General features: G+C 39.5%; 10 protein-coding genes, 1 long non-coding RNA gene and 4 pseudogenes across 28 annotated transcripts in view; 3 read left to right on the top strand and 12 right to left on the bottom strand.

Annotated features, from left to right (window-relative positions):
* LOC104426185 overlaps positions 1–1,671 on the bottom strand; it is a 3,418-nt gene extending 1,747 nt beyond the window's left edge. Inside the window, exon 1 of the mRNA XM_010039146.3 lies at positions 1,230–1,671. The gene's annotated coding sequence lies outside the window, so the exon portion shown is untranslated. The remainder of the gene's footprint in view (positions 1–1,229) is intronic.
* A 7,353-nt stretch (positions 1,672–9,024) lies between these two features.
* Positions 9,025–11,499, bottom strand: LOC104426184 (malate synthase, glyoxysomal). The gene is given in 6 exon segments (XM_010039145.3): positions 9,025–9,281; positions 9,283–9,779; positions 9,863–10,193; positions 10,535–10,860; positions 11,041–11,309; positions 11,312–11,499. Coding segments are annotated over 6 exon segments (1,707 nt in total). The 5' UTR covers positions 11,439–11,499; the 3' UTR covers positions 9,025–9,124.
* Positions 11,500–13,391: 1,892 nt separating this feature from the next.
* Positions 13,392–18,795, top strand: LOC104426183 (cyclin-dependent kinase G-2). Of its 15 annotated transcripts, none has more exons than XR_005547805.1 (7): positions 13,392–15,452; positions 15,877–16,012; positions 16,101–16,189; positions 16,291–16,402; positions 16,478–16,874; positions 17,020–17,097; positions 17,702–18,795. XR_005547805.1 is itself a non-coding variant. In XM_010039144.3 (6 exons), the coding sequence occupies exons 2-6, from the start codon at positions 14,137–14,139 to the stop codon at positions 16,586–16,588; spliced, it is 1,764 nt and encodes a 587-aa protein (XP_010037446.1). In that variant the 5' UTR covers positions 13,393–13,547; positions 14,000–14,136; the 3' UTR covers positions 16,589–18,725. The 15 variants fall into 15 exon arrangements, 2 of the variants coding, with proteins under 2 accessions (XP_010037444.1, XP_010037446.1); XR_721800.3 differs by having other exon boundaries at positions 17,544–18,795; XR_005547802.1 differs by having other exon boundaries at positions 17,173–18,766.
* A 5,410-nt stretch (positions 18,796–24,205) lies between these two features.
* On the bottom strand, positions 24,206–28,750 carry LOC104426181. Its single transcript, XR_005547807.1, has 5 exons — positions 28,640–28,750; positions 28,287–28,482; positions 26,654–26,721; positions 26,092–26,187; positions 24,206–24,856 (listed from the first exon to the last, which is right to left on the bottom strand). It is a non-coding gene; the product is annotated as an uncharacterized LOC104426181 (long non-coding RNA).
* A 956-nt stretch (positions 28,751–29,706) lies between these two features.
* On the bottom strand, positions 29,707–33,492 carry LOC104426178 (4-coumarate--CoA ligase-like 9). Its single transcript, XM_010039138.3, is given in 7 exon segments — positions 29,707–30,060; positions 30,637–30,739; positions 31,143–31,210; positions 31,309–31,454; positions 31,771–31,957; positions 32,408–33,176; positions 33,178–33,492. Coding segments are annotated over 7 exon segments (1,608 nt in total). The 5' UTR covers positions 33,387–33,492; the 3' UTR covers positions 29,707–29,934.
* An 18,323-nt stretch (positions 33,493–51,815) lies between these two features.
* On the bottom strand, positions 51,816–56,790 carry LOC104426179 (4-coumarate--CoA ligase-like 9). The gene is given in 8 exon segments (XM_010039140.3): positions 51,816–52,160; positions 52,736–52,838; positions 53,234–53,301; positions 53,400–53,545; positions 53,861–54,047; positions 55,576–55,689; positions 55,691–56,144; positions 56,146–56,790. Coding segments are annotated over 8 exon segments (1,611 nt in total). The 5' UTR covers positions 56,559–56,790; the 3' UTR covers positions 51,816–52,034.
* Positions 56,791–60,301: 3,511 nt separating this feature from the next.
* On the bottom strand, positions 60,302–80,957 carry LOC120289901 (annotated as a pseudogene).
* A 3,740-nt stretch (positions 80,958–84,697) lies between these two features.
* Positions 84,698–89,369, bottom strand: LOC120289900 (annotated as a pseudogene).
* A 4,722-nt stretch (positions 89,370–94,091) lies between these two features.
* LOC120286016 (mitochondrial pyruvate carrier 1) lies at positions 94,092–97,688 on the bottom strand. Of its 4 annotated transcripts, none has more exons than XM_039304240.1 (6): positions 97,509–97,683; positions 97,321–97,376; positions 94,957–95,065; positions 94,782–94,836; positions 94,562–94,697; positions 94,092–94,377 (listed from the first exon to the last, which is right to left on the bottom strand). In XM_039304240.1, the coding sequence occupies exons 3-6, from the start codon at positions 95,047–95,049 to the stop codon at positions 94,338–94,340; spliced, it is 324 nt and encodes a 107-aa protein (XP_039160174.1). In that variant the 5' UTR covers positions 95,050–95,065; positions 97,321–97,376; positions 97,509–97,683; the 3' UTR covers positions 94,092–94,337. The 4 variants fall into 4 exon arrangements, with proteins under 4 accessions (XP_039160174.1, XP_039160172.1, XP_039160173.1 ...); XM_039304238.1 differs by having other exon boundaries at positions 94,957–95,068; positions 97,509–97,682; XM_039304239.1 differs by lacking the exon at positions 97,321–97,376 and having other exon boundaries at positions 94,957–95,068; positions 97,509–97,682.
* A 1,678-nt stretch (positions 97,689–99,366) lies between these two features.
* LOC120289899 (beta-glucosidase 24-like) lies at positions 99,367–103,488 on the top strand. The gene is made up of 13 exons (XM_039305289.1): positions 99,367–99,613; positions 100,237–100,316; positions 100,428–100,494; positions 100,653–100,711; positions 100,822–100,897; positions 101,022–101,099; positions 101,183–101,270; positions 101,365–101,608; positions 101,779–101,894; positions 102,265–102,485; positions 102,705–102,803; positions 102,911–103,019; positions 103,314–103,488. The coding sequence occupies exons 1-13, from the start codon at positions 99,367–99,369 to the stop codon at positions 103,486–103,488; spliced, it is 1,659 nt and encodes a 552-aa protein (XP_039161223.1).
* Positions 103,489–104,065: 577 nt separating this feature from the next.
* LOC120290019 lies at positions 104,066–107,139 on the bottom strand (annotated as a pseudogene).
* A 472-nt stretch (positions 107,140–107,611) lies between these two features.
* LOC120290020 (nucleolar protein 56-like) lies at positions 107,612–110,677 on the bottom strand. Its single transcript, XM_039305673.1, is given in 11 exon segments — positions 107,612–107,718; positions 107,720–107,846; positions 107,849–107,964; positions 107,966–107,990; positions 108,241–108,375; positions 108,462–108,610; positions 108,859–109,111; positions 109,190–109,377; positions 109,589–109,746; positions 109,842–110,056; positions 110,426–110,677. Coding segments are annotated over 11 exon segments (1,656 nt in total). The 5' UTR covers positions 110,631–110,677; the 3' UTR covers positions 107,612–107,633.
* A 4,503-nt stretch (positions 110,678–115,180) lies between these two features.
* LOC120289387 (argininosuccinate synthase, chloroplastic-like) lies at positions 115,181–119,519 on the bottom strand. Its single transcript, XM_039304208.1, is given in 12 exon segments — positions 115,181–115,424; positions 115,427–115,737; positions 115,739–115,831; positions 115,921–116,009; positions 116,155–116,340; positions 116,428–116,502; positions 117,357–117,539; positions 117,684–117,732; positions 118,122–118,242; positions 118,542–118,626; positions 118,769–118,827; positions 119,150–119,519. Coding segments are annotated over 12 exon segments (1,461 nt in total). The 5' UTR covers positions 119,217–119,519; the 3' UTR covers positions 115,181–115,281.
* A 7,690-nt stretch (positions 119,520–127,209) lies between these two features.
* LOC104426171 (cycloeucalenol cycloisomerase) lies at positions 127,210–132,384 on the top strand. The gene is given in 10 exon segments (XM_010039128.3): positions 127,210–127,443; positions 127,568–127,726; positions 128,863–128,946; positions 129,250–129,291; positions 130,119–130,229; positions 130,323–130,428; positions 130,431–130,513; positions 131,078–131,123; positions 131,126–131,174; positions 131,881–132,384. Coding segments are annotated over 8 exon segments (648 nt in total). The 5' UTR covers positions 127,210–127,443; positions 127,568–127,726; positions 128,863–128,928; the 3' UTR covers positions 132,074–132,384.
* A 2,800-nt stretch (positions 132,385–135,184) lies between these two features.
* Positions 135,185–144,179, bottom strand: part of LOC120289898 — an 11,646-nt pseudogene continuing 2,651 nt past the window's right edge.

The raw sequence follows: 144,179 nt of genomic DNA, 5'->3' as shown, positions 1-144,179 counted from the left end.
ATGAAATTTTTTTATATTTTATTTGATTTGCTTTTCTTTTCTTTTCTTTTTATTTTTTTCTTCTTCCTCCGTCGGTTGCCATCGTCAAGACCATAGGCTACAGCCGGCTAGACCGGCAAAGGTCGCCCTTGCTAGTCGGCCGTAGGTGAGGTCGCCCTCCCAGGCCAGTCGCAGGTGAGATCACCCTTGCCGGCCGCCTGCCTCACCAAAAGGAAAATATATGTGGAAGAATTTCTACCTAAGCCTGCTCCTCCCCTTGAAGAAGAAATTTTTGGAATAAATTCTTTTAGATATAATTAAATTTTAGATATTGACCGTCTTATATGGTATGGCCAAATGGTATGAACAAACTTTATTAATGTTTTAAATTTTTTTGAATTTTTTTTTTTTTTATATTTTCATTTCTTTGCTTTGCTTTTTCTTTTTTTCTTTTTTTTTCCTTCTTTCTCCGCCATCGCCAAGACCATAGGCTACAACCGGCAAAGGTTGCCCTTGTTGGCTGGCAGTAGGCGAGGTCGCCCTCCCAGGCTAGTCACAAGTGAAATCACCCTTCCCGGCCGCTCGCTTTGCCAGAAGAAAAATATGTGCGGAAGAATTTCTACCTAACTCTGCTCCTCCCTTGAAGAAGAATATTTGTGGAGGAAATTCTTTTACATATAATTAAATTGTGAAATGAAGCTATGGTCATCGTTAATTTTTAAAGTAAATTAATTATGCATCCTTGAAAGTATCTTGTTGAATAAGAGTAACAAAAGGCAAAGGACTTCTTTAACTAGTATTCTTAATTATTCATCATAACTTCATATATTAGGATAAAATTTATGCATCATCCTCATATATGTTTCTGATCTAGATGAATCGGTAAACTCTGTTCTTATTAATCATGAGATCGATCTTTGCATCAATATTGTTGGACAGAAACAAAATTCTTTGCATCAACTGTTGGCCAAAAAAATTACACAGAACCACGAGAAAGAGCAATTCATCAAAAGAACATGTATGTCTTAAAACATGAACCTATTTCATTGGATTATTAATTGGCGTGCTTTAAAAAAATAAAAATTAATGAACTCTAAAGCATAATCAGATAATTCAAGAAAACAAATTGCATAGAATTTAGAATAACTAGCACGTGCTGGATAATTGCACTCATAACGATCTGGGAAAAGAAAAGAAAATAAAGATTACCAAGATAATCCATTTCATTAAGCCAAGAGAATCTCTCTCACCTGGTGATCCATACACCATCTTTTCCTCACGACACGGCTTTCGTTTTCTGTGGCGCCGTGCGGCGGGCCTCTTGATGCTATTGTTCCCCGCTTGCTGGATCTTCTTCTCTTTCTGATCACCGGCATGACGTCGTAGAGCCCGCTGCTCTCCAGCGAGGAACAAGATCCCCCGGAACCCGACCCGCTGGCCGCCGGCTTCGGGGCGATCGGCCGGAATCTGAGCAAGATCCGGTCCATCTCCAACGAGGACAGAGAATAATAATAGCCACTTCTCTTGGCTGCCATTTTCAACACCCCCTCCTCGCTCCTTCTACAGAGCAAGCACAAATAAAACTATTCTGCGTTGAACTCGCGCTCTTACTTATATTCCTTTAAGCTAGTTTGTGTTTGCTCGAGGTTTGAGTGGTCATCGGGAAAGAACAGAGAGGCTTTATTTGCATGGAGCTTTGGGGAGAAGACGGGGATGGCATGTGCCAATTTATATAGAAAGTGAGGGCACGACGACCACCGTGATTGCGGACGCGTGTCGTCTCAGTGTAGCGAGTGAACCATCCGATTGGGAAAGAGGGTTCAAAGTGGGACCGGCTTGGAGAGACGTGTCTCATTGGTAGAGGTAGACACCAAAATGGTATCATTGAAAATTATTGCCGGCACAGGTGAAGGGCTTTGTTCATTCTCTTTAATTTTGGATTTGAATTCCTGTAAGAAATGTTTAACGAGCGGAATGCTATAAGATGTAAGCATGATCCGCATGGGTGGTCCCAACCTAAAATCGGGAGTCACCCACTAAAGATTTTTTGGAATCGAAAATTGTTTGCTGGATTCATGGATCCATTAGGGGACATGATAACCAATCTAGTTTAGTTCCTGAGTTGGCTGGTCTCCAATTCTTGCAAAATTCATGAGGGCCTCTGACGGTGAACATTATGATAGAACCTACCACGTCCACTAGCGTCATCATTGCCCCCCGTGCAAGAAGTTGCCCACATTTTGTGACCTGAACGATCATGAAAGATATTCCCAAGAACCCTAGATGAAGTACCAATGGGAAACTCCCATATACTTAGATAAGCAACAAAAGCAGAGGGGAGAGAGGGTACCAGCAAATGTGGGGGTACATACATGGATACAATTCGACCAGGCTCAACGAGGTCAAGAGTCTCGAACTAAACTTCAACATGGTTAGAAGCACCCTAGGTTGAAAATCGAATTTGCCAATAACAGCGAAAAGCATGAGTACGCTTAAGTATAAAATTTCACTCGGTTGCAAGTCTGCGAAGCAGCGACAGAGTGGAATTCGTGGCTGCGTGAGACTCTCACGGTGAGAGTGAGATGAGGCTAGGGTTTCTTCCTTTTGTTTCTATATTGAGGACCGTGACGCATGAGTAGGACTGCAAGGTAAATGGCAAAAGGCATGCGAGAAGGACTCATTTTCACTAAAAGGGGCTGGAATTATATATATATGTATATAGGTCTAGTCTAGGTAAGCAGTTCCATGCCTAGAATAAGAAACTAGACTGGTACTCACCAATTTCAATAAATTAGAATCGAGAACTAAACCGGTTTCCATGGGAACCATCAATTCTAGACCGGTCCGATTTCGAGCCATCCAAGCAGTTTTTGATTCATTTGCATACCCCTATCCTATATGCATCAAGCTAATGTAGCAAGTCCACCCTTAAGATCATTTGTCAAGGTGAACTAGTTAAGGTTCTTGGAAAATGAATCCAAATTCCATCTGAATTCTAAACAAGCCATACTAATACTAATAATAATAGTGGGGCGAGTAAGGGACTGGCCTCGGCCAAGATATTATACAATTCTTGGGAAGTTAGGCCTTGTGCGAGATATTATTTAATTTTCGAGAATTTATCTTATGAGGATTTATATCACAATTGAATATCACAAAACATAGCTCATTTTATGTATTTCATTTAGTACTATTTAGTCTGCAACAACACCATATTATTCAGATAATGAGTTTTCTCGACCTTTTATTGATGAAAAATTTTATAGCATTAGTGTGTGTTTTATATAAATGCCTATGTACTGGACTTTTTTTTCTTTTGTGCATTAATAATTTAAGAAATCCGTGCTTCACCAGTCTTTTCATAAAGTTGCCAGTATAAAAATAGAAAAGAAAAGAGAAAAGAAGAAAAGAAATTAACACGAAATTACTAAGTTTTGTTGGTTTCCCGAAAATTAAATGATTTCAAAATATTTTTTAAAAAATGAATAAATAAATAAAAATTAGATGTTTTTCATTGAGTATTTATATTCAGCAATATAAACGGTCATATTTAGGAGAATATTTTCTTTAAATAATTCATTTTCTGTGAAATAAATAGTCCTAATTTATGTTAATGACAATACATTTGTCCAATGAAAGAGGACGAAGCAATGTAGCAACAGGTTAATTCATCTGCAGCGAAAACTAGTAAATAAGTGCCAGTATTACCGGTGAATACTCAGTTACGTACACCTCCATCGTATCATAATTAGCGCATTATTCTTTTGCAACCCTTATTGCTTTTTGTTGAATTATTCCGTCATCTTGAAGCTGCTCCAAAGTTAGGTTGACTCTGTCAAAGAAAGAAGAAGAAGACACTCGATAAATCTCATCGGTTCTTAACGCGCTCTGCTTAAATCACAAGGGCAAGAGGCCTCTTGGACTGGTATCGAGAAAGTTACTTTGGCACTATTCGGCTGCCAACCTGATGTCGCGTCTTAAATTAATCGGCTGAACTTTCGAGGATATATCGGCCGATCGTGTCATTGGAGAATCACAGATCTAAATTTGGGATTCACTCATTTCTTCTGGTTCGTGCACCAATTAAACAATAACTGAAGTGCTTCTGCTGAAGCAGCAGGCAAGACATTTCATTGAATTCTCCTACAACGCACGGATCGAAATCGTTTTCGCTTGTGAGTTCTTTGAGTAGGTAAATAACTCTACGCTTCGAAGCAGTTAGCTTCGCAACGTAATAGCAAAGTCATAGCCAATGACTCTAGCACGCCATTATTTTTGCACCAATCTAATCGTGAATCATGAAAAATATCTCAGGAAAGGATAGATAGGACCAAGATGGATGCATCTTCTCAAGATGGATGCGTCTCCTTTTTTTCCTTTTCAATGCCATCGATCCTCGAGAGACTTTTTGACGCGTTCTGAGCCATCACATCTCTTGTCATGGAATCATCAACTGCTCTCTCCAATGCTTTCAGGCCAAGTTTTTCGGCTCGATTCAACGTTTATCTAGAAGTTGAGATAGGCTTCTATTCCTGCGCCATGTGCCCCGAGTCAATTATTGTGAAATGGGCTACGATGACAAGGACGTAAACCTTCCTTCGTTCACACTCTAGGTAATAGTCAGTGGCTAGATAATAAATAAATAAAAAGAACAAATGGCCTGCAAAAATCTTCATGGTTCCATACATCCTTAGCCTGTCTTGTCGGGCGGTGATATGATAACGTGGCCGTTTACCAGAACAGGACCGAAATGGTTGGTATCAATCTAGAATGTTTTCCAAATGGAGAGGCAGAAATCAGTGGAGGCATGCTACAAGGCAGATCCCTCTTATTTTGTTAAAAAAAAAAAAAAAGGTTTTTTGCCTGCTGATTTGAGTTAATCAGGCAGCTTCCTGCATAAATAAAAGCTTTAACTTTAAAATAGACCTCGTCATCCTCATTACGATTTAATCAATTCGATAATCGCGCCTCATCTTGTAAATGGTATGATAATGATCTGTATACATATGTTATCATAGACTAATTTAGTATGGATAAGTCAAGGATGAAGTGACAAAGAAGGAAACTTCTGTTGTGTATGTCCCAGTCGGTGTAGATTATCACCTATGACATAAATTTTATGTTGTGGATGGAGTTTTTCTCATTAGTATCATGCTCATTACATTTCACACCAGAAGAGAAACCATGCTTTGACTCTTGGGTTTCTTGTTTGAGTGAAAGAAACTACATCCTTTCCAAGAATGGCAGCTCCTGGATTTTGGTTGGTCCAACACGACCCAATTACGTGACCGAACATCTCTTGGAAAGAGATAAGTATGTCATGTTTTGTCTGATGTCGCGTACCTCTCAAACATATAATATCCTAAGAGATACATCATGCACGAAACTCGCAAAACCCAAGCCGAGCATTATTTGCTTCCTCACCTCCAATTACAAGAGCATTATATGTGCGTGATAGATATATATTATATTCATACCTATTTCTCACCACACTTCTCAAGGTCTTTTGAAGTCTAAGCGTAAGCATACTTTATTAGTGTTAATCATAAAATCGAGAGAGACATGCGATGTGAACGGTATACCTACATTTAACTGTAATAAGTCAAAAAAGAGAGGGTAAAGATAGCTCTAATTGGGGAAGTTAGGACCTATTCATTTGATATCACTAAAATGCTTTGCCAAGATCATATGTCTGGCCAAAGTTGCAGATGCTGGGGACCTTTGATCTAGAGCCCTTGATTATTAAATTGCCCTAGAAGAACAAAAGTCACCAAGGTAACAGACTTCCCGCACATCTTGTAGATTTTGTTGTCGCTGTCTTTGAAGGAAATCAGATCTGCCACCATGATTTGAGCCATGCCAACCAATGGTTCCAGAGCACATCAAACAAAGGAATCGCGAGTCATAGAGCAAATGACATCGATAATTTTGACATTTTACTAAGTAGGCAGATATACTCGGAGCACCGCCACGTGTCCGCGTGGGTACCAACTACACAACACTGAATATATATATACAGGGATTAGGTTTGTTTGGCTTTGGGACCATGATATTTTCCCATGAAGCCGCTAGAAGGATCGTCTCTCTAGGACGAAGAAAAAGAGGCATTCCCACTGGTTCAAATCAATCCTTATTGTTCCAAGATACTGATTACTGTGCGGGATTGTACTATGTTGAGTAAGACCTCGTGTTTTGGAATATACCTTGGATCCTCCAAGGGCAAACCCTAAAAGGTAAGCCCACGGATGCCACATCGTAAGAATTCGTATTTTTTATTCGAGTACGAAGATCCGAGAAGATAAGAAATGCTTACCTTCACTAAGAATGACTCTAAGAACGTCCAGTAATCGCTTACAATCTTACGTGAATCGGAGAGAATTTTAGATATGCTCTTAAAGTACCAATATTCTTGTCTATCAAAATAAATTAGAGTGTAAGTTGAATTAAATGTAGAAGGAAAAAAAAAGTCATGATGCTTACCATGTTTTGATTCACTTGGACAGAAAGGGATGGCATAGTTCATAAGCACCTTCCTATGGCCGACCGTCAGCTTTCGTCAAGGCCGAGGCCTAGATCCTGGCAAGGTTGGTCCTCTCTTGTGGCCAGTTGCCAAGGCCCAATGCAGCAAAAGAAGAAAGAAAATAAAATATAAAATAAAAAGAAAATAAGAAAATTAAAAATAAAATATTTAATTATCTATGTCAACATCGATCAACATCTTTGTCAACATTTCCGAGCCTAGTGTCTCGAGTCTAGCCTTGATGGACTCGAGCACAATTGTTGAGGTCTCGGGTGTGGCTTAGATGGAGTCAGGCCTGACCTCGATGGACTCAGCTTGAACCATTCGGGAATGCCTTACAGCCAAAGGCTTTAAAACAAGTTTTGGAGTTCTCGTACCCAAACATAGATTTTCTAATCCAAACATTGATTCCAAGTCATATTTTATAAAATGATTTCCGATTTTCGAAAGAGAAAATTATTTTTCTAAATTTACGTTTTGGTAGAATAATCACTTTCATTATCACAATGCCAGAAAATATTTTTGCAAAACAAATTAAACCTTAAGAGTCTTCATTCCAAATGATATGGAATCATCTTCCCTCTTTGTTAAGCAAAAGCGACGGCAAATACAGAAGAAAAAAATGAGATAAAAGTACGAAATAGGAAGTTAACGTGGCTCAGCCATTGGACTCCATCCATGAGCGAAGGAGGAAGAGCAATTCACTAAGGCTCCATTTATTTCATAAAACATATTTTTTGAGCAAATATTTTTTAGTATTTGAATCACTTAAGAAAGTGAGTCAATAAATAATGTTTTTTTCTAGTCAATAAAAAATTTATACTTAAATTTGGAAAGATGATTTTCCTTTCTAAAGATTGAAAGCTATTTTCAAAAATATGACTCGATTTCAGCGCTTAGACAAAAAATCCTTCACTTGAGTAAGAGAACCCCAATGTTAGTTCTTGGGCCCTTGGTAGCAGTTCTTGAGTCAACCGAGGGCAAGCCCAAGTCCAAAGAGACTAAGCATAGAACCCTTATGCTTGAGCTAGATCAACAGAGGTTGGGTTTAGGACATTGGTGTCTATGACCGGATCCCAACGCCCAAGTTTGAGTCCATAGAGGCCAAACTTAGGACCCCAACACCTTTGCCAAGCTCTTTAGCACCACACCTCTAGTAAAACGAGGCCGGCCTGAGAAACCGGTGCTTGTGTTCAAGTCCTCAATGCTCGGGCTCAATCCATTGAGGTCAAACCCGAATCTACTAAAGCTAGGCTTGAGACCCCGATAACCTTGTCTTGGGTCCTCAATGCTCGCCCAGGTCCCTAGTGCTTGGGCCTCAGTGCATAGAGGTTAGGCTTTGTACCCCAAAAGCCTATGCTAGGGCATTAAGTTCAAGTCCAAGTCCATTGAGGCTGGACTCGAGACCCTAAAGCTTGGCTAGGGTCCTCGCGTTTGGGCTGGAGACTTGAGTGCTCCTATGGCAAGGCCCTCCACTTCCACCACAGGCTTTTTGGGTCACAAAAGAATTCATGGAACCGGATCTAATCAAGCTAAAAAGCTAGCAACACAAGTAACCTAACAATAGCATTCATTACTAATCGGGTATGTAGTATGGACATAAAATAAGAAAAACCAAGACATAATCATCATCTTGACGGGGGGAAACGACATCAATGTCTCGCTCAAAGTGTCATGTTACTATTATAGTCAAGTGATCGTGTTTGCAAATAATTTTTCAACGTGCACCAAAAACGAAAGTCAGTTGATTATTAGCGATACTTCGTCGACTTTCCTTCTTTCCCATAAAGACCTTCTGTTTGACAACACTTTATTAAGTTGTTAAGATGGTCCACCTTGGGCCTATAGCTGACTTACGAGCACTCAAAGCGGGTCGAACCCATCAAGGATCTGTGGCATATCATGCGACTGTGTGGCTTTCCATGTCCGACTTCCGAATGGATCATTCGTAACCCTCCCTCCCTCCCTCTCTCTCTCTCTCTCTCTCACACACACACACACACACACACACACACACACACACACACAACACATAAACAAACAAAAGGGAATGACAGAGTAGAGTCCAACCATTTCGATATCAAAATGAAAAATGATTGGGCCTAGATGAAATGAAAGCATCTTTAAGAGTTATCCTTTGAGCCTTTGCTCAAATTAGGTCCACGGTTCAACGCTTTACCCAAGAACGTAGTATCATGACATGCTATCTTTATTTTATCGCCAAAGACTATACAAATTCTCAATATAGACGCCCATTCACTGTGATTGCACCCACTGAACTACGACTAGCCTTTGACACTCTTGACCTTACGATTTTCCAAAAATCATATTCACTCTTTCAGCTACATGTTTCTTCTCTGCTTTCTAAGCCACTAGGCTGAGTATAAACCCATTGATGCAAATTCCTTGTATGCTAAGGAAGAATATTGCTTAGTTTCAAGCGAACCGCTGGTCCGTATTGTTCAATTACTCTACTATCTCATGGAAAAATCATCTTCAATTTGCAGAAACAGAACAACTGGTAATAGTCATAGAAACACAATTTATTCATCCATAGCAGCAGTGGAAATTGGTAAAGGCAAAGCAATACGTCCCTTAAGCCATTCATAGGAGACAAACAGGCTTTCAGAGCTTGGAAGACCCCCTAGGATGATGCACGACGATGTGATTGTAGGCATCGAGCGTCAGGAAATCGTCCAACACTGGCGCCGTGCATTGTCTCGTGAACATCTTGCCAGCCTCCTTGTACATCCCCTTCTTGAACTTGTCCTTCCCAACCTCTCTCAATCCTGGCCACCTCTTCCTCCACCACCCTCGCGAATAGATCCAAGCTCACTCTCACTCCAACCCCATCACCGTCCAGCTCCACACCATACTTCAGCCACTGCCAGTTCTGGACTCGGCTGATCTCGGCAGTTGCCGCATCCTCCATGAGATTGTAGAGTGGGACCGACCCTGTCCCTGTGAGCCAGGCTGCCAGGTATTGGATCCCAACCCGAGTGTTGAGCCGGAGGCCTTCCAAAGTTCGGGCCCCTCTCGGCCTCTGGAGGAGGTCTTCCTCGGTTATGTTGGCTGCGTCCTCTCTCTTGACTGATTGGATCTGGTGTGGCGCATTGCCCATGTGATTCGTGAAGACTTCCATACAAGCCGGGATTAACCCCGGGTGAGCAGCCCATGTCCCGTCATGCCCGGCCCTGACTTCTCTGAGCTTGTCTTTCCTTACTAGTTCCAGCGCCGCCTCATTGGCCACCGGATCATCTCTGATCGGGATTTGAGCCGCCTGTCAGAAAATTAGGACAACAGATATTGTTAGACCGATGACAAAAGGCTCGACCCTACTTCAGTACTCAAAAAATTCCATACCATGCCTCCCATGGCATGAACACCGCGCCGATGGCAAGTCCGGATGAGGAGATCAGAGTAAGACCTCATGAAGTGCTGGGTCATCCCGACCTGAAACCTGTCAGGCAGTAGGCGATCGGGATGAGCCTGGAAGGTCTTGACATAGCTGAAGATGTAGTCCCATCTTCCGCAGTTCAATCCGACCGAGTGATCCCTCAGCTCGTACAGTATCTCATCCATCTGGAACACTGCAGGTAGTGTCTCTATCAATACCGTTGCCCTTATGCTCCCTCTCTCGATGCCCGCCATTTTCTCTGCCCTCTCAAAGACGCTGTTCCATATCTTCGCTTCCCTGCCGATCCCAACGCAACAACCCTTTAGCTAATATTCGTGGAAAAGTTCACGGCGCACTATGGCCTATTACATTACGATAAAATCTAGACGTCCTTTGTCAGTTGCTGATCTCTTAACTACAGTAAATATACTAACACGAGAAGGATATGGACCCTGCATTGATTATTGAGTGCTAATAGCATCCTAATGGACACAAACCAGGACGTTTCATAGTCCACCAAGCGATCACAAACAAACTCATTCCAAACTCACTGACTGGAAATATCATCTAGCCGATGGATATATCACATAGTCGATATGTAAGAATGATCTGTCTGGTAAAGATTCCTAGTTGCGTACCTGGAATGCTCCATCTTAGGGAGATAGAAGAAGGGCCCGAACCCCTCACCCTGCATTTTCCTGAATGAAGCGTAGTTGTGGAAGAAGTAGAGGCCAAAGTCGAAGAGGCAACCGGTTGCAGGCTCACCGTCAATGAGGATGTGAGACTCAGGCAAGTGCCAACCTCGGGGCCGGACAAAGAGCTTGGCAATCTGGTCATTGAGCTTGTAGACCCTGTTTCGGGCCTTGTCGTGGAAGGTTATGGTCCCATCCACCGCATCCTTCAGGTTCACTTGCCCTCTCATCAGGTTCTCCCAGCTCGGGGATAGCGCATCTTCGAAATCTGCCTATTTATACCAACGAAATATGTCATTATCATAATCATAATCGACTTCAGACTCAAAGCATCAGTAAGTTCATGAAGATTCTCCTAAATAAGTTGGACATGTCAGACGTGCGTGGCAAGTTAGACACTAACAGAACTCAGTGTTTGTTCTCATGGACATAAAGATATAGAATTCGCTCACCATGAAAACTTTGGCGCCAGAGTTGAGCGCGTTGATGATCATCTTGCGCTCGACAGGGCCAGTGATCTCCACCCTCCGGTCGGCCACGGCTGGTGGGACCAGCGAGCACGTCCACTCGCCTTCCCTCACGTACCTCGTAGCGGGGTCGAACCCAGGCAGCGCGCCGGCGTTGTAGCGCTGCTTGGCGTTGCGGCGACACTCCATGGCGTACTTGATGTGGCCCCTGAACTCCCTCTGCAGATCGGCGACGAACTGCAAGGCGTCCCGGTGAGGATCCTGGCGAACTGGGCATCGTAACGCCCTCTGATGTCCACTCCCTCGGGGACGTCGTAGCCGGACGCGGGGTTGGCCTTGTTGGTTGCTGGTGCTTGGTACGTGAACGACCCGAGATCCATCATCTTTTTCCTGGAGCGATGGTGCTACTTGGCAAGTTTTGAATGTTGGTGTAAGGAACTACTGGAGGTGATAGGGGGTGGTGGAATTATATAGCAACAAAACTGGGAGGCAAGTGGATAGGCACATCCTGCGTTATCGTTATGGTCTATCTTTGGAGTTTAATTGGCTTTATGTCAGTTTTCTCTCTCTCCTTTTTCCACGGAAAATACCAAAATCATATGTTCATTTTTGACTCAATTACCAATTCCATTCACATGCCTACAGAGGAGCTCTTGAAAAAGAAAAAAAGACAAATTACTCTCTTTGCAAATTCATTTCAGTATCTTGCTTAGAGTCTGAGTGGTTTGATTTTTAGTTGGTTCTGAATGTTTGGATGCCCGTAAGAATCATAAGAATAGGGAATCCTGAAAAAAATAAAAAAAAAACAATGGCAATTTTTTAGGGTGAGGTTTGGCCGCAACCATGACTTTTCGCACTTGTCATTCATATGGTCATGTTCACCCAGAGCTCAAATTAACCTAAAAACTTAACGTCTTCACGTACCACCACAGCAGACAATTGTAGCTTTGGGTACGTTCCTTTTTTCACTTTCATACAAAGAGACGGACCTTAAATCGAGTCAGGCAAGGCGCAAATAAAATTAGATTGACCTCGTTATTTACTTGGGATTGCGTAATTGGAAGTGGGGAGATGAGATGATAAGGGCTGATGCCTTGGAGTTTGTGCATGCCTTGGGAGGTGCACCTTGTTTGGATATGGTGGAAGTATGGGACATCTGACACGTGGCACGCATCAGGCCGTTTGATGTCCATCACGGTTCCAGGATATCGCCCTAGTTTCCGCACCCACCGATTTGATTCCGCGAGATAATATAAACATTCACATCTTTTGGGTAGTGACCTATGTTCGTAGTCCCCACAGCAAGAAGACCACGGTCGAACTTCGAATACAATGGTTTTGATTTTGCAAACTTTCAGAATTTAGTTCGATTAGGATTAATTTGTCCTATAATAACCTAATAGGGATGAGAATTGTTACGCAATAGAATTTGGAATTGAAGAATTAAATCGATGGAAACCTATCCAATTTTAAGTTTCAAGGTATACATGATAAATTTTATGTTTCAAAAATTGGGAAATTTACTTGACGGACGGATTTTCAAGTTTTATGTAGGTGGAACTTTGAACCTAAAATTTGAAACTAATTTTTGTATTTTTTATTTTTTGGTATCTATACTATCTAATGACGAATATATAATTTAGAATTACCAATCTAAGCTTCTATTTTATGATTGAGACTTTTATATTATTGATATTTTATATTTTCTGTATATCTAAATATAAGTTGAATCAATAAATAGTGATGATCATTAAGATCATTCAATTAATAATACAAGTGAAACTCGGGTAAAACCTAAAACTCGATCTCGAGATCTATGATAAGATAGATTTCAAATTTTAGGGTATGCGAATAGATTCATGTTCCATAAAATAAGAAACCTTTTTAGTTAGTAGGTTTCAAGTTTAAAAAATAATGGACCTATTTTATTGGGTAGATTTTAGGTTTCAAGTGAATTCTGAATGAAACCTAAAACTATTCACCTCTAGCTTAAACCAAAAACTAAAAAAAAAAAAATTGTCCTAGTGAAACCACCACTGAAGGAGCTCAATCCGCGAAGGGGAAGTGACACTGGGCCTACCGTGCTGGGCCTACCGTGCTGCGATCTTGTTCATTTGGCCCATCTATCCGAGGAACAGCACAATTCATAGTCTGGCCCGTCATGCCAGTTAAGGCCCTGAAGCCCAGGGACGACCGAAAAGAGGGCCCAAGCCCATGTCCTCACGTCGGCCGAGGGGCTAAAAACATAAATATCACATTATCTAGGGACCAAAACGAAAGACGACAAAGTAGGAGCCGCCGGCCTTGACTTGACGCGTAGCGATAAGAAAGCAGTGCCGTCCATCGAAGGAAAGCAAATCATCAAACGCGCTGAGTCGACGAAGATTCGCTAGGGTTTCGTCCTCCTCTCGAAGCATCCTCCTCGCGATCTGCCGATTCCTCCATCGTCGCGACGCCTCCCCACGCGTCTCTCTCTCTCTCTTCATCCTCCGGTAAGGCTTTCAGTACCTGCGGATTTCGAAGGAGCGACGTCCGAAAGCCCCTCTCGTTTCGTCGCGTCTAGGGTTTTCAGATTTCCTTCCCGGTTCCGTTCGCGATCCGTCTGAGTCGGGTTCTCCGGTGTCTGTCGTCGCCGATTGACGTCCGATCTGCAACTTTCATTTCGTGTTCTCTCTCTCATTTACTTTAGGGTTGCGACTAGGTTCCTAGACGATCTGCTGTTGACCGGAAAGTGATCGTGGTCGGGCTGTTGGTTAGGTTTCCTGTCGTAGGATTGCGTGATTTTTCTGGTTCTGATTCGATTGGGTTTTGAAAGGGTGATCCGTTCGATTGCTTCGTTCCTACTGTCGTTTTGGGGATCGCGGGGGTTGTTTTTTTGTGTATTGAGACGTCAGCTGTGGGTTTTTGATAAAGGGAGTTGTGGTTGCAAACAATATGGCAACAGGGAAATATCGTGTTTCTAGGAGATTGGATTGTAACTCTTCCTCCAGAAGGGATGGTCGCGACGAGATTCGCTCTACTTGTCGCGGCGAATTTAGCCAGTATCGTGGCCATGCGGATAAGCGGAGTGATGGGCGCAAGATGGAGTCCAAGAATCGAGATAAGGAGCATCAGCTTGTTGAGGTGCAGAGGGGTGCCAAGTTGTACCAAGATGGTGTGCAGCATCCCCCTGAGAAGAAGAGGAAATTATCCCCGATGTTATGGGATGTGGAGGACAGGGAAATCAGGATATCATCCAAGAACCGAGTGGTTTCAGCCACCACTATTTTAAGTCCTCCTATGGCTCCATCTACAATGTCATCGAATGATGAGTCGGGTGGCTGTGTTTTGAACTCCTCTATCTCATTGGATCTGGTACATGGATCTGATTTTCCTATGGCTGATCAATCTATATCTCTCAGTGCATCTGGATGCAAGGCCCAGGCATTGCATCAGGAGCAAAGTGAGGCTGGTGATCAAGATGACAGTATGGTCGAGGATGGAGAATTTGTTCATGAGAGGACCATCTCTATGTCACGATGGGCATTTGATAGTGATTCACCGAGTCTTATCTGTGCATCCGATGATGAAGAAATCATACTGGAGAATAGAGCATTGGTCACAAAGAGGTCAAGTCCAGAGAGTGGGGAGTTTCTTCCAGGAGGCTCGGGTCATCGAACCAGGTCTTCTGGATCTGATGAGATTGGGCTGGCTGGTGGAGCGAGTGTAGGGGAATCTGAAGATGGTGACCAAGCTGTCGTCATGGATGGGGATCGCACTTATCTTAGCGATGCAGACAACAACCATGATGACACGGATGATGAGAACAATAGAGAACATCAAGAGTTTGAAGTGTCCTCATTGCCTGCAAGACAAAGTATAAACATGCTTGATTCTTGCAGAAGTGTCTTTGAATATGAAAGACTGAACAAGATTAATGAAGGCACTTATGGTGTTGTCTACCGTGCAAGGGATAAGAAAACGGGGGAAATAGTGGCTTTGAAGAAGGTGAAGATGAACAAACAGGACTCTGATGGTGGTTTTCCCCTAACGTCTTTGAGGGAGATAAACATTTTACTGTCCTTAAATCACACTTCTGTTGTAGGTGTTAAGGAAGTCGTTATGGATGATGATAATAGTATATTTATGGTCATGGAGTACATGGAACACGATCTCAAGGGGCTGATGGAAGCAAGGAAGCGTCCTTTCAGTACAAGTGAAGTCAAATGCCTGATGCTTCAGCTATTGGAGGGCGTCAAGTATCTTCATGATAATTGGATACTTCATCGTGATTTGAAGACATCGAATCTTCTATTTAACAACAAGGGTGAGCTAAAAATATGCGACTTTGGGTTGTCAAGGCAGTATGGGAGCCCATTGAAGCCGTATACTCCTCTCGTTGTTACCCTGTGGTACAGGTGAGCTGCATACTTTTTATAATAATAAAAACATGCGTCATGTAAGGGAAATTGGGCCATTCTTACTTTGAGGATGACGAGAAGCCAAGTATGTTACCAATTAGCTGTTAATAATGCTTTGGAATTCATGAGCATCTATTATTCCACATCACTTAATTTAGTGTTCTTTTTGGGAATTTCTATTTGCTTTAAAGATTGTATTTTCCAAAGTACCAGCCCAGAGAATCCTGCACTCTTTTATTTTACGCTCTATATTCTTGGGACTCTACTTGGGCACATAAAGATGGCTCAGTCATGTTATGTTTCCTTTTATGTACAGTGTGGTTGCCTTTTCTTTTCCTTTTTCATGCAGTGCACATTGGTATTTCCGAACTTTGCAGTATATAATTGTGGTTGAGCCTTGACAGTATAATCTGATGTGCAGAGCACCTGAACTTTTATTGGGAGCAAAACAGTACTCGACAGCAATTGATATGTGGTCAATAGGGTGTATTATGGCTGAAATGTTGGCCAATGAACCGCTTTTCAGGGGAAATAGTGAAGTCAATCAGCTTGACAAGGTAGGAACTTTGACATAATAGGTCCTTTGTCTTGTTTTTTCATACTCTTTATTCAGTGATTTTCTTATTTGAAAACTGTGCTGTGCAGATTTTCAGGACTCTTGGCACACCCAGTGAGAAAATATGGCATGGATTCTCTGAATTGCCTGGTTCAAAAGCGAACTTTGTTAAACAACCGTAAGTGTTCTGTAGTGACGGTATTCTATCTTAGTGCTGGGTGCAGCTTTTTTCAAGACATTATGTTTTCTCATTGTTTGAGTATGATTTTTTATCTTCAGGTATAATTTGTTGCGAAAGAAGTTTCCTGCTGCATCTTTTACTGGAACTACTGTTCTTTCTGAATTGGGGTTTGACTTGCTGAACAGGCTTCTGACATATGACCCAGAGATGGTAACTCTCACGAAGCTTGTGCTTTACAAATACGTCCTTGTTGTCCGTATTTATCAATGTCTTTTCCACGTGCAGAGAATAACAGCAGATGAAGCCCTTGAACATGATTGGTTTCGTGAAGTTCCACTGCCTACTTCTAAGGATTTCATGCCAACATTTCCCCCTCTGCATACTGTTGTCAGATGATTGCCTGCAGCCAGATTGGATTTTTGGACAAAGAATTTAACCTGCAGTTCTCCCTGGAACAATTTGATTTGTTTGAGATGGATGTCTTTCTAAACCTCCTGCTTTGATTTCTAGGCATCTGGAAGATTGTCTTGCTGGAGGAAGAGTAACTGCAGGGGTGCATAATTGCATTTTCTGTCCTTGGCAGGAACCTAGAAGAATCATTGATGATAGTAACAGTGGGAAACTGCTCCGGTCAAACAATTTACTACTATTAACATCTTCGCACCTCCCTTGAGTTTGCAAGGTGTGCAAACTGGTTCCTGACTTTTTCTTGTCTTCTCTTTTGGTTGAACCACAACAGGTTCCATTTTTGTAAATATGTGAATGTAAATAGTCAAATTAAGTTGATAAATGATGTTCACATCATGATTTCTTGACATTACATCCAGTACTCAAGAGTTTACTAACAAACGAAGAGATGCAAGCGATACTGGGTAGTCGTGCCTATGAGGATCAAATCCCTTGAGGTATTGAATATGCAATGATCCGACAAAAGTTTTCGATTCCTTTTGTATAACACATGCTTCTGTTGTTGTGAGAAGGTGGATTGCATCGAGTTTCTTCGCTCAGTATTGGTCAATTTATCTAACAGAAGTTGAGATGGCCGTGTAGATTTCTTAGGGATGAGCAGAAGCCCTGAAAGTCCTTGTTAATTGTAAGACAAATAAGTTATGAGGCTTTGATTTGAATGATGATAGCGTACCTTTTTTTCCTTCTTGGTATCAATTGATGGAGAGTATCTTCTATTTTTGAGTTGACTTCTTCCTTTGGAACCATGCAACTTTAGAAGGAAGGGTTGAAGTACTGAGTGATTCAATTGAAAATGCCTTTCCCTCTCTTTCTAGTTGAGTTGTAACATCCCTCGTCTTGTATTTATCTTTTGAATGGGGCTCTTTTGTACTTATGCTTGTAGAAGATCCACTGGATGGTGGCATTGGGAGTGCAGGGATGCTTCAATTTGATGCCTCCGAAAGAGTGGAAAGATTTTTTATTTGGGATGCGTTCTTGTTATACCGTTAGTTTCTTTTTTTTGGCGTTGTTTACTATATCTTTTTTATTGCTGTGATGAAGGTTAGTCAATTGGCCTGCAATTGATGGAGCAGTTTCATCTTTGAGAGCACTGGTTGGATGGCGTGCTTCTTTTCTCAAATCTGCATTTATCAGGGGGTCTTAAGTCTTTAATTCTTTTGGCAATGCTTGCTTCAATAGGTTTATATGTTAGCAAATGTCATTTCTGCTGCAAAATTCTTTGAATAGATCTTTTATTGTCCTCTGTGTATTGTTCAACGATGACAGATGAATTTCGCTAGATCAGCCTTTCCAGAATAACAGCCATGCAGTATCACCTCCATGTGAATATTCCAATTAACCTGTCTGTTCTGCTTCATGTGAATTTATCACTTTAGCACCGCATTTGCGTATGATGATTCTCTTCACGTTAAGTCTTCTGGGTTGTATTAACAGATGCATATGTTTAAGAAAGGCATCTTATGGAGCTGGTGCAGTTGCTGTAGTGCGAGGCGAGTGCTTCAATCTCAACTTCCTTTCATTCTCATTGGTCACATTATTTGATAGCTAGCAATGTTTTTTTCATATCATAAACGACAGATAACAAGGAGAGCTGTAAATTCCATTATTAGTAGTTTCTCTGGTACTCTTTCCCAGACAGAGAACAAGGGGAAATGTAAATCACATGTTGCCAAGCAGTGCAGAGCAGGGGGATTGCCTAATATGCTTTGCTGAATTTGGGGAGTCAGGCGTGTTGGTGTCGGATGGTTGAGGCCGTCTGCATGGTCTTGTATCTAGACGGAATGCTTGTCTAATTTAAGTTGCACGCTCATTGTTTTGTCCTCGGAAAATTTCTTAGTTGAGGGTGATAATTGGTTGGCTGGAAAAGCTATTACATATGAGTTGGATGTTTCCGTGTAGAAGAATCATAGGTAGTACTTGTTGGAGATGGCGTGATTAGGTTGGCGCAGATGCTTTTGATTGATGATTGTGAGGGTTGTCTGTATAACACCTCGAACTGCTACCTCTAGCCTCGTCGCAAGCTACGGTGTCGTTACTTTTATGACCTAAGTTCTTGAGATTTTAATTAAGCGTCTGATCAGGAGGTTGACGCTAAATTTTAGATTAGCAGCCTGAACTGATGCTTTCTTGTCGAACTTATTGTTGGATTGTCGGTATTTGACCCTTTTTTTGGAGCATACTCGACTAAGTATGTCTTATAATAATTCGTTCGATTAAAGCTTGGGCTTACATAACTGCTTAATCTAACGAGCTGCTGATTAATAAAAAGTTTCATCAGCAATCTACCGGTTCTCTCAATCTAGCAGTTGGCTCAATGGGCTTCGGCCGTCAGGAAACTAGGAGCCTTCATTGTCGGTGCTTAAAGCCGAAATATTGGTCCTTTGGAGCTCACGATAAGGCCCATCACATTGGGAAATCCCTCGACATAGCGAGGGCCTAACAGACCCATTTCTTCTTTCTAATTTTTAATACGATCTAGGTGCCTTAACATTATTCAGTTTCATCGATATATTTGCCTAATTTAAGGTATAATTTGAGGATTTTCCCTGAAGAAGTAACCCCTCGACAGAGCTGAGAAAATAATCAAAACCATTCTCGTGGGAATGGATGGATAACGCCTGCGCATGTAAATTCTAAGCAAGAAATAGCCTCTCGTGTTCTCAAAATAGAAGGCAGACTCCCACATTTACAAGAAACGGAGCACGCTATAGAAACATAGACTAAAGGAAAAAGAGGATGGACCAACGCACAGCCCTATCCTCACAAGCTTACCGTACTATGCACGTCACCCTAACTACTATACGAAAGCTTTCTAAGCACTGTTGAACTCAGATCATGGAAGAATTCCCTCTCCAATGAATGGAAAGTCACTCTTCTCCTGCTCCTCGTTCTGGGCAATCCATTGGGTAACTCATGGCATCGTTGAGGGCCTCGCAATTTGAAACTGCCATTGTCTCGCTACCTTAATTGTTTCCATACCTTGCGGGACAAGAAACAATTCACTGTAGTACCATCGATAATCCCAAAGGAGAGAGTTTGGACAAAACAAAGCAAACAAGTTCCAAATAGAACCAATCTTTGACTAGATAAAACAAAGACGAGCATGAAAAGTTGCTCTTGTTCTAAGGAAATTTTTCTAGTGAAACTTGGGGTACATTCAAACCATCTTGAATCTGTTCCAAAAAAAAAAAAAAAAATAGGTACATAGCAAAAAGGAAACTTCTTAATCTCCACATGCAGCTGCCAGACAAGTAACATTGTCTTCAAATTTCATGCCCAACTGATTCACAATGTTGCCAACCTTAGATGGAAGACTTACCAAATGCATAAAAGATCTTACACTACTGCTAGCTCTTTGTTTTGTCAAAGGAGTTATGTCAGGTCACAAATCAATAAAAGCCATTATTTTCCTAATAGGTTTGTTCCCACTGATAACTAGACATCAGGAATCCTATAATTCTATTTAAGAGACTCTCAGAAGCTTGGCTCAAAAGGTTTCGCATGGACCCTTAGACAAGTTAATGAAGAAGACAATTCCAAATAAATTAGTGACATTTTACCGGCGGATACAGAGAATGTGTACGTAGAACGGGCTGCACAGATTCTACCTCTTGAGTCTTCTGATCTTCACCACTTTCCATCCATTTAAACTGGAATAGTGAACTGTACTTAACTTTTTAAGTGTTCTATTCTGCTTATAGTCCGTGTCCATATAATTAAACCTCTTATGGGATGATAGAAAACATGGACACTTGCACATCCATATGAGCAAGCCAACACACATTAAAATTATTTTAATAAAATTTCAGTTTGTGCATGGATAATTGAAAGTTAGACTAGGAACTGACCAGGATACATTCCTGACCGGGATTTCACTAAAGTTGAAGTGAAGGGCATTTTTAATGCTGTTCAGGATGGCTGATGTAGTCACAGAGTGACGGTATTAAAACATTTCGGTGCACAAAATGGCTCTGATAGCATCCAGATGCATAACCTCATTTATAAAATGTGCTAAAATTGGCACTAAAACGTTTCTAAGGGCACAAAAGAGTATATTCTAGTAACATTCAACTTTGAGTGTCATAAGCCTCTTTTTGTGCAATGTAAAATAGTAATTATCCTTACCTCGAGCCAGGCGGATTAAACTTTCCAACCTGCGCATAGTTGTCCTTGCTGCATTGTTATGGATTTGACGATACTATTAATGGAACAAATAATACATAAACTAAGAGAGGCGGTTGATCTAATGTGCATACTGAGTTGCAGATCTTCGTGGAAGTTGATAATAGCTCAGTATAACTTTTTGGCCTCCTTAGAAAGGGATGGTCTATAGTAATCCTTTAGAAAGTGAATGTCCCTACTAGAAAAGCACAAATTCCATGTGCTAATACCTTTTCAAGGAAATGTTGTGCAGATCAAAACAAATTACACACACACCACACTATAGATAAAATTATTAAGTTCCTCTCATGTTCCTTACATGAAACAACAAGAAGAACCAATATATCCATAGACTGTTGAAGCATCAAGCGTAGTTTTCTTGGTTAGAAGAGGTTTAAATGATAAGACATGCTGAATACACCAACCTTATATTCCTCAAAAGTTGAAAAGTTGTTGAAAATCCATGATTCTGTACATGTACATTCTGTAAATATTGCCCTTCTGAGAAACATCAGGACGGATTATTATTCAAGTGTCCTCCTTGCAATATCATTTTAACTTGAAAAAACTTGCGGCTGAATATAAGATTCTGTCGACTAGAACTCAGTTGAACCAATTAAACAAGAGAACTTCTCTCTCGTGCCTCCTGAAATACAACAACCAGAATGTCTGACTTTAAAGTAGGACTAGGCATTTCAAGTGTCAGAAGCTCTCCAGGACTTCAGATCAAAGCCAAAAAGTACGACAAGAAAAATCACGTCTTCATGGATTAGCTAAAAAGATTCAGAACTCAGGCAGCTTACCTAGAGCAACTTGTAAGACTAGAGACTTGCCGCTTAAGATAAATTCCAGTATATGTAAGATGCCTATGACGCTCAGACAGGAATACAACTGATTTCAACCTTTGTCACCTGTACCCTGAAGGTAAATATCATGCTTCAACCTACAGTTCCAGAAAGGAAGTCACTGATGTTCTTGCACTTTGCTCTTGTCTTGCATCATTTGATGAGAAAAACGAATGAGCTCTGCTAAAGTTCAATTAAAATGCTGAAAGAAAATTGCAAAAGAGACTAGAACCAGCCCATTTGAAGAGTTATTTATCTCTCCACCATCCTCAGTTAGTGCAAATATTTCTAAGTGGCACACAACTTACACTGAACAACAGCGCTGACCAGTTTCAGAAGTCATACTGAAAACACCCCTATATTTGTCAGCTAAGATTTTGAAATTATGTGGAGATACAATGACCTATCCAAGAGAATTTACCTTCTCAACAATTCCGGTGCCCAAATATTTGTTAGATCTTCTTCACCACCAACAGTATCTGACTTCCCCATTTCGTTAATTCCACAACCATTCTAATATGGATTAGTTCGTTCTGAAAAGGGAGTCTATTAGTTCAATTGATGGCATCACCTCACTGAGGATGTGAGAACAAACAACTGCATCCCATTCTGGATTTTTGTATCCGAGCAGTACCAGAACTATGTCAAATCTGCTTCACAAGCGACTGGCATTGACAGAAAGACCTAACAATTTGTATTTATGTAAATTGAACTATGATCTTTACACTGTTTTAGTTCGAGATGATATTGAGACATCACTGCACCAAAAACAGTTTTATTTGTGCTCTTGCTAGAATATGTTATAGGGACTACTTGGTCCTGAAATCATTTATTTCGGACTTTTTAATCTCCAATTTTAGATGTATCTTGATGGATACAAATGAAGTGAGCATGCCTCAAGTTGAAAGTTAGAAAAATCGTTAATCAAGAAGCAAAATTTCCTCATGAAACAGGCCAGTATTGAGTATCTTTAGTCAGATACCCATGAAAGGTTGTGCACTGATGCATCAGTCGTCTAGCTTTGATACCCCTCTTTTTCTAAAGACTAAGGAGCCTTGCCCATAACTAAATCCACCTTGAATGAAGTATAAAATTATCAACACACCATTAAAGATGGAGCCGGATGGAGTAGACCAAACAATTAAAAAGATGCAGAGAATTAATAGAAAAAGCTTCAGTGGAAGTAAGACATATTCAACGGGGATAAGGGACCCCCCCAGGTAGAGTAAAAAAGGAGAAGGCTTATTGTACTTAGAAGGTTGTTCAATGATTTGGTAAAGAGGGTGGGTGTGATCGCAATCAACTAAAAGGGAAGTTCCTTGATGGGGGAGATCTTGGTCAAACCAGGACAGGGACATTGCTTTGGTATCATACTGCTCCTTCGGGTTGTTGCACCAAACACAATTGTTTTACTGCTGAGAGTAGTTAGAAGACCAGCGTGCAAAAATAAATCTCAAAAGTGCATTCCAGTAATAACTTATTGCAGCACAACATGATTTAGAAACTTGCATAACAAAGACACAGAGTTGCACCAGTTTTACAATGAAATGAAAAATAAAAATGCTGATATAAGCATAGGTCAGTTAACTAGCTGACAGAAGATTAAAAGATGGCTCTTTCAAGCATTTTTATACAGGACTCTGCAGACAAGCCCTTATCCAACTTCCTTTTCATTTCTAATTTCAATGTCACAGGAAAATTCTTTCTATTATACAGTCACTGTTAATCTATATGGACAAAGGGTCATTGAAATCTGATAAATAAGCTGGATCAAGCTCTAGTTATTTGGTTGTTCTTTACAGTATGGCTGCTCTATGCTTAATTCCAAATATACCTTTTGGAACAATATATTATGTGAAGAAAATATTCAACTCAGGCACTTATTGTCTGTTGGTATGTGGCCTTTCGTATGGTAGCCCTATCATGCTCCATCAGGCCATCATTGAAAATGTATAGTACCTTTGGTATTACAGGTCTCTTCATTGCCAGCAAAAGCCTTACAATGCAGCTAAAACATATCGTTTTCATAAATAGCATAGCCAAAACTACAATAAAACTCTAACTTTGAATCCGACAAGCACTGCTACCTAAGTGTGCAGGACTACATAGCGCCTTGCAAGATCCAGGGAAAAGGCTTCCATTACAATGACATGAAGATCCGAAAGCGCCCAGTTACAGTTCTAGATGTGACAATCATCATGCTTCAAAGTGTAAACACTTTCTCCAGGTGCAAGGAACTTCCCCAGCTGCAGCAGTAGGGAAGGCCTTTCGAGCAATTTTATGTGGACACTCCACTTGGTTTGAGCATTTGAATATCCTCCCCCACCAGAATATTAACACTCATTAGCTGATGCTCATACTAGCAAACTCCACCATCCATATAGCATCAGTACGTATCTTTTCAATTTCAGTAAAAGAATGATCGCACTACAAAAGCCTGTACTTTAGAAAGGCAACATGAGTTATAAGCAGTAAGAGTTTTCCATTTCCCACCATTGATTGATAGTGACTAACTAGTGAGGGAGATGATCTTCCGATGCCCCTTCCCTCCGTTCATTATAATTAAATTCTCTATAATTGAGCCTTGTTACAACATTACAAATTAGGTGGAAAATTACCAAAGGAGGTGGAATAAGCTACTATCGCTTGCAAATCATAGAATGTAATTCTCTTTCTAAATATTCAATCTTACAATTCTGCTATCAAAATAAGGCTAACACCTGGAGTTCAATCTCACAAAAACAAGGGTCTTCTAAGCTTAAGTAAGTCACTTTAGCTTCTAAAGCCTCCTTACATGTCCTAAGTAGTAACTTTGGAAACCATGAGACTCCTATTTGGGAAAACACGTTGGATATAACATCAACTTTATTGGTTTCACTGTGCAATTTATTCCTCATCTGGCAAAGCACATAGAGTTCATCAATTTTCATTATTATCTGCAAGCTTTAAACTTGACATAAGGTTTATTCTATTGACAAGTAAGATCGAAGTCTATCGGTCAAGAAAAATTAATAAGGTGAGGAGTGAGGACTAGAAGGATAGAACCATCCACATTTGTAAGCAGTAATCAATCTGAAGGTTCTCTCATTAACTCATCGAATCTTACCTCCAATCTTAACTGCAGTTACAGTCAATCCAGCACTCCTGCTCCCCAAGCTAGTGGTTATGACTGGTCGATTACTGCATTTGCCTAGAAGTTGTTCCATGTTCCACATATTCGAAGTATACAGTGAACAAGAATGAGATGGAAATGACATGTTATGAAGGAAAAAGTGCAGTGTTGTCTCTTAAAGAACAAGAAACAATAAGGCACAGGTCAAAAGAAACCACTATGAAGTTTCATGTGCATCAAACTTAAGCTTCAAAGTGTAATATCGATAATAACACTTATACAGAGATCACATATCCTTTGATTAACTACTAGTTTAACTCGAATTTTAAATTAAATATATGTGTGTGTGTGTGTGTGTGTGTGTACTCGCATTTCCCAACAAGAAGCAAATGACTTCTTGAATCTTTGTATGCATCAACACGTCGATACCTCCAACAAGCATCAAAGCAACTAAAGTTGACAACGGATACACAGATTCTATCAAAGAAGTGGGTGAATTCTATTACATAATGAAGGGACATCAGGTACAAACAAGGAGGATTGAGCATATTCCTGCAATTGGTTATCGATTGTCACTGAAGATATGTTTATGAAATATCTGTCACTCAGACAATAGCTAAAAGAACTTTAAGAACAAGAACATATTTGCCAACATATCACAGAAAAGTAATGGATGGGTTCCTGCTTTATTTGAAATTGCTAATGGCAATATGATGCTACTGTCTTTGGTGACTTCAAGCAGATCTCCAAGAGAAAGGTAAACTCGTTAAGATCAAACCAAATTGTCTTCCAGTGCATCCTGACTTTTGCTAAATAAAGATCATGCCCACTCTATTCTTTAGTAAATTCACTGCCATTCCTAATTTAGTGGCATCATGTTTTCAATTGGTTAGGCATGCCAACTTATTACAAGGAGGTGGAAGCGAGATCTCCGAACCCTTCCCTCACAAATTAGTTCTTCGAAAAAAGCTACCAGTCAAATTAGGTCAACCAGTTGAACTAAGTCACCACCAACCTTCAACATTCTTTTTCCCAGACGGCATATATAGAAAAACCAAACTCCTCGCAAATTCATTCTTTGAAAAAGCTATATCCAGTCAAATTAGGTCGACAGTTGAACTAGGGCACTACCAACCTTCAACATTATGTTTCCAAGATGGCTTATATAGAAAACCAAACCCCTGGTCCAGTTTTGAAACGACCGTTGAGAATTCAACTTGAAGATCAGAACCAAGTGAGGGAAAACATTATCTGAAATCTCTATAGAACTCAACCAAGAGAACAAGCCATTGACAACCGATTCAGCTCAATACCTCACAAGATTGGCAACTAGCAGTGGCTCGAGATCACACCACACATCCTTCAGATCAGAGACCACTTCACAGTCAAAATTCCTGGGACAATTATATCTGCAGAAAAGAAAATGCCATCCATAGTAAGAGCAAACCTAGGCCAGGAAAATTTGAAGGCAATGTGAGGTAGAGAAGCAAGAAATTCATCATGGCAGATAGATTAGAAAATCAACTTTTGTCTGTACCTTGATAATAGAAGGGACAAGAAACTGATGGTTATGTCCAAATCTTTTATATTCTCCCATTTATAAATATATGAAAATATTTAATCTAAGTGTGATTCTGGAGATTATGCGATATCCTGCTTTAAATGTCAACCAGTTCATCCTTCAAAATAACAGGAATTGAACAAGAGATGGCCTCAACACCCAACAATTTTGTGCTTTCTTGAACTTTCATTTCCCCATAATCATGGCATGATGCCGTCTCTACAAATTGGAAACCTACACAAATTTCCTATTATTGACATTGCAAGCCAAACACAGAGCTGTAAATGGACATCAGAGTAAAGATGGATAAAAACCTGAAATGGGCAAATGGCTTTGCAGAACTATGCAGTTTCTCGTTTCCAGCTCACAATAAACTGGGAAGCTACATAAGCAAACAGGAAAATCAAAAGGTTGATTTTAAAAAACAATTGTTGATGTGTGAGAATTGACTTAAGAAGAATGAGAAGATATTATTCTCAATTCTCAAGTTCCATCAAATGCTCATTCCCTTCAAAATGTAAATTGTTAAAAATGCACTCTGAGGAGGTTCGACATAAAAGAAGGTAGATAAGACAAACTCATAAGGATTTATTGGCTTGCTAGCCAAAATAGCAAAGAAAACGAATGGTCCACTGTGCGCTAGTGCCATGCAATAAATGAAGTGTTCGGAGAAGGACCTCCTGTAATTACATCTTTGACATTTATACCATTTAATAATACATTTTTACTGCTCCAGGCCTTATTAGTTATTATAGTCCCCTCGAGCGTAACAAGGATACCTCGATGCTTCACATTCACATGGCCAATGCTTGTAGAAGTATCTTGATACAGCATAAAGCAACCCACCATATAGAACATGGAAGGTGGAAGTAAATGGTAAACATCCATAAATTTCTCAAAAGAAAGTACACCATTGTGTTACTTGTTGTAAAGAGAGGTAAACCAGGGTTTCAAGTGGGGATCCTACCATGTGAATTAAACCCTCCTTCACTCCATCTGTTTTCCAATACCACTCTCTGCACATGCTGTCATATCAGTTGAACATCTCATTCATGTAAATCCCCAGCTTTCCCACTTTAAGCACGGATGAATATTCTTATGTATAATGAAACCAACAGCAATAATAAGAATCTTCTAAATTCCAATTAACAGAAGCTTCAGAAATTAGTATATGATTACAATTGCATGCTCACAACTTGGCGGAAGATATGTCTCTCAAATATACTGCTCAACGCAGGGTAAAAAAGAAAGGCAAAATTTATTTACCCCTCAGAAAAAGAAGAATTAATAAAGAAGAAAAAATCCTGTCACTCTTGTCACAACAGTATTCGGTATGGGATCAAATTCATGTATATTAACTGCTTTTCGTACCATGGGTAAGTCATGATTTGCACACTACCTACGGAATCAGGGAGAAGCTCTTACAAGGGACAGAAACAAACTAGAGGCTTTATGTCAAGCAGAACGAGAGGAATTTGGTGATAGATCGTAGGAATGGAGTTTAATGGAATCCGTCTGCACATATCATGAACAACCAAACACGAATTAAAGTCATCAATTAAAAGCATGTAAGACAAACCATAAGCTTCGTGAGGATACAGTCCAACAGTCATGTGGACAACATCCCAAGGAACGTTAAAGCGTCGTCTTTTGGGAATGGCTCTCTACCCAACACTACACTTCACATCTTTCATACCCTATATAGCACTTGCCATCACATTTACTTTCTAGAGCAAATACGGTCACAATTTACTTTGCAGTAAATCTGGCTCCACAAATAAATTACTACATACGCATAATCTCCACTAAACCAGCTGGACCGGACAGCCATTCCCTCCATTGAAAAAGGAACGCCGTCAGTGAAAGCTCAGATTACATGCATGCTTAGACAACAAACATGGAGCAACCCAGGGCAACTTTCTCGAAAACATTGAAAAATATCCGTACCACGTTTCAGTCGCTTCAGTTAGATCACTTCTTTCACCCGTGTTATCGAATACCTTGCCAATTACGGAAACGAAGCAAATCCATCCACGAATCAGGGGATCAGAAAGGGGTAATGCTGCGCGGCCTCGTCGTCGAAATGCTTCGGGTACGAGAGAAGACGAGGCGCGCGAGAGAGGAGGATCGCAATCCGAAAGCCCTGCAAATCCGAAAAGGAGAACGAGAAAAGGACAGATTCAAAACTTTTTTCAGCATCGATATGTCATCGTCAAATCGAAGAAAGAAGCGAGGGGAATTACTCGACGTGGGAAGAGAGAGAGAGATCGAATGAAGAATGATCCGAGTAGAAGCGTTACCAGAAATGCGGCCCTTGATCTCAAGAGAGGGCTAGGGTTCTCCTCCATCTGCATCGACGCCATTGACGAACGCGGAGAAAGCACGAATGCAGAGAGAGAGAGACAGAGTCGAAGCGAATGACAGGAGGTTCTAGGCGGGAAAACGTGCATATTCATGCTAATTGATGTGCCTAACGACTTGTGTTTTTTTTTGGGATAATTGCACAAATAGTCCCTAAACTTTGACCAAATATGTAATGTTGTACTTGAACTTTTAATTGATTCAATATGGCCTATGAACTTTAGTCAAATGTGCAATTGAATTTTTAATTGGTTAATGTAATCCGAATTTTTTATAAATGTTCAATACAAAAAGAATAATATTGAACATTTTTATGTAATTTAAGGACTAAATTGAACATGTATCAAAACTTCAATGATCACATTAAATAAATTATATATTCAAGGACGACATTGCATATTAGGCCAAAATTAAAGAATTATAGTAAACAAATTAAAAGTTCATAAATGATATTATATATTAAGCCGTAGGTTAGAGATAATTCATGTTGTTTTCCCATTATCATTAAAAGATTTTAATTGATGTGCCAAGCAACTCAAGTATTTATTTTGTAAATCAACCTTATTATATTCAATATCACTTGTTTATTAGATCCTTCCAATGTAGACAAGTACAACAATCTAGTATTATTGATTATCGAGTATTATCAGTATTGTTGAAATATCCCATGCCACTTGGTATGGAGAGCTATACACTTCTTACGTGCACGTGATCTAAAAAGCCATCGCATATTTATGAATGTCTCTCTTACCATAAAATTGCATTTCAATACGAGGGAATGAGCAAAATAAATTCAGAGCCACGGGCAAGAGAAACTAGACACTTTTTACACAGCAATGTAGACAATCCCAAGAGGCTGCCCTGTATTTCGGATTTATTTCACGTCTTCTGCCAGGAATGAACAATCATATCGAACGACTGGTACTGCATAGTGCATCCCATGGAGCAAACACAGGGTGATGATAATGGCATATTTCATCCAAAAACAATGACAAACACAAGAATATAAGGACTCAAGTGGGGACTCGAACCGAACCACTTCAGTATTAACAAGCACAGCTTCTCCAAAGAGCCGGTATAAGATTCAGTCGGGGTTACACATTTCGCCTGGTTTATGTTTGTCTTCGGTAAGGAATGGTGAATCGCTTCCAAATACAAGTACAACATATATCAGAGGAGAACTGATAATAATTTACTAAATGAAAAATGGGACTTCTTTTCCTGGTCAAAGATTTTATAATTTAGCTGAACCAGCAGATAAAGCATGATTGATGAGCTCCCTTCTCAATATCTTTCCTGCGGGATTCTTGGGGATGCTACTGATAAAAGCGACGCGCCTTATCTTCTTGTGTGGAGCAACCTGCAAATCCAGTTTAATGAAATTAGAGAAAAGGGTTGCGTTGTCTATGGGTTTGGGGCAAAACACCCTGCAAATTCGCTATGTGCTACTCAACTGGAACAAGTCATCTGATTGAGCTATGTTATCCAAGTAAGTTTTAGCAAGTGAAACAAAGGTATCATACAAAAGACCACGCCCATTTTGTTGGATAGATCTAGTAGCATTGACTGCTCGCCAAAAAGTTACGTGACAAATTGGGGTTAAATGGGAGAAAAGAAAAACCTTAGCAGCATGGAATAGAACAAGGGTTGGAGCAGATGCTTTCTTAGGTGATATTAAAACTCATTGAGGTACTCGACTAATCGCCCCGCATACTGTTAAGAACACCAGGTGCCCAGCAAGTCAGTGATTGGGAATCTAAAAGTGTCACCTATGATATCGAGAAAAATAGAGTCCCAGTTGTTCTCGTAGCCAATGAATAGATGCCTCAGCGTTTTCATTTAGCATCTTCAGGACATCAACTCCTCTACTTCCCTAGGAAAATCCCAAAAACTGAAGAAGAGTCTTCCAAAACAGATGAATCCAGGAGGACCATACCCGTTCGGCAATGAAATCCATGATTTCAGATTCTGTAACATATGCACCAGGCTTCCTCACCACAAAAGCCATTGGAACCTGCCCTGCCTCTTCATCAGGATACCTGATTCCAAGCAATACACTTGGATTAGTCTCATTGGTTACTTACGCAATGAGCCACTTAGCCATAAAGAAAGCACATTTATGGATCTCACAACACACCAAAGTTCAACGAGTACATTTTAAGCAGATAAAGATTTGCCTCAAATGTAAATGGGATCGCAACAGTATATCTTCTGTCAATCATCATTTGGCACAATGGTAGGACGACTCGACCTTTTAAACATCGACTCACCAATACTTTGCATGTCCTCCAAGCAATGAAAAGAATAGCGAATGGTGAATAAAAATAAGATAGACTTTGGCTCATGCAAACTCAATGCATCTATGCTTAACAAAAAAAAAAAAAAAAAAAAAAAAACACTCAATGCATCTATGAAGGTTGTAACACAAGCACTGAAGCGTACGGTATCACTGCGGCTTCCGCAATTTGTTGATGAGATTGAAGTAAATGCTCCAATTCAGCAGGTGGAACCTGTAGGATGGGATGAGATTGAGATGACTATTTCTGATTATAGAAAAATGGGAAGCATCAGATTTCCTCAGCAAAAGATTCCTAATGATAGCAGCTACCTGATATGCCTTGTATTTTATCAATTCCTTTAGCCTATCTACAATGTAGAGGAACCCCTCTGAGTCAAAGTAACAAAGATCGCCAGTTTTTAGCCAACCATCAGGGTCCAATGTCTCAGCCGTCGCCTTGTCATCTCCAACATAACCTACATTGAATCATGAAAAATTCAGAACATCAGAGTTTCACGAGTGATACGGGAAGCTCAAAGAGGAGTTCCAGCAGTAAAATGAGAAATCCTTATGCCTGAAGCAGCATAGTAATTGTTGATGTCCAAGGAAACCAGGATATCTAATTTTGTACTGCAATTTTTTGTAAGCAAGTCAGTGTTTTAATAGAAAGACGATCATTTCTTAACTTGATGGTGCTTGAACAAAACGTGCAACAGATCTCCAGATGGGTTTTGTTCACAGATTCCAGGAGGAAAGCAATCAAGGATGAGAGATTGTGGCATGACTATAGACCTTTCATGATGGCTGGGCCACGCAGCCACAATTCGCCTTTGCAGCCAGGAGGTAGAGCTTCTCGAGTAACAGGATCGACTATTTTGGCTTCCATATGCTCAGAGAGGCGACCGACGGAGCCGTATTGCTTGGTCTCATCAGGCCCCATCAAGCTACTTCCTAAGAGGCTCTCTGTCAATGCATAACCCTGAAAAATTCATTCAGACATGTTGATGTAGACACAGCCCTTAGTCACTTACATCTATTGATCTTTCGTATCCATCAACTCAAAACTATGTGCCTGTATCTACTTCCTCATATTCTACAACTCTTTCGCGTCGTCTTCATCCAAAATTCTAGTACAGCACTGTCATGGTACAAATGCGGTTCCTATTGGGGTAAGCTTACTAGTACGAAGTTAGTATTTGGAGGTTAAAAAATACAAGGTACCAGTTTAGGATTTTCGTCACAAGTATACCGGTTTAGAATTTTTGTAGTTAAAAAATTAATTTGGGATAAATTTACCATATGTGCACCGGTTTGAGGTTTTCCTTATACTAAACCTAAAATTAAAGGGATAACTATCTTTTTGGCCAAATAAATTAAAAATATGAAAGCTATGTTAGTTTTAATATCTTTAGCACTCCTAGCATTTTACCTGCACCAGCTCCACGTTAGGGAATTGCTGCTGGAACCGCTCGCAAACCTCCTTCCCGAGCGGCGCTCCGCCACACATGACAGTGTGGAGCGAGCTGAGGTCATACTTCCTGATCAGCTCCGACTTCACCAGCGCTAGCACGACTGGCGGCGAAACCGGCAACAAGCCGACTCTATACTTCTCCACGGCCTTCAGCATGGCCTCAAGCTCGAACTTCCCCATCAAAACCACGGTCGCCCCTATCCCAAAGGCCTTCAATATCCCCGCAAAGCCATACACGTGGAACAGGGGAAGTGGAAACAGCAAAACGGGCTTCGCGCCTAGCTCGGCTTGGCGAGCGCTGGCAAGCCCCGCGATCATGTTTCCGTGGGTCATGAGTACGCCCTTGACCCGGCCTGTCGTGCCCGAAGAGTAGAGAATCGTCGCGGGGTCCGCCTGCGTGACCCGGTTGACATTGCGGAGAACGGGATCGGTCTCCTTCAGTCCGGTCCGGGACAAAGCGGACTCGAACTCGGGCGAGTCGATGAGGATGATGCCGTGCCCGAGCGTAGGCAGCTTGTGAGCTGCTTGGGAGGTGACGAAAGCGAGGACGGGCTGGCTGAGCCCGACCAGGTGGCGGATCTCGGAGGCGGAGCTCAGGGGGTTCGCGGGGGACACGACGATGCCGAGGGAGAGGAGAGTGAAGTAGATGACGGGGACGTAGAGGGAAGGAGGCGGGAGGACGAGGGCGACGTCGTTCTTGGAGAGCGAAGGGAAGCGGCTGGCGAGGAAGGCAGAGAGCGCGGCATTGCGAGAGGAAGCGCGGGTAGGTGACCCGGTGGCCGGTGGCGGCGTCGACGAGGAACGGCAAGGAGGAGGAGGAGGAGGAGGGGATGGAGAGCAGGAAGTCGGTGAGAGAAATCGGGAGGGAAGGAGGAGGGAGAGGGACGGAGGGCCTGAGGCTGTGGAAGGTCCTGGTTTCCGCGCAGAAGCCATTCATGGGTTCGAGTTTTTGGTGCGATGAATAGTTTCAGTCATCCTGAAGTGATGATAATGGCGTCGGCCATGGCGACGAGTGCCCACTATTTCCCGTCTTGTCAGAGAATTAAAAGCACGAGATGATATGACGCATGAACAAAATGTAATTCAAGATGACTAACCACCATTCCCCACTTTTTTATCTTACGGTGTTCATAGCAGAAAAGCTGACAGGTGATGTTAATGCGCACTACCTATAATAACACTTGGCTTAAAAATAGCGATGACACCTTCGCACTCACATGCCCAATCACTGTAAAAGTATCTTAATATGGTATAAATAGGGCGTTTGACTAGACTTTTGAAAAAAGATAAAGAATTTTAGGTTAACGAGATTTTTGAAAATATAAATTATGTTTATTAAATTATAATCTGAAATTTTATGAAGTACAAAATAATGTTTGAAAAACATTATATTTACGTAGAACTTTTTATAATTAGAAAAATAAAAAATTCAATCAAAGAAAAAAGTTGGTCAGTGAAAGGCAAGCGACCACCGGCGATCAAAATCTATTGTTAACGGTCGACACTAAAATTGCAAGACTTCAAGCGACCCTCTATGGTCAACATTAAAAAATACCAAGATAGTAATATCTCTAACTTAGCTTAGCTACCTTCCTTAAAGGATCCTACGGATTTGAGAATAAGAAGTGTTTAGAGAGTCATAGAGAAAATTTGTATAAGCGCACACTTTATTTTAAGGGATTCTACCCAAAACATTACATCTTCTTTGCCTTTTATTGGTATTAAGAGGTCATAAAAAAACAAAGACCAAACTCACAAGTCCTAAAACACACAAAGGCTCTGGAATTTCCGATCAAGAATTATTCTAGGTGATATGAACAATGACTGTAAACAGTAATTTTCCTAGTCTATCTCTACAATACTTCACTACGGTAACCTGTGCTATAGTAACTTTTGCTTTAGGTCTATCTATCATCCCAAGAATTATAATTATAGTCTAAATCATTAGAGCTATATCTTGCAAGCCGTTTTTCCTCATAGAATTGTTCCATTCCAATGTCATCAAAGGATTCCCTTTGTGAGATCAGAACATCTCACAAACTTTGACTACTTAAGGCACGTTCTTCTTCATGAATCCCGAAGAGTCCCGGAGTGTCGACAAACATGACCCAGTTTGCTATTTGAGCATAATGGGAGACTGTGCTAAGGTCCATTTCAAGATATAAGGAAAAAAGTCACTGATCATAAGGATTTTGAGAGAGAGGATTTCTCCATTTGGCATAGGATGCCTGAGCATAGGATTCCTGAGAGGACTATACAAGATCGTTTATGTCTGTCATTTTTTGTTCTTGTAGTGGAGGTGTCCTTACTTGATTATGTGCTTACTTGAATTGCTCAAGTGCTTGTCTAGCTTCAAGTACAAGACCATAGTGGTCCCACGTGATAGGTATAAAGTAGTCATATACTTCTTAAAGAATGGTCTGGTTTTCTTAGCATAGGACTCTCTCCAATTCTCTATAATTATATTAGACAGATTCGATGCAATCAATAAATGATTTGTAGATATGAGTTTGTTGAAGATGTGATTGAGACTTATAGGCGATGGTTCTTACTCCTTCCAATGCATTGGTGAGAGTATCATTATGTCGCACAAAAGTTGGGCAACCTCGGATGAGGGTAGCGCAACCCAGGTGACCTCGACGAGGGCCGCCTAGTTGTGCAACTTGGATATAGGTCGTGCGTACCTTTGCGAAGAGCTACCCGAGGTCGCATGACTAGGCGGCCCTTGCCGAAGGTCGCTGCAACTTGCAGAGGTCACGCGACTAGCCGGTAATGGTTGCTGGGGATTGTTGTGACCATATTGGCCTCTCTCCAACCTGTCGACTCATCGTAGCCACACACAATCATGCCAATAAAAAAAAAAAAAAAAGCATGTAAGCCAAACCATAAGCCATTCGTGAGGATACAATCCGACAATCGTATGAACAACATGTAGAAAATTTATTCATATATACAACTAATCAATCAAGAAAAACGGATCCATATATGATTGTAAAACACCGAGACCAATAAATACAGCAAAATTAAAGCATACATGTTTGAGCCATTGCTTCATTTGAAGAAAAGTAGATCACTCTGACCATGAATGGACCTAGACTTAGAACCAGGGAATGAGAGTAAATTTACTGCAGGTATGCATCCCACAGCGGGCAAACAACCCTGTTCAAGCCCTTTAGGGACAGCCTTTTAGCAGGAAACCACTCAGCCCTTTAGTTCAGAGCCTAGAGACACTCAGAGATGCCAAGATGGAAACGTTTCTAACCTATTCAAGCTGCATTTCTTGAAGGATCCTACCAGGTCGGAGAAGAAGAGGGGTTTAGAAAGCCATGGAGAGATTTTCACAAAGCACATTTTTACTTGAGGACTCTCGCCCAAAACATTACACCCTCCTTGCCTTATATAGGCAATAAGAGGTCACAAAGACACACAGGACCTAGCTCACGGGTCCGGGTACAACAGGGGGTACCGAAAGGGAATTATTTGCACACTATGAATGTGGTATGTACCCAAACGGTACATTCCTAGCCTAGTGCTACAGTAAAAGTGAACAGCGATTTGCTACAGTGAAATTGTACGGATTCAACGGTCTCGTCCATCACGAGCATTGTAGCTACACACTGAGTCATCCGAATTGTCTTCTAGGAGATGTGCCTCGTACTTACTCAAGGGCTTCAAGGTCTTGGTGAGAGGATTTGGTTCGGTCTTGACGAGGATGCTTGTTCATGAGCCCAATGTGATGCTTCTTCTTTAGCCCCGTTTGTATTTTCATCTTCTTGAAGGTCGGGAATTCTTGGCCGAGGCCAATTGGATGGCTCGCATAGAAGGATGTGTCCATGCTTTGGAATTGTTCGTAGGGATCTTGGGACGAGGTCCTCCAAAGCGTGCATAGGGTCCTGGTGGGTGGACAATGTCATCTTCACTTGTCATTTCGTGGCTCTTGGGACGATGAGGCTTGTCAGTATTGTCCGAGTGCTTCCTTAACTTCAGTGCTAGGTCATAATGATCCCACATAGTGGGTGCATTATTCCAAATATCTTCGGGAATGGTCTTGTTTTCCCGGCACAGATTCTTTGGAGTTCTCGATATTCGTTTTCACGAGTCGAACAGGATCTAGGATAAGATTTGTAAATTCGAGCTTCTCGACCGCCAAGTTAGGTTTATAGGCTGTGGTTCCTATTTCCAAAGTGGTGCATTGAGAATGCTTCCATTATTTTTGCAAAAATTCCAAGGACGTCGAAAAAACAGGATGGTATGGACTTCGGGGTTTGGCGTCATCGATCTCGGTTCTTTTTCTAAGTCTTGTTTCCAACATGTAGGGGATAGAACCAATTTAGAAATTCTAAAAGATTTCTACCACATTCCTTTTCAATGTTTCTTCCGAGCAAGAATATCTTTGTGAGGTTAGCAATGAATCTTCTCGGTTGGGATTTCAAAAGCTATTAGATACTTATTGGTTAAGTACCATAATAGCGGTTTAAGCCTCTCAGAAAATCATCTTCCTTCCGAGATAAGAGGATGAATGAATGGATAATTCATATTTAACCCAAAAGGATAGAGAATCGAACCTCCATTGAATCTCGAATAGGTCCGTGTGGTTTTGCCACATGAGGTTCTCCGGAGTTCTCTCAAAGTAAGGTCGTTACTCGGATTTGCCGAATAATCTCCCGAGGGTATTTCCAGCTTTGTGAATCTTTGATGTTCTCGATTTTGTATTTTACTCCATGGTTGAGCATGTGGAAAGCAGGCCTTTTGATATACATGTTGATCTCGGGCTGGTGCCTTTGGCCTTGATAAGAAGTCGGCAAGTACATTCTTCTTTCCGGGAATATGCTTAGTTTTAAAGGAGTATTTTGAAAACCATTCAGCCCATCTAAGCAGTTGTGAATTTGGAATCTGCTTTTGTTTGAACTTGGTCATCTGAGGGAAAGATGCCATGTCTAATTCCACCAAGAAGTGGTGGCCAATGAGATGAAACTCAAACTTTTTGATTCCATTTTTAACTGCTAAGATTTCTTTGAAGGTGGAATGGTAATGCATTTCAGCTTGAGAAAACTTTCCACTCTTATGGGCACAGAGAAGTCTCTTACCATCAATTTCTTCAAAAGAACGGCTGCCCGTATTCATCACCGGCGTCGCCTTTGGAGAATCCGTTTGCTGTTGATGGTATTTGTAATGGTGGGAGATTCTACATAATTTCTTTGAGTTCAAAGAATCTTTGATCTCGAGTTTTTCCCAAGGTGGAAAATTCTTCTTTAGCATGGATTGTAAGGAATCGAAGCTTTGCAATATTTGGGACAAAAACCCGAGATAGTTAATTATCCCAAGAAATTGCTGGACTCGTTTGTTGTGAAGTTATCCCCGAGGAAACTTCAATAATTCTTTAGCGATATGTGGCCCCGTCGGTAATATGTACCTTTGTTAAGGTGCATACCAAGAAATTCAATTTACGTCTGGGCAATATTCATCTTCCTTTGCGAGAGCATAATACCATGCTTCTTACGATTTCGCAAACTGTTCAAGGAGTTGGCAAGTGTGACTTTCATCAAGACGTAGAGCAGAATATCGTCAATGTATACAAACTGCACTTGATAGAATTGGTTGGAAAATGCGACACATGGCCTTTTGGAAAAGGGATGGTGCTACCTTTAAGCCAAAAGGAAGAACTTTCCATTGGAAGTGTTGGTTAGGAATACGGAATCTGTCTTGGATCTTTTGTCTTCGGGATGGATGCCCAATTGCCAAAATCCGCTTTGAGGTCGAATTTGGAATAGATGTGGGCCTTGGTTAGACCACTAAAGAGTGAGTCTCTAGATGGTAAAGGAATTTATCATCTTGGAGGAAAAGATTGAGGGGTTGATAGTTGATTACCAATCTCATTTTTCCTCTATTTTGCTCGGCACGCTTATTGACATAAAGGCTTCACAAGCCCATTGTGAGTCGAAACTTCAATAAGGCCTTGTTGCAAAAGTTCCGAGCATTCCCTTTGGGCTAAACCCAAATGTTCTGGTTTCATTCCCATGTGGCTCGCCTTGGTTGGGTTTATGTCTTCATTTTTTTTTAAAGGAAGGCGAACAAAGAACTCCGGATTTTTCCATAAAGGATGAGAGCACTTTTGAGCAAATTCTGCATGGGATTCTGAACAAGATTCTAACAATTTTTGCATAATTGGATCTAGTAGGCTCATTTCAATGGAAAACAGTCTTTGGATATTAACAAACTCAGAGAATTGATCTTTATATCTAAGACCTTTTCCGAATGATGCGAAGTTTGGAGATTTGAGTCATTATATCCCACCCAATTATCGATCTTTATTGGGAAGGTTAGATCCAAAAATCTTTGCGGTTATGGAACACTCAAGGGAAAAACTGACACGATCAGAGTGGTTCGACATTTGTGGAGAAAGTATCTCCCCGACGCAGAATTGAAGTATCGGATGTAAGGGGTCCAAAATTCTTCATGAAGAATTTTAGTATCTAGGATAGAACAACTTGCTCCTGTGTCAATGAGAGCAATAACAGTGATAGGCTTAGCAAACTTTGATGTAAGGATTTTTACGGGGAAGTGTGGACAAAGTGAGTCGGCTCGAAAATATGTCAGTTTGGTTCTAGGGATGATGGTGATATGTGGAAAATCTCTTCGACTCGAGTCCGACTCGCTTTCCGGAAGTTTGGTAAGAGGAATGACACAAAGAGTTTGGTCGGATGGTTCTTCATCGGCAGAGAATAAGGATTCAATATCATCATTTTCGAGAGAAATACCTATTTCGTTCTCAATATGATGGATTAGATGATTCGACCTTTTCTCGCTTGAGGACAACTTTTGGCAAAGTGTCCTTTCGATTGCAAGTGTAGCAACGATTTGATTTCTTGTGGCTTGTGCGATCCTTTCTTTTGCGTAGGTATCGCCATTTCTTCTTTTCCGGAAATGCTTAGAGCCATGTTTGGATTTCTTTATCCAAAACTTCTTGTAGTGTTTCTTCTTCGAGAATACTTGCCACATGTACCATCACGGTCTTTCTTGGAGCATTTGATTTTCGCTTCGACGGAACAGCGGATTCAAGGCGCTTGTCATCTCGTGATATATGTCTCGCACCATCTTGCGTTTTAAGCATAATTCTTCTAGGCATAGATGGATTTCTTGCTGTATTTCCCCTAAGGGAATATCTTGTACCCGTCTTTGGTTTCCAAAGAACGATCTTTCAACCATCTGGGATAGTTCTTTCGGGATGGAAGTAAGGAAGACATGCTTCAAATTTGGGTCCGCTCCAACTTGATAAAAGGTTTGAAGCATTAATTTAAAATGCTTATCAAGATGTTTCTTCCGAGGGAGCAGCATCTTCTTTCAAAAAACTCTCTTCTTTTTATCTCTATGAGATCACCGGGTTTTCCCACAAAGACATGATATAAGAGAGTAAGGGCATGGCTGAAATTAGGTGACATCAGAAATGAATCTCGGTCCTCGTTTCAAAGTGATTGCCACCGTAACTTCAGGCTTCCTAAATCTTGTAACAAAATTGTACAAGACATCATTCATATCATGATTGGTGATAGACGAGTCTTCAACCATGTATGAAATTCTTCAAGACGTTGCGGCCATTTCTGGTAAGGAATGTCATCAATGGTGAAGAATTGTTTTGATGTAGTGGACACATGGGGAGTGGAGTTGCGAGTAGGATTGCTTGTCTGACCCATCTCCATATCAGAATAATCTGATTCCATGTCATCATCTGGTGGGTCGGCCATAAATATGGATGAAGTGACTGGTGCAACGGGGAGGGTATCGACTGCAGGAATTGAGAAGGATGAGGAGGAGGAAAAGGATATTGAAGACTCGTTTCGATCATGAGAAGTTTGCTCTACTGGGAGCAAAGTCTTGGGAGGATCAGGTTGTTCAGGCTGTTGGATAACAGAGTCAGGTTCCTGGGTGCCTAAATCCTTTAGAAAAGATTCTAATGGATTTGATAGCATCATCTGTTCTGGCCTTTCTCTTATAACAATGGAACTTGATTTTGTAGGCGATGCCTTTTCGGTGATGCCTTTTCTTTCCCCTATCTTTCTCGTAGGTTTTGATACGATTTCGTAAATTTGCCATATCTCGGTTCTCTTCTATAAGGATCTCGGTGGAATAGTGGCAAAAATGGAGGTTTGAGGTGGTGGGGGTAAATACCCAGTTTTAATAGGAGGTGCTAATGGGTCGAATGGTCTGAACCTTCCTTCTTCAAGAAGCTGGATTTGGGTTCTGAGCTTTTCTATTTCTGGCTGTGGACTTTCGAGATAATGGTACCCAAGATGTTGTCCTGATTCCAAGGCGTGGAGCCTTTTCTGGAATTCAGAAAGTATCTTCTTGGTACTTTCATTATACCTTCGGAGGTCTTGTTGCACACTTCCAATTTTGGAGTCAATTGCCTTGAAGGCATTGTTTTGTGCTAACATAGTCTCGATTGCCAATTTAGAACATGTATTCCGGCAAAGTTTTTTTTTCTCGTTTCCCCTGTTCATCTATATCGAGTGGGAGTAGGAATTTTAGGAACATGGCGATATCTCGCCATGAGGATCAATAAACTCTTCGCAAAGCGGGAATGAGAGTTTGGAACTTTCCTTGACAAGAGGAGGAAAGTCATCCCGAAACATAGCAATTGAAGAAGCGGATGGTACTTCTTCGGAATTTCGAGGGGGTAAGAATGCTTCTTAGCCCATTTAAGGATTGGCTTATAGAATGGAGAGAGGACTTGCTTCTTCCTGGGAGGAGATGGTGGTGGTGTTTTTGGTAGATCCGGTGAGTCTTGGGATGTAGTTTTAGACTCGGTGGTGGAGGTGGTGTATAAGAAACCATGAATTGGTATTTGTCACATTCACCAAGAGTATCAACGGAGGAATCTCCGTCTAAGTATCTTTGGAACATCTTATCCTTTGGCCTTTTCCGTCGAGGTGGGGATCTTGCAAAAGGATCTACCTCGTCAGGGGAATTTGTACAATGAGAACATTGACAAAAAGGATCCCAAAAACAATGACCATAATTATCTTTATAGTAATGAACAGGATGCCCATCACCATCAAAATGCCTAACATGCTTCTTTGGATCCGGCTCGGAAATAGATTGAGGAACACATGGTTCAATCATGAAGAGGGTTTGGAAGATAGAAGGACTTTCTTCCTTTTCCTTGCCAAATTTGATGGAAACAAAGTTCCATCTTTTTTTTTCCTTACAAACTCTGAGTCCGTAGACTGGAAAGGTTTGTTGTGCTGATGTAACTTTTCGTAGTTGGTATTAAAGCAACTGATAGATATAACCTATCATTTTATAAGCTAGAGAGGGGACCTAGCAAACCCTAATCAACAGCGTGTCAACTAGGCCCTTCCCATTACGGGCTTCAGTTAAACACAATTGCGTACACTTTACTGCTCAACTAGACCCGTTATTAATAGATGTCAATACCCAATTCAACAAATATTGGAATATTCATTAACCCGATTATTTAAAATAGAAAATCAATTAATTAATGTAAGCCCATATTATTAGACATTTTCAACATTCTCCCACTTGGGCTACATTAATTAACTTATTTTATTTTGAAAAAGATTTTATATTGAAAATGACACTATTGGGTTAATAACTGAAAATTTTGTTTTATGTGGCCACAATTTAAAAAAATAATATTCCAATAACGGCATCTCAAAACCAATCCAATCCTATATAGGACTATGGAGATCAATGTGTTAAGAAAATACCATTACACAAGACCTTCCATAATCACATATAATAAGTATTATATTTTCATGGATCATGGGCCTAGTAGTGTAGTAAGAAATAGTGCCAACATGTGATCAAAATATACACTATTTCTTATCGGTCCTCAATGCAATTTTTCAACAACATGAAACCGCATTAACGCAATTTCTAAATAACATGAAATTGTCATGGTGCAATTTCTAAACAACATGAAATTGCACAATTATGTCACAATCCAATATGAGATCTCATAATCAGTGACATCCAATCATCTTTAAACTAACATTTGTTTAAAGATACTGTTTTATACTTCCATTTCTTAGTCAATAAGAGAAATGATAACAATAGAATCAACAATAATAATCATTGAAAATAAATACTTTAACAAACATCATAAAAGCATTATCTGTTTGCATATAACTACAATAGCTAGAAAGACAAACTATACATAGCTCCCATTAACAAAAGAGATCAAAAGAACTCTTATACATGGCCTTTAAACAAAATGGGTCGTAAATCTTTTGTTAAAGGATCAACTAACATAGACTCAGTTTTGATATTTTCAATTACAATGTCTCCCTTTTGAGCAAGTCCTTAACAATATAATATTTGATCTCCATGTGTTTGGACGCATTGATAATCTTGTCATTCTTAAAATAAAACACAACTGTTGTCACATATAATGCAATAAGATCAATTATGGGCAATGAACAATTTAACAAAATAATTAGCACATCACAAACTCTCCTTTGGGTAGAGTGTATAATGCACAATTATTTTCCACAACATGAAGATTATGAAACGATAACAAGGAGAATTACACATAATTGTCAATGATCCATCCCCTTTGGGCAGACAAATCATTTAAATTATACATCTCCATGATATCAATATATAGAGACAATAAATGAGAATTACATATAATCTTCAAAGATCAATCTTCTTTGGGCAGACAAATCATTTAAATTATATATCTCCATTATCTCAACATAGAGGGGAATTACATATAACTCTAAAGAATTTATCCCCTTTAGGTAGATAAACCTTTTGAGTCACACATCCCCATCATTCATCTCTAATATATCAATAAAGAGGGGAATTACATGTAACTTTAAAAAATTTATCCCCTTTGGATAGATAATCTTTTTTTTGAGTCATACATCCCCATCTTTTAATTTTGGAATTTATCTTCATGCAATTTTCAAATTAATATACACAATAACCCCCTTTGGGTAGGTAATTATATATACTAATTTTTTATCAATAAGGAACTTCAACAATTTACAAACTTTAACAATTTGTAAATAATGTTCCATTTAATCAATGCCCAAAACTTCATCAAGCAATATGAAGCACTTTACAACATGTGTTTCCCAAGATCATATTGCATTTATCAAACAACAACTTTTGCCAAATCACTGAATTAACCCAACAAAAAAAAATATAGGTGCATCTAGCACTTCAGTTAACATGTTTTGTATTTAAGTTTAAATTACTCATGCACCAAATACCAAACAAAAACACCAAGCAGGAACTAAAATCTTTACAAGAAAAAGAATGGCGCCCAAGTTGCGTACTCGACCTCAACTAAAACATAATGAAGAACACTTTAAGTAAGCACTGTAACCAATTACTTCATACTGGGAAAACAACCCACCATTCTGTCACCTTTAGTCAATAGGTCATCATGTTTAAATTAATCAATAAAAGCCCCACCAGCAAATCTCAAGCACTCACGTCAAGTCCCAAGTACATATAGACAAGAGACTAAGACAAAACAGCAAATAGAAAAGTGAACGCTGATTCTGCAACAAGAATTGCAATATGTTATAAAAGAAAGCATCACTTCCACAAATTTTGGGCTCGAGATCCTAACTACCCATAGGCTAAGCTCTCCGACGATGGGCGACGGGAAGCAAGAAAAGTGCCTTATTTCTCAAATTAGCAACATATAAATAATTAGAACAAAGACACATCACTCAGTACTAAGGACAGAAGAGAGACATCAACAATCAACCAATGATACAAAAATCACTCCCACAGCTGGTGATCCCGCACAACACGTATGCAATGCAAATTCAAGATCATTCTCTAACTTTCAAATACCCCAACTGTACCTCACCGAGTTCAACTCTTGATATGGGTATAGCTAACTTGATCTATATTTTGTGAAAACCTTGTCAAAATTACATTTATTATAATCATATTTTTAAACTACCAGGACGAGGGCAATAAATTCCCAATATTGTTCAAGTTGTGTTGCATAGACATCAACGAAACTCTTTAACAACCAAAGTTTTATTCTTTCCTTTAGCTAATTGCTTCCCCTAGAGAGTAGAAAAAAACTTATGTAATAGACGAAAAACAGATCAACTAAGACCATTTATAAATAAAAGCATCTCCCAACATGTTGTTTTCCTATTTTCCCTTACTAGTATAATACAGACAAAGAGGTAAGCAAGAAGCATGTTTTCATGAAGAATACGCTCACGCTAGACTCCTAACACTACAATCCGATAGCCTTTCATCTTACGGTATATTGTAGCATGATCTTCTATCGTGAACAAAGAACGAAATAACCAAACACGATCAATATAAACACTCAAAACAACAGGAACAATATTAAAAAGGTTATCAGGTCACCGACGCAACATCAACACATTACCTTGGTAAATCATAAAGACCGAATTAAAGGGCAACCCAAATATATATATATATATATATATATATATATATATATATAATATTTTCTTACGAAAAAGCTATTAACCATCATCCAACACAACAACGCCCATCAACACCGCACCTCCCAACCGACGCACCCAAATGGCGAACCCGAACTGATCCTTCGCCGACCTATCCCCGCAACACGATCGCCAACACGATCGCGGGGAACGAATTCCCGCAGCCGCCTACCACCACAAAAATACAAATCTTCACAAACCCCCATCCTCCTCATCGCGAACAAATCTGGCATTGACTAGCGACTACGGGCGAACGCGCCACGGCAACAAAACAAAACCCCGAGAGGAGCAAGTTGATTGCGAAATCGGAGACAGACAAGCGAAAGAGCGTGCGTTGATCGCCAATTCATAATTCAAATGACAACGAAGGTAACGCTAAAATGTAACTTAAAATTATAGAACTTCTTCAATGTATAAACCATAGAATTTCAAATTTAAAATTCTCACTCGATTCTCAACAAAATCATACAAATTATATATGGTTGGAAAGATCTCGACATGTAGAAGAAAAGCCTAAGGTTTCAAGATCAATCGAGCAAAAAAAAAAAGAAGAAAAATCCACATGAAAAAATAATGCCCATATTCGGCTCAAAAAGAAAAATTTCAAATTTTGTTTATAAAAAAAAAAAAATGGGTTCTACAATCATATATGACTAGCTCTGATACCACATGTAGAAAATTTATTCACATATACAACTAATCAATCAAGAAAAACGAATCAATAGATGATTGTAAAACACCGAGACCAATAAATACAGCGGAATTAAAGTATACATGTTTGAGCCATTACTTCACTTGAAGAAAAGTAGATCACTCTGATAATCAAGGATCTATCGGAATGCCAGATTTTCCTCTTTATGACCTATTTCGATATAGCATATTTTAATGGGATTAAAGCAACTGATAGATATAACATATCATTTTATAGGCTAGAGAGGGGACCTAGCAAACCCTAATCAACAGCGTGTCAACTGGGTCATTCCCATTACGGGCTTCAATTAAACACAATTGCCTACACTTTGCTGCTCAACTAGGCCCATTATTAATAGATGCCAATACACAATTCAATCAGATCACTATATGGTTCAACAAATATTGGAATATCCATTAACCCGATTATTTAAAATAGAAAATCAATTAATTAATGTAAGCCCATATTATAGGAAATTTTCAACACAACATCCAAAAATGCTAAAGCATCATCTTTTGGGAATGACTCTCTACCCACACTCCACTTCTCAGCAACTTCCATACCCGGATGTAGGACTCGCCATCACATTTACTTTTTAGAGCATATATGGTTGCAATATACTTTGCAGCAAATCTGGCTCCACGGATGCATAAACTCCACTGAACCAACTAGACTAGATAGCCATCCCCTCACTTAAAAGGAATGCCGTCGGTGAACGCACGTATTACATGCATGTTTAGACAACAAACAAGGAACTCTCGGAACATTGGAAAATATCCATACCACGTTTCAGTGGCTTCAGTTAGATCACATTTTTGACCCGTGTACACAAATCCCATGCCAACTAGGGCAACGAAGCAAATCCATCCTCGAATCAGGGGATCAAAAAGGGGTAATACGTAGTTGTCGAAACGCTTTGAGTGTGAGAGAAGACGAGGTGCGCGAGAGGGGGGTCGCTATAATATATGGGCCATAAATCCAGCCCAAGATATTAATTAGTTAAGCCCAAAGCCGGGCCATGTCTCTTGCAAGCCCATAGGCCATCTTCATTCACCTTCTTCATTTGTCATTTGTTGCCACTCAAGTCAGTGAACAGAATGAAGACAAAACAGGGAGCTCGCGCAAGAGAAAGGAAAAAGGGGAAAATGGGAAAATTTTGGCATGCTCACGATCCGAACGACTCATCAAGCTGACTCAACTTCGTTTTGCAACGCTGGTAAGTGATCGAAGCCTCTAATTGTCTATTCGAAGGAATCGTTGCAATTAGGGCTTGAAATTCTGAATTCTTGGAGATTTGTGCAACAAAGTTTGATTTTTGAGTTACTGAACTGCGTATTTTTATAAAAATGATAGTTTAGGTTATTGTGAAATTGTAAGATTTTACGAATCTTAATTTGAGCTTACGGTTTGCCTAGAACGAAATTTTCAAGTTTGGCGCACGTTCTAGACATAATATTGAATAGTAACTTTGGGCCTGAATTTTAGCTATTTTCATTGAATTTTTGGGGCGACTTAGTTGGGTTTGATGTAATACATCAAGAGAGCTTTTTAAGGATTATAAGATGGCTCAAAACGGAATTTTGTAGAGGAAGTTATGAAGAAACGAAATTCAACACGCATGCCACACCTAGCGGACAACAATAAATTGCTACTAGATGCGAGCTTTTCTTTGGTGTGTAGATATCATTTTATCAACAAATAAGCATATTATAGTTGAATTGTTCATTGGAATATCATTTTATTCAATATTTTGATAATGTTTTCGTTAATTGTTAGGAGTTCAAGTGCGTCAGCTCGACTAAGCACCGTAGTTGGTTTTTGACTTTTTCCAGTGAGTGATACTAGTTCTTCTTTGTTTTTTAAACTTATGTTTTGAAAAACATTATGGATTATATATATGCTATGAGTTAATAAATATTATCTTTTGTTGTATAAAACAAAATTGAGTTTTCACTACCATTTTGTTGTTTGAAAGAGTTAATTGTCCTTTGATTTTGGTTTGAATGGTTGTTTGGAAATGGTTTGCGAAAACCTTTATGAAAGAATCTAGAAAATTGTGGTTCTTGAAGAATACTTTTATATTTATATATTAAATGCCCGAGTTATAAGATGACTCTTATTTTGATGTTGGATTACTGGATATTTGTGATTAATAATAGATACTCAATGTCTCTATGAACCTTGAGAGGTGTGTGAGTATGCACATATTAATCTAGGATATCCTAGGTAGAGACCTAATCAAGGGGGAATCTTGGTCGTCTTATTATGAGCATTACAAGTCATCATAGTTAGATATCTGAGCATGAATTGGTCAGTGGAATAGACCATTGACAGGTGATTTGAGCTTGGTTGATGGAATGAACCATTATGTGTAGTTTGATGAGATTAATCAATGGACCAGATCATTCACACATGCTTTTATGAGATTGATTAATGGACTAGACCATTGGTGTTTTGAGTAGTTGTTTTATAAATATATTATGGTAAAGCGAATTATGGTTGTGTTTTAAAAATGTATAGTGATTTCTTGATCTGGTTAGCAGAAATGTGTTACTCACCGATAGCTCACTTCTCTAATCTATTGCTTTTCAAGTTATTTAGTGAGCCATAAGTAGGTATGAGACTTTTTTGTGGTGGGGATTGTTGGTATGAGTTGTATACAGTTGATAAGTTTGCGAGCTAGTTTTTAATGAAGACGTATATATTGATTCCGTGGTTTATAGTAAATTATGTTATAGTAACCAAATACCCTTTTTTGTCAAAAATATATATATATATGTTGATATCAGGTTAAATTTTGGTTATGTTGAGACCGCGTCCTTTGATGAAATGATGATCGTGTTATGCCCTTATTCTTATTAAGTTGGGGTATGACAATCACAATCCTAAAGCTCCGCAAATCTAAAAAAGAGAATGAGAAAAGGAGAGATTCAAAACCTTTTTCAAGCATAAATATGTCATCATCAAATCGAAGAAAAAAGTGAACGAGAATTACTTGACGTAGAGAGAGAGAGAGAGAGAGAGAGAGAGAGAGAGAGAGAGAGATCAAATGAAGCTTGATCCAAGTAGAAGCGTATCAGGAATGTGGCCCTTGATTTCACACGAGGGCTAGGGTTCTCCTCCATCTACATTGACGCCATTGATGAATGCAAAGAAAGCACAACCGAGGAGAGAGAGAGAGAGAAAGAGAGAGAGTCAAAGTGCTTCTAGGTGGGAAAATGTGCATATGCTAATTGATGTTCCTAATGATTTGAGTTTTCATCAGGATAATTACACGAATAATCTAATGTCGATGCTAAATTTTGAATTTATTCAATATAATTTCTAAACATTAGTCAAATGTGCACTATCGTCTTGATCTTTTAATTTGTTTAATATGGTTCAAATTTTTAGTAAATGTTTAATATAATCCTTGAATATTTCCGTGTAGTTTAAAGATAATATTAAATATTTTCATATAATTCAAGGAATAAATTGAATAGATAAAAAGTTCAAGTAGCACATTACATAAATTAAATGTTCAAGGACATTGCACATTAGATTTGACTTTGGCGATCATGTTGAACAAATTAAAAATTTAGAGATAACATTAGGCATTGAGTCAAAGTTTAAGGATAATTTACGTTGTTTTTCCTTTTCATTATGAAAGGATTTTAATTGATGTGCCAAACAACTCAAGCATTTATTATGAAAGAAATGTTACGTGGGATTGATATTACACATGACCTAATTATCTAAATATTTACATTTCATATCATTAACATATTAATTTTGTAAATCAATCTTATTCTATTCAACATCGCTCGATTATTAGATCCTTCCTTTGATGCATTTCAAACATTGAATTGGGAGAAAAAATTCAACAATAGTGCTAAATAAGATTTTTAATTAATCTATATAGAGCAACTGATAATAAGATAGATCAAGTATGCATTCAACCCTCAGGAAGTCTAGGCGATATTTTGAATTTTCTCTCATTTTCTCATTCTCTTTCTCAATACATGAAAATGTCAGTTTCGCTTTATGTTAATAATTTTACTTCTATAAATCGCAATTTCTCCGAACATGCAATGAATCAATAGCACTTAGCAATAAATCGCAATTAGTAACATGTTTTCTAAGTGCGACTAATTTTATTTAAAAGTAGTAAGTTTGCTCCATCGGTTTCCTTCGTGGGGTATAATTTTTCTCAAATTCCTCATAGTTTAGTTGCACTTGTAGTTAGCAATTACAGTCGAGGATAGTAATTTGACTACAGATCGCGTGAGGTGAAAATTCTAATCACTTAACCATTAACCTAAATTTTCGTAAACATCATAGGGATAATTTTCCTGTAAGTCATAAAGAATGAAAGTAAATGTGCCTTCCGAAGGAAGTAATTTTCCTCAGAAACAATAGTTTACCAAAGACGAAGTCATTTTCCTTAAAAACAGTACTTTTCCTTTACGGGTCTATAATTGCCATTGTCGTTAGTAAATAAAGCAAGCGCTACTTTTTGACGATTGTAATTTGTAATCATCCTTACTTTTTGTAACTTGCAAACAGAGTCTTGTTGTAGCAATTTGACTTGTCATAATAAAATACAAAGTAAAGTTCTCGAAGATTTAATATAGGTTGCTAATTACTATGTAAATTCAAAATATTTAGAACATGATTGAATAAATTTGAACATTTAGAATTTGATTGAACATTGAGCCAAATATTTCAGGACTCTACAATTTGAAAATGAGTCAAGTTCACATAGAGGACCGTCTACAATCAGTTTTGACTTCAGAGTCGTGACATGAATGCTTAAGTGTATGCTCCTGCCTTGTCCAAGCACAAGGAAATTCAATACCCATTTAGCTGAACACTGTGGTAGAAGGTTGGGCCAAGGAAACTGATTATTTAACTCGGAAACACAATATGACTAACCTTTGCATCTAAAGCGACTCGAGCTTGACCATTTAGACAACTAAAATCATTAGGTATTATTGCTTATCAAGTGTTATCAGCGTTGTTGAAATATTCCATATCAATTAATGTAGGCCCCGTTTGGTTCAGCATTCCCAATGGGCTTTCAGCCCCGAAAGCTCATTGGGAAAAAATTTAGGTGTTTGGTTTAGCATTTGGAGGTGTGTTTGGCCAAATGCTAACCTTTGAAATCTTGAAAGCCCAAAGCAAGTGGGGACCTACTTTGGGCTTTTAGCATTTCGAAAATGCAAGTCCATCTTTATTATTCATTTGTTGACTTCTTTTTCTTTTTTTTTTTAAACCGATCATCTTTTCCACACCCTAAACGCCGTTAATCGGTGATGAAATTTCATCGGATTTCATTTTTATTTTTGAAAAAAATAATAACCCCTTTGCAAATGTTGGGTTCACATTTTTCTTTTTTATCTTTTGACAATTAATAGCTCAACTTTTTATCAATACATTAGAATGATAATTAATTAACGAAGATGATTAATACTACAATAATTAAAAAAATTATTCAAAGTTGAAAACAAACCTAAAAGAATCATAAGTCAAACGTTGAGCTTTGCATCTAATCTATAATCAAATTCTTAATATAATTTTTAACTAAATTTACTAATATATATTTTTACATTATTCTCAACATGAAAATGTAAAATATTATATAGTCATTGTTTCTTTTTTGTAATTTTAAAAATACTAAAACTAAAAAACTTAATTTGGTCACACTAAAGTGCTTTTCAAGTATATGTTTATCAAACAGTTTTGTATTTCCCTAATTTTTTAGTTATAGTTTACCAAACAGTCTAGCATTTCGAAAAATCCATTTATCTCAAAAGTATTTGCATTCTTCCAATGGCATTTTCCCAAAACCAAACCAAACAGGCCCATGATTGATCTAAAACTCAAGTCGCATTTATAAACGTCAAGTTTCCTAGATCAACATTGCATTTCAATAGGAGGGAATGAGCGAAATAAAATCAGAGCCAGGGGCAAGAGAGACTAGACACTTACACAGCCATGTACACATATCACAAGGGGCAGCCCTGAATTTTGGATTTGTAACGTGTCTTCTGCTAGGATGATCAATCATTTCCAACAACTGTTGCTAAATCTTGCATCCCATGGAGCACCAAACGCAGAGGGTAATGATAATGGCATATTTCATCCAAAAACAATGACTAAACACGACACAAGAATATAAGGACCCAAGTGGGGAATCGAACTCAACCGCTTTAGACCAGTATTAACAAGCACGGTTTCTCTAAAGAACTGGTATAAGATTCAGTTGCGATTACACATTTCGCTGGGTTTATCTTTGTCTTTGGTAAGGAATGGTGAATCACTTCCAAAAACAAGTACAACATTCATACCATGGAGCAGCAAATTGCCAAATACAGAGAACTGATAACAATGGCCTGTTTTACTTAAAAGTAAAATCGGACTTCTTTTCCTGGTCAAAGATTTACAATCTAGCTGAACCAGCAGATAAAGCATGATTGATGAGCTCCCTTCTCAAGATCTTTCCCGCAGGATTTTTGGGGATGCTACTGATAAAAGCGACACGCCTTATCTTCTTGTATGGAGCGACCTGCGAATCCAGTTTAACGTAATCAGAGAATAGAGTAGGGTTGTCTATGGGTTTGGACCAGGCTGAACACACTGCAAATTCGCTCTGTGCTACTTAAATGGAACAAGTTTTCTGATTGAGCTATGTTACCCAAGTAAGCTATAGCAAGTGAAACAAAGGTATAGTACAAACGACCACGCCCATTTTGTTGGATAGAGCTAGTAGCACTGACAGCTCGCCGAAATGTTAAGACAAATTGGGGTTAAAGGGGAGGAAAGAAGAACATTAGCAGCATGGACTAGAACAAGGGTTGGAGCAGATGCTTTCTTAGGCGATATTAAGACTCGTTGGGGTACTCGACCAATTGCCCTGCATGCTGTTAAGAACACCAGGTGCCCAGCAAGTCAGTGATTGGGAATCAAATAGTGTCCCCTATCATATCGAGAAATATAAAGTCATAGTTTTTCTCATAGCCAATGATTAGGTGCCTCAGCGTTTGCATTTAGTATCTTCAGGACATCAACTCCTCTATTTCCCTGGGAAAATCTAAAAACTGAAGAAGTCTTCCAAAACAGATGAATCCAGGAGGACCATACCTGTTCAGCAATGAAATCCATGATTTCAGATTCTGCAACGCATGCACCAGGCTTCCTCACCACGAAAGCCATTGGAACCTGCCCTGCCTCTTCATCAGGATACCTGATCCCAAGCAATACACTTGGATTAGTCTTGTTGGTTTCTTACGCAATGAGCCACTTAGCCAAAAAGAAGGCACATTTATGGATCTCACAACATGCCAAAGTTTGACGAGTCCATTATAAGCAGATAAAGAATTGCCTCAAAAGTAAATGCGATCGCAATAGTACATCTTCTGTCAATCATCATTCCGCACAATGGAAGGATAACTCTCGACCTTTTAAACATCGACTCACCAATACTTTGCATGTCCTCCAAGTAATTAAAAGGTCAGTGAATGGTAAATAAAAATAAAATGAGACTTTTTGCTCATGAAAACTCTATGCATCCATGTTTGACCCCAAAAAAAAAACTCTCAATGCATCTATGAAGGTCATAAGACAAGCACTGGAGCATACGGTATCACTGCAGCTTCCGCAATTTGTTGATGAGATTGAAGTAAATGCTCCAATTCAGCAGGTGGAACCTGTAGGATGGGATGAGATTGAGATGACAAAATCTGATTATGGAAAAATGTGAAGCATCAGATTTCACCAGCAAAAGATTCCTTATGATAGCAGCTACCTGATACGCCTTGTATTTTATCAATTCCTTTAGCCTATCTACAATGTAGAGGAACCCCTCTGAGTCAAAGTAACAAAGATCGCCAGTTTTTAGCCAACCTTCAGGATCCAATGTCTCAGCCGTTGCCTTTTCATCTCCAACATAACCTAAATGGAATCAGGAGAGATTCAGAACATCTGAGTTTCACAAGTGACACGTGAAGCTCAAAGAGGAGTTCCAGCAGTGAAATGAGAAATCCTTATGCAGGAAGCAGCATAGTAATTGACGATGTCTGAGGAAACCAGGATATCTAATTTTGTACTGCAATTTTTGTAAGCAAGTCAGTGTTTCAATAGAAAGACGGGCATTTCCTAACTTGATGGTGCTTGAACAAAATGTGCAACAGATCTCCAGATAGGTTTTCTTCACAGATTCCAGAAGGAAAGCAATCCAGGATGAGAGTTTGTGGTATGACTATTGACCTTTCATGATGGCTGGGCCATGCAGCCACAATTCGCCTTTGCAGCCAGGAGGTAGAGCTTCTCCAGTAACAGGATTGACTATTTTGGCTTCCATATACTCGGCAAGGCGACCAATGGAGCCGTATTGCTTGGTCTCATCAGGCCCCATCATCCTACTTCCTAAGAGGCTCTCTGTCAATGCATAACCCTGAAAAATTCATTTGGACATGTCAATGTAGAAAAAGCCATCAGTCATTTACATCTATTGATCTTTTGCATCCATCAACTCAAAACTATGTGCCCGTATCTACTTCCTCATGTTCTTCAATTCTTTCATGTTGTCGTCATCCAAATTTCTAGCACAGCACTATCATGGTACGCATGCGGTACCTATGGGGGTAAGCCTATGAGTACCAAATTGAGTTATAGTGTAATTCAATGAACGTAATGCACCTTTTGATTGATTGTTGATTTAATGTATCCGATGCAACAATTTTATCTTAAGATCCATCGTCAGGCAATTTCAGATTGAGGTCATATAATGCAGTTATCTTAAGATCCATCGTCAGGTAATTTCAGATTGAGGTCATATAATGCAATCAGTTATGCAGTGCTCATCACTCATTGGTGGGATAAGAACACTATAAGTGCCATAACTTTCATATAAGACTCACTTAACTGCCGTAACTTTTTTTTCGACCACTCAAGTGTGATAACTTCAAAAAAGAAAAACATTCACTTACGTACCGTAACTTTCATTGATCACTACCAAAACTTCTTAAAAACATTCACTCAAATTCTAGAAATCTAACATGGCATAACACTATGGTGAACGTTTTTAATAATTTTTGCACTCAATTGATCAATTGAAAAGCAATATGACACTCAAGTAATTGGGAAAAAAAAGAAGAGAGAAGGTTATTGAGTGCCATATAGTTAAAAAGTCCTACTTACAAAAAAAATAAAGAAATCATGCCCAAGCATTTTGGCATGTAAGTAATTGGTCCAGTACTAAACGATCTGGGGCTTAAGACTTTAGTTTGGTTTTTGCCTGTACATTAAAAATACCGGTAATTCCTTGCATATCCCACGAGTTTTGGCATAGGGATTTCACCTTTCGACAGGATTGAAACAAATTTAGTAAATATGCAAAAACTAATCTTTGTCACCTTGACATAGCATGAAATGGAGGAAAACAAGTATCGTGTTCTATATGGATTACCAATGATGTCCAAAGCCAGCAGTGATTTTAGGTCAGTTTTTATTTTCATCGAAGTCAGCCATTTCTTTTTCGGGATTAAAATTAAGAATTAATATCAAGAAGAATCTCAAACTTGTATGTCTGTGACAAAATTTGCCAAAAATTAATTTTTTTACCCACCAAAAAACTCGAACGGGTCATTTGTGACAAATTTGCTATCTATTAATTTCCGTTAAATTAAATTAATATAACTAAACACCACAAATTGGGATCGGAGGACAAAATTCAAAACCAGTATACCCCTCAATTGTTACATGTCATTTACCTCAATAATTTAATGGTAAAATATAATAGACACTAATATCACGAGTATACTAGTTTCGGATTTTTTGTGGTCAAAAAATTATTTTAAGGCAAATTTATCTTTTTGTATTAATCCTAAAATTAAAGGGCTAACTATTTTTTTGGCCAAATAAATTACAAAATATGGAAGTTATGTTTGTTTTAATATCTTTTAACACTAATGGCATTTTACCTGCACCAGCTCCACGTTAGGGAATTGCTGCTGGAACCGCTGGGAAACCTCCTTCCCAAGCGGCGCTCCGCCGCACATGACGGTGCGGAGTGAGCTGAGGTCATACTTCCCCGATCAGCTCCGACTTCACCAACGCTAGCACGACCGGCGGCGACACCGGCAACAAGCCGACTCTATACTTCTCCACGGCCTTCAGCATGGCCTCAAGCTCGAACTTCCCCATCAAAACCACGGTCGCCCCCATCCCAAAGGCTCTCAATATCGACGCAAAACCATACACGTGGAACAGGGGAAGTGGAAACAGCCAAACGGGCTTTGGGCCTGGCTCGGGTTGGCGAGCGCCGGCGACCCCCGCGATCATGTTTCCGTGGGTCATGAGTACGCCCTTGACCCGGCCCGTCGTGCCCGAAGAGTAGAGAATCGTCGCGGGGTCGGCCTGCGTGACCCGGTTGACATTGCGGAGAACGGGATCGGTCTCCTTCAGGCCGGTCCGGGACAAAACGGACTCGAACTCGGGCGAGTCGATGAGGATGGTGCCGTGCCTGAGCGTAGGCAGCTTGAGCTGCTTGGGAGGTGACGAAAGCGAGGACGGGCTTGCTGAGCCCGACCAGGTGGCGGATCTCGGAGGCGGAGCTCAGGGGGTTCGCCGGGGACACGACGATGCCGAGGGAGAGGAGAGTGAAGTAGATGACGGGGACGTGGAGGGAAAATGGCGGGAGGACGAGGACGACGTCGTTCTTGGAGAGGGAAGGGAAGCGGCTGACGAGGAAGGACGAGAGAGCCCGGCATTGCGAGATGAAGCGCGGGTAGGTGACCCGGTGGCCGGTGGCGGCGTCGACGAGGAACGGCGAGGAGGAGGAGGAGGAGGAGGAGGGGAGGATGGAGAAGAGGAAGTCGGTGAGCGAAATGGGGAGGGAAGGAGGAGGGAGAGGGGACGGAGGGCCTGAGGCTGCGGAAGGTCCTGGTTTCGGCGCAGAAGCCATTGATGGGTTCGACTTCTTTGGTGCGGTGACTAGTTTCAGACATCGTGAAATGATGAAGATGAAGATGAAGATGGCGACGGCGACTGCAGTGCTCGGTATCTCCCGTCTTTTCAGAGACTTAAAAAGCACGAGATGATATGACTAATGAACAAAGTGCAATTCTCGATGACTAACCACCATTCCTCACTTTTCTTACGGCGTTCATAGCAGAGAAGCTGACAGGTGACGACCATGCGCTCTCCCTGTGATAACGCTTGGCATTAAAAGCGTGGAAAGCTTTCCTTTCATTAGAAAGTACCGACATTTTTCGAAAATTTTCGTATCACATCCAATATTTTGACATGCTCCGACTTGCAATTAATGGATGTCAAAAATTCGGTACGTAATTAATTTTCTTTATATATTCTGACGTGCAAATTCCAAATTTCAATACGCAATTCCAACATACACAAATCAATTTAAAAAATTTCAATAAATAAAATATCAAAATGTAAATTCGTAAAGAAAAATAAAAATAAAATAAAAGACTTATTGTTATATTTAATGGTAGAATGTTGATTATTTTCTTTTCAACTTATTGTAGTAAAATGTGAATTGTTTATCTTTTCTTCCTCCAAATTCGTGAATTATAGAAATGAAATGTAATTGAATTTATTAAATTGAAACAATGAATAATATTAACATTAATATTTTTAGTGTAAATCCATTATAATCTCTTCTATTATTATTTATATAGAAAAATAAATTTAATATATAAATACATTCTAATGTATTGAAATTCTCTATTTTTTTAAAAATGACGTATCGACATATCATGTTGTATATCGATATTGGTGCTACTTAGCACTTCACACAAAATGCTTGAGAAATCTTGTCATAGGCAGTGAAAGGAAATTGGGTAAAAAATGATATGATTTTACTAGCACAACAATTTTTAAGCTATTGTGAAAATAAGAATTTGTCGTTAACAAATTCTTTAAAAAGCTTGCAACAATTTATAATTATTTATTTTTCAATTTTTTGTAGTCCAAATTGTTATTTTCATAATAAATCAAATATTATCATCCAATCATTTCTTAAAATAATAATTCAGATAAAAGAAATTTTCTTTCGTGGAATCGAAAGTCGTCAAGTCATAAGTAAAAGTCTCGCCTCGAATGGGCTCTATTTGCTCTTTAACATCGATTATGAAGCTCGAGGGGCTAATGTTTGAAACAAAAATTGGTGGGGGCATTCTAGGCCAACCGACGACTCTCCACGTTAGCAACATTTGCATGTTTTCTGTACCTTTCAACGCGATTGCTTCTGTTCTTGGATGGTCTGAAAGTTGGATCCACATGAAGCACGCCAGCAAAGACGGGGCCAATTTTGTTTTAGCCAGAAACGGGAGGGAAAGAAAAGGACATTGGGTTTCGTAGAGTTCTTTTTTTTATAACAGGGTTTCGTAGAGTTCATTAAACAATCGAGTGGCCAACCAGATTTTTTTTTTCTTTTTTGGGTCGAAGGGGACTGCTGGGTTTGGTAGACATGGAGTAACGTAACGTTTACTCCCGTCCCATCCACGTGAAGCACGACCTTCTTTAGTTGCTCGACTAGGCTCCTCTATGACTTAGGAGAACCCCTAATATGCATAGGATTGTATCTCGCGTGGGAAAGCGAGGAGTTCAAGAAAAGCTCAAGATCAATAACTTAAAACTAGTAATAACACTAATAAATATCGAATGTTAATTTAGTGAACTGATTTGATCGATTCGCATTGGGTTTTGACTCTACGTGAGTTTTGACTCGACTTGCCTTGACCAAAACCGACGATATTCATCATCGGATTATTTGCCTTATGTAAACATACTTACATAATCACTTGCTTAGATTATGTATTGTACTTTCTGTGAATGGAAAATCTTAACGAGGGATGAAGGTTTTGAACCTTGTATTCGCTCTTTAAATTTTTCAATTAGGAACACGAGAATATTCTTTAACTTGAGATTGAAATTAGATCTGAGCCTAATCGAATATACATGCCCTTAACATGAAGTTTAGTCAACCCGATTCTTTTAGTTAGTTCCAAATCACCTCTAGAAGCCAATTCCAATGCATTACAAGCCTAAATCTATGAAAATACCAATATTGTTCACCGATGAGAAAAGTACCAAAAAAATCATAAATCAATTACATTAATATCAATTCAGCTCCGAACCTTTCAATTTGACTAATTTAATTTTAAATATTTTTCATATTTTGTCAATTAAGTCAATCGACTAATTTTAGACTGGAAATTACTGATATTAATGTCGACTCTCTGCTACATAAAATAGTTGGCGTCCACCTCAATAAACTTCAACTTAAATTGATCGAATGGACTTAATTAATAAAATATGAAAGATTTTAAAACTAAATTAATCTAATTAAAAATTTCTAGAGAGAATTGGTACCGATGTTTATTTTTTACGTACATTTCTCGATTGCAGAAGATCTATTTTATGATCCACAGAATCGCTTGAATCCCGAAGCAAAAGCACCTCACTGCACTGAAAACGACAGAAAACAAGGTGACTAGACGGACATTAATGTGGGACCCCGAGAATGATCCGTTTGATTTCCTGTCAATAGATATCGATTAAATAACTTGGTTCACCTCTCGCAGGACAGAAAGCATGCATTATTGAATCTTCCCCGAGCCCACAACCAATTATATGACAGGGACCCGAAAACCCAGCAAACCACCTAACTTAAAATCGCTATATTAAAGTTAAATGTGCAATATTATCCTTAAAATTTTAATTTATTTAATGTGATCCGATTTTTTTTAAATAAATGTACAATACAATTTTTGAATATTTTCATATAATTCAACAATAGTATTGAATATTTTCATATACCAAAAATTTAATGATCACGTTGAACAAATTTAATGTTCAAAGACGACATTGCATATTAGACTAAAATTCAATGATCATATTGAATAAATTAAAAATTTATGGATGACATTATATATTGGGCTATAGTTAAGAGATAATTCATGTTGCTTTCCCTTCATTATGAAAAGATTTTAATTGATGTGCCAAACAACTCATGTATTAATTTTGTAAATCATACTCATTATATTCAATATCACTCATTTATTAGATCCTTCCAATGTAGACAAGTAAAATAATATGGTATTATTGATTATCAAGTATTATCAGTGTTGTTGAAATATCCCATGTCACTTGGCATGGACAGCTATACACTCCTTACATACAGGTGATCCAAAAGCCATCGCATTTTTAAGCATGTCTCTCTTACCGCAAAAGTACATTTCGATACAAGGGAATGAGCAAAATAAATTCAGAGCCACGGGCAAGAGAGACTAGACAATTACACAGCAATGTACACATTCCCAAGAGGCTGCCCCGTATTTCGGATTCAGGTCGTCTTCCGCTAGGAATGATCAACCATATCCAACAACTGGTACTGCATAGTGCATCCCATGGAGCACCAAACACAGGGTGATGATAATGGCATATTTCATCCAAAAAAAAATGACAAAACACAACACAAGAATATAAGGACTCAAGTGGGGAATCGAAGTCAACCACTTCAGACCAGTATTAACAAGCACAGCTTCTCCAAAGAGCCAGTATAAGATTCGGTCAGGATTACACATTTCGCCTGGTTTATGTTTGTCTTCGGTAAGGAATAGCGAATCACTTCCAAATACAAGTAAAACATAATACCATGGAGCAGCAAATTGCCAAATACAGAGGAGAACTGATAATAATGGCCTCTTTTACTAAAAGAAAAATGGGACTTCTTTTCCTGGTCAAAGATTTTATAATTTAGCTGAACCAGCAGATAAAGCATGATTGATGAGCTCCCTTCTCAATATCTTTCCTGCGGGATTCTTGGGGATGCTACTGATAAAAGTGACACGCCTTATCTTCTTGTGTGGAGCAACCTGCAAATCCAGTTTAATGAAATTAGAGAAAAGGGTTGGGTTGTCTATGGGTTTGGACCGGGCAAAACACCCTGCCAATTCGCTATGTGCTACTCAACTGGAACAAGTCATCTGATTGAGCTATGTTATCCAAGTAAGCTTTAGCAAGTGAAACAAAGGTATCGTACAAAAGACCACGCCCATTTTGTTGGATAGATCTACTAGCATTGACTGCTCGCCAAAAAGTTACGTGACAAATTGGGGTTAAATGGGAGAAAAGAAAAACCTTAGCAGAATGGAATAGAACAAGGGTTGGAGCAGATGCTTTCTTATGTGATATTAAAACTCGTTGAGGTACTCAACTAATCGCCCTGCAAACTGTTAAGAACACCAGGTGCCCAGCAAGTCGGTGATTGGGAATCTAATAGTGTCCCCTATGATATCGAGAAAAATAGAGTCCTAGTTGTTCTCATAGCCAATGAATAGATGCCTCAGCGTTTTCATTTAGCATCTTCAGGACATCAACTCCTCTACTTCCCGGAAAATCCCAAAAACTGAAGAAGAGTCTTCCAAAACAGATGAATCCAGGAGGACCATACCCGTTCAGCAATGAAATCCATGATTTCAGATTCTGTAACATATGCACCAGGCTTCCTCACCACAAAAGCCATTGGAACCTGCCCTGCCTCTTCATCAGGATACCTGATTCCAGGCAATACACTTGGATTAGTCTCATTGGTTACTTATGCAATGAGCCACTTAGCCAAAAAGAAAGCACATTTATGGATCTCACAACACACCAAAGTTCAACGAGTACATTTTAAGCAGATAAAGATTTGCCTCAAAAGTAAATGGGATCACAACAGTACATCTTCTGTCAATCATCATTTGGCACAATGGTAGGACAACTCTTGACCTTTTAAACATCGACTCACCAATACTTTGCATGTCCTCCAAGTAATGAAAAGAATAGCAAATGGTGAATAAAAATAAGATAGACTTTGGCTCATGCAAACTCAATACATCTATGTTTGACAAAAAAAAAAAAAAAACTCAATGCATCTATGAAGGTCATAAGCACTGGAGCGTACAGTATCACTGCGGCTTCTGCAATTTGTTGATGAGATTGAAGTAAATGCTCCAATTCAGCAGGTGGAACCCGTAGGATGGGATGAGATTGAGATGACAATTTCTGATTACAGAAAAATGGGAAGCATCAGATTTCCTCAGCAAAAGATTCCTAATGATAGCAACTACCTGATACGCCTTGTATTTGATCAATTCCTTTAGCCTATCTACGATGTAGAGGAACCCCTCTGAGTCAAAGTAACAAAGATCGCCAGTTTTTAGCCAACAGTCAGGGTCCAATGTCTCAGCCGTCGCCTTGTCATCTCTGAGATAGCTAGTACGAGTACCTAGAGGGGGTGAATAGGTATAAAAATTTCTCGATGTTTGCACGATATTTAAACAATTAGAGACTTTGCAACAGTTGAAAATTCAATCGCAAGACTGAGTAAGGGAAAGAGAGAATTGAACACTCGCTTTATAGTGGTTCGGCTTGATTCAAGCCTACGTCCACTCTTACGCGCACCGGCCGATTGGCTGGATTCCACTATGATCAAAGAGATGTTACGGTGTTGATCTTCCTTGATTTCTAGGTGTAGATGATCTACCACACTTGCTCAAGGCGTCACCAAGTATAAACACTCTCAGTATACAATTTCGCTCAGTCTCAACTAACAATCAAAGGATCTTCAGACTCTAGAATTTTTCTATCGATCACACACTTAAAACAACTAGAACGTCTTCCTTTTATACTCCTTCATGCCATCATAGCCGTTGGCACTTACCAAAGGAATTCCTCCAATCTACCCGTTGGACGGAATCAATCAAGAAGATCATCCGAGCTATATAAGGAATCGATGATAGCCCATCAATCTGTTCGCCCATACAATCGGGATCTCGGTTTCCAAGAATAGAATAATCCAAGATTATTTCGTCGACCATCGGATCTTCAATCGTTCTTAGATAAGATATAAAGAATCCGAAATGATTATCCAACCAAAGAATCTATCCCGAGGGGATAGGATCAAATCCTCAATCATAAACCTCGACTTTGGATTTCCTTCAACACTTTGGATTAGAAAGACTCGGTGAGAATAACTTTGAGTCTTGAGTCTTGAGTCTTGAGTCTTGAGTCTTGAGATAACAAAGTCTTGAGACTATAAAATCTTGAGACTTTAACTATCGATATCCAGACTTAGATCGATAGAAATGTTTTGTCGGCTTCAAAATATTCGGAAAGATTTCTCCAACAATCTCCCCTTTTTGATGGTGACAAAACTTTCTTGAAGATTTGAACAACTTTGACCTGCAAAACATTTCTCAAGCAATATGGCTAACTCATAAAGATTAATAAACAACCGGACTCCGCATCCACAAAAATTGGTTAGTCTTTCATGAGTAATACCATGTAACAATACTTGATATAAATGCAACCAAATAAGCATCAAAATCCACAACCAATTCGGTCTAACACTCAAGTTCAAGTTCTCAAGTCATACTCAAAAATAAACATAACCACAAAAGTCAAATAAATAATGTTTGTTCAAATTGGTTCTCCCCTTTTTGTCATCATTAAAAAGAGGGTGAGAAAGGAGTCATGTCTCGCTTGGGAATGCGCACGATCTGAAATCCCCAATGGACTGGACTACTCCTTCGAGCTTCTTCGGATCTTCTCGCGGATGAGCTACCTCTTCTCTCTTGGCATTGGCTTGAAGTTGTAGAGCGAGGTCTTTGTATTTTTCTTCCAGAGACGAAGATGCTTGTCCAAAGATGCTTCAAGACTTGGATTTCACAATCCAGAATATATATCTCGGTTACGCATTTCCGAAGAATATTCATGATACTACGAAGATCTACGAGAATCATCCGTCTCGTGCCGGCATTGGCTTTCTCGGATGGTGTGTGTGCGGACGATGGCGCTTCCGAACGGTCTTGCAGATTTGGAATCGTCGTATCATCTTCTTCTGCAATTGAGAGACCCGAGCTTCTTCCGGTCTTCTCGGAGATTTTCTTTGATCTTCAAAAGCATGAGGTGGAGACCTCTCTTGCTCGCTAACTCCCCTGTCTCTAGGACATCGAAAGGGGAAGAGTGATGATCAATCTCTTGATTTCCTTCTCTCCAGTTTTATCAGCAGGTGATCTTTTACTTCTTCTTTTTCTTCCTCAACTTCTTTCTCCTTCTCTCTCTTGTTCTTCTTCTTCTCTCGCTTCTGCTGAAGTTCTGTCGAATAAGACACGAACGTCTTGTTCTTGTCGCGTCTGGAATAGTGGGATCTTCATCATCTTCATCTTCATCCTCATCCTCCGGATAAGAGTTCTTTTCCTCTTTTTCGAAGAAGCACTAAATGCCTTCTTTCCTTTTCCTTTTGAAGCTGCATCGGACTGAGATTTCACTTTGAATTTCTCCATTGCCTTAGAAAGTTCTTGCGCATCTTCATTAACATTTTCAGCCCTACCACCATCTTATCACACGGTCGAACATAAAAAGTATGTGGCAGTTCAATATTCAGATGTCTGAAGATCTTGGTCACCGGACCAGATAAGGCAATTGTCCTTTGTCTTTTGACACTGCTTCCGTACATATGGAAAAGAATAGTGTGCGGGAGAGAGAACTTCCGTCCCGAGTTGATCGCATACATCAACTTTGCTTCGAAAGAGACACAGAAAGTCTTTGAAGTAGACTTAGGTCTTAGACAATTGATCACAATCTTGTGAAGCACAATGTTGATAGCGTTCATTCTGGAATAGATAATTTTCTTATCTACATCCCTATCTTTGACAAGATCCGAGTAGTTCGAGCGGTGAGACTTTAATTGGGAGATAGCGTCCCGTTCAATCTCCAACTATGTCCGCCAACATATTCACATCTACCACATAGACTTTGTCTCGAACATCGAATGAAATTCTATTCGCATCCAAAAAGCTAAGATTTGAATAGAAATAAGCGATCGATGATCATACCCGTCTCGTAGAGTCGGAGCGAGAAAGTCTCAAGTTGAAGCAAATTCAACTTCTCTCTTAGGTTCAAGTTGATGGAATCCAGAAGTCAAAATCGACACTTCTAGGGTTGATTACCCCTCTTTCAACAGACGTAATACACTTTTTCTTGATCCTTGGATTTAAACAAATCCATCCGATTTCCTTTCGCCTTTGCCGCCACACCCATTCTAGGTTCAAATTCAAGGAACATTTTGTCATCATCATTCGCGTCAATCGATTTTGTCCTGGCATACGAGGATCTCTTGGAATATTCGCAAGAGCTTCCTCCTCTTTTCCTTTGGGGCAATTCCCCATTCCTCCATTTTCTTCGGAAAAGATACTCATTCCCATAATTTTTGTCCTTAAGGAAGTCATCTATGTAGTTCAATGGAGTACCGTGCTTTTCAATGCACAATAAAGTTTATACAAAAAGGAAGGCTTTTGAACTCTTACTGGGTCGGCATCCTCGATTATCTCTTCTTCCAGATTATGACTTTCACTTTGTGGGGCAGGAGATGCCGAATGACGTGGAGGAGAGCGAATCGGACTTTGTCGGCGACCGATAAGTCTTCTTCCTCGGTGAGATCGAAATGAGTCGGTCCCTTCTTCATTCTTTGTGGTCCCCGTTCGCGATTCTTGATGATTTCCTTGAAGACGACATCTTTCTTTGTCTATTGGAGGATTCCTTCACTTGCTTTCCCAAGAAAAATGACCACTTTCTCGACGATGAACAAAGAGTAGAAACAAGATAGAGAGAAGAGTGCTTTTTAGGGTTTTGAAGATTTGGGAAAAATCAGATATATAACTTAGTTTTTGAAAAGGGAAGTTCAATCGGTGCAATGGAAAGTGAACGATTACTTCTTTTCAAAATCTATAACTGCCAAAATTATTAAACAAAAGATCGTACCTTTTCGACTAAATGACAATTAGTACCTTTTAGAAGAAATACAACTTACGCCTTTATCCACGAATGTCCGAGTCTCGGACTTAGAGTCTAAGAGATCGAGTCTTTAGAGTTGGTGAGTCTCTAGACTTTAACTTCTTCAAGCTTCAAAATGTTGAGTCTTGAGCGGATAAAGTCAAACCGATTCTTCTCCAAAGGCTTTGTGAATATGTCTCATAGTTGACTTTTTGAATCAACAAATTGGATCGAGATTTCTCCATTTTGAATATGATCTCTAATAAAGTGATGTCGAATCTCAATATGCTTTGCTCTTGAATGAAGGATTGGATTTTTGGTGAGATTTATAGCACTGGTGTTGTCACATCTGATTTCTGTGCATGAGTCTTCAATGCCAAAGTCTTGTAGCTGTTGTTTTATCCATAGAATTTGCGAACAGCAGCTTCCAAGAGCTACATACTCGCATACGTTGTTGAAAGAGCTACAAAGGTTTTGTTTCCTCGAAAACCAAGACACCGTTCTGTTTCCAAGTAGTTGACAAGTTCCGGAAGTGCTCTTTCTATCGATTCCCGCAACCGGCCAGATCGCATCCGAGTATCCTAGAAGATTAAAGTCTCCCTTCTTTGGATACCAAAGACCGATGCTTGAAGATGAAGCAACGTATTTGATAATTCGTTTCACGGCACCGAGATGTGATTCTCTAGGATCTGATTGAAACCTAGCACGAGATACAAACACTAAACAAAATATCGGGTCTAGAAGCGGTAAGATAAAGAAGTGAACCGATCATGCTTCGTACAGCTTTGATCTATTTTCTTCCCTTCTTCATCCTTGTCTATCTTCCGAGAACATGACATTGGTATGTCGATCTTTTTGCATTTTTCCAATCCAAACCTTTTGACAAGATCATTCGCATATTTTTCTTGATGGATGAAAGTTCCTTCCTTCATTTGTTTCACTTGGAGTCCAAGAAAGAATGTTAATTCTCCCATCATACTCATTTCAAATTCATCCCGCATAGACTTAGAAAATTTCTTGCAAAGACTTTCATTAGAAGATCCAAAATAATGTCATCAACATATATTTGAACAAGTAAAAAGTTTTTGTTTTCCTTTTTGATAAACAAAGTAGTATCTACTTTACCTTTGACAAAACCATTTTGTAATAAAAACTTACTTAATCTGTCGTACCAAGCTCGAGGTGCTTGCTTTAGACCATACAGAGCCTTTTCGGTCCAAGACGAGTCCGCTTCTTTGGGTCTTCAAATCCGGCGGTTGTTCCACATAAACTTCCTCATGGATAAATCCATTTAGGAAAGCACTTTTGACGTCCATTTGGAATAACCTGAAATTTTTGTAACAAGCAAACGCAAGTAATAGACGAATAGCTTCTAACCTTGCAACGGGTGCGTAAGTCTCGTCATAGTCTATTCCTTCTTCTTGCGTATACCCTTTGGCCACGAGCCTTGCTTTGTTTCGTACGACTTTTCCTTTTTTTCGTTCATTTTGTTCCCGAATACCCATTTGGTTCCAATAACAGCTTTTACCTTTTTGGTTTAGATGTCAATTCCTTACATCATTGATGTTGAACTGTCTAAGCTCTTCTTGCATAGCTTCGATCCAGCTTTTCATCGATAAAGCTTCTTCTAAGCTTTTGGTTCAATTTCGAGATGAGAGCCACAGCACTAGATTCTTCATGCCTTTTTGATCTGGTGCGGATTCCTTCATTAAGTTCGCCAATAATAAGATCTTTGGGATGACTGGATTTGTGTTTCCGGTTGCCGATGATCTCTTTCTTTATTTGATTCTCCATGAGCGTCTTGATGATGGACTTCCGAATCCGAGATGCTTCTTGAGATGTAGACATTTGAAGATCTAGAGCGGATTCGGTCTCATCGTGCGAGTCCGGCGGATTCATCTTGCACCGAGTCTTGGAATTTGACATTCATTGATTCTTCCACAGACGGCTTTTTTATTGTAGACTCGTAGGCTTTGCTTGATGTAGAATATCCAAGGAAGATGCCTTCATCCGATCTTTCTTCAAACTTACCAACTCGATCATTTGCATTTTTCAAAATAAAGCATTTGCAACCGAACACATGAAAGTATGAAACAATAGGCTTCTTACCTTTGAACAATTCATAGGGGTTTTATCAAGAATAGGTCTTAAAAAGACTCTATTTATAATATAGCAAGCAGTTGAAACAAATTCAGCCCAAAATCGTGAAGAAATTTTACTTTCAATTAAAAGTGTTCTAGCCATTTCTTGAAGAGATCTATTCTTTCTTTCCACAACTCCATTTTGCTCGAGTATACGGAGAGGAGAACATGTGATTAACACCAGATTTATCACGAGAATCTCGTAAAATCTTGATTTTCAAATTCACTTCCATGATCTGTTCTTATACTAGAAATAGCACATCCTTTTCATTTTGAACCTTTTTAGCAAACTTTTCAAAGTACGAAAAGGTTTCGATTTGTTTGCTAGAAAATATACCTGTGTAAAACGAGTAATCATCTACAATTACTAGACAATATTTCTTACCTCCAATGCTCTGGGTTCTTGTTGGTCCGAAGAGATCCATATGAAGCAAATCCGTATTACATGATTAGTAGATACATGATTTATTTGTTTAAATGAATTTCTTACCTGCTTTCCCAGAATGCATGGAGTACATAAGTCGACTTTTGGTATGGCAGGTTTAGGTAGACCTCTAACAAGCTGCTTTGAAGAGATTTTGGCTAATTGCTTCTTGTTGATATGGCCAAGCTTTCTATGCCATAGAATTGCTTCATCTTGAATTGAAATTAAGCATTGTTCTTCATTTGGCTTTACATCAAGGAGGTAGATGTTTCCATGCCTTCGACCCATGAAAGACTCGAGTCGAATCTTTGCTAATTCCAGAACAAATGCCTTCTTGAAAGAAGATCTTGTAACCGGTATCACACAATTGGCTAATGCTGAGTAGATTGTAGTTGAGTCCTTCCACTAGAGAGACATTGCTTATTGTGAGATTTCCAATTTTCGCAATTCCGAATCCCACAATACTTCCTTTGCTATTTCCTCCGAATGAAACTTTTCCACCATTCACTTTAATAAGCTTTATGAAACACTCGAGTCTCCCCGTCATGTGTCTTGAACATCCGCTGTCAAGATACCACTTTACCTTCTTTTGACAGAGACTCCGCATTCAAAAAAAGAGTCTCAAGCTTTCTTTGGTACCCAAATTTTCTTGGGTCCTTTCGTGTTAGTAGGATAAGCATTATTAGGCCATACTCTCTTCACAGTTTCCAAACCATAGGACACTCTTTTTCAAAATGATCCCGACTGTTACACTTAGAACACCTTAAAGCATTTCGACCTACGGGCTTTACAAAGACTTTTTGAAATGATTTTTATAAGCCTCTCTCGATGGTCTTTTCTTAATTCTTTCTTTTACTTTTGGAAAATCAATCAAAGGGATTGTTTCTTCTGTCATACCTAGACCCGACTTATTAAAGTAAGGTCTTTGGATTGAAAGAACTTTTTCAAGTTTTTCGGACCCTATTGAAAATTTCTTTGAAATATTTGATAAATCAGTTTTTAAGAAAGCATTTTCTTTTGAAAGATTGTCTTCACTCTCTTTAAGAGTAGAAACATTCAAGTCTAAATTTTTTACCTTTTCTTCTAAAATGATTTCCTTTTGTTTTAAAAAATGAGTTTTCCTTTTAAGTTCGGAAATCCTTTTAAGAGAAGTCTTAAGACTAAAACATAACTCATTAATATATTTAGAGACTTTGACAGGGATTTTATAATTACTTACCTCAAATTCACCGTCTCGAGTCGATCCAGTAGTCCGAGTCCGATTGCGCCATTAGACACGGGTTGGCATATTCCTCATCACTCTCTTCACACTCGTATCGCTCCAGTTTCGGCTTTAAGAGCTTTTCGAAATTTCTCAGCTTTTCCTCTTTTCTTTTCGGAAGAGGACAAATTAGGTCCGATGTGTCCCTTCTTTTTACATTCGAAGCAAACTACTTCTTTGTTTGGTTCTCATCATCACCGTACTTGGTCTGCTGTCTCGAGAATTTTGTTTCCTTGGGATAAACCTTCTCCTTTTCTATTCAGTTTTCTGAATCTTCTTATCATGAGGGCGAGCTCCTCATCATTCATATCATCTTCAGAATCTGCATCATCGAATCATCATTTGATTTTAGTGCAATAGATTTCTTACCTCTTGGATCTTCGTCTTCATTAATTCGTTCCACTTCGTAAGATCAAGAGTTCCAATCGTTCGTCTACGATAATGGCATGATTCTTTGCGTCTCTCTTATTGAAGTCTTTATATGATTCCAATCCTTGGAGAGTCCACGTAGAAGCTTGTTCACCTTCATGGGATCAGAAATTTTTGTCCTTGGTTCTCAAGACCATTGACAATATCTGTAAACGACTAAACATGTCGTTATAGATTCTCCTGGTTTCATTTTGAAGGATTCATATTGACCAAGAAGAATGTTAATTCCGTCTCCTTCACTCGATCCGTTCCTTCATAAGTGATATGTAACTGTCCCGGACTTCTTTTGCTGTGACACAAGAAGATATTCTGTATATTCATTGGTGACAAAGCACAATATAAAGAATAAATTGCTTTAGCATCAAGTGCTTGTCTCTTGTTTATTTCTTCTTGAGACATTCCGCCGGTTTCAACGGTTTCTTTTCCTCTTTCGGTGTTTGATGCAGCAGCATAGTGATTCCTTTTTCCACTACGTCCCATTCCGAGAGGATCCTTTGATCGTAGGAAAGCTTTCATCTTGTTCTTCCGATGTTGTAATCCTTTCCATCGAAGTAGGGAGGTCTCGTATTGCTTTGCCCCTCCATCGGCCCCGGTGCTAGCATACTAGCCATGGATCTTTTACTCAAGTAAAACACTTCAAACAAAGTAAGAACACAGGCTCGATACCAATTGAGATAGCTAGTACGAGTACCTAGAGGGGGTGAATAGGTATAAAAAAATTTCTCGATGTTTGCACGATATTTAAACAATTAGAGACTTTGCAACAGTTGAAAATTCAATCGCAAGACCGAGTAAGGGAAAGAGAGAATTGAACACTCGGTTTATAGTGGTTCGGCTTGATTCAAGCCTACGTCCACTCTTCGCACCGACCCGATTGGCTGGATTCCACTATGATCAAAGAGATGTTACGTGTTGATCTTCCTTGATTTCTAGGTGTAGATGATCTACCACACTTGCTCAAGGCGTCACCAAGTATAAACACTCTCGGTATACAATTTCGCTCGCCTCAACTAACAATCAAAGGATCTTCGAGACTCTAGAATTTTTCTATCGATCACACACTTAAAACAACTAGAACGTCTTCCTTTTATACTCCTTCATGCCATCATAGCCGTTGGCACTTACCAAAGGAATTCCTCCAATCTACCCGTTGGACGGAATCAATCAAGAAGATCATCCGAGCTATATAAGGAATTGATGATAGCCCATCAATCCTGTTCGCCCATACAATCGGATCTCGGTTTCCAAGAATAGAATAATCCAAGATTATTTCTGGTCGACCATCGGATCTTCAATCGTTCTTAGATAAGATATAAAGAATCCGAAATGATTATCCAACCAAAGAATCTATCCCGAGGATAGGATCAAATCCTCAATCATAAACCTCGACTTTGGATTTCCTTCAACACTGGATTAGAAAGACTGTAGGTGAGAATAACTTTGAGTCTTGAGTCTTGAGTCTTGAGTCTTGAGTCTTGAGATAACAAAGTCTTGAGACTATAAAATCTTGAGACTTTAACTATCGATATCCGACTTAGACGATAGAAATGTTTTGTCGCTTCAAAATATTCTGGAAAGATTTCTCCAACAATCTCCCCCTTTTTGATGGTGACAAAACTTTCTTGAAGATTTGAACAACTTTGACTGCAAAACATTTCTCAAGCAATATGGCTAACTCATAAAGATTAATAAACAACCGCATTTCGCATCCACAGCAAATTGGTTAGTCTTTCATGAGTAATACCATGTAACAATACTTGATATAAATGCAACCAGTCAAGCATCAAAATCCACAACCAATTCATCTAACACTCAAGTTCAAGTTCTCAAGTCATACTCAAAAATAAACATAACCACAAAAGTCAAATAAATAATGTTTGTTCAAATTGGTTCTCCCCCTTTTTGTCATCATTAAAAAGAGGGTGAGAAAGGAGTCATGTCTGCTGGGAATGCGCACGATCTGGAAATCCCCAATGGACTGGACTACTCCTTCGAGCTTCTTCAGATCTTCTCGCAGATGAGCTACCTCTTCTCTCTTGGCATTGGCTTGAAGTTGTAGAGCGAGGTCTTTGTATTTTTCTTCCAGAGAGACTGAAGATGCTTGTCCAGCATGCTTCAAGACTTGGATTTCACAATCCGAATATATATCCGGTTACGCATTTCCAAAGAATATTCATGATACTACGAAGATCTACGAATCATCCGTCGTGTACGGCATTGGCTTTCTCGGATGGTGTGTGTGCGACGATGGCGCTTCGAACGGTCTTGCAGATTTGGAATCGTCGTATCATCTTCTTCAGGCAATTGAGAGACTGAGCTTCTTAAGGGTCTTCGGAGATTTTCTTTGATCTTCAGAGCATGAGGTGGAGACCTCTCTTGCTCGCTAACTCCCCCGTCTCTAGGACATCGAAAGGGAAGAGTGATGATCAATCTCTTGATTTCCCTTCTCTCCGATTTATCAGCAGACCGATCTTTTACTTCTTCTTTTCTTCCTCAACTTCTTTCTCCTTCTCTCTCGTTCTTCTTCTTCTCTCGCTTCTGCGCTGAAGTTCTCGAATAAGACACGAACGTCTTGTTCTTGTCGGTCTTTGGAATAGTGGGATCTTCATCATCTTCATCTTCATCCTCATCCTCCAGATAAGAGTTCTTTTCCTCTTTTTCGAAGAAGCACTAAATGCCTTCTTTCCTTTTCCTTTTGAAGCAGACGGGGAGATTTCACTTTGAATTTCTCCATTGCCTTAGAAAGTTCTTGCGACGCATCTTCATTAACATTTTCAGCCCTACCACCATCTTATCACACGGTCGAACACAAAAAGTATGTGGCGGAGTTCAATATTCGGATGTGCCGAAGATCTTGGTCACTGCATCCGGGATAAGGCAATTGTCCTTTGTCTTTTGACACACCGTTCTGTACATATGGAAAAGAATAGTGTGCGGGAGAGAGAACTTCCGTCCCGAGTTGATCGCATACATCAACTTTGCTTCCGAAAGAGACACAAGTCTTTGAAGTAGACTTAGGTCTTAGACAATTGATCACAATCTTGTGAAGCACAATGTTGATAGCGTTCATTCTGAATAGATAATTTTCTTATCTACATCCCTATCTTTGACAAGATCCAAGTAGTTCGAGCGGGTGAGACTTTAATTGGGAGATAGCGTCCCTGTTCAATCTCCAACTATGTCGCCAACATATTCACATCTACCACATAGACTTTGTCTCGAACATCGAATGAAATTCTATTCGCATCCAAAAGCTAAGATTTGAATAGAAATAAGCGGATGATCATACCCGTCTCAGAGTCGAGCGAAAGTCTCAAGTTGAAGCAAATTCAACTTCTCTCTTAGGTTCAAGTTGATGGAATCCGGAAGTCAAAATCGACACTTCTAGGGTTGATTACCCCTCTTTTCAACATCGTAATACACTTTTTCTTGATCCTTGGATTTAAACAAATCCATCCGATTTCCTTTCGCCTTTGCCGCCACACCCATTCTAGGTTCAAATTCAAGGAACATTTTGTCATCATCATTCGCGTCAATCAGATTTTGTCTCGGCATACGAGGGATCTCTTGGAATATTCGCAAGAGCTTCCTCTGCTTTTCCTTTTGGGGCAATTCCCCATTCCTCCATTTTCTTCGAGAAAAAGATACTCATTCCCATAATTTTTGTCCTTAAGGAAGTCATCTATGTAGTTCAATGGAGTACTGTGCTTTTCAATGCACAATAAAGTTTATACAAAAGGAAGGCTTTTGAACTCTTGCGGGTCGGCATCCTCGATTATCTCTTCTTCCAGATTATGACTTTCACTTTGTGGGGCGGAGATGCTGAATGACGTGGAGGAGAGCGAATCGGACTTTGTCGGCGACCGGATAAGTCTTCTTCCTCGGTGAGATCGAAATGAGTCGGTCCCTTCTTCATTCTTTGTGGTCCCCTGTTCGCGATTCTTGATGATTTCCTTGAAGACGACATCTTTCTTTGTCTATTGGAGGATTCCTTCACTTGCTTTCCCAAGAAAAATGACCACTTTCTCGACGATGAACAAAGAGTAGAAACAGATAGAGAGAAGAGTGCTTTTAGGGTTTTGAAGATTTGGGAAAATCGTATATATAACTTAGTTTTTGAAAAGGGAAGTTCAATCGGTGCAATGGAAAGTGAACGATTACTTCTTTTCAAAATCTATAACTGCCAAAATTATTAAACAAAAGATCGTACCTTTTTCGACTAAATGACAATTAGTACCTTTTAGAAGAAATACAACTTACGGTCTTTATCCACGAATGTCCGAGTCTCGGGACTTAGAGTCTAAGAGATCGAGTCTTTAGAGTTGGTGAGTCTCTAGACTTTAACTTCTTCAAGCTTCAAAATGTTGAGTCTTGAGCGGATAAAGTCAAACGATTCTTCTCCAAAGGCTTTGTGAATATGTCTGCTAGTTGACTTTTGAATCAACAAATTGGATCGAGATTTCTCCATTTTGAATATGATCTCTAATAAAGTGATGTCGAATCTCAATATGCTTTGCTCTTGAATGAAGGATTGGATTTTTGGTGAGATTTATAGCACTGGTGTTGTCACATCGATTTCGTGCATGAGTCTTCAATGCCAAAGTCTTGTAGCCGTTGTTTTATCCATAGAATTTGCGAACAGCAGCTTCCAAGAGCTACATACTCGCTTCGTTGTTGAAAGAGCTACGTGCTTTGTTTCCTCGAAAACCAAGACACCGTTCTGTTTCCAAGTAGTTGACAAGTTCCCGGAAGTGCTCTTTCTATCGATTACGCAACCGGCCAGATGCAGCATCCGAGTATCCTAGAAGATTAAAGTCTCCCTTCTTTGGATACCAAAGACCGATGCTTGAAGATGAAGCAACGTATTTGATAATTCGTTTCACGGCCGAGATGTGATTCTCTAGGATCGATTGAAACCTAGCACGAGATACAAACACTAAACAAAATATCAGGTCTAGAAACGGTAAGATAAAGAAGTGAACCGATCATGCTTACGTACGCCTTTTGATCTATTTTCTTCCCTTCTTCATCCTTGTCTATCTTCTGAGAACATGACATTGGTATGTCGATCTTTTGCATTTTTCCAATCCAAACCTTTTGACAAGATCATTCGCATATTTTTCTTGATGGATGAAAGTTCCTTCCTTCATTTGTTTCACTTGGAGTCCAAGAAAGAATGTTAATTCTCCCATCATACTCATTTCAAATTCATCCCGCATAGACTTAGAAAATTTCTTGCAAAGACTTTCATTAGAAGATCCAAAAATAATGTCATCAACATATATTTGAACAAGTAAAAAGTTTTTGTTTTCCTTTTTGATAAACAAAGTAGTATCTACTTTACCTTTGACAAAACCATTTTGTAATAAAAACTTACTTAATCTGTCGTACCAAGCTCGAGGTGCTTGCTTTAGACCATACAGAGCCTTTTTCGGTCCAAGACCGAGTCGGCTTCTTTGGGTCTTCAAATCCGGGCGGTTGTTCCACATAAACTTCCTCATGGATAAATCCATTTAGGAAAGCACTTTTGACGTCCATTTGGAATAACCTGAAATTTTTGTAACAAGCAAACGCAAGTAATAGACGAATAGCTTCTAACCTTGCAACGGGTGCGTAAGTCTCGTCATAGTCTATTCCTTCTTCTTGCGTATACCCTTTGGCCACGAGCCTTGCTTTGTTTCGTACGACTTTTCCTTTTTCGTTCATTTTGTTCTGAATACCCATTTGGTTCCAATAACTTTTACCTTTTGGTTTAGATGTCAATTCCCAGACATCATTGATGTTGAACTGTCTAAGCTCTTCTTGCATAGCTTCGATCCAGCTTTCATCAGATAAAGCTTCTTCTAAGCTTTTTGGTTCAATTTCAGAGATGAGAGCCACAGCACTAGATTCTTCATGCCTTTTGATCAGTGCGGATTCCTTCATTAAGTTCGCCAATAATAAGATCTTTGGGATGACTGGATTTGTGTTTCCGGTTGCCGGGTTGATGATCTCTTTCTTTATTTGATTCTCCATGAGCGTCTTGATGATGGACTTCCGAATCGAGATGCTTCTTGAGATGTAGACATTTGAAGATCTAGAGCGGATTCGCCCTCATCGTGCGAGTCCAGGCCGGATTCATCTTGCACCGAGTCTTGGAATTTGACATTCATTGATTCTTCCACGGAGGCTTTTTTATTGTAGACTCGTAGGCTTTGCTTGATGTAGAATATCCAAGGAAGATGCCTTCATCGATCTTTCTTCAAACTTACCAACTCGATCATTTGCATTTTTCAAAATAAAGCATTTGCAACCGAACACATGAAAGTATGAAACAATAGGCTTCTTACCTTTGAACAATTCATAGGGGTTTTATCAAGAATAGGTCTTAAAAAGACTCTATTTATAATATAGCAAGCGTTGAAATAAACTTGACCCAAAATCGTGAAGAAATTTTACTTTCAATTAAAAGTGTTCTAGCCATTTCTTGAAGAGATCTATTCTTTCTTTCCACAACTCCATTTTGCTCCGGAGTATACGGAGAGGAGAACATGTGATTAACACCAGCATTTATCACGGAATCTCGTAAAATCTTGATTTTCAAATTCACTTCCATGATCTGTTCTTATACTAGAAATAGCACATCCTTTTTCATTTTGAACCTTTTTAGCAAACTTTTCAAAGTACGAAAAGGTTTCTGATTTGTTTGCTAGAAAATATACCAGGTAAAACGAGAGTAATCATCTACAATTACTAGACAATATTTCTTACCTCCAATGCTCGGGTTCTTGTTGGTCCGAAGAGATCCATATGAAGCAACTGTATTACATGATTAGTAGATACATGATTTATTTGTTTAAATGAATTTCTTACTGCTTTCCTGAATGCATGGAGTACATAAGTCGACTTTTGGTATGGCGGTTTAGGTAGACCTCTAACAAGCTGCTTTGAAGAGATTTTGGCTAATTGCTTCTTGTTGATATGGCCAAGCTTTCTATGCCATAGAATTGCTTCATCTTGAATTGAAATTAAGCATTGTTCTTCATTTGGCTTTACATCAAGGAGGTAGATGTTTCCATGCCTTCGACCCATGAAAGACTCGAGTCGAATCTTTGCTAATTCCAGAACAAATGCCTTCTTGAAAGAAGATCTTGTAACCAGTATCACACAATTGGCTAATGCTGAGTAGATTGTAGTTGAGTCCTTCCACTAGAGAGACATTGCTTATTGTGAGATTTCCAATTTCGCAATTCCGAATCCCACAATACTTCCTTTGCTATTTCCTCCGAATGAAACTTTTCCACCATTCACTTTAATAAGCTTTATGAAACACTCGAGTCTCCCGTCATGTGTCTTGAACATCCGCTGTCAAGATACCACTTTACCTTCTTTTTGACAGACCCGCATTCAAAAAGAGTCTCAAGCTTTCTTTGGTACCCAAATTTTCTTGGGTCCTTTCGTGTTAGTAGGATAAGCATTATTAGGCCATACTCTCTTCACGAGCTTCCAAACCATAGGACACTCTTTTCAAAATGATCCCGATCTGCTACACTTAGAACACCTTAAAGCATTTCGACCTACGGGCTTTACAAAGACTTTTTGAAATGATTTTTATAAGCCTCTCTCGATGGTCTTTTCTTAATTCTTTCTTTTACTTTTGGAAAATCAATCAAAGGGATTGTTTCTTCTGTCATACCTAGACCCGACTTATTAAAGTAAGGTCTTTGGATTGAAAGAACTTTTTCAAGTTTTTCGGACCCTATTGAAAATTTCTTTGAAATATTTGATAAATCAGTTTTTAAGAAAGCATTTTCTTTTGAAAGATTGTCTTCACTCTCTTTAAGAGTAGAAACATTCAAGTCTAAATTTTTTACCTTTTCTTCTAAAATGATTTCCTTTTGTTTTAAAAATGAGTTTTCCTTTTTAAGTTCGGAAATCCTTTTAAGAGAAGTCTTAAGACTAAAACATAACTCATTAATATATTTAGAGACTTTGACAGGGATTTTATAATTACTTACCTCAAATTCACTGTCCGAGTCGATCCAGTCCGAGTCCGATTGCGCCATTAGACACAGGTTGGCATATTCCTCATCACTCTCTTCACACTCTGTATCGCTCCAGGTTTCGGCTTTAAGAGCTTTTCGAAATTTCTCAGCTTTTCCTCTTTTCTTTTTCAGAAGAGGACAGTTGGGTCTGATGTGTCCCTTCTTTTTACATTCGAAGCAAACTACTTCTGTTTGGTTCCTCATCATCAATTTACTTGGTCTGCTGTCTCGAGAAATTTTGTTTCCTTGGGATAAACCTTCCGCCTTTTCTATTCAGTTTTCTGAATCTTCTTATCATGAGGGCGAGCTCCTCATCATTCATATCATCTTCAGAATCTGCATCATCAATCATCATTTGATTTTAGTGCAATAGATTTCTTACCTCTTGGATCTTCGTCTTCATTAATTCGTTCCACTTCGTAAGACCAAGAGTTCCAATCGGTTCGTCTACGAGATAATGGCATGATTCTTTGCGTCTCTCTTATTGAAGTCTTTATATGATTCCAATCCTTGGAGAGTCCACGTAGAAGCTTGTTCACCTTCATGGGATCAGAAATTTTTTGTCCTTGGTTCTCAAGACCATTGACAATATCGTAAAACGACTAAACATGTCGGTTATAGATTCTCCTGTTTCATTTTGAAGGATTCATATTGACCAAGAAGAATGTTAATTCTGGTCTCCTTCACTCGTCTGTTCCTTCATAAGTGATATGTAACCTGTCCCAGACTTCTTTTGCTTTGTGACACAAGAAGATATTCTCATATATTCAGTTGGTGACAAAGCACAATATAAAGAATAAATTGCTTTAGCATCAAGTGCTTGTCTCTTGTTTATTTCTTCTTGAGACATTCCGCTGGTTTCAACGGTTTCTTTTCCTCTTTCAAGTGTTTGATGCAGCAGCAATAGTGATTCCTTTTTCCACTACGTCCCATTCCGAGGATCCTTTGATCGTAGGAAAGCTTTCATCTTGTTCTTCCGGATGTTGTAATCCTTTCCATCGAAGTAGGAGTGTCTGGTATTGCTTTTGCCCCTCCATCAGCCCGGTGCTAGCATACTAGCCATGGATCTTTTACTCAAGTAAAACACTTCAAACAAAGTAAGAACACGGGCTCGATACCAATGAGATAGCTAGTACGAGTACCTAGAGGGGTGAATAGGTATAAAAAAATTTCTCGATGTTTGCACGATATTTAAACAATTAGAGACTTTGCAAATGTAGTTGAAAATTCAATCGCAAGACCGAGTAAGGGAAAGAGAGAATTGAACACTCGCTTATAGTGGTTCGGCTTGATTCAAGCCTACGTCCACTCTTTCGCACCGACACCGATTGGCTGGATTCCACTATGATCAAAGAGATGTTACAGTTGATCTTCCTTGATTTCTAGGTGTAGATGATCTACCACACTTGCTCAAGGCGTCACCAAGTATAAACACTCTCAAGTATACAATTTCGCTCGCCTCAACTAACAATCAAAGGATCTTCGAGACTCTAGAATTTTTCTATCGATCACACACTTAAAACAACTAGAACGTCTTCCTTTTATACTCCTTCATGCCATCATAGCCGTTGGCACTTACCAAAGGAATTCCTCCAATCTACCCGTTGGACGGAATCAATCAAGAAGATCATCCGAGCTATATAAGGAATCGATGATAGCCCATCAATCTGTTCGCCCATACAATCGGGATCTCGGTTTCCAAGAATAGAATAATCCAAGATTATTTCGTCGACCATCGGATCTTCAATCGTTCTTAGATAAGATATAAAGAATCCGAAATGATTATCCAACCAAAGAATCTATCCCGAGAGGATAGGATCAAATCCTCAATCATAAACCTCGACTTTGGATTTCCTTCAACACTTTGGATTAGAAAGACTGGTGAGAATAACTTTGAGTCTTGAGTCTTGAGTCTTGAGTCTTGAGTCTTGAGATAACAAAGTCTTGAGACTATAAAATCTTGAGACTTTAACTATCGATATCCAGACTTAGACTGATAGAAATGTTTTGTCAGCTTCAAAATATTCTGGAAAGATTTCTCCAACAATCTCCAACACAACCTACATGGAATCAGGAAAAATTCAGAACATCAGAGTTTCACGAGTGATACGTGAAGCTTAAAGAGGAGTTCAAGTAGTGAAATGAGAAATCCTTATGCCGAAGCAGCATAGTAATTGTCGATGTCCAAGGAAACCAGGATATCTAATTTTGTACTGCAATTTTTTGTGAGCAAGTCAGTGTTTTAATAGAAAGACGATCATTTCCTAACTTGATGGTGCTTGAACAAAATGTGCAACAGATCTCCAGATGGGTTTTGTTCACAGATTCCAGGAGGAAAGCAATCCAGGATGAGAGATTGTGGTATGACTATAGACCTTTCATGATGGCTGGGCCGCGCAGCCACAATTCACCTTTGCAGCCGGGAGGTAGAGCTTCTCGAGTAACAGGATCGACTATTTTGGCTTCCATATGGTCGAGAGGCGACCGACGGAGCCGTATTGCTTGGTCTCATCAGGCCCCATCAATCTACTTCCTAAGAGGCTCTCTGTCAATGCATAACCCTGAAAAATTCATTCGGACATGTTGATGTAGACACAGCCCTTAGTCATTTACATCTATTGATCTTTCGTATCCATCAACTCAAAACTATGTGCCTGTATCTACTTCTTCAGATTCTACAACTCTTTTGTGTCGTCTTCATCCAAAATTCTAGTACAGCACTGTCATGGTACAAATGCAGTTCCTATTGGGGTAAGCTTACTAGTACGAAGTTAGTGTTTGGTGGTTAAAAAATCGCATTTTAATACAAAGTACTGATTTAGGATTTTTGTCATAAGTATATCAGTTTAGGATTTTTTTATAGTTAAAAGATTAATTTGGGATAAATTTATCATATGTGCACTGGTTTCAGGTTTTCCTTATACTAAACCTAAAATTAAAGGGCTATCTTTTTGGCCAAATAAATTACAAAATATGAAAGCTATGTTAGTTTTAGTATCTTTAGCACTACTAGCATTTTACCTGCACCAGCTACACGTTAGGGAATTGCTGCTGGAACCGCTCGCAAACCTCCTTCCCAAGCGGCGCTCCGCCACATGACAGTGCGGAGCGAGCTGAGGCCATACTTCCTGATCAGCTCCGACTTCACCAGCGCCAGCACGACAAGCGGCGAAACCGGCAACGAGCCGACTCTATACTTCTCCACGGCCTTCAGCATGGCCTCAAGCTCGAACTTCCCCATCAAAACCACGGTCGCCCCTATCCCAAAGGCCTTCAATATCCCCGCAAAGCCATACACGTGGAACAGGGAAGTGGAAACAGCAAAACGGGCTTCGCGCCTGGCTCGGCTTGGCGAGCGCTGGCAAGCCCCGCGATCATGTTTCCGTGGGTCATGAGGACGCCCTTGACCCGGCCTGTCGTGCCCGAAGAGTAGAGAATCGTCGCGGGGTCGGCCTGCGTGACCCGGTTGACATTGCGGAGAACGGGATCGGTCTCCTTCAGTCCGGTCCGGGACAAAACGGACTCGAACTGGGGCGAGTCGATGAGGATGGTGCCGTGCCTGAGCGTAGGCAGCTTGTGAGCTGCTTGGGAGGTGACGAAAGCGAGGACGGGCTGGCTGAGCCCGACCAGGTGGTGGATCTCGGAGGCGGAGCTCAGCGGGGTTCGCGGGGGACACGACGATGCGGAGGGAGAGGAGAGTGAAGTAGATGACGGGGACGTGGAGGGAAGGAGAAGGGAGGACGAGGGCGACGTCGTTCTTGGAGAGGGAAGGGAAGCGGCTCGCGAGGAAGGCAGAGAGGGCGCGGCATTGCGAGAGGAAGCGCGGGTAGGTGATCCGGTGGCCGGTGGCGGCGTCGACGAGGAACGGCAAGGAGGAGGAGGAGGAGTATATTGATTGTGCGGTTTATAGTTGACTTTTTTTGGTGGGGATTTTTGGCATGAGTATATAGTTGATAGGTTTGCGAGTTAATTTTTGATGAAGGCGTGTATATATTGATTATGCAGTTTATAGTTGATAAGTTTACTATATCAGAGTTTGCTTTTGATGAGGGCATTATATATTGATTCTGCAGTTTATAGTTGATAAGTTTACTATATCAGAGTTTGCAAGTAAACTCTAGTAACCAAATGTCGTTTTGTTATATATATATATTAATATCAAATTAAATTTTGGTTATGTTGATACCGTATTCATGCCTTTATTTTTATTAAGTTGGGATATGACGATGGCAATCCAAAAGCTCTGTAAATCTGAAAAAGAGAACGAGGAAAGTAGAGATTCAAAACTTTTTTCGAATTATCAAATCGAAAAAAAAAGTGACGAGAATTACTCGATGTAGAGAGAGAGATTGAATGAAGCTTGATCCAAGTAGAAGCGTATCAGGAATGTGGCCCTTGATTTCACATGATGGCTAGGGTTCTCCTCCATCTGCATTGACGCCATTGATGAATGCAAAGAAAGCACAAAGGGAAGAGAGAGAGAAAGAAAGAGAGTCAAAGTGAAGCACAGGAGCTTCTAGGTGGGAAAACGTGCACATGCTTAATTGATGTTCCTAATGATTTGAGTTTTCGTCAGGCATAATAATTACACAAATAATTTCACGTGATGCTAAATTTTGAATTTATTCAATATAATCTCTAAATATTAGTCAAATGTGCAATATTATCCTGATCTTTTAATTTGTTCAATGTAGTCCGAATTTTTAATAAATGTTCAATATAATCCCTGAATATTTTCATATGATTTAAAGACAACACTAAATATTTTCATATAATTCAAGGAGTAAATTGAACATATACAAAAATTTCAAGTAGCACATTACATAATTTAAAGGTTTAGGGATGACATTGCACATTAGATTAGAGTTTGGCGATCATGTTGAACAAATTAAAAATTTAGAGATAACATTACGCATTGAGTCAAAGTTCAAAGATAATTTATGTTGTTTTTCCTTTCATTATGAAAGGATTTTAATTGATGTGCCAAACAACTCAAGCATTTATTGTGAAAGAAATGCTACGTGGTATTGATATTATACATGACCTAATTATCTAAACGACTATTTACATTTCATATCATTTAACATATTAATTTTGTAAATCAATCTTATTTTATTCAACATCGCTCGATTATTAGGTCCTTCCTTTGATGCATTTCAAACATTGAATCATGAGAAAAAATTCAACGATAGTGCTAAATAAGACTTTTGATTAATCTATATAGATGATAATAAGATAGATCGGGTATGCGTTCAACCCTCAAGAAGTCTACACGATATTTTGAATTTTCTCTCATTTTCTCATTCTCTTTTTTAATACATGAAAATGTCAGTTTCACTTTATGTTAGTAATTTTACTTCTATAAATCGCAATTTCTCCGAACATGCAATGAATCAATAGCACTTAGAACTTTTACAAGTAGCTATTAGGCTATTGATTTCATAACTTAAAATTGCTACGAGTACTTAATCTGAAATTGTCTCAACCATCCTCAACAATTGTAATAGTAATTTCCCTATAAGTTTTCATAAATGAAAATTAGTAACATGTTTTCTAAGTGCAACTAATTTTATTTAAAAGTAGTAAGTTTGCTCCATCGGTCTCCTTCGTGGGGTATAATTTTTCTCAAATTCCTCATAGTTTAGTTACACTTGTAGTTAGCAATTACAGTCGAGGATAGTAATTTGACTACAGATCGCGTGAGGTGAAAATTCTAATCACTTAACCATTAACCTAAATTTTCGTAAACATCATGGGGATAATTTTCCTGTAAGTCATAAAGAATGAAAGTAAATGTGCCTTCCGAAGGAAGTAATTTTCTCAGAAACAATAGTTTACCAAAGACGAAGTCATTTTCCTTAAAAATAGTACTATTCCTTTACGGGTCTGTAATTGCCATTGTCGTTAGTAAATAAAGCAAGCACTACTTTTTGACGATTGTAATTTGTAATCATCCTTACTTTTTGTAACTTGCAAACAGAGTCTTGTTGCAGCAATTTGACTTGTCATAATAAAATTCAAAGTAAAGTTCTCAGAAGATTTAATATAGGTTGCTAATTACTATGTAAATTCAAAATATTTAGAACATGATTGAATAAATTTGAACATTTAGAATTTGATTGAACATTGAGCCAAATATTTTAGGACTCTACAATTTGAAAATGAGTCAAGTTCACATAGAGGACCGCCTACAATCAGTTTTGACTTCAGAGTCGTGACATGAATGCTTGTGTGTATGCTCCTGCCTTGTCCAAGCACAAGGAAATTTAGTACCCATTTAGCTGAACGCTGTGGTGGCAGGTTGGGCCGAGGAAACTGATTATTTAACTCGGAAACACAATATGACCAACCTTTGCATCTAAAGCGACTCGAGCTCGACCATTTAGACAACTAAAATCATTAGGTATTATTGTTTATCAGCGTTGTTGAAATATTCCACTATCGCTTGATGTGATCTAAAACTCAACTCGCATTTATAAACGACAAGTTTCCTAGATCAACATCGCATTTCAATAGGAGGGAATGAGCAAAATAAAATCAGAGCCAGGGGCAAGAGAGACTAGACACTTACACAGCCATGTACACATATCACAAGGGGCTGCCCTGAATTTTGGATTTGTAACGTGTCTTCTGCTAGGAATGATCAATCATTTCCAACCACTGGTACTAAATCTTGCATCCCATGGAGCACCAAACGCAGAGGGTGATGATAATGGCATATTTCATCAAAAAAACAATGACAAAACACGACACAAGAATATAAGGACCCAAGTGGGGAATTGAACTCAACCACTTTAGACCAGTATTAACAAGCACGGTTTCTCTAAAGAACTGGTATAAGATTCAGTTGGGATTACATTTCGCCGGGTTTATCTGTCTTTGGTAAGGAATGGTGAATCACTTCCAAAAACAAGTACAACATTAATACCATAGAGCAGCAAATTGCCAAATACAGAGAACTGATAACAATGGCCTGTTTTACTTAAAAGTAGAATCGGACTTCTTTTCCTGGTCAAAGATTTACAATCTAGCTGAACCAGCAGATAAAGCATGATTGATGAGCTCCCTTCTCAAGATCTTTCCCGCAGAATTTGTGGGGATGCTACTGATAAAAGCGACACGCCTTATCTTCTTGTATGGAGCGACCTGCCAATCCAGTTTAACGTAATCAGAGAATAGAGTAGGGTTGTCTATGGGTTTGGACCAGGCTGAACACACTGCAAATTCGCTCTGTGCTACTTAAATGGAACAAGTTTTCTGATTGAGCTATGTTACCCAAGTAAGCTATAGCAAGTGAAACAAAGGTATAGTACAAACGACCACGCCCATTTTGTTGGATAGATCTAGTAGCACTGACAGCTCGCCGAAATGTTAAGTGACAAATTGGGGTTAAAGGGAGGAAAGAAGAACATTAGCAGCATGGACTAGAACAAGGGTTGGAGCAGATGCTTTCATAGGCGATATTAAGACTCGTTGGGGTACTCGACCAATCGCCCTGCATGCTGTTAAGAACACCAGGTGCCTAGCAAGTCAGTGATTGGGAATCAAATAGTGTCCCCTATGATATCGAGAAAAATAAAGTCAGTTTTTCTCATAGCCAATGAATAGGTGCCTCAGCGTTTGCATTTAGTATCTTCAGGACATCAACTCCTCTATTTCCCTGGGAAAATCTAAAAACTGAAGAAGAGTCTTCCAAAACAGATGAATCCAGGAGGACCATACCTGTTCAGCAATGAAATCCATGATTTCAGATTCTGTAACGCATGCACCAGGCTTCCTCACCACGAAAGCCATTGGAACCTGCCCTGCCTCTTCATCAGGATACCTGATCCCAAACAATACACTTGGATTAGTCTCGTTGGTTTCTTACGCAATGAGCCACTTAGCCAAAAAGAAAGCACATTTATGGATTTCACAACACACCAAAGTTCGACGAGTCCATTATAAGCAGATAAAGATTTGCCTCAAAAGTAAATGCGATCGCAATAGTACATCTTCTGTCAATCATCATTCCACACAATGGTAGGATAACTCTCGACCTTTTAAACATCGACTCACCAATACTTTGCATGTCCTCCAAGTAATTAAAAGGTCAGTGAATGGTAAATAAAAATAAAATGAGACTTTTTGCTCATGAAAACTCTATGCATCCATGTTTGACCCCAAAAAAAAAACTCTCAATGCATCTATAAAGGTCATAAGACAAGCACTGGAGCATACGGTATAACTGCAGCTTCTGCAATTTGTTGATAAGATTGAAGTAAATGCTCCGATTCAGCAGGTGGAACCTGTAGGAATGAGATTGAGATGACAAAATCTGATTAGGGAAAAATGCAAAGCATCAGATTTCACCAGCAAAAGATTCCTTACGACAGAAGCTACCTGATATGCCTTGTATTTTATCAATTCCTTTAGCCTATCTACAATGTAGAGGAACCCCTCCGAGTCAAAGTAACAAAGATCGCCAGTTTTTAGCCAACCGTCAGGATCCAATGTCTCAGCCGTCGCCTTTTCATCTCCAACATAACCTAAATGGAATCAGAGAGATTCAGAACATCTGAGTTTCACAAGTGATACGTGAAGCTCAAAGAGGAGTTCCAGCAGTGAAATGAGAAATCCTTATGCAGGAAGCAGCGTAGTAATTGACGATGTCCGAGGAAACCGGGATATCTAATTTTGTGCTGCAATTTTTGTAAGCGAGTCAGTGTTTCAATAGAAAGACTGGGCATTTCCTAACTTTATGGTGCTTGAACAAAATGTGCAACAGATCTCCAGATAGGTTTTATTCACAGATTCCAGAAGGAAAGCAATCCAGGATGAGAGATTGTGGTATGACTATCGACCTTTCATGACTATCGACCTTTCATGATGGCTGGGCCACGCAGCCACAATTCGCCTTTGCAGCCAGGAGGTAGAGCTTCTCCAGTAACAGGATCGACTATTTTGGCTTCCATATACTCGGCAAGGCGACCAATGGAGCCGTATTGCTTGGTCTCATCAGGCCCCATCATCCTACTTCCTAAGAGGCTCTCTGTCAATGCATAACTCTGAAAAGTTCATTTGGACATGTCGATGTAGAAAAAGCCATTAGTCATTTACATCTATTGATCTTTTGCATCCATCAACTCAAAACTATGTGCCCGTATCTACTTCCTCATGTTCTTCAATTCTTTCATGTCGTCGTCATCCAAATTTCTAGCACAGCACAGTCATGGTACGGATGCGGTACCTATGGGGGTAAGCCTATGAATACCAAATTGAGTTATAGTGTAATTCAATGAACGTAATGCATTGAGTGATTGTTGATTTAATATATCTGATGCAACAATTTTATCTTAAGATCCGTCGTTGGGTAATTTCAAATTGAGGTCATATAATGCAATCGGTTAGGTAGTGCTCATCACTCATTGGCGGATAAGAACACTATAAGTACCATAATTTTCAAATGAGACTCACTTAAGTGTCATAACTTTTTTTTCGACCACTCAAGTGTGATAACTTTAAAAAGAAAAACATTCACTTATGTACCATAACTTTCATTTGATCACTACCAAAACTTCTTAAAAACATTCACCCAAATTCTAGAAATCTAACATGGCATAACACTTGTGGTGAACGTTTTTAAGAATTTTTTGCACTCAAATAATCAATTGAAAAGTAATATTACACTCAAGTAATTGGAAAAAAACGTTATTGAGTGCCACATAGTTAAAAAGTCGTACTTAAATAAATAAAGAAATCATGCCCAAGCATTTTGGCATGTAAGTAATTGGTCTAGTACTAAATGATTTGGGGCTTAAGACTTTAGTTTGGTTTTTACCCGTACATTAATAATACCGGTAATTCCTTACATATCTCATGAGTTTTGGCATAGGGATTTCACCTTTGGACTGAATTGAAACCAATTTAGTAAATATGCAAAAACTAATCTTTGTCACCTTGACATAGCATGAAATGGAGGAAAACAAGTATCGTGTTCTATATGGATTACCAATGATGTCCAAAGCCAGCAGTGATTTTAGGTCAGTTTTTATTTTCATCGAAGTCAGCCATTTCTTTTCGGGATTAAAATTAAGAATTAATATCACGAAAAATTTCAAACTTATATGTCTATGACAAAATTTGCCAAATAATAATTTTTTACCTACAAAAAATTTGTGACAAATTTGTTATCTATTAATTTCCGTTAAATTAAATTAATATAACTAAACACCACAAACTAGGATCGGAGGAAAAAAATCCAAAACCGACATACTCGTCAATTGTTACATGTCATCTAACTCAATAATTTGACAATAAAATATAATGAAAATTAATATCACAAATATACCAATTTCGGATTTTTTGTGGTCAAAAAATTATTTTATGGTAAATTTGTAACAGATGCATTACTTTAAAGTTTTTTTTTTGTATTAATCCTAAAATTAAAGGGCTAACTATTTTTTTGCCAAATAAATTACAAAATATGGAAGTTATGCTTATTTTAATATCTTTTTAACACTAATGGCATTTTACCTGCACCAGCTCCACGTTAGGGAATTGCTGCTGGAACCGCTGGGAAACCTCCTTCCCAAGCGGCGCTCCGCCGCACATGACGGTGTGGAGTGAGCTGAGGTCATACTTCCCGATCAGCTCCGACTTCACCAACGCTAGCACGACCGGCGGCGACACCGGCAACAAGCCGACTCTATACTTCTCCAGGGCCTTCAGCATGGCCTCAAACTCGAACTTGCCCATCAAAACCACGGTCGCCCCCATCCCAAAGGCTCTCAATATCGACGCAAAACCATACACGTGGAACAGGGGAAGCGGAAACAGCCAAACGGGCTTTGGGCCTGGCTCGGGTTGGCGAGCGCCGGCGACCCCCGCGATCATGTTTCCGTGGGTCATGAGTACGCCCTTGACCCGGCCCGTCGTGCCCGAAGAGTAGAGAATCGTCGCGGGGTCGGCCTGCGTGACCTGGTTGACATTGCGGAGAACGGGATCGGTCTCCTTCAGGCCGCTCCGGGTCAAAACGGACTCGAACTCGGGCGAGTCGATGAGGATGGTGCCGTGCCTGAGCGTAGGCAGCTTGTGAGCTGCTTGGGAGGTGACGAAAGCGAGGACGGGCTTGCTGAGCCCGACCAGGTGGCGGGTCTCGGAGGCGGAGCTCAGGGGGTTCGCCGGGGACACGACGATGCCGAGGGAGAGGAGAGTGAAGTAGATGACGGGGACGTGGAGGGAAAATGACGGGAGGACGAGGACGACGTCGTTCTTGGAGAGGAAGGGAAGCGGCTGACGAGGAAGGACGAGAGAGCCCGGCATTGCGAGATGAAGCGCGGGTAGGTGATCCGGTGGCCGCAGGCGGCGTCGACGAGGAACGGCGAAGAGGAGGAGGAGGAGGGAGGATGGAGAAGAGGAAGTCGGTGAGCGAAATGGGGAGGGGAAGGAGGAGGAGAGGGACGGAGGGCCTGAGGCTGCGGAAGGTCCTGGTTTCGGCGCAGAAGCCATTGATGGGTTCGAGTTCTTGGTGCGGTGACTAGTTTTAGCCATCGTGAAATGATGAAGATGAAGATGGCGACGGCGGCGACTGCTCGCGGTCTTTACAGAGACTTAAAAACACGAGATGATATGACTATTGAACAAAGTGCAATTCTCGATGACTAACCACCATTCCCCACTTTTCTTACCGTGTGTTGGCATATCACGTTATGTATCAATGTTATTTATTTTATTTTTTTTATGACCAGGAACCCGTACAACCAGTAACCGATGAGTAAGGTGGCAAAATGAGTCACCCATAATTTTTACAAATGGGTCGAATGTGGGTTATGAAGTTGTAATGGGTCATAACCCACATTCGACCCATTTGAAGTTCAGTTTTATATGAGTCGAAAATGGGTTATAAGTTTTGACCCATTTTCGACCCATTTCTAAAACCTAAAAAACATGAACTTCACATTCTTCAGCCCTTCGACAGCCCTCCGCCACTCGCCTCCGAGCCGCCTTCGCCACTCGCCTCTGCCGCCCGCCTCTAAGGCTCGCCTCCGCCACTCCCTCAAAGGTCGTCGACGATTGAGCCTTGCCGGATCTCGGCCTCGCCGACAACTAGTGAGGCTCGAGCTCGGCGGCGTTGGGCCCGGCGAGACACAAGCTCGCCGGCGTCGGGCGAGGCTCAATCTCACCGATCCGACGAGGCCGAGCCTTGCTCGACACCGGCAAGCTTGAGTCTTGACAGATTCGGCGAGGCTCGACCTCGCCGACGACTAGCAAGGCTCAAGACTCGCCGATCTAGCGAGACTTGAGCTTGTCGGTGTCGGGCGGGGCCTTGGCTTTCTTGGATCGGCGAGATCAAACCCCGCCCGATGCTTAGAGCTCGATCTCGCCTATGGCCGGTCGCCAACCGTCATTATGGTCGGCGGTTGGTCGAAGAAAAAGAAAATAAAATAAAATAAAAGAGAAAAAGAGAAATAATCATTAAAATTAAAAATTATATTTTTAAAAAATTAAAAAAATTCGATTTTTTTAAAAATATTTTAAAAAGAATTATAAAAAAAATTTCATTAAATTTGTATTGCATAAAAATTATTAAAAAATTTGTATTGCATAAAAATATTTTAATAATAAGTAGGTTTTAACAATACGTGTCGGGTTGAGTATGGGTCACTAAATTTACATTATAAAAATATAGGTCAAAATGGATTAAATGGGTCTAATGGGTCGACCCATTTTCGACCCGACCCATACACAACCCCAGCACCCACCCATTTGCCACTCCTACCAGCGAGTAAACTTGGGGGGACACGTAAGCGGGAGGATCCACCACTCCTCTGACGTCCCACTTAAGACCCCAAGCGGCTGTGAGGGGATTCGAACTCCTCCCCTTCGTGAGGCAGCCCACTTAAGACCCTAAGCGATCGTGATGAGATTCGAACTCCTTCCCTTCATGAGGCGGCCACCAAGGTGGTGGTGTTATGTATCAATGTTTTTTTTTTTTTTTTTGACCCGGGAACCGTATGCAGCGGTGTGAGTAAACTCCGGGAGATTCAACTTCTCTCTTTCGTGAGGGAAAGAAAGCCCAAACCATCATGGCCACCAAGGCGGCAGTATGTATCAATGTTATTGCTTAACATTTCACACAAAATGCTTGAGAAATCCTCTCATGAGAAGCGAAAGTAAATTGGGTAAAAAATAATATGATTTTGCTAACACAACAATTTTTGAGCTATTATGAAAATAAGAAATTATTATGACCAATAAATTCTTTAAAAGCCTGTAATAATTTATAATTTTTTATTATTTAGTTTTTTGTAGTCCAAACAGTTATTTTCATAATAAATCAAATATTTTATACAATCATTTCTTGAAATAATAATTGAGATAAAAGAAATTTTCTTGCATGGAATTGAAAGTCGTCAAATCATAAGTAAAAGTCTTGCCTCGAATGTGCTCCACTTGCTCTTTAACATTGATTATGAAGCTCGAACGGCTAATGTTTGAAATAAAAATTGGTGAGGCATATTAGGCCAACCGACAGCTCTCCACGTTAGAAACATGTGCATATTTTCTGTACATTTTAACACGTTGCTTCTGTTCTTGATTGGTCTGAAAGCTGGATCCACGTGAAGCACGCCAGCAAGACGGGGGCGATTTGGTTTTAGCCAAAAACGGGAGGGAAAGAAAAGGACATTGCCTCGATCGTAGAGTTCCTTAAACAATCGAGTGGACTACTAGTTTTTCCTTTTTTGGGTCGAAAGGGGACTACTGGGTTTGGTAGACATGGAGTAACGTCACATTTACTCCCATCCACGTGAAGCACCACCTTCTTTAGTTGCTCGACTAGGCTCCTCTATGACTTAGGAGAACCCTTAATATGCATAGGATTGATATCTCCCGTGGGAAAACGAGGAGTTCAAGAAAAGCTCAAGATCAATAACTTAAAACTAGTAATAACACAAATAAAAATAGAATGTTATCTTTAGTTTAGTGAATTGATTCGATTGATTTACATTGGGTTTTGACTGGAGGTGGGTTTTGACTCGACTTACCTCAACCAAAGCCGACAATATCCATCACCAGATTATTTGCTTTACGTCAACACACTTGCATAATCACTTGCTTAGATTATGTATTGTACTTTCTATGAGTGGAAGATCATAATGAGGGGTGAAGGCTTCGAACTCCATACTTGCTCTTTAAATTTTATTCAATTAGGCAACATGAAAGCATCCTTTAACTTGACTACCGGGCGTGATGGCTCCAATGGATAGGCTTCAGTGATCCTTTGAGGGAGAGGTGAGAGGTTTGAAGCCTTTGCAACGCAAGGGGGCTAATGGAGTTACTTGGTGACTTACCCGGTGGCATGAGATGGTGGTTTCTTCATGTTGCCACAGTTCTTCCCGCCATTGTTGGCTTTGGGGTTTATCACCATAAAAAAAAAAAAATTCTTTAACTTGAGATTGGAATTAGATCTAAACCTAATCGAATATACATGCTCTTAACATGAAGTTTAGTCAACTTTATTATTTTAGTTAGTTCCAAATCACCTCTAGAAACCAATTCAAATGCATTACAAAACTAAATCTGTGAAAATACCAATATTGCTCACCGATTGGAAAGTACCAAAAAGTCATAAATCAATTGCATTAACATTAATTCAGTCATGAATCTTTAAATTTGGCTAATTTAATTTTAAATATTTTCATATTTTGTCAATTGAATCAATTTGGCTAATTTAAACTAGAAATTATTGACATTAACGTCGACCCTATGTTACATAGAATAGCCGGTCCACCTCGAAACTCCAACCTAAATTGATCGAATGGACTTAATTGATTAAATATGAAAAATTTAAAAATTAAATTAATCCAATTAAAAATTTCAAGACCGAATTAATTGATAAAATATGAAAAATTTAAAAATTAAATTAATCCAATTAAAAATTTCAAGACCCAATTGGCACCGATGTAATGGGTTTAAAATATTTTATGTGCATTCCGCTTGCTTATCCACGAATTATTTGAATCCCGCAAAAGCACTAGGGGTGAGCAATGTCGGTCTAGGGACCGGCCCAACCCCGCCGGTCCCGGGTCCTGGTTCTCAAGGGGATTAGGTCAGTCCTTGGTCCCCGAAATTCCAGGATCAACACCGCATTTCGAGGTGGTCATCGGTTCTAAGAGTTTTGGGTCGGTCCAACCCCTGACCAACCATATATATTATATTATATTATTTATAATTCTTTTATATATTCAAACCTAAGTAAAATATCCGTTATATTATATTATATTGAGATGTTCTACCAATAGTACTAATAATAATTTCAATTTAAAATTTTGTTAAGTATTAATTATGTGTTGTTTGTTTTGTTTTCAAGTGTTTAAAAGTTCAAGTGAATTAACAAGATGTGAAGTTATATATTCATGGTTTATATTAAGTATTTTGAACTTTTTATGGTTTAATTGTATTTTACTAATAAATTTCAGCTACATTTTGCTTTTCAATTTGTGTCAAATGGTAGAAGTTTTTGAAGAGTAGAGTAATACTGCAGTTGCTACGGTGACTTGCTAGTCAAGTGGTGTGAAGCTCATTTTTTGGTTGAGTAGACTCTACATGATCGAATGCGGGAAAACACTTTTACATATGATGTTATGAATATTAAAGATAGATGATTACAAGAACTTTCCATCTTGTCTCATATCTCGATGAACGGTTACCAAGTACAAAATTTCTATTATTGTGTTATCTTAAATTTGCTAAATATGTATTGGTATTTATAGTTTAGTTGTACAATGTCGTATTGTCGATGGATGTATAATTTGAATTTGTAGATTTGCATTTTTAGGGAGTATAAAAAATAAGACGAAAAAAATTATCGATCGATTGGATTGACCCCTAACCGGACCGGGCCCGGGTGGATCGATGGGTCGCCTGTGCCCCAGGCCACAGAGTCGGTCTTCGGTCCTAAAAATTGAGGACCGACACTGTACGAGTTAGTCCTAGGGTTAGGGGTGGTCCGGACCAACCGGGACCATGCTCACCCCTAAAAAGCACCAGCCACGCCCTCACTGCACTGAAAACGACAGACAACAAGATGACTAGACGGACATCAATGTGGGACCCCGAGAATCCATCCGTTTGATTTCCTGTTAATAGATATGACAGGGACCCGAAAACCCAGCAGACCACCAAACTTAAAATCGCTAGAGGAAAGTGTCCCCATTGAAACCACATGAAATGCTTCCTCTAACGTCTCCTCACAAACGTGCACAACACTTTCACAGATCCTAATATCTGATCTCCACTTAGACCGCAGCAGACAGTGTAGTCCTATGTGACGATACCGACCTGTCCTCATGAACCATGCCAACAAAAGCCATGCTTGGTGTGCACAACCAAGGAAATGCGACGGTTCGAGGGATATATCATTGGGCATCCAAGTCCAACAGGAGGTTAAGTTTCCATGCAAGCATCACTTGCTGAAAGTAAATCGTCAACAATGATGCGAAAAAATACGAATCAAGTTGCGATCACACAAGACCTGCCAATTATGGTTTGGATAGCATGAAAGCAAACTTCTCAGGAACTCCTGGGAAGAAATCACCACAAGACCAGTGAAATGGGGAAAGAAAGACCCAGCAACATATTATTGTGACGAGGCTTTGTCTTTCTTCTGGGACAAGTACCTATAACAAAGAAAAGAGCAAGTCACACAATGTTTACCTGCTTATGCATCTCCCAGTCAAAGCCACAACCACAACTAAAATCATATGATACACATCAAACCTAAGAAACTAAACAGATCTTTATGTGTATACTTGAGGTGATGTGTAGAGAGTGTATTAAACCAGTGTTGCAATTGGAACTTACCCTTGAGCCGTTGCCCAACGGGATAGTTGATAGAGCTGGACAGATTCATTTGAGGCATGGCATGCAAGGAGTAGGTAGTTCCGTGGCTGCACCATCCATGCAAACCTCATAAACAATGCAGAATATATACACATAGCTGCAATCAAGACGCAAAGGTGAGCTGGCTTGACATGATAAGAAGATAATAAAATTAGTTGCTTTTGGAACAGAAATTGCTAACCTGCTGTCATGTTGCCTGATATCATCTCTGGTGGTTTCTGCATGTCAACCAATCCCTATTGGAAGCAACAAATAAGTTGAACATTAGTGAAAAAGTTGAAAATCCAGGCTTCAAGATGTTTCATTAGTCACTAATGAAGGCATTTGGAAATAGACATTATGGAGAAGAAGCATACAGCAACCACGAATCCCCAGTTTGCAACTGGTCCCCAGAAATGAGTAGTTTTGGGGCCAACGGGACTGTTCAAGAAAGCTCGGAAAGAAGCCATTTGTAGCAAGTAATTCCTGCTGAAAATTCACACCAGACATATCAGAAGCTTGCCTCCCAATAATATGTAAAAATAAATCTCATGCAAACTTGGAGAATGGTCAACCACAAAGGTTATAATGGAACAATTTTCTTGCAAAAAATAGCTTAAATTTTTTAATTATGGGATAGCAATAGATCTAGAAGTAGTCTGTTCTGCGTAAATCACCATCTATTGCCCACCAGGTGCTTATACTAGGGCATCCTTCATTAGTAGAACTATGGCATACTGAGTGTGCATAAGCCCACTATATTTTCGATGAAATTCAAACAAAAGCTACAATGATGGCCACCAGACAGGCAGCAATTGAAACACAGATTTCTCATGAAGAATCTAACCTCTTACAAGGGAAATAACTAGCAAGGACTAAGGGCAAGCATAGATACTGGCCCAAAAAATAAAGGAGGGGGGAAGCTAATTGTTCAAGACATGTCGATTCACTAGCCTTTCTTGTGCATTGTTGAGTTGAGCTGCAACACCCCAAACCCCATGATAACGCCATGTGTGAATGCCAAGGAGGCTACTATAAACCCGCGGAGCATATACATAAAAGTATAATTTTATTGAAAAGAGGACGGAGTCCCCCTACATAGCTGATATATCAATCAACCTGTAAAGCAAAAATCTTATTTTTCTTATAGCATGCATATATAATATGTACACAGCAGGCCATTTCATAAACATACCCAAGGCTCAGGTCACACTTGGCCAGTGTACAAGTGTCAACAATAGAGAAGCCTGGGAGGTACACAATTGGCTGATCAACAACATAACTTTAACACATTTACAGGACATGAACAATGGAGGCTCACTGTTGGCCATAATGGAACTAGGACTATTTGCCCACGCAGACCACAAATCAATTTTATACATAAATAGGCAAGGGGACACGCTAAGCATTTGTTGCTCAACTCTAACTCTAACTAAGTCCACTTTGACTTTTAGTGCCTGAGAATTTCCCAGTTATATCTCCAAAAGTGATGAAGACACCCTCTCAGCTAATTCTGAAAATGTTAAACAAGGGGCGAACAGCACCACCTCAGTCAGTGAAATTTCAAGGTCTGAAAGACATCACTTGATACAAGTAGTCACCTTCACAATCACACGCAATGTACGTGGGTATGCAACATGCAGGTGAAACGAGTTTAACATGAATGCTGCAAACAACACATTAATCAAATGAAGTACATATAAGTGGGTTTGCATAGAGAATTTTATGGTCTGGCCAGAGACTCATCCTGAGAGCAGGACATTGCTCTCATGGCTATTGAGAATGAATCAAATCAGATGGTTCTATTCCTCAATCTGTCAGTCATCCACAACCACTGATGAAGGATTCCTCGAAAGAGTGGCACTTATCCACCAGCCATGAGTCCAGTCATATAACACATAACACAGGTTCCCATTAACACACATAGAAAGTCGTTCAATGACCTTGCTCCTAAGAGTGGCAAATAAAAGTGACACTGAGCTAATAGCTAGGACCCACATAGACCAAAAGGCACACAATGTGACGCACATCAGTGCACAAAAGCATATACCATCAGCCAGTCATATTGCCACAATTCATCAAACACGTGTAGTGCCATATACTGACCCATCATATATTACATGTATCACACACTCACTTGAGGATAGACACAATTCACCATAGTAATATTTTACTCCAGCACTAAATCACTAGTGCTAGGGGGATCAAACAATTTCACACCAAGAGAGTTAAAATACACAAGGTCCGGGAGAACTTGACTTCAAGATGGCCCAGCAAATATTCCCTTAATCCAATTCGCCTAAAATCACCATTCTAATCATCCATTGTCAACTAATAACTTCTTTCTTTCTTAACTTCAGTAAGAAACTTAAAATTTAGTATTTTTTATTTCATGGATTAAGTTCAAAAACCACATGTAAACACATCAGTCCAGCTTTGGACAGATTTCATATCATTTAAATTCTTCAAACTTCTTAACTCCAAATTCATTACCTTGAACTGTAACTACCCAATTACTTCAACAACTCAAAGGTGTAAAAGTTGAGTGCATTTTCCATTCAAATTGAAGCTTCAGAAGTCTATTTCGGTGAAAATGAAGCACAAAAGCTTAGCCTTAAGGCTGGACAACCTAAACCAAAATCATCCTTTCAAACGTTCAATCAAAAATCTACCCGCTCAACAGCAAGATCAATAGTTTAAGCTCATCTCACCAAAAAAAGAAAAACCCCTTCAAAACCAACCTTAATGAAATCAGGGTTCAAATGATCTCGCCCAATCCAAGCTTCCCCTTTTACAGCTTACATCCCAGTTTGCAACCATCAAATCACAGAAGCAAAACCAAAATTTAGCACGAAATCTACAAGGACTCCATAAAATCTTCAAAAAAAAAAAAAGAGTTCGGAAGAGGATGGCACTTGTCCAGCGTTACCTCAAAGAAGATATTCTTCGATATGGTTAATCATAGATTTCGCATCACGACCTTCAATTCGTCACCAGTCGTGCAACAAGATTCGGGTTTGAAATGTCGAAGGTAAGGCCTCCCTCCCTGCCCTGTTTTTCTTTCTTTGACTTTTTCTGGCCTGTAGAATCTCCTCTTTCACCTAAATGGGTTGGACACTTGGCCGTGAATCCCCCTCCCGCAACTTCATTTCTTTATTATCTTCTCAAAAGTCAAAATTTCACTAAACCTATTACAACTTGGGATCCAAAAACATTATGATATATTGATGCAGGGATGATAATACAAATTATCTCTGAATTTTGATTTAATATGCAATATCATTTTCAATTTTTCAATTTTTACAATATAAACCTCAAGTTTTAGCTCAATTTGCAATATCGTCTCCAGATTTTTGATTTGTTCAATGCGGATCCTTGAATTGTTAATAGATATTCAATATAGTTCCAAAACTATACAAAAGAATTAAGATTCAAGAATCATATTGAACATTAGACTAAAGTTTAAAAGATTGCATTAAATGAATTAACGGTTTAAGGAGCATATTAAATGTTGGACCAAAATTCATAGACCATATTACATAATGAACTAAAGTTCATAGACAAATTGTGTCATTTTTCTATCGCTTTAAGAAAGAATCCACATCGCTAGCCCTCTATATGGCTTAAAAGCTCTATATTTCACTTACTTATAAAATCGGATAATTACATAAACACACTTGAAAATGGTTTTATTTTTTTGTTTATCCAAATATATTTGGTTTATATACCACACTAAATCTCTATTATTAATAATCGCTCAAATAAAACTATTTACAATTTGTTTGGATTGACTTTTCTGTTTTTACTTTTTTTTTAATTAGAAATTTGTGATATATGCATTTACCCTTTTTTTTCCTGAATTAGAAACACTTGATATTTTCACAACGTAAAAATATTAATGAGTACATTCACGTATATTGGCATGTAAATAAAAGGAAGATGCTTTTTACTTATGTTAAATATCAAACAAAGCCTTTTTTGGCTTAACTAATACATAGTGATTACATGTTTTTTTTTTTTACCTTACAAATGGAAATGGGTTTCCTTCAACGATGCTTTTTCTATGTGAGGCCCTATTGTTAGATTAAAGAAAATATATTAAGCCTTCTAGAATCGGAGCGGTAACTAGAAAACTACTAGAGAGTCAGTTTAAATAGTTGTTTGAGACAAAATGATATGGTTGGAGGTCAAGAGTTGTCAAATGAACAAGTTTTTACCAGGTTAGGAATGTGGCGTTTGAAGTTGGCTGTTCCGCTTCGCATCCTTCCTATTCAAAGGAGTTTATTAGATTAAAGAAAATATATTATACCTTCTAGAATCGGGGTGGGAACTAGAAAACTACTAGAGAGTTAGTTTAAAGAGTTGTTTGAGACGAAAGGATATGGTTGGAGGTCAAGAGTTGTCAAATGAACAAGTTTTTACCAGGTTAGGAATGTGGCGTTTGAAGTTGGTTTTTCCGCTTCGCATCCTTCCTATTCAAAGAAGTTTGCTTTCCGCTATTTAATTCTTCACGCGAGCCAGTTTATTTTCAATTCGATCGCTTCATTGATCGGGTCATCTTCTTCACCATCACCAACAATGGCCCTTTTACTCGCACTGTGCTACGTCGTCTTTTCATTTGTTTCAATCTTGTCGGCGTCGTCGACGGACGTGGCCAACGGTTGGTTGCCTTTGGTCTCTCTTTTTCGTTATTTTCTGGGTGCATTCCTTTGTGAATTTTCCCTTCTCCGACCTCAAATTTGGGTGCATTCCTTCCACGGTCTTCTTCTTTCTCTCTCCACTCCGCGATGGCCCATTTTCCCTTCTCCGACCTCAACTGGAGATGGAGGAGGAGGGCAAAACCATCCAGGAAAGGAAGGGATAGGGATGGAGCAGCAGTGGAGGGAGTGACGGACCCCATCTCGATGTCAAAGGAAAAAGTTTCGTTTGCGATTCGCAGCAAATCCAAGTTCAGCGACATGTGGTCGCTGATAATGCTTTCATCCCTTCCCCGATCCCTCCATAATGCTTGCAATTTACTCTCCCGTCTGTGTGGTCTCTCCATATATTTTAACTCTCTTCTCTGAAATATCAAATGGGTCCTAGCGCAGAGGGGCCCGGGCGACACGTGTTGCCTAGTGAATTGAGTAAAATTTTGACAAGGTGGAATTTAAGCGATATCTAATATTTTCTCGATTCGGAGTGGAAATTAAAAGACTACTAGAGAGTTGATTTGAAGAGTTATTTGAGATGGAAGGATATAATTGGAGTCGAGAGTTGTCAAACAAACAAGCTTTTACCATGTTAGGAATATGTGGTGTTTGAAGTTGGTTGATCCGCTTCACATTCTTACTATTCAAAGGAGAATGCTTTCTAGTGTTTAATTCTTCACCCAACCCAATTTTTTTTCTATTCGATTGCTTCATTGATCGTGTCATCTTCTTCACCATCACCAACAATGGTCCTTTTACTCGCACTCTACCGCGTCTGTTCTGCATGCGACATGCATGTTCTGAGACGTCCTCGTCATGTCCCTAATCATTTTGGAAACGACTTGGATCTTCTTCTTCTTCTTCTTCTTCTTCGTCTTTTTCTCCTTAGTAAAAGATAATATTTTGACCAGCAGCTCAACCTTGTTCTAAGTCTTTCGGAGGTATTAACGTTACGTCTTTGTGCAGTGACGATAGATGAACCAACGGTCAAGAGGTCGGACTTCCCATGTGATTTCTTGTTTGGAATTGCCACTTCTGCTCAGCAGGTGAATACCCGTTTCAGCATGATAAATATATGATGACAACCTTGCATATCAGTATTTGTTCAAGCTAAAAATATGCATGTCTTGAAAATGGGAGTTCATGTTATTATGCAGATCGAAGGATCTGCAGCAGGTGGTAGGGGACCAAGCATTTGGGATGACTTTGCTGCTCGAGGTTCTCGCTTTCTTTCTTTTTTAACGTCGACTATTTATTATTATATATCTATACGCCTTACCATTTGATTTTCCTACGATATGTAAAAAGCTTTCTGATTAAAGCTGAACACACAATTTGGTTTAGTTCTTCCTCATCTTGTTCCCTGAATTTCACTGGTCCAGGCAAGATCCAGGATAAGAGTAATGCATCGGTTGCTATAGACTCATATAATCGTTACAAGGTGAGTCCAATTCTGTAATTTTTTTCAACCATAGACAACAACATAATTTTTTGTAGAACCTGTGACAAATCCATCATCTGTATATGATAAATATATCATCATGGGTACAGGAAGATGTAGGAATCTTGAAGGAACTCGGGGTAAACACATACAGATTCTCCATCTCCTGGAGCAGAATTCTTCCTCGTAAGTACCGTACCGGTAGCATTTGCTCTTCCAACCGTCTGTTTATTACATGTGAAGATGTGAAGTATTAGCCGATGAAGAGATTCTAATGCTGATCTGCTTGCCACTCTAAATTCCAATGCAGAAGGATCAGTCAGTGGTGGAATAAACCAACAGGGTATTGATTATTACAACAATTTGATAAATGAATTGGTAGCATCCGGTAAGCCAATGACAATGACACCGAGAGATACTGTTGTATTGGGAAGAAGCTTTGTCCTAATCTTACTCTTTGATTACTTGCAGGCATCAAACCTTTTGTCACACTGATGCACAATGACTGCCCCCAAGCCTTGCAGGACAAGTATGGCGGATTCTTAAGCCATAATATATTGTAAGCACGAGGTACTCTGTAAATTAAATGGTTTGAGTATTAGTTCTTGACAATGAAGCACAAGTTTGGGTCTGGTGTTTCCCTGGATATGCAGGAATGATTTTAGGGACTATTGCGAGATTTGCTTCAAGACATATGGAGATAGGGTAAAGAACTGGATTACCACAAATGAGCCACTAGCTACGGCTCTATTTGGGTATGACCTTATTCTCTGCACCGGTCGGTGTTCAACTCCAAACTGTGATGCCAGTAACTCTTCTACAGAGCCTTACATCGTAGCCCACACTCATTTGCTTGCACATGCAACTGCTGTTAAGCTCTACAGAGGAAAATTTAAGGTGAGGTGATGCACGATTTTAGTTCCTGTATGCATGCCATTAAGCACACTTCAAATTAATGCTGGCTTTTTGCCTTCATTCTGTCTGATCATCACTCTGCGCAAATATCAGACTTGTGTGCTTCTGTTCTCTCAGAAAGGTATTTACCCGACGGTTATATACTACTGTAGGCTGACCAAAAGGAGAAATTGGAATTAGCCTCGTGGGAAAAAAATTATTTGCCATACTCGAATAGTTCAGATGACAAAGCTGCAACAGAGAGAGCTATGGACTTCGCTGTGGGTTGGTGAGTGAATCTTCCATCTGCATACATGGACGTGATCAGATTTATATACCTTCTTTTTATGTAGCTACAACACACATGAGCTTTCAGATGCCTAATCACAATAGTTGCACCTCGATAAGTTCATTATTTTCATTCCTGTCAATTCCTTTTGAAAAAGGAAGAATGCGAGAAGGGATTACCTGCCAACATTTTTTCTACTTCTTTTAGTCCTATTCTGGGCATCCATGTCGACCATAGAACTTAAATATATACGTTGAACACTCAGCGGCCTTTCAGAAAATAGATGCCACATAAATTTCGTGCTAGTTCATTCCCCATGCGGTAGTTCATTTTTGGAGAAGCTCAACAAGAAGTCATTATTTCTTGATAGGTTCCTTGATCCGTTGGTGAATGGAGATTATCCAAGCATAATGAGAAGCGTGGTGAAAGACAGATTACCCACTTTCACTGCAGAGGAGAAGGAGATGGTGAAGGGGTCTCTCGACTTCATTGGTATCAACTACTATTCAACACAGTATGCTCGAAACACCCCAGAAAATGAACGCAAAGTGGGAACTAGCTACTCTTATGACTCGTTCGTGAACGAAACTGGTAATGACGAGCCATATCTTTACCATTCCAAGATCATGAAAGATGTATTAAGATTATTAGGAATGATAATCGATCATTTTCTAACCCACTCCTCTAAATTTCAGCAACGAGGGACGGCGTAATGATCGGTCCAAAGGTAGTAATGCTTTTACAACCTCATAGCAGCACGACAGTTGAACCTTATTACCACAATAACGGATCTTTGTTTTCAGGCTTCAGGGATTGAGTGGATATATAGGTATCCAGATGGTCTGGTGCAAATTTTGGGCCATGTAAAGCAGAAGTACCAAAACCCAAAGATTTACATTACTGAGAATGGTAGGAGTGGCATTTCTAGTGATATATCATCCAGATTATCATCGTACATATCTAGACCTCCCATATAAAAGTAACATATCTTACTCAGGACATATGTTTTATCACAGGTGTCACTGAAGAAAATGTAGGGGGCCGTCTAGTGCCCGAAAAGCTGAACGATCCTCACAGGATTGATTGCTTGAAGCAGCATCTCGCACGTGTCCTTCAATCGAGGAAGTAAGTCCTCAATTCCATCACATTTGCAATCCTCACTACTTTGGTTATCTGCCACTGCAATGCAAGCATCTTGTTAACCGCATGTCTAATTTGCCGCATGTGTCAAAAGAGGATGATATGCATGTTTCTTTGCATTCACACCAAGTTATCGCTAATTCGTGATTGCATGTGTGTGGCAAGTCATGGCTTGATCCAGTTTTACTAGGACGACCAGTTTAAACTCTTAATGTTAGCTCTGCCCCGAGGCCAACGCCCGGTAACAACTTCTGAAGCTGATCAATTTGGGCAATGCAGGAACGGAGTGAATGTGCAAGGATACATCCACTGGTCACTCGCTGACAACTGGGAATGGGGCTCGGGCTTCAAACCGAGGTTCGGGCTTTACTACACTGACTATGAGGACAACCTCAAACGCCATGCTAAAAAATCTGCCGAATGGTACAAGGCTTTTCTGCAAGGTGGCCACTAACCAATCCTAGCAGGCTGCTCTCAACTGTTGCACGTTAGTCTGAAGATTTTATCTTGTTATCATATAGAGAGACGTGCTATTGTTTATCAGAGTGATATTTCCTTGTTGAAAGTATACGTTACCATGAGGATTGTATTTTGTCAGACCAAGGCTATAATGGTCCGAAAAGTTTCAATATTTCACCATCGTCACTTTAACCGATTTCCCCGAATTGTCTATAAGTATAATGTGGCACTGGGGCTGCGCGGATGAGATGATCTTTAGAGGGAATGAGCTGCAAAATTATACGCAAGTCGATGCAATTTAATTATCATTTCATTCCAGGGGATGACCCCAAAAATCTCAGAATGAATAAGGATACTTTATATTCATCAGTATGGCAAACATATATATTCAGATAACAAGCTAGACCACCATCAGCTAATATATTCTTCTCAAAGTCAACGGTGGTATTTTGTTAAATAGGGTCTCCAGGAATCAAGAATATATTAGCTACACGAACTCGTGATTCACTCTATGTTTCATCCAAAACTATCCCAGCCCCAAAAAGTGAATATTAATTAAGTCAAATTGCACAGACCGGAAAAAGAATATATATATCGGTAGAGTTCGTGAAGTATGGAGTCTATATTCTGAGGGAAGGAAGGCATAATCAAGCAAATCAAGCCCTACTCCATTGTCATCAGTGCTTATCCGTTCTCGCATTTCCAGAAGAAATGACCAAAGACAAGCAATTCTGTCCTCAACTTTATTTTAGGACGATAAGGAAAATCCCTCAACAATTTGACAACAGCCGCCACATTCAATTATACAACAATGGAACAGAAACTCAAAGGTTCCGATATCTATCCTGTAAAACTCAACATAGTTGTTGGAATTCTCAGGTGGGAACACCATCTTTTTCAAGAAGACAAAACCTTCTCAACCTCGCCCGTCACATCCTTAGGAGGTTTTTCCGCATGAAGATTTGCAACTATTCCCTTTTTGGAGTAATAATCAATCACCTGTATGCAAAGTACACCAACCAATCAGACAAGCTAACTAAACTAAAATAGAAACATTGCTGGCTTCAAACAAGCAGGAAGAAAAAGGGAAAAAAAAGCAACAAACGCGAGCCTGTGGAATGGATTTAATTATAATTCATCCAACGTCTAACACATGAAATTGTTGAAGGCACTAGAAGGAAGTCGTATAGGGTACCGGTTCAGTTTGCTTATGGAATGTCTCAAGTCGAGATTTGAGGACAGCTGCAGTATCATCCTTGCGCTGAATCAAAGGTTCTCCGGTAACCTTCAACAGAATAAACAAGCAGTGAGATACAGGTGGAGTTAAAAATGGATCAACTTTAACTTGAAACAGTCTAATAACTGAAGCAAAACAACTGATGAAGGAAAAGACCCTCTCTTAGACCATCCTGCACAGGAATTTACAGGTTCCTAAACTTTTTAAACCAAGCAGAGTAAAATGAGCATCCAAAATGCTTACATCATCAACCCCCGGAACCTTCGGAGGAGCAAATTTTGTATGGTAGGTCCTGCCACTGGAAGGATGTATCCACCGACCAGTTATCCTCTCCTCCAAGATTACATCATCAATTGCAAAATTCAGAACTTTATCAATTTTGGCACCACGCTTTTCTAGCATCTCATCAAGCTGGCGGGGAAAGAAACAGAGCAGCCTGTGAGAAAAACGAGACTACACAGGGAGTTGATGTACAAAAAGAAAATATATTTGATCAACCAAAGTACTTGTACAAAACCTTCTGCGCTTGCATGATGGTTCTTGGAAATCCATCAAGAATGAAACCTTTTGGCATGAAGGCTTTTTCATTGCTTCATCTATAATGCCAACAACCAAGTCATCAGAAACGAGTTCTCCCTGGAAAGCAGTTTTGCACACATAAATTACTTGCTGTAAGACAGTCATTGAAACAAAAAGAGGACTCCAACAGGAGAGCCAAAAATAATGTAAAAGAAGTCATACCTTGTCCATGGTTTCTTTGGCTTTGAGACCAAGAGGGTCTTTGCAGCAACAGCAGCTCTTAACATATCACCAGTAGCCAAGTGGCACAAGCAGTATTCATCCTTAATGAAAGGTGATTGGGTGCCTTTTCCAGATCCTGGAGGGCCTGCATTTTCACAAGAAAGCATACGCCATTGCCTATCAATACAATACCTTGACAATTGCTTGCATACTGACAACCACTAAAATGAACTTCAGCACAAGTGAAACAAGAGATGCCAATGTCTAAGAAGAACAACATTTGAGATTAATAAAAAAGGATTGAAGGGTTGAAGCTTATAACTTGTGCTTCAGTCCATCTTTTCTTTTTTTTGTTAGTGTCTAGTGGCTATCTCATAGCAAATCTCAGAAGCAGTCGCAGATATACACGGCATTATCTTTGAAAATGGAAGAGTGAATACAGCAAAGTAGACGAATATACACAATACATGAAATCAATGCATGAAGACATGTACAAAGTACATTTGGCTTATAATCTCAAAAGCCCTATTATACATTCAACCAACATGTCAAGAAGAGAGGAAGCTTTAACAAACGCTAGGATTCAGCGAGTGAGAATCAATCAACATCATCATATAATAACTAGCTTTGAAGGCCTGACTCTTTGTAAAAACCAACATACTCGCTACCCTGAACTGATCTTTCTGGATGTGAAGTCTAAATTTGTAGAGAAACTATCGAATTTCAGGTTCCCTTTCAGATTGGTAAAATATAAAAGAAAGATCAAGGTACATGTAGTTTGAGTTCAATCAAGGTACATTTAAGCCAGTGGACAAAAACAAGAACCCTCTTACGTCCCTCAGAAAGCCTTACTAGAATGCTGTATCAGATAACGGTAGAAATTGATTCCAAGTATAGGTAAAGCTCAAATACGATATAGGCTAGAGTCTTGTAGAACGGAACCGATGGAGAAAATATGGCCATCAATTTCCCAATGACCTCTGTTTTTCTTCAATAGAGAAGCAAGAACCCTTGAACAATCATTCCAATAAATTCACTATAATTTGGGATAAGTTCCTGGACAGAACATGTATGCCAGGGGGAAATAACAAAAAGCCCAATCCCTTATTCATGAGCGCTACAAATACGGTGGCGACTTCAGCCCACAAGGCCATGAAGCACGAAAATCTTTCTCCTTCTTCCCGCTTACCAAGTTCGACTTCAAAAGAAAATGAGATTGCACTTGGAGAAGACCATGACATTGGACAATCATGCAGCCGGCCACACAACTATCGACCGGTTAAAGAGCGAGGCAGGGACGGAAAGCAAACTACCAATGAGGATGACGCGCTTGTCGGGCTTAGTGGAGCACTTCAAACGACGGAGGAGCTCAGTCATGAGATTGACGGAAGGCACATCTTCCAGATTCACAGCACTCGTGCTCCCCATCCTTGCAGTCGCTTCTCGCACGCAGGACTCCGGTTTCTCTGCGTCTCGAAGAAGAAAGCACGAGCAGAGAGACAGGGAGTCGATAGAGACAATAAAAGAGAGATTCTTTCCTGTCCTGGAGAGTCGTAGAAAAGCTAGAATACAAAACGACAGGAATCTAAGAACATCTCCCAAAAAGCCACCAACCATACCGAACCACGTATCAACGGAAAACCGACCGTGTCGCTTTCTACATTTGCTTTTACCGCCTCCCATTTTCTGCAGTCGGATCTAACCATGGCTTTGGGAAGAAATTGGGAGTTTGGACTAGGGTACGGTTCCACCTCTCCAGGAACTCGTCGGGCAGAAAATAACGTTACCAATTTATGCTTTTCAGCATGGACAATAAGCAGGGGATAGAAAGGAACTCCATGAATCTGGGCACGTAACAATGATACTGCGAATGCCCTTGCTCTCTGCTCTGGATTCAGAGCTCATGGCGTTGGCATTCCTTGAGTACTAAGCCGACCACGCCGCCTCATGAACTAGATAGCAAGAAGTAGAACTAGAACTGCCATACAAATGCCGCAATACCTCACATCATCACAAAATTGAAAAGAAAAGTTTCTTAGATACAGAGGTTCCAACGAAAACAATTCAAAAGGCAGCCAACTTGCTAGCTACTATGCCGCTACTACCACTTCACAGCAGTCGGTCTTTATGACCGAGAATCATCCCGGAAAACCCTTCAAACATCACTCATCCCCGCTTTTCGACTTTTCTTCTTTTTTCTTCTTCATATCACTTGCAGCCGGCAAATCTTCACCATCTTCAGCTTTGCTTCTTCTTCTTCTTAGTTGTCCCATCCTGGTCAGCATCAACGCCATTCGTTCCATTAGATTTGCCATCTGCTGCTCCTTCCTCCAGCTCATTTTCCGATTTCCGCTTCTCCTTTTTCTTTTTCTTTTCTCTGATTTAGGTTCCTCAGGAGCTTCTCCATTTGTAACAGGCTCGGCCATGGTCTCGTCATCCTCTGCAGCAGACTTTGATTTCTTTTCTTGCTCTTTTGGTTTGAACTTCAGAGGGCACTTCCTCAGATTCCATCTCCACATCTACAAAAAGCAACAGGAGGCATGAGCAAGAAACTCAATCTCTGGATATTGACCAATTCTACTTCCAAACAATTTAAACCAAACAAATTGATCATATCTCAGATTGTAGCAGGAAAAAAGTCATGTAAGATACAAAATGAGGTGAAATAGTCTTTCGATAGTAATTGTTTGGAATACTTTTTTTTCTCACTTTTCCTTTTCATTTAGAAAGGGGGTCGCTACTAAAAACCTGGCAAACTCCAAAAAGTACCTTTGTTTTGAGTACTCTCCAGGGCAGCTTTCATCACATCAATATTCTTACGAGGGGCAACTCCCTTGTCATAAAAGTCAAGTCGCTCCTCGACTTGTTCACGAAGTTTCTCACCAAAAGCAGTTGTTCCACTCTCTACATATCATCATGCAAATTCATCAAAACCTGTTGTACATATAGAAGTGAAACGGAGAAAGTGCCAAAAAGAAATAAAATTTCACCAGAAAAGCAGTCAATCCTGGAAGCAATTGAACATTTGTTTGCCAGATAGCGAGCCATGCGGCCCTTATTACGTGCAGATGCACGGCCAATGAAAGAAGAATGGAAAATGAGACCATACTTTGGTGTGTTTCCTTTGGTCTTCAATGCCCTGAATAAAGACGGAAATTAGAAAATGCATCCAAATCATGATGGTGAGATTTTTGTTCCTCAAAATCATTTGAAAGTCACACAACCAAAAGGAGAGGAGGGAAAAGCTCCACTTGAAAGCAGAGCTTCCTGCTGTTTACACTAGATCCTATTAAAACTCGAGAGCAAACAAAGCAAAATCAATTCAATTCATAAATCCAGCTCCAAATGATAGATAGTTGGACAAAAGTCTTTGGACAACAAACAAACCTGAATAGAGCTTTTTCAGCACCAAGGATCTGAAGGGTTGAAGAAGGGCACTTAGCCAAGTTAGTCAGACTACCCGCATGAGAAATCAAACGAGCACCGACAACTTCACCGATCAAAGATGCGAGATTGGGAGCTATGTCATTCATCTTTGTTACAAGATAGTCGTAAAGCTTCTTCCTGTATTCAGAGAGGTCCATAACCCTCTGTGCAAACTGCTGGACATTAATTAAGTCAATGGGCGACAACTCCTGTCCTGCAGGAATTATAGACAAGAAGTAAGCAAAAACTTAATAAGGGCTAAGCAAGTACAAAGCGCGTATGAGGAATCTACCCATGGATGCCTTGGCAGCTTCTACAATTTCCTTTGCTTTGTCTTCGTCCCCAATAATGTCCGTTAAACCAGGGATTTTGTCGTCAGACAACTTTGACCTCTCCTCTATAAACTTAGCAACTTTGGCATATAGATAATTGTCATTAACAATCTTCACCAGTTCTGGAAAATGCCATGAATACCATTCTCTGGAAGAAGGTAATTAACAAAAAAAACTTTCAAGAGAGTGCAGGAAGTACCACAAAACTTATACGAAGAAAGAATTCTCACATATCTTCATATTGCAGACAACATTAGATCTGTAAAATAACAGGCTTTTTTGCCGCCGATCGCAAGCAACCAAGATGAGCAATACAAGTTACAAAAAGAATTTTCTATGCATAAATTTGAGGGACAGACCTGACTCGCATGGAGAACGAATTGATATCCTTGTCGAGAGTGTCCAAAAGAAAAATCGCTTGTATAACCATATTGTCGACTCTGTTGACATTGAATTTGACCTTTGCCCTGCTATAACTGTGCCCTAGACCAAGTTGTGCTTTTTCCAGGTCCCCTTGCTACAGATATGAAAAAGGGGCCAGATGCATTTTATCAAGAATGTAAGAATTTACATCATTTGCCAGGAAAGACCAAATACCGTGCAAAATCAAACCTTCAAGTCCTTGATAAATCTGTCGAAATGAAGCCGGACACCACGGAGAAGCTCGAGAACGAACTCGTTACTCTGGCAGGGGATTTTCGTCTCCTCAAAGATGTGAGACCCTATCTTAGGCTCAGCAAGTCCTAAACTAAACTTGGGCTTCTTACCATCCTTGACTTTCGGTAGATTAAGCTCCAAAAAGTTCCTCAATTCATCAGTCATAAGCCCTGACATGCAATAATATAAGCGCGTCATATCACCAGTTAATAGTCAACCAACTGCTATGCTATCAAGAGTTTAGCATCACACCCATGACCATTTCGCCTTCTTCTACTAGCAATGTGAAGAAACATGACAAAACCAAGTGAAAGATTCAATCTTTCGAAGCAGGACTAACTGGGCACTAACAATGTTCGATGCCCAATACCGCATTCTTAAAGTTCAGCTCAACCGACAAACCAGTATCTAGACTTCCAAAAAAGAAAAGTCATTCTTGCGACAGGCATACCAAAACCAGAGTCCGACAGCCAAGCGACGCATACAAACGAAGCAGACCGACTATAACAAAACCACGCGAGAGGGGGTCCCCGGCTCACCTTCGGACACGGAGTTGCACTGGTTGAGGGCATCGAGGGCGGACTCGAAGGGGCTGAAGGCGACGAGCTTGACGACCTTCCCGAACCGGTTGAGGTCGGAGACGGAGCTCCGGACGGCCTCCGTGTTCTGGCCGATCTCGTCGAGGCCGTGCGCCTCGAGGAGGGCGTACCCGGAAGCCGACTCGTACAGCAGGTACAGCGCCATGAGCGAAGGTCCCGGGCTTCGCTCTCTGGCGTCGGTGGGGAGCGAAAATGGAGGGAGACGGAGGGAGGAGGAGGAGAGATGGGGAGAGGACTAGGGTTTATGGTTTTGCGGGAGGGACGGAAGAGTAATATTTATTTTCGTTCGCTGTTACGTGGCGACTGCCAGCATTAAACCAAGGTATTGACGATTTTGTCCCCCATCGGAGATTAGGTTTATATGGGCACACCTCCGCCCTCTTTTGAATTCGGGCCCAAATTCTTTGCTGTGGAAGCCCATTTACTGGAAGTCTCCTGATTTGGTCGCGGGTTTACTCTCTTTTTTCTTTTATAACGCTCACTTAAGAATCATAATTTTTTTCAATCACTTGAATATTATAATATTATTAAAAAAGTTTATTACGGATATTATGTTAACACTTGAGTGAATAAAAAAAATTGATATTTAAATGATCATTGATAATTATGGCATTTAAGTAAAAAAATTTAGAAGTCATGACAGTTAAATGATAAAAAAAAAAAAAAGTTATGACACTTAAATGAGTGTCATACGAAAGTTGTAGTACTTGTAACATTCTTATTTTTATTTTTATTAGTGCATATGACATGTGGGATTAGTGGCTTCACCTTCGTTCTCTCTTCCTAAAATCACTCGGCATGTGATTCATGACTTGCATACATTATTTTCAATAGAAATTATCTTCTATGTTTTCTAGGATCATCATCGAATACAAGCTCTTCGTCAACGTAACAAACTGCACATGTTACTTTCGATACACCATATTTAAAACTTACTTTGATTTTTAGATCGTTTTCAATACATTCTCGCTAACATAGTCATGTGACGCATTGATTTTGCACTTCACATAGAAGTCCTATTATTTTCTTATTGCAAAAAAAAAAAAAAATCCATGGATCTCAATTAGCAAAAGGAAGAATTAATAGAAATTCAATTGCTAATTCAATTATCAGAAGGACGATTCAATGGGAATTCAACTGTTAATAGAACGTTATGACCAATGAAAAATAGTTACAAGCTATTCAATTTCAAAGAAAGTAAGCCGTTTTCTGATATTTGTTTGTGCTGAATTAAGTTAAAAAGAATTGTTTTTACGGTGTTTGATAATACATGGATCCACCAAGTATATTGTTAAAAATTGGCATGTAATGACTAAAAAACTGGAATCGATTACAATAACAAGAATCAAAAGAAATTAAGAAATATTTGTAAAATATTATACATGATGGTTTTTTTTTCGGAAATTTAGAAGGTATAGATACAGCACAATCCATTGCTCTTCTGATGAATAGTGAAGGGACATTCAAATAACTAAGTGATCCAACATCGATTTATATTACGGTTTGGATGCAACAAAGAACGTTACTAAATCCATAAAGTTCATGTTCATCATCATGTGGTGGAAATTAACCCCGATACATGTGAATGGAGCTTTTCATACACCATGGAGACTAATAAGTCCAAGTGAAAGTTGGAACGTCTCGGGCTGTCCAAAAAATTGCACGATTGAGTGCATGACGAGAGATGGAAAGAAGAACTTGTATAAATAATTTAAAACGTAGCATTTCCCTCTCTTTTTTTTTTTATTAACAATAAATTATTAGACATCATGAGCAATCATTTCCCAGATAATAAAGGAAAGAGAAGGTGGGTGCGTGCGTGAACTGAAGATATATATAGAGAGTGAGAGAATAAAGATGGACAGATGTGTTAAAACAAAACTCTGCAGGAATTTGTCGTTCATGGTTGCAGGAGTTGCTATGAGCAACGTTGTGCTTCGACCTCTCTCCGTCATTTATTGATGAGGAGTCTCTCTGCATTCAAAACTCGTTATCTCTATGGTTCAATTGCAACCTGAATCATATTCTCTTACCGTCTCCTTGACTGTACGAACACTCAAAGAAAAATCGGTATTTTTTAATCCATCTTTTTGTCCCTCCCGTTTTCGCTAGAAAATGAGAGAGGATAACTGTTAGTTGACTGCAATATAATTCAACTTCTACTTAGTGGAAGCACTCGACGTGATGGAGCGAACATTGGGTACTTCCTTGGAGTAAAATCTTATGGTACTCCGAGAACAATCGTAGTTATCAATTTCAAAAGGAAAAGAACATCAAGACCTACACAAAATCAAAAATTATTTCGGAGTACCTGAAACCTTTTTTGGGACACTACATGAGACCATGGGTGCATGCAATCCTCTCGCACCACACAATCTTAGCGCAAGCCAGCTTGTTCCTACTTTGGATATTGAGCTAAATTTTGTTCTTCACTTTCTTTGGTGTATCACTAGCGGCGACTGTGCATTGGCCTATGGGCTTCTAGCTCTTGGACCAGTCAGAACAGGCTGGCCTAAATGTGATTTGCAGTTTCACTAGTGGCCTAAATGTGATTAGGTTTGTGGTATAGTTAGAATTTTGAATGTCTCGTGCATTTAATTGACACATCGCAGAATGAAGATGTGGAATCCATTTTATAAATTGACAGCCTACATGAATGATGGATAAAAATGCACAACTGGAAAGTTAGAAGATAAAAGATGCCCTTATCCACCATTAAGAAAGCCTAAATACTTGCTCACGAGTTTATTGATCTTTTCACTCGATCTTTTCACTGTCATGCATGATATGAATGAATAATGGCTTCATCTTCAATCTCTCTTCCTAAAATCACTTGGCATGGGACCTATGACTTGCATTCTCAATGTAAAAATCTCCTGTGCTTTCTCAAAATCATAGAAGAATACATGGCTCTTCATCATTCAACTCTATTCACACTTGGATAATCACGTGACATCTCAATTTTGCATTACAAACACAATTCATTAACTAAATAATCACATTTTACGAATACTGACAATCATCAATCTTTTAATAAATAGTAAGAAGAATCAATAGAAATTCAAGTACAACAAATAATTCATTTGTTTCATTGAAAACTTCTTGTCACTAAAAAGAGTTTTCAAACAATTTAATTTTAGAGAATGTGAACATTTTTTTGTGTTAGTTGGTGCTGAAAACAAGTTTAAAACATTGATTTTATGGTGCTTGATAATAATTGAATCCACTAAAGGCAATTCGTATCGTTAGAAAATGACTTGTAATTATAACACGCTAAAATCAAAATCTTCTTTATTTATACTAATACCCATCAAAATAGCAAAATTATAAACAAATTAGGGACGAATCATGAAAACATATCTGTAGAATATTATATACAATGGTGTTTTTTGGAAACGTAGAAGGACGTGAGAATTAACGGGTATATTCAAGAGATTGTCGACCAGAGGAGACTTATCAAGCAATAATAAATAAATAAATAAAAGAAAAAAATTAACGAAAGATAGGAAATAAACGTATAAAAGAACATATTTTTCTCACATTGGCGCACAGCTAGAAGGAAAATCATTTCCTCCTAATCCAACTTTTTGACCTATTCTCTTTGCGTCAATCGATTACTTTGGCCCCCGTTTAGTTCAAAGATTCCAAGAGGCTTTCACCCGAAAGTCACTTGGGAAAAAATTTAGATATTTGGTTCAACATTTGAAGGTGTTCTTGGCTAAATGCTAAATGCTGACCTTTGAAATCTTTGAAAGCAAAAAGCGCTGTAAGTCCACCTCTACTATTCATCCATTGACTTCTTCTTCTTCTTCTTTTTAAACCGATCATCTTCCCCACACCTCAACCGTCATCGATTGGCGATGGAGTTTTATCGGATTTTATTTTATTTTATTTTTAAAAATATAAAAACCCTTTGCAAATGTTAAGTTCACTTTTTTTTTTTGTCATTTTTATCTTTTGACAATCAATAACCTAACTTTTTATCAATACACTAAAATAATTATTAATTAATGAAGATGATTAATATTACAATAATTAAAAAAAATTATTCAAAGTTGAAAACAAACCTAAAAGAACCCTAGACCAAAAGTTGAGCTTTACATCTAATTTATAATCAAATTATTTTAATATCATTTTTAAATAAATTTACTAATATATATTTTTACATTACTCTCAACATGAAAATGTAAAAGTTATATAGTCATTATTTTTTTTAATTTTAAAAATACTAAAACTAAAAAGCTTAATTTAGTCACGCTAAAAGGCTTTTCATTATAATTTACCAAACAGTCTAGATTTTGAAACCCCTTTACCTCTAAAGTATTTGCAAAGTATTTGCATTCTCCCAAGGACATTTCTCCAAAGCCGAACTAAATGGGCCATTTTTCATCATCCAAACGCTTAAAAACCTGAAATCAATTTCAAACTGACTCGAAATGTTTACTCTCTCTCACATTTATGACCCGTGATCTGTTAGTAACATCTTTTTAAATTTTCTACCAGGTAATAGGTCATCTCCTGATCAAGTTGCTTCAAAAATAGCAGCGAACGTTCTTGAAATCTCAAAGTCACTTTCCTTTCTACCGAATCTAAAAATGAACTGTGCCGATGTAGAGAGAGCCAAGCAATATGCTAAGAGTTTACTCGAAATCATAATCACCGCACATGCAGTAAATCCGCACATGCACTAAATCGAAAACCATAACCTCAAAATTCTACATCAAAGGTCAAGCAAGACAAAGCCTATCCAACATCACAGCCAAAATAAGCCAGTCATGGGTAGCTGTCAAAGCCAATCAAATGCCTTTGTTAAGCATTGCTCGCACCCTAATTGGAAGACCATAAAGCCGGATGAAACCGGCAGCATCAGCTTGGTCGTATATCTGGCTACTCTCGAACGATGAAATGTCTTGCCTGTAAAGGCTGAAGGGCTTTTTCGACTGGTAACCATGACGGATCCTTTGTACAGCTTGAGGACCACCGAACCGGTCGTAGTCTCCGTGATCTTCTCCATGAAAGAGTCCATCGACTCGCGAAGAGGATCGAACCATCGGCCCGCATACACCAGCTCTGCATACTTGAGGGCCAGAGAATCCTTGAGTTGCACAGATTCCCGATCCAGGGTCAGAGACTCTAGCTCACGCACAGCAGTGAAAAGGATGGTCCCACCAGGAGTTTCATAGACCCCGCGACTTTTCATCCCAACTAGTCGGTTCTCAACCAAGTCAATGCGACCAATACCGTGCCTCCCCGATCTCATTTAGCTCAGAAAGCAAAGATGCAGGAGAGAGCTTCCTCCCGTTGATGGAAACGGGAAGCCCTGACACTATTCCAATTTCAAGATACCTGTAAAATGCAGGTCATCGCAATCTATTAAGTGATTAATTCATTTTGAAAGAAAGAAACATGACAGCGATTTCAATCAGGAGACTCACTCAGGTTGATTAGGAGCATCTTCAGGGTCGACAGTCATCATGTACATATCTGACTTTGGCTCATTTGCAGGGTCTTCCAGAATATCTCCCTTCAGTAAGAAAGTTGATTCAGCATCTCAGAAAGTGCACGGCAAGAACCAAAAAACACAGCTTCAAAAGTAATGCCACTCAAACCATCAAACACCAAGAACTTAATAAATCCACAATGACTTCTTAAATAGGAGTGAGGAATACCTCATGGCTTAAGTGCCACAAGTTTCTGTCCCTGCTATAGATGGACTTCTTTGTCACAGGAACCGGCACATTATGCTTCTTAGCATACTCTATGGCATCTTCTCTCCCTGTGATGTCCCATTCCCTCCAAGGGGCCACAACATTGAGATCAGGGTTCAAGGCAAAGAAAGTAAGCTCAAACCGAACCTACACAAAAGATTTCAGATTGTCAGGTTATATTGTAGCTGAATCTCAACACACACCCACAAAATTTATGTTAACTCTCAAAGAGACCTGATCATTTCCCTTTCCAGTGCATCCATGAGATACAGCATCTGCTCCAACTTCTTTTGCAACGTCTACCATGGCCTATTAAATAATAGATGTATCAATACATAGTAAAATCTTACTAAGACAAAAAGATTAGTACGGAGTTGAAAGTGACTAGAAGAAAACAGTGCTTAAAACAGATAATCTCCATAACAAAAACTATGCCCACTTGCACGTTGGTGTTGATTGGAAAATTCATAGACAGTTTTCACTACCTTAATGTCTTAAATTGATTGCAAAAACAATACATCTCTACAAGGCATATAGAAAAGCAATGCACCTGGACCACAAACATTACCCTGTTTTTCATGCTATCAGAGATAAAGTAATTGAAAATATAGCATAAACCATTACTCTTCTGATGAAAAGTGAAGGAACATTCAAATTACTCATTCACAGGCTTATCAAAGTTTCTTAACAAGGAAAGTCCAGCATCCTTTCACCAACATAGTGTTCATTCAGTCAATTTTATCTTCTTGATTACCTGTCATAAGGTACTGTAATTAATCCTTCCATTTTTTCATAAATAATCTTAACTTGAATAGTGCCAACATAATGAACTTGGATTTTTTGAAAAATTTCTGGTAGGAATGCAGTCAGTAAAGATTAAACTTATGAAGGAGTAGACATAAACATTTTAAATCCACCACAGAACTTGCAAAACTACCAAAGGGTTTACTAAAGCCTAATGCAGGATTATAATAGCAAAGGATAAATCTACAAAGGCATAAAATTACAAAAATTGCAATCTGAGCAACTTAGTGAACCATATGCTTAAGTGAGCAGTGAGATATCACCACCCCACATTTTACTCTCAGATGCAATGAAGGGATAGGGAAATACATATCACAATCCTCCACCTTCTTGAAAACAGTTAAAAAAAAAGACATTACCTTAGCAATGACTGGTCGGGCCATAGAGGTCCCCAATAAGTACTTCCTTTCGTAGATGGCACCAGCTCGCAGGCAAGGATATATGTAATCCTTCACAAATTCTTCCTTGAGGTCCTTCACTACCAACTGACATGCACCGCTGGCCTTCGCCTTTTCTTCCAAACCTTCAAGCTCCTTCAAACCCTACAAATCAAGCACAAAATCATCCAGGTTTGAAAAAGAAACATGGGAAAAATCTATTGAAATGATGGTCATATGGTACACAAACTATTTTCTGTGAAACTATATCTTCTTTGAAATAATTCAATAATGCATTAAAGAACATACTTGGCCAACGTCGGCAGTGAAGCATACAACCTCACAGCCATAGTTCTCCTGCAAGTCATGTAATTCAAATTTCAAGCCAAAAGCATGTGAAAGTTACATAATACCATGATCCTATAAAAACTTGTGAAATAAAAATAGTGCTAAAAATGTACATTGTGGTATCCATGAAATTTATTCCCCTATTAAATCTTGCTGAGAAAGATAGATTTCACTGCCCCCTCTACTCTACCCAAATCCCAGAAAAAAGGAAGGGCTAACGGGACTATCATACCTTACTCTGCACATCAAGAAAGCATTATAACAAAGTATGAGGAACATTTGATGCAAACTGAATCTAAAAACTTTTATCTTGCAATATACATCATGTATTTCAAATTATTATGGATGTGACTACTGCATGTTGCATAAGCACAGACTGAGTGGAGAAGAGAGAATTACCTCAGCCATGGAACAATAACTGAGGTATCTAAGCCGCCACTATAGGCCAGAACCACTTTGTTCAACTTTCCACGCAGACCTCCACCCTTTTCTGCATCACTGGTCAAAACTGCTTGAATTCCTGCAGTCAAGAGTCAACACCCATTAAATTGCAGAGCAAATATCAAAAGATGCAGGCCATAGGATTCTGGCAAAGGCTTTGCAGCAAAATCCATAATCAGCTCTCCTAAACCGACTTATTTTGTTTGAACAGATTAGTAATATGTAGGTGGAAATAACTTCCCTTGTTTTTCGTACATGTTCCGCACAACTAAACTGACAGATGATGTGAGCACATAACCAAGTATCAAGTTTGTAAAAAGTAAAAAAACTCATCTTTAGTAGTATGAATGTCAAAATGACTAGGAAAACAAACCTCACCTTTTCTAACACGAGATTCGGCAGTGATACTGCCATGGGTCAAACCAATCGGATATCCCCCAAAGCAACCCAACCGAGCACCAAACTGCGATAAGAAAATGTTTAAATCGATCTCATCAACCCAACTATTTTGCTTCAGAAGAAGCATTGCCAATAGAAGGAAATCGGCATTCCCTTCATGAAGAAAAAGAAAGTCCATGGAATAGACTAAATTATACAGGGCATACCTTTTGTGATACAAATGAACTTCTCAGGCAGCTTATCTTGTCATGAATAAGAAGTGTCTCTGGAAGTTCAATCAGACATGCATAAGGAAGAGAGTCAGCTAAAGCAAGAACAAATTTCGTTGGTCAAAATGCGCTTCTTTCACTCCCTTTCAAAAAATCTACTCTGCTCATAGCCAGTCGGACCATCACAAAAACTGGCGTCTAAATCAAAACTCTATCTACGCGTCAAGAGCAAATTAAGTACAACTAAAGCTTCGATCTTTATGCTAGACAAATGCATGCACTTATGTCCACAAAGCAAAAGATTGGAACTTTCGCATGCGGCAAGGAAATTCAGCAACTGGGCATCAACAGAAACGGCAAAAAAATAAAAAAGATTACCTTTGTTCGATGCACAGACCGTGGCGCCGTTGCCAGAGTAGGGCATTGTCGCGTGCCACTGAGCCATGTCCGCAAACTCTCCCTCCTCCTGAGGCCACAGTCAAATGAATCGCAGAAGCGAATCGGGTGCTCCGGGTAAGCGTGCGACTCGGTTGGGAATCGGATCTTAGAACTGCAGAATTGTGTCCTCGGAAGCGTGTCGAAAAGAAGCTGCCTTTCCAAACAGGAAGATTGAGAGAGGAGGAGACAGCGTCGTAGTCAGCGGAGGGTTTTGAGGGTTTTCTTGGGGGGTTTTAGGCGGGTGCGCGTTTAGTCTTGTCACGAGCTGATCCAACGTTTTCTCACCCGGTTTATGAATTACCTTAACCCACCACGGAACTTGGAGAGAGAATCTGTTTATATACTATGAAATTATAGGAGCGTGGATAGGGGCCTATACATACAAATGCCTCTCTAGTCACAGCCATAGATCTATTTACAATATAATGATAGAGATTCTATTTCCCAATTTATCAAATATTCGGTAGGTATAAAATTTTCCATAATAGTATACTGTGAGAATAACAGTTTTTTTTTTTGTAAAATGTAAAAAAAAAATAACAGTTTATTATGAATTATAAATTCTTGAAAAGTAAGCCCATAATAATTTATAATGATTTGTTATTTAATTTTTTATGATTTAAAATAAACTATTATTCTAAAAGTAGATTAAAATTATCACGTAATCATTTCTCATTTCCACGTTACTCGCTTGTAGGAATATTTAAGAATATATAAGAAATCTAGATTTTTAAGGCTTGCTCGGTCTTATTAGTTTGTGGTTCGTTGAAACCTCTTAATTGTGACATTCTCACTCACGTTATCTAGTGATGCCCCCATCGCATCTTCAGCATAAAAGGTATCAATTTACTTGAACTACCAAAGAGCTTCATGGGTTCCCAACTTACTTCGCTCTCTAGTAGACCTTTCCATCGAATCAAATATTCTCGCTTTGACACATGACACCACTCTCGTGCAACTCGTTCCACCATGATGAAATCCATGTCTTAATCTTGTTTTTGTTCCAAGAGGTGCCCTTTGCAACTCTCCTCGTCTACATTTCAACATGCTCATAAGAAACACCGGATATAATTATAAATTTGAATGCAGCTCCAGCTTGTATATCACCTTCCTGACTCATTGTAATCCTTGAAATAGACCTTCATAGCGACAAATTAATCTCGTGCATATCCCAACATCAAAGAACCAAACGTAGCTTAAACAACACTAGGATTTCGACTTGGTATTTCACATGCTGCTAATTTGTTGGCCCATTTCTTCATACGCTTTGTAGTTTTGTGTAGGCAAGTTTGCGCAGAGTTGTTTATGCCACTCCTTATCAAACTTGTATGCAAATGAGCTACTCCCTCGATAGCTCATAGCAACCGTACTTGGAGTGAGCAATCGTTGCCTTGTCATGATCTCGAAAGGACTTTAGCGTGTGGAATCACTTTGCTGCAAATTATAGGAGAACCGGCCTACATTGATTAGCTTCGCTCAATACTTGCGTTTATGGTTACAAAATGGCAGAGGTATAACTCCAAGGACACATTCACCTTCTCCATCTTATAGTCCATTTGGGGATGTAGAATTGCAAAGAATTGAGGTTTGACACTAGCAGTTTGAAAAGCCAATGAAATGAGGATCACGATCACTCACAATCGTTTGCGATATGCCCCGATACTTAAATATGTGCTTTAGGAATAGCCAAACCGCCTTCTCAGCTGAGCAATCATTCATAGCTAGCACCAATGTTGCTACTTGGAGAACTGATCCACCATGATCATGAGAGTCTAACACCCTTCAAACTTAGGCAAATTCACAATGAAATCCATGAAAACATCTCCGGGATAGAAGGTGTTTTAAGAAGTCTCGATAGCGATCATTGCTTCAATTCGTCTTGTTGGCATAGAAGACACATACTCACATAGGCCTCAACATCATCACGCAAGTGTGGTAAAAAATACCAATCTTCTACAAGTGCCATCGTGCGGTAGGTCCTGGATGGCCTGCCCACTTGAAATCTAGGCACTCACATAACACCTCCTTCCGTAACTTCCCATGGAGAGGGACATACAATGTTGCCCCTTGGTGTAAAGTAGGTTGCCTTCGCATCAGAATTGTTGAGTCTTGCCCTCTCTTGCATGGGCCCTAGTGCTAGGATCATGTTGTAACTCCTCCTTGATTCGCTTGGTCCATGGCAAATAATTGCCAACTCCATCTTTTGGCTAAGTGCTTTGGCCACGGAATTAGCCATCCGAGGTTTGTACTCCAATACGTAATCAAATTCCGCAAGAAAGTCTTGCTAACAAGTTTGCTTTGAGTTCGGCTTCTTCTGCTAGAAGTAACTTGTGACTACAGTATTAGCCATTATGACAAATTGCGATCCCAAGAAGTAGTGTTGCCACGCATGAAGACAGTGCATCGCCACCATTATCTACTTCTCTTGGATCTTATATTGCCATTTGGTCTCATTCAACTTCTTTGATTTGAACACCACTGGGTGTCCTCTATGCATTAGCGTACCACCAATAGCATAATTCGAGACATCGATTTCTACCTCATTGAGTTTGGAAGAAAATATTGCGTTAGATTAGCCCCTCGACATCAAAAAAGTTCACTCTATTCATTAATGGCCACATGTGCAAATAGGTCCCACTTTTCAAATTTTTCAAAATTCCCTTAGTTTTCTCTCCGTTACCTTCTCAGTCCCCTTGCTTCTGTCTCTATTTGTGAGACACACTCTCTTCCTCTTCCACTCTTTTTTCTCTCTCTTTCTTCGCCTTCGTTCAAAGAAGGAAGGTATTCTCCCCAAAAGGTGTCTCTCTTCGTTCCAACCTCCGTCATCGCCTCTTTGATTCATTATTTTTCCCTCTCCGTTACTTGTCTTAGATCCAACTGGTGGAGTGGACTATGGCTGATAGGGCCACAGCAACCTCACGCGGTACTTTGAATCTGATGTATCGCAGTGATCTCTCCTTACGTTCAAGCTCTTCATCCTCCTTCGACAGAGGCAGCCGTGCCCGTAATTGATGACTTGAAGCTCTTCATCTCTTGCTCGGTGAAGTTCCCATGGACGATCAAGTGCATTGCACAAGAAAGGGGCCGGCAGCACCAAGAACAGCCGTGACTCCAAAGGCCAGAGGCTCGACGTCAAGATTAATGGCAACCAAGTCGTGAAGCCTAGGGCTATTATCATCCAGCAAGATGGTGGAAGAATTACCAAAAATCATAAACCTATTGCAATTGTACCAATCAAATCCTAAACTTTTTTTGGGTTAATTTAGTCATAAACCTTTTACAATTGTGTCAATTCAGTCCATTCGATCAAATTTGACTGGTCAACAATGACGTGGATGTCAGCCGACGCTGTCCGTGTGGCAAATACTAAAGTGGCAATTTTTAAATAATATTTTTTATTTTTCGAATTTCTTAATTAATTTTTCTTTTCTTTTTCTCTTCTTCCTTTTTTGACATCCTTATCCTGCAGTGGCCAACGAGGCTCCGTGAGGCTTGCCAGCCACTAGATGATGACTGCAAAGCCCTCGTCAACCGTCGACGAGGGTCACAATCCTCGTCCATCCTCGTGCCTCGCCTAGATCTAGGTTAGGCCTAGGACCGTGGCCAAGGCCAATCTCCTTCTCTCTGACCTCTTGAGGTCTCTAGCGACGGCAATTTTGATTTGGTGTGTTTGGAGGAAAGAGAGGACCTGTAGATGGGTAGATATGGATATGTTTGTTTGTTGGGTTTTTCGATTTGTGGTTTCTACAACCTGCAGCTCAAGGAGTAGCAGTTGTCCAATGCCAAGCTTGCTTTCAAGCAAACCCTGACCCCTTCATCGTCGCCCTCCTCCTCGTCCTCAATCCTCGAGCCATCCACCGAATCGGCTTCGTCACTGACCGCCATGGCCTTGCCAACAGCAATCGAGGCCACCTTCGCCTACAACAAGGTCAGGCCAAGGCTGGCCTCTCTCGCGAGCCTCATTGGAGCCTCGCTGGCCATAGAATGGTAAGAAAGCCAAAGAGAAGAAGATGATGGTGATAATAATAATAATAATAACAATAATTAAAAATCGAAAAAAAAAAATATTATTAAAACTTGCCACATTAGTGTTCATCAAATGGTCGATAACAGCTGTCATTCACGTCAGTATAGATGAATTGAATTGGCATAATTGTAAAATGTTTAAGATTAAATTGACAAAAAAAATTAATACTAAATTAGTACAATTACAATAAGTTTAAAACTTTTTTGGTAATTCTCCATCAAAGTGATACTAAGGTAAATTGGTTTGTTTGTTTGTGTTTTCTTAATCTGGGTTAGCGAACATCATGTGAATTGCTTACACAATGAGATGCCGAGTTAATACTTCTGGTGATGTGTGGAATCCACATCCTGGGAACTAACTATTTTGATGGTAAAAAATCCTCCATTATGCAATGGGATCGACCGGAGTTGATTTGGTCGCTGCAACATCTGGGGTCAATTCATGTAGTGTGTGACTTGTGGAATAGTTTTGGACCGCGGTCGCCAAGTTTTTATACTTAGAATGTTCTAGGACCGTGATGACCCATAATATTTTCTCGCTTCTTCATGCTACTGTGTGAGAAGGATTTTGTGCAGTCACCAATTCACAGAGTGGCAACAAGTTTGGGCATCTTTCCTTTAACCATTAGGTTGTCTTGATTTTGTTGGCCCCATTGTATTTTGATATCTACATCGTATAGTTTCACGTTATATTTACACTCGAGTCCCTTAGCTCGGCTGCCAGGACAAAGATGACAAATTTTCATTATGGGAATTTTAGTGCGCATTCGACGATGATGAGTTGACTTCACCGTCATCTCCTCGAGTCCAAGCATTTCTGGAATCCTCGAGAATCCGATTCTTGAAAATTTGGGGTGATCAATAAATCACAAAAAAAAAAATAAATCTTGATTGTTAGATTGATGAAGTATGATATTTTGTATCGGAATTACGATAAAAGATACTAGGTTGTCACATTTTTAGTATGATGAATCGGTCCCTCGAGAGATCATAAAAATCCCTAATACAATCCATCATCACCTCAAATAACGAGCTTCACTCTCAAATCCTTATTATTCTTTTAACAGTACTAACAAAAGAACATTCATGTATCTAAAAATTAAGTATGTGTCGAGAGAGATTTTGAATTTCGAAAGGTAAATCTCCAACGGTATACACCGATGTCATTTCCCGAGTATTCCTCTACATGCACTGAACACCATAGAACATAAATGCCTGTAAAGCCGGATAAATCCAGCAAAGTGAGCTTGGTTAGTCACTCCCGGATGATAAAATATCGTGCCTGCAAGGGCTGAAGGGGCTTTCCCCACCGGCGACCGAAACAGATAGTCGTCTCCATGATCTTCTCCACGAAAGAGTCATCGAACCACCAATCCGCTTAGTTCTGCATACTTGAGGGCGAGGGAATCCTCGACTCGGCAACGAAAAGGATGGTCCCGCCGGGAGTTTCTTTCCATACACTCCACGGCTTTTCATTCCGACGGCCAAGTCGACACGGCCACTACCATGCCTCCCTGCGATTTTCGTTCAGTAAATGTGCACAGCAAGAACCAAAAAGAGAGCAGCTTCAAGAGTGATGCCACCACAAAACTATCGTGCAGCAAGGGACTTGACATATCCACAATGACTTCAACACGATCAAAGATTCAGATCAGGGTTCAAGGGCGAAGAAATTCAGCTTAGATCGTCAGGCTTTGAGCTCCAATAAAATGTTAAATTATAGCCGGATGGATCTCTCTTTTTTCAATAATTGTAACAATGCTAGCAAAAGAGCTCCCGCACATGCGACCTAAAAATGGGGGAAGTAAAAAATTGATTAATTTAGGAAAGCATTTGAATAGCTATGAAAAAGATAGACTTATATTTAGGGTGTATTTGGGAAGTCTTTTGGGGAAAGTCTTTGAGAAAATGTAAAGATTTTTAGTTAAATGAGTTTTTCAAAATGCAAATTGTGTTTGGCAAATCCTATTTGTGAAAATTTATTGTTAAGTATTTTTGAGTAAAATAGTGTTAGGACGAATTAAATTTGCAAAAGAATTTTGTTATTAAAAAAAAAAAAAAAAAGAGAGTTGATTGGCTAAAGGCTTGGTGACTCGCCGACAAAGAGCTAATAGTTATCGGCAAATGATAGGCGGTCTAGCAAGGGGTGGGTGGTGTGGCAAAGGGCGAGTGTCCGGCTAGGGTCGCGTGCGGAGGACGCGGCACGCCGAGGGTCGCCACAACCGAGATCGCAACCAAATCACGAGATCCGAGTTGCAACGACCCTCATTGGACGATTAGCGCAACCTACCATGCCGCGACCTTCGCGAGGTCAGCGCAATCTAGTTGCCACGACCAGATCTAGGTTGTCGTAACCCTTGTCGCCCGCATCCCGTGTGTGGGTGACTCGTCAAAGGGTCGCAGACCCTAGCCAAACCACCTACCATTCACCGCGCCGCTTGCCCTTTGCCCATCCGCCTACCATCGCCGGCAACCACCGGTCAAGAAAGAGGAAGGCAAGAAGATGAAGATGATGAACAGTTATCGAGGGTAAAATCAACAAAACAAATGATTAGCTAGGACAATTTTAAAATAATATTTTCACTTGCCTTGAAAGCCAGCATGTCGAGAAAGCCAAAGGCTTGGATTTGGGAAAGGTAGGGTGCGTTTGGGAACCACTTTTGGGAAAAGCCTTTAAAATGCAAATATCTTTGAGTTAAAGGTGTTTTCAAAAATGCAACCGTGTTTGGTAAATTGTACTTTGAAAGCTCTTTGTAAAGTATTTTGAGCAAAATAGCGTTTGGGAATTACATTTACAAATGATATTTGTGGTAAAAAAAAAAATTATCAAAACAAAAATTAAAAAATTGACCAAAAGGGCAAGGCCGGCGACCTCCGCCACCTCCGGTGACTCCCAAGCAACGCCGGATCTGGGCAAGCCGGGTCGCGCGACGCCGTCACACCTCGGCGACCTCGGCGACGCCGGATCACAGGGCGGAAGGTCGCGGGAGGACCTCGCCGCCCGGATCTGGTCGCGGCGGGTTGCGCGACCTCGCCGCCCCCGATCTCGGGGCGGCGAGGTCGCGGAGGTCGCGCGATGCCGCCGCGACCTGCATCCGAGGGCCGCGAGGTCGCGCGACCCAGACGGGGGCGGCGAGGTCCTCCCGCGACCCCCGCCGCCCCTGATTTGGGTCGCGGTGACCCGGATCTCGCCGTGGGTCGCGGCGGTCGCGCCACCCCTCGGCGTCGCCGTCCTGGGGCGACGGTCGCCAACGACCGCTCGCGAAAGAAGAAGCTCGCGGAAGAAGAAGACCGCCCGCCGCCCGCATCTCGAGGGGCATGCGGCGACCAGGCCCTCGGTCGCGCCACCTCACGGCGTCGGTTGCGCCACCTCCGGCGGTCGCGCCACCCCCGACGATCGCCGGCGTCCCTCTAGCGATCGCCGCTCGCAATCGCCCGAACGGAACCCCTGGAGAAGATGAACAGTCGCGACACAAGGGCAAGAACCTAAAAACTAAAAATTTGTGAGGATAATTTCGGAAAAAAATAATATGAACAGTGCCGTGTGGGCATGCCGAAATGCCGAAAGCCCAAGGTAGGTCCCCGCCTGGCTTTCAGCTTCACAAATCTTTGGCGTTTAGGTAATGGAGCTCAAAGTTTTCCAAACGGCCCAAAGCATTTGGCCAAGTATCTTTAGACTTCAAAGGGGCTTTGGGAAGTGGTTCCCAAACGCACCCGTAGTCAAAAAAATTTTGCCACCTTTACACGCTTAAGGGGCTTTAGGAGAACAGTTCCATTTTTGGATTTAGTCCATAGTCATACGGGCCCCTTGTTCACGTGACTATTTACTTTGAAAAGTCGCCATATGATATATTCACGCTGTTTTAATATTGCAACAGTTCTCGCAAAGCACGATAATTTTTACTGTTTTCTTTTCCCGATCTTTTTTATCATATCCTCGCTCAATATCTCGAAGTCGAGTATCAAAAGAGCATCCTACTACATTTCTGTAACGTTGTCTTTGTTTTTCCATTTTAAATTCCGTGTAGTACGACAAAAAGATTCGACAGCACCACGTGGGGGGCGTGCGCTGGCACTCCGGCGGCAGCATCAAGGCCGACCTCGCCTCGCCTCACCTCACCTCACCCGCAGCTCCACCATCCACCACCGACCGACGGCGGCGACACCTCACTCTCGAAGACGACACGGACGCCTCGCCATGTCCTCCGGTAATAATCTCCTCGTCTCCGTCGAACTCATTCTCTTTGTCTCTTTGTCTCTTTGGCCATTCCCTCTGATCGACCTCCGATGCTGAGGTTTATGCTTCCTCTTGGTTTCGCGCCGGATGCGCAGGCGGCACGAAATCGGCTTCTTCTCCTCCGCCGTCGCCGAGCTCGAGCTTGTGGCTCGCTCCGAACCCGAGCAAGAGATGGGGAGCTCTTCTTTCTCTTCTACACGCCGTTCTGGCTCACTCTCGCGCTCGGCATCGTCGTCCCTTACAAGCTCTACGAGGTCCGTCTCGATCCTTCGCGACCCAAGTTTGAATTTTTTTGTCTTTCTTTGCCGAATTTCGTATTCATTTGCATTTGCTGTTGTGGGTTTTCGTTGAGAAAAGGGGGTTTTGGTTTGCTCGAGTGGGTTTTTTGTTCGTGATTCGTGAGTGTCCAGTTTTCCGGGAGGCACTCGGACTTTCCCATCTCGCGTCGAGTTTGTCCCTTTAGTGTCAGTCCGAAGCTGAGCTGGGTAACTTATTTTATCGACGAAGGGGGGGGATAAATCGAAAAAAGATGGTACATTGACAGAACTGGCGAAAACAAAAGCAGGTGTTTTTACGTAAGTTAAGGAGTGAATCGAGCATCTGATTTCTTTCTAGGAAGGAATAATCATCTATGTATTCCTCTCTCCTTCATGTTTGTGTCAACGGAGGAGAGAGATGGTGATGCATCAGCTTTGCGAGAGACCTTTCGATCATTCCCTTTGTCTTCATCTTTTTTGTGGGGGAAGGGAGGGGGAGGGTTGGAGAGTGATGGAAGTCATGAAGACGAGTTTGCTGTGAATTCATCCACTTCTACACTCAGTTTGGATAGAGTGATTAGGAGGGAATGGAGGGAATGGAGGGAATGGAAAGAATTCAGATAATTATACGAAAAGAAATGAAATAGAAAGTTTGAACTAAAATGTTGTTCGGATGCTGATGAGGGAATAGAACGGAAATGTATTCAAAATGAACCTTGATATCTTTTTTATGATTTTGAAACTTCAGATAGAATAAGGGTACTTATGGAGAAAAAGAGAATTTTCTTTATATGTTGTATGAATCCCTCTGAGTCCCTCCATAGATGTTAGGAGAAATTTAGAAACTACATAAAACTGGCTGCACTGGTTTTCCTAATCCTTCTCCCTCCATCTTCACCATTCCATCCAAAGGCATGATCATTTTATATTCTTTCTCATCCCTTCTAATCGTTTCATCCAAACTGAATGTTAAAGTAATGAAGAATAGATAGGATGATACATTGCAGCTCTTATCTTGCATTTCTCATAACCTCCAGGCAGAATTCCCCCAAAAAAATAAAATGCACATGCTTGATTGAAGAACATACTCAGTCTAAGTAACTGTATGATTTTCTCCTTGCATCAAATGACAGAGCTTTACGGAGTTAGAGTACTTGCTTCTGGGGTTGGTGTCAGCAGTTCCTGCATTCCTGATACCGATGGTAGTTGTCGGGCAGGTATGTTTGTTGACTTTCTTAATGGACTTACATGTCACTTGAATGAAATCATCCCTTAAACTCTAGTATGGATTTTCATGTATGCTCAATGCTTTGGTTCTCCTGAATACTGCATAAACCCTTGCTTGGAACTCTGATTGTGTTCTCAGTTTTAAGTCTAAAAAAAGGTGTTAAACTGGAATTTGCTTTCTGCAAGAAAGGAAAAAGATGAATTTGCTCATCATAAATACTATTAGATATCACCCTGAGGTGCTAGAACTTCTTTTTGATATGGAATGTTCTTAAATTCTCGTACTTGTGCAGGCGGATAGCAGTTTGTGCTGGAAGGATCGCTATTGGGTCAAGGCAAGTACTTTTAGGGGCACAATTGTCCATATTCTTAATGCTCCAAAAGCTACTTCCATGATATATATTGCTCATCTATGTTTGGACTCAGTAACATCAATTTTAGGGTATACCGCTGACGGATCACACATTTTGGTGATGAAGTGCCTAGAACAGCTTTGTTTCACATGTTGCCTTGTTGATTCATGCATATGATGTGCAGAGTCTGCTAGCTACTTCTACTTTGTGTCTAGGAAAAATATGTTGAGTCGGTCTGATGGAAGTAATGTTGGATCACTGTTCAGATTGCATTTTGATTTGCAATTATAGAGAACACGTCAAACCTGAATTGTTTATGTATAGATTCCATGTCGTGGGTTCAGCTCCTGTGACTCACAATATACTTAAGAAAAGCTGACAAATTTTGATTCTGTAAAGAGCTAGGGCTTTAAACTTTGTATCTGTTGTTACGGTTTAGTGGAACATTTGAGCATTTTTATGTGCCTTTGCATTATATATCCTGCCCATATGGTGTTCAGTGGTGATGGCCTGGTTAAATTATCTGAATTACATGAGTACGGGAGCATCAACCTAGAAGTTGCATTACAGCACATTAAAGCAAGTTCCCCGAAGGCTGTGAATGCTTCAACTTTATGTTATTTGCCTAAAGTAAGAATCGTCCTGGTAAATGCAATATCTCTTCTCTTTGAGTTAAAGATGACTGTACATGTGACATTTTACTCATCCACTATGCGAAGCTGGCCTTTTTGTGGACATCATTTAGCTGGATATTAGGATCTCCAGTAAGAGCTGCTCTTCCACCCTGACATTTAACCATGCTTTGGCAGGCGAGTCTCTGGATAATAATCTTTAGTTACGTTGGGAATTACTTTTGGACGCACTACTTCTTCACAGTTTTGGGAGCTTCTTATACATTTCCGTCGTGGAAAATGAATAATGTGAGCCATAAATTTGAGACGTTGACTAGTTACGCCTTTCTTAATCATCTGTCAGTTGCTTATCATGCACTCTGGTTAATTTTTTCGGTGCAGGTACCGCATACTACCTTCCTCCTGACTCATGTTTGCTTTTTATTTTACCATGTTACGTCAAACATGACCCTCCGCCGCCTAAGGCATGCTATTGCTGACTTGCCTGAAAAGTTCGGTGGGTTACTGAGGCAGCATGGATTCTGGCTCTTTCCTATTTCATAGCATACCTGGAGACTCTGGCTATTTCTAATGTATGTCCTCAACAGTTGTTTAACTATCCATACTATTATGTCCAATTCCTTCTTATATGGATGACATGCTGATTTTATTGCCTGTTTGAACTGGAGTGGTGCATATTTCTCAATGCATTGTCTCCAAGACTGCTTATTCTTGCCAATTTCCTTTATCCATGGCCTAATCATGAATAGAATCAGTTAATTTGACATATTTGGTCAACCTTTAAATGGAATTTTATTAGGTTAAGAATATCATTTGTTATCTGTTTTGTAATATCCCCAATAAATGCTGATTCATTTCTTCTTCAACATATATTGCTCAGCACGCTTTCGTAGTTTCAATAATATCTTTCTGCCTGCAATGTCACATCACAAATTTTTGCAAGCTTTCAACTTTGCATGGAACATTTTGAAATTTGTTCTTTCCTTTGTGCGAGGCACGTCTTTGCTGCGAAACATGCCCAAGACACTTTACGTAGCAATCGTCTCTATTTCATTTAGCTAATTGCAGATGGTTAAATACTCATATGATATTGAAGGGATTATGCTAAACTAATTTGTTTCATTCAATTTTTGCAGTTTCCTTACTATGAATTTGTAGACCGGGCATCCATGTATACAGTGGGTCCTTGTTTTATGCCATATACTTTATTGTGAGCTTTCCAATGTTTCTGAGGTGAGAACTTTAGGTGCCCAACACCTATTCTATGAATTCTTATCCTCTCTGTTTCATAGAGTGTATGATTCAGCAGCAACATGCACACATCAGAGCTGCACAATCACTTGAATAGTGATAGATATGAACTCGTCCTAGTATGAATTTAAAATGGTAAATGAGAGAATTATAGGTTCCAGTTTGCATAAATGCATGGCCTGTAGTTTATCAACTCTGACAGTGATTTCATTGATAAATAACAACAATGATCAGTATCATGCTTTCAACTTTGTGAAACCATCTGCCAGAATGAAGGCAATGGACGCAATCATCTAACCAGATGAAAACATTATTTGGTTAACGAGCCATAAATTCTGGCAAGGCTGATCTGCACTGTACGCTCCATTTTCTTCATGTTCTCTGGCATGTGTTAGATCTTTTTTAATTTTTTGGTCAAAGGCATCTATTTGATTATGTGGTTGTTTTTCATACATTATGTTTCATGTATATATGTTAAAAGGAATAATGCTCCTCCTCACTAGTAAACTACAAATGCACCCTCTTTTTTTCCCCTTTTTTTCTTATTGAAATGGAGTGGAAGAACTGTAGAATTTGGAAGAGGATGTAGAAGTCATAGCTTTGTCTTTAATTGTCATACGTTTTGTAGTTGGTCACTCATTGGAGCTCATGCAAGGTTCGTTGGCTGAAAATAAACTTGCCCCTGCAGGATTGATGAGAAGCCAGGCAGTCCTTGGGACCTGCCGAGGGTAGCTGTCGATGCTTTGGGTGCTGCGATGCTGGTGACAATCATACTCGACTTATGGCGTATTTTCCTCGGACCAATTGTCCCAGTTCCTAACTCAAAACAATGCATTCAGCCAGGACTTCCGTGGTTTCCTGGTCATTCCGTGGAAGCTTGAGATCTCATTGTACTAAAACGGGAGCTTGGGTTCTAGTTCCCAATTCCATAGAGGCTGTAAGTTTTGGGGCGTTCCATGTTAGGGAAAAGATGTAGCGACAACCGTGCCAAAGGGCTTGTATTGTACTAGTTGTAGTACTTAGGACATTAAACATTTGTTGAGGAATGTCTCCAAGTACATGCAGGTGCGATTTGAAACCATGACGGTGTTAGTGTTGAGCTTGCCAAATATGCTTACCTTAGCTTTTGATTTGCATATATGCCTTATTTAGCTTGCCTAGCTGTGTTGCGTGGCATGCATTGAATTGTGAATGAGCTTGATAGATTCGACGAACGTCATGGACGAGGCACTTTCTCTATGTTGATTCTGGCAACTCAGGCATAATTTTGTTATATCCAAATATTTAGGATGCATTTATTTAAAAGAAAACTTCATAAGAAAATAAAATATCGAGAAACCATTTTTCAGAAAATGAATAGTTATCATTTGTTTGATGATATGTGATCGAAAACGTTTTAATAGTTTTCTATTAAAGTAATTTTTCTTTTTTGGTCAGTCATACCCTATTCTTATTTTTTCTTTTTTGGTTAGTCCTACTCTATTCCTACTCTATACTTACTCTCAGACTTTTGCCCTGCCTCTTATAGGGCGTGGGAATCGAAATTCACTATCCCTACCCCATCTCCTTCTCTCGAGAAGGTGGGGATTTGAACCCTCACCTCCCTCTTCCATGTTGGAAGGGTGGCGTGGCGACAATCCCGTGAGCTTTATTAAAGTAATTTCACTCATCACTAAAAAAATAAATGATTAATATCATGAAAAACCCCAAACTAATACACGTATGATAAATTTATCACAAATTAATTTTTTGATTATAAAAAACTACAAACTGCTATACACGTGAAAATTTTATCCCAACAAACAAAAAAAACACTAAATTGGTATATTTGTGATAAACTTACTGCAAATTAATTTATTCAACCGTAAAAAAAACGCTAAATCGATACCTTTATGACAAATATATCTATTAAATTAAATTAATACCACAAAAAATAACTATCACAAACGGAAAATAAAATCACAAATTAGTATATTAGTCAACTATTACGTGTCATCCTACTTAGTAATATAACAATAAAATTTAACGAAAAATAACATAATAAATTTATCACAAGTATCTGGTTTGGAATAAATTTATCAAAAATGTACTAATTTGAAGTTTTTGATGGTAAAAAAAAAATTAATTTTGGATAAATTTATCACAGGTGTACCGGTTTGAAATTTTTTAGGATATTAATGCAAAAATAAATCAAAATTTTAAATTAATTTTAAATTTCTTTATTTCCTTTTTCTTTCTTCTTCCTCTTTATTGGTTGCTGAGCCTCAATAATGATTGATCCCCAAATACAAGCACAGGCCTATGAGACTGAAGTCTTGTGACTAGTGACTAGCCAAAAAATAAGGAAAAAGAAAAACTTAAAATTAAATTAATATTAATATTAATATTAAATTATTCAAGATGAACAATTCCGTGAAGTGTTTACACCTCCTAGGAATTCACTTCCTAAATTTATGCATGAATATTTTCATTGACCGAAAAGTATTTTCGATTTAACTAATCATTTTCCGTGAACCAAACGGTTGAAAATCTGAAAAATCAATTCCCCACACAAACACACCCATAATAATTAGAAAAAAAAGGCCTTTTCTTACATCCGATCTTCTAGGTGATAGCCATGGAAATTTCTAGTGCCCATTCATGGTTTTACTCCTATTCATCAAGGCCGTATGAATTAGAACACAAGCAAATCTCCTTTTCGCTAGCATGTAAACCTACGCTCCGTTCATTTCGTGAAAAATAATTTTCGAGAAAACATTTTCCTGGATTTTCCGCATTCGTTTAAAAGAAAAATGAATTCTTTGAGAAAATGTTGTCCATAAAAGGAAAAAAGTCTTCTAAATTAAGGGAAAATATTTTCTATTTTGAAAAGTGAAAACATTTTCCTCTTTTGATCTATCTTATTTCATACCTCTACAAATCCTCACTTTCTCCTCCCATTTTTTCTTCTTCTTTTTCTTTTTAATTTGAATTTTTTTTTTAAAATTCGAATCATCTTTTCTTTCCTTCTTCTTTCTATTTCATTTTTTTCATTTTTTTTTTTCTTTTATTTCCTTTGTTTTCCATCTTCTTCTTCTTGGCTAGTCATCACCATTGCCAAGCAAACCTCGAGCTCATTGATCTCAAGCTCGCGCCGCACTTTTGCTTATAATTTTTTTTATTTACTCTACCCTACAGTTATACATTGATCAAGCAAATGACTTTACATGCTTTACTTCTTTATTCTTTTGTTTATTGAAATACAAAAGACACATGAGAGAGAACAGGCCACTCAATTGAAAGATTCTCATTAGGGCTGTACATGCTTTGCTTCTTTTCTCCTTTGCTTCTTTTTAAAATCCATACGAACGAACATTTTGTAGAATAAATAAGTGTTTGGTAACAATGAGAGAACAAAGATATAAAGCAAGACCCACCCCATGGTGATGGTGACCGAGTTGGTGGAATCGCACATTGGCCACACGCAATGTCCGTTCATTTTTCACGAAACAAACAGACCCTAGTATGTTCATTGCAATTCTCCTCTGTGCCAACATATGATTACTTGTGAATTGCTAAAGTACCGTACATGGAAGGATTACTCATACTGCTTGAGGGAGCCTAATCATTTGTATGTGATTGTCGCAACAATTATTAGAACCCCTCTTCCTTCTCTTCCTATGTTCACTTTGACAAAGACCATCCTGTTTTCTTTTGCCTCTGAACTCCTCACCAGACTCTTGATGAAGACGGAGATGGAAAGATTTCCACTTAGCTACGGAACCAAGGTGGCTGTGGGTTCATGACACCTAAAAGTTTGAATTGACAAGTCCATAGATGACCCTGATTTGAATAAAGAGACAGTGATTTTCTTTTCAAGATCATGAAATGTGACAATTCCTGTTTTCTTAATCCTTTCCAACCTCCTTGCTACATACACTCCTATTGTTCTGAGTGCGCATATGCAAGTGCGTTTTTGTGCCCCCGAGAGAGAGAGAGAGAGAGAGAGAGAGAGAGAGAATCTTATCTGACCACTATTAACATAGTGACAGAAAGGACTTCACCTAAAAGAGATGAACAAAAGTTCAACTTATATGAGAATCAGCAAAACCTAAGAGCAGAATAGAAAGCAAAAGAGGACAGACAAAATACGGAGCCAAATTAAAAGCTATTGGAGGCTTTCCTCTCTCTCTCTCCCTCCCTCCCTTTTATACCAACAATCCAAGAAAAATGAAATAAAAATAGAAATAAAAAACTTGACAAGAAAACATTACGAGAAACTAAAACAACCTATGGGGGCTTCCCAGGTTACAAAAACAAAATGGATTACTTACGCAGCAGCTTTAGGAGGACAAGCAGCGGGTCAAAAATTGTAACTGTGAATTAGTGAACAATAATACGTCACATGAAATAGCTGAGCGCCTTTTTCTTCTCGAACCACCTTCACCGTAGAGTTCATTCCACTGCAGAAGCTCGGTCATGTTTACAGACTCGGATGATACGCTCGCACATACCTGTTCCCATGTTAACAACAAAGATACGAAATCAATTGAAGCTTCACCAACGATGAAGAAAATGAAATGCTATTAAGTTGTAAATTAGCTCTAGGTTTGAGGACGATTCTCCTATGGTGAGAAAAAGTGCTACATTTCAGATATGTCATTTTCAAATCGTTTTACCCGTTCATGTGCATATTTGAAATCATCCATATTGAGAGGCCGTATATCAGCACTCCCTCTCAAAGCTGGAGCAGGTTTGCCTTCTGCTAGAGCTGCAGCATGCTCCTGCCATGAATTGCACATATTATCAGCCATAATCGAAGTTAGAGTAAAGACGCCCTATCCAATTATGGGAAGACATGGACCTTTTCTCCTTTTCCAGTATCTCTTTAATGGGCCTGTGCGCCGCAGTTACACATAAATTCTGCGATAAGACAGTAACAGGTGAATAAATTCTCCACTAGTGAACAGTTTTGAGTAAAGATTCAAGGTGTCACCTTTAAGGTCACTTCCTGAGTAACCATCAGTCATGCTTGCAATTCCATCCAACTCAACATCTGAGATAAGTCTTCCTTTGCCAGTATAACTTTCAAAATTTTTGCTCTATTTGGAGCATCTGGAAGATTTACCATCAATCTGTAGTAATGACAAAAACTTAGCACCTGACTTTGGGAAATATGAAGGCCCACTTGGAAAGGAAAGTAAGAATTGCAATACATGTGTCCATAAAAAGAAGTCATGGCAACACTCACCGGCGAGGCAGCCTACGGATGACCGCCTCATCCAGGTCAAAAGGTCTATTTGTGGCTGCAAGAACCAGTACTCGTTCTGTATCTTTAGTCCGTAAGCCATCCCAGTTGACCATAAATTCATTTTTCATCTTGCGCATGGCCTCGTGCTCCCGGGGTTCTCCTCCGGCCCAACATACTATCAACCTATAGCCACCAAAACACTATGAGAAGCACAACTAATAGGAACCTAAACCAACAAAAGAAAGAATAGAGAAACTGACTTCGTCAACAAATACAACACTCGGGGAAATTTTACTGGCAAGTGAGAAAACAGCTTTCACATACTTCTCGCCCTCACCAAACCACTGCAAAGAAAAGAAGAGTTAAAGCGTTCAACAGAACAACATTAAATCTTCGCAAATTTCAAATGATCACAAGAAATCAGCCCCAATATTGACCTTGGATGTGATGCTTGACATGGAAATGTTGATGAAATTTGCACCAGCTTCAGTAGCCACGGCCTTTGCAAGCATAGTCTTGCCTGTTCCAGGGGGACCAAACAGAAGAATGCCCTTGCAAGGCTGGACAAGAAAGGTAACAGTGAGACTAAGAGCAAGCTCCACCATGAAAGCATAGCACAAATAACTTGTATTTACAGAGGCACTTAAAGACTGCTTAGAACATCAGACAGAAAGCCTTTTTCAAAACGAAGTTGAGACAATTACTAGAAATTAAAATGAAGAAAAACTAGCACCACTTTTAAAGGCAGCTCATAAAACCAATTTCTGCATTTTGTTCTTTCAGGAAGCCTGAACCATCTGAATTTTTTGGTTTAGATAATTCTTTGACATATGGCCAGTGTCGTTTCAAGTCTTCTCGTTTCCACACTGGTCTCTTTTTCATGTCTTCTCATATTTGCACATTGCCACATTCTTAGGGGTGCATGTGTCCCTATTTTACTTGAAATGATCCTCTTTTAGCTCTTCTTGGAACAATGACACCAGCATTTCTTTGAAGCATGCTCAGCAATTTTGGCTGAGGAAAGCTGCCTAAAACACACTAAGTCCTTTGTGGGGCTAAGCAAAGCCAGGATCACCATCAACACCCTCCCCCAACTCCACCCCATGCAACATCTCTACCAATTTGCCTCATTTATGCTATTCAGAGGGGGTAGAAAAAGATAAATCTAACACGTCGAAAGATCTTGATCAAGATTATCTCAACTCAAAATTCAGCTTAAAGGTTATCTTTCTCAAAACAGGTAACTTAAAACGGTATAATCTAACAAAAACCAGTGTTGCCAAATTTTCTTATATTGAACAAAAATTTAAGCCAATACGGCATTCTTGAAATGAGTGAACAACTGGTAACGATAAGAGGAGTACAAATGATGAGGGTAACTTAATTAATCTAAAGAAAAGAAAACGAAGAAAGCCTAGCAATGCAGGGTGAGATGCAGCGGAAGTGGGCCGGACTGCAGCTGCACTAGGTAGGCAGCCAATCGGGACCGATTGTTGCCCCATGAATACATACTCAATTTCACCTTGCTAGCTGATTGTTTATCAGGTGCCTAGCTACCTCAACTGTCTATTAACCATGATGAATCCTGCATTGAAGAACTTGCCAGCAGATCAACTTTTTCTAGAAAATTGTGCTGGCTTTATAGCCTCAGAAAATAGAAAACCAGAAAGTTTCTGCACACTGTATAGTAGCCTCATTTCAGAACATCTTTAAATTTCTCCAAGAAAGGACAAGATTAAAGCAGGTAAGTCAGTATGTATATTATGGCTGATATACATGGACATATCAGTCATCAATAGCACGCAGTTACAAATGTAAAGGAATACCAAAGCTCCAAATGCATGCGCAAGAACCAGTTAATCGCTATTACAACCAAAACTTCAAGTGGAGCAAATTGAGTGCTCATAGAGAAAAGCAGAACCTTGGTTAATTGCCCTTTGCAGAAAAGTTCAGGCCTCTGTAGAGGAAGCATGACTAGCTCCTTCAATGTATCTTTGACATTTTCAAGAGCTCCTATGTCATCAAATGTGACTCCTATGTCACTGGGGGGAATAACATCAGCAAGAAGCCTTTTCTCAAATTCATTTTCAGTTACAACATCCTGTACAGATAAAAAACTGACCCACAGTTAGACAATTTGCGATTCTTAACACAGGTTTTCCTGCTACACAAAATTTGTAATCCAAATATTTATGATAACCTTGAGTGACTTTTTCAAGCTCTTAGACTCATTCTGAATGGCCTGCAAGATCCCAATGCCATACTGGATGCTGCCAAACATTTCAAAATGGTTACTAACTTTAAGCTGAAGATTGCTGCCAATAAAACATGCATCCTGACAGAGAAAGGAGCAATTCCTTACCTCTCACTGGACAGAACAAGGCGTGAATCAGCATTAGATTCAGGATTCTGCATTAAATGATGGCTTAAAGCCCATCCAATGACCTTTTCTGCACCTGCCAGTATAAACTTAAATTTCAACACCATGAAAAGGGAACATAGTGAGCAACCTCACTTAAATGGATCAACGGCAAAGTACACACTCAGCGGCAAAGTGTTTGGTCCTTGATGCATATTGTATCAAGTCCTTCACATTCCATTCCACATCGACCAAGAACCTGCACATAAGAATTACAAACTAAGATACTATCTCCTCTGCTGCATAAGACTGCCAAACTTTAAAATGCCAACAAATCAAAAGATTGCCCTAATGCTTAACCTCTTCAACATCCTAGGAAACTCGTACTATGGGAACAAACTGTTACAAGGCATGTATGTTGTACACATGGCTGTGATTGGAAAACCTCCCATTTATCATAAAATGACCATAAAAAGAAAAGGTGGGCTCTTCAAATTATATTTCATAAACCATCTATGAGAAAATCAGGCACAAGATGCTCCATGATCTAGAAAAATAGGAGTGAAAATTGCTCACTGTTCGCAAATTATTCAAATTCCCTTTGATCTTTAGTGTCTCGAATCTCGATCCAACTGATGCTTCCAAGATGCAAGAAGCACTTCATCCTGCAATCAGTAATTGCAGTTCCAAGACTCATGTTAACTGAAGCAGTTGGAAGCGAGTATCCAAGATACACCAGAGGGAGTCATACCTGTGGCATGTGGATTGTAACTTTGTTGGGGAAGAGCTTTGTAAGAAGTTTTGTCACCTTTGGAACTTCTTTTCCTCTGTCATGAAGCCGTCCAAAACTATCCTGAGACCATTAAATGAGGTCAGCACCATATCCACAACTTTCATTAGTGTCTTATTTATTTGAGCAAAAAGAACTGAACAAAAGAAATACACTTTGTCCGACAAGTCATATGAAATAACGTTAGGCTGAAGGAATAAGGAATAAAGTGGAGAACAGAATTCAAGCATGGTGTAATGCACATGCAAGGCAGCACTATAGTACAAACATCTACCATCTGCAGAAAAAGATACTTCATGTTTCTAAAACGAATGTGTCAAGCAAGAGTTGATGCATTCCACCAGAAAAATGAGTCCATCACAATTATTATCCATATTTTAGTTAATCCTTGATCAACTTGTCTGTTTTAACCTCTTCACGCAACATATAATATTCCGAATGGTTATATTGTATGTCTTGACATTTGATTATTATGTCTTTGTCTCAGCCACAAGATTGTGGTGATATTTAAAATCAAAGGCCCAGATGTTAAAAGCATTCCATAAACATCTCATAGCACGTCAGCAAGTCACGACCCATTACACATAAGTACAAAAGTTAAAACTGACACCATAGCATGTCAGCAAGTCATGACCCATTACACTTAAGTATAAAAGTTGACGCTGAAATAGTGTATCTACATATGTATACATCATGGCTCAAAAAAAGGAACAGAGCAACTGCTCATCATTTTGAGTAATTAGCAACCTATTAAAACTTTCGGATCTAAACTACAATATGAAGCATAGAATCACCAGGAAATGAGGAAGACCATGCTCAGATTGACGGTGTAGTCAACCTACAAGCATGTTATACGAACCTATAGATGCCAACGTCCCCAGGGAAGACAATGAATAAGCGCCCTAAATCCCAAAGAATTAAAATAAGTATGACAGTACAACAAGGTGAAGAATGAAAATCATTACCGGAAAGGCCAAATCAAGAAGAGCTGTCTGATTGCTCCCAAACTTTGTGAAAAGAAGACCACCAGGATGTGACTGCCACCAGAAAACAAGTCAAACACAGCCAGAATATGGAATGTACTTTTGTGTAAATTCCAGGCTAGCTTAAAAGCGTTAACCTCCAGCAAAGGGACAAAGGAATAAAGAACAACAAACTGAACAAATTATATCATCTTCTGTATCAGAGATTAAATCAACGAAAAGGAGGTGGAGACAAGACTGATGATCCTCTATGCAACTACAACTTGATCAAGAATTTAAACATAAATCTCATCTATTGACTAAGTCAGAGAAAAGATTGCAGAAACGACAACGAAAGCCAATTATTATAGAGCCATGGGAAGCATCAGATCCAAATAAGCATCATGCCAGATTTAACAAGCGACAACAAAGAATCACCTTAATAAAAATTGCATTATTTCTCAAAACCAGAAAAAAAGGTTACCTTCTCCTTGCGGTTGTCAGTATGGGTATGGGAACCAATGACAACACATATTATTGGGAAGCTTTTCAATTCTGCTTTTAAATGTAGGGAATGCATCTGAGTTCCCAGCAATAGACTTCTCAGCATCTTTCATAAACAAAATGAAAGGAGAATTTCTGCTCTCACTGGAGACAGCCTGACACCAAAAAGAACACACAAATAAAAACTAAAGAGATTCTATCAACTATTAACAATTCAAATAGGGAACAAGAGAAACCACCTCAAACAAGGTGTCAATTAGTAGCTTGTCTAAATCTTCACTGCAGGAGCTCTCCAAACGAAGATCAGTTGCTGGACCAAACAAACGATGAAAGGAAGAGGGTTAGAGAAGTAAAACGCCTGATGATTTTAAGTGAAGAAAACTTTAAAGAGAGAAATTATACCATTACAGAAGAATCCATGACCTCCCTCACAAGAACCCCCAAGGTCAACTCCTTCAGAGACAGATTTATCAAATCTCACACCAATTTTGGACATGGGATTATCCTCGAAAAGTAACACTACCTTTCCACATTTCCCAGAAGCCGGACCCCTGTCAAAGTCATACAAGAAAAACAACACAAAAGAACATGATCAAAGAAACGCTCCATGGCACACCATCAATATGAAAACTAGAAAGACAAAAGGCATATCAGAAACATAGAGAAGTCAATGCTGATCAGAAATGAACCCGATGCACAGAGATTTCAGTGCTTTTGCTGTTATCGTGAAAATACAAAAAATGAGCTATTCAGAACAAGGACCAAGAAAAATAAAGTCATTATGCACAGGGAAGGAGCAACAGATGTTACTCAACCAAAATAAAGCAATGGCAACAATTTCTGCAGAATCTCCATGCACAACAATTTTCCAGAACTTAAACACGCTACACACCCACCCACACTAAAACCACCTGACAAGCTAGAGATAAGCAGCATCACATCACTTCCCGCTAACCATATACGTCTATAGAAAACACAAGGATGACCATCAATACACTATATGAAATCCGTCATTTGGTCTTATCCTAACAGCAAGCAATTATTTGTCCTAAAGAAACAACTCACTTGCTATAACAAGAGATGCACCCAGGACTCTGCCAGACTATCACTACTCATTTCAGATTTAGCATCTCAGCCCTTCTCATTAGTTTTTCCAGAGAGCAACATGAAAGTCAATGCATGACACAAGCTCTACAAAGTTTTCCCTATTTCTGACACATTTCACATTCCAATCTAGAAAGGCTATGATGGTAGAGAGAATTAACAAAACAAACATGTTGATAAAGGTATCTTTGTGAGATTAAAGAACAAAATCATGGGTGGCAATAATAGAGGTACCTTGATGACGAGGATGCGTACACGGAGCCAGAAGCTGACCCAACAAACCTTACCCTGTCGCCTACAAGTTTTAAATCATCATGTTAAGTAAGATGCATAAATATGAACTGCATATTGAGGAAAATTAGAATGAATGAAAAAGATAGCTGTTGATAATCAATTCAATTAGCATACCTAATTTAAATGAATTACTCTTGGATGCACCAGAGGATGAAGCTACATTATCATTCTCAACCTTCGTTGTGAATCTGGGACAAAAGAAGAGGGAGCATTTGATGAGCTAGGTGCATCGCCATCACCAACTGGCAAAATTAATCGCCTTGACCAAGTCAGCTGGAAGAGGGCTTTGTTTTGGGCAGTTGCAGGATTTGTCAACGTTAATTCCCTCTTTTTAACAGCTCTGCTTCCTTGGAAGATAAGCCCTACAACAAATTCGTAATCAACCAGTGACATAATTGACCTCAACCTATACAGCCAAGATTGAGATTGTTTAATAATCTCCCTCCCTCACTCTCACATACACCAAAGAGGGCAGGGTCCACGAAAATCAATAGGTATAAGTTAAAACATTGAAAAAAGCACAAGCAGAACACTTACCCCCAAAAACGAATGGCTGTCAAATACGAGCAATTTGGCACCAAAGTGATTTGCAAGTGCTTTTGCCAACATCTCCTGATAAATCTCAGACCCTGCAATTAAAATATTGACAGTTTCGAAATTCAAATTAGCTCAGAAATAGCTCAAATAAAAAAATCTCATTCACAATAGAGGAAGAAAAAAAATCACGCACCAGCAGGGCCTGAAAGCAAAATCCTTGGGTTCACTGTTGGAAGGTCTGACGATATTTAGCATGTTCTCTATGCTTCAAATGTATAAATGAAGCAGCAATTAACACATTCTTGGTGTTCTCTCACTGCGAAGAAAAGGCACCACAAAATATTTAATCCATGATCAACCATATCAGGACTAAGCAAGCTGACCATGACTCTCTAAATGTTGACAGCTCGGCATAGCAAAGCAGATCTAATACAAAACAACCACAAGGGCAAAGTAAATCTTTACCATTCATGAAATGCTATTGTTAGATCTATTTATAGCAAAAAAAGATGCCTCCTCATTGTGTTTTAAAGAAGAAGCAGGTCTAGTGGCAAAGATTGATATTTATAAATTAAAAAAAAAAAAAAAAAATAGAGGCAAATTAGTTTGCAAAGATAATCCCAAGAGCACTATTGATAGGCCAATAGCATCGAGAGCACAAGTTCCTCCTTAATCAGAACTGCACCAAAGAAACATGAGAAACAACACTTAAAATAAGCCTTTTCCCACTAAGTCACACTTGACAGTCAAATTATTTTCTCCCAGGGAACCCAACTAATGCACTCTCTCAACCCATAAATGATATGACACATTCATTGCAAATGGTCAAATGAACAAACTTGTAATCATTCAAGTTCAAATTCAGGATGCAGATTAGTGTTGATCACCAAAAATTATCACTGCAACCAACAAATTCCATCCAGTGACAGCCAGACAATTTCCAAAGAGTATCGCCATTGCTAAAATCACATTGACGAGCTCGTGTCTCTTACCATCAAGAACTAGTAGTTGCTTTTCTGTTTCTGAAACAGATGTGATAAGTGGTAAAAGTACCCACCTCAAGTAGTATGGAAAGTTATCAAATGAAACTTCTATCTCTCTGCCATCAAGGATTCCTGCATGAACCTCTTGCTTGAATACTGCACAACGTAAAGACATGCCTGATGTTGATGCTGGTTGCGAATCCCTTGTCCATTCGCTCGATTCT

The sequence above is a fragment of the Eucalyptus grandis genome, chromosome 11 (genome assembly GCF_016545825.1).
Source record: "Eucalyptus grandis isolate ANBG69807.140 chromosome 11, ASM1654582v1, whole genome shotgun sequence".
Lineage (NCBI taxonomy): Eukaryota > Viridiplantae > Streptophyta > Magnoliopsida > Myrtales > Myrtaceae > Eucalyptus > Eucalyptus grandis.
Note: the sequence above shows the minus strand (reverse complement) of the source record. Positions and strands in the feature narration are given on the sequence as shown.

Bases quoted from the DNA above. Each gene is read 5' to 3' on its own strand.
- LOC120289899 (XM_039305289.1), top strand. From the start codon at position 99,367: ATGGCCCATTTTCCCTTCTCCGACCTCAACTGGAGATGGAGGAGGAGG. The intron at 100,712-100,821 runs GTGAGTCCAATT...TCATGGGTACAG, and splicing joins ACTCATATAATCGTTACAAG to GAAGATGTAGGAATCTTGAA. The intron at 101,895-102,264 runs GTGAGTGAATCT...ATTTCTTGATAG, and splicing joins ATGGACTTCGCTGTGGGTTG to GTTCCTTGATCCGTTGGTGA.
- LOC120286016 (XM_039304240.1), bottom strand. From the start codon at position 95,049: ATGGCTTCTTTCCGAGCTTTCTTGAACAGTCCCGTTGGCCCCAAAACT. The intron at 94,837-94,956 runs GTATGCTTCTTC...TGCTTCCAATAG, and splicing joins ACTGGGGATTCGTGGTTGCT to GGATTGGTTGACATGCAGAA. The intron at 94,698-94,781 runs GTTAGCAATTTC...TCTTGATTGCAG, and splicing joins ATCAGGCAACATGACAGCAG to CTATGTGTATATATTCTGCA.
- LOC104426183 (XM_010039142.3), top strand. From the start codon at position 13,990: ATGGCAACAGGGAAATATCGTGTTTCTAGGAGATTGGATTGTAACTCT. The intron at 15,453-15,876 runs GTGAGCTGCATA...TCTGATGTGCAG, and splicing joins GTTGTTACCCTGTGGTACAG to AGCACCTGAACTTTTATTGG. The intron at 16,403-16,477 runs GTAACTCTCACG...TTCCACGTGCAG, and splicing joins TGACATATGACCCAGAGATG to AGAATAACAGCAGATGAAGC.